Source organism: Haliotis rufescens, unplaced genomic scaffold (assembly GCF_023055435.1).
Source record: "Haliotis rufescens isolate VD_foot unplaced genomic scaffold, xgHalRufe1.0.p SCAF_9, whole genome shotgun sequence".
Taxonomy (NCBI): domain Eukaryota; kingdom Metazoa; phylum Mollusca; class Gastropoda; order Lepetellida; family Haliotidae; genus Haliotis; species Haliotis rufescens.
In genome coordinates this window covers 27,399,599-27,503,000 of record NW_025964383.1, presented here as the reverse complement: position 1 = coordinate 27,503,000, position 103,402 = coordinate 27,399,599, and the positions used below count along the sequence as shown (strand labels likewise).

Below are 103,402 nucleotides of genomic sequence, written 5' to 3'. Positions count from 1 at the left end.
CTCATTTGTCTGTCCAGAAAGTCCCACAAGTGCTCAATGGGTGTTAAGTCAGGCGATCTTACTGGCCATTGCAAAAGGTTTACATTATTTGCAGTTAGGAAGTCTTTGGTGATCCTGGCGGTGTTGGGGGCGAGCGTTGTCCTGTTGGAAGATTACTCTGGGATACCTCTGGAGGAAGGGAAGCACCACAGGACGCAATACATGGTCGATGTAGACTTGAGCATTTAAATTACGGTCAAAGACAACCAGGTCTGTTGTACGGTCCCTGAAAATCCCAGCCCAGACCATGACGCTTCCACCACCGAATGGCACGGTCTCCTGAACACAACATTGGGCAGTTCTCTCTCCTCTCCGACGATACAAACGCACACGGCCATCAGCTCGATACAACTGGAACCTGCTCTCATCAGAGAATAGAATTCGTTGCCAGTTCCTGTTTTGCCACCGCTGTACCATTCTTGCCCAATGGAGTCGGTTACGTCGGTCACGACGGCTCAAGGTCATCCCGCGAAAGGGCCGGTAGGCCCGAATACCGTGTTGTCGAAGACGCCTGGCAACTGTCCTTCTGCTGACCACATGATGTAAGGCTGTGGCTGCCGATGACGTCACAGTGACGAAACGATTGCGTAGATGTAAGATGCGGAGGTACCGATCTTCATTGGCGGTTGTGACCCTGGGTCTTCCACTTCTTGGCCTGTCATCTGTACGACCTGTTTGTGTGAGTCGTGTCTGCAGCCTCGTCATCGTTGTTCTGGTGCAGTTGAAGATGCGAGCAACATGGGCATGGCGTGCTCCCAACTGCAACATCCCAATTGCTCTCTCTCGCTCTTGTGCGGTCAGTCTCGGCATGTCAGCCGTTGTGGTCTGTACGATTGTGGTGTAAAACATACAGATTGGCGGATTTTATACCGTTCCGAGCCATTTTGTCGTGATGCACGTGCATCCTATTTTGAATGAAAAAAGTTCGTTAAAGTCCATATTCGGGAAGAAGCAGGAATTTTGAAACTCAGTAATGATGAAGCTGCGTTCGTGCGATTTTGTTTGACAATGAAAACTCCAGTTCAGTGCTGATGTGATATTTTTAAAATAAAAAATGCTTTGGTATAGTTTCTTTTGCCCGTCAGTTTATCTGGACAGATATCTAGACTTACTTGGGATGATCCGGTTGTGCCATCAGTGACCCCTTCGAAGCGTATTTTGTGGCACTGTTTCGGGAGTTGATTGTTCACGACTCCACCAGATCACTCAAAGTGAACACTTCCGATACAAATCATTCGAAAACTCCGAAGAAGTGTGCCTGACTTCTGGTTTTGTGGCCCAAAATATCCCAAATGTGAACAATAACCTTCCCCATCTCGGTTGTAGATCACGGTTGTCTTTTCATATTCCGGTGGTGATCTTGCCCTTCTTTCGAAGCTGTCACTGACATGTGAGCAGATTTGAGTTTGTTGATTTTCACGTCTTCAGTATAAGGTGGTACAGTTAACATGAATGTCTTTGGTGAACACTCTGATTTCCCTCTTCCAAAATGGTACGGACATGATATAATTTCAGCAGATAGATTAAGGAAACCGAACCATATTGAGTGCACAGTCGGGACACCGGCAGGGCGATTGACCGACTGTTGGTCCGATATTAAAAGTGCAGCGCTAATGTGACTTTTCTTATAGGTGTCTTGCGTACTAACGATATGGCTCTTGAATTACCATAAGTTGAAGAAATTCTCCCAAAAGGATCTTGAGCGTCGGTGCTGTTATGTTTGCAAACACAACTGCACGCGCATGTTGTTAATGCGTATGCATAGAAATGTCAACAATGCCCATATTTGGGAATATATCAATATTTATGCGCAGCAAGATTTTGCAACCGGTTTCGGTTTGGTCTGTCAACGAACGAAAGTTATTATGTATTTACACTTACATACATATTTAACGTGGGTAATAAATAAAATACCACACTCATTCTCGTCAGATACCATTTTTACGAACGTGTAAACTTTCAATGGTACCTTACATCGCTTTCGCGCGGTCAGATACCATAGAAAGTCCACTCGTTTCGTAAAAATGGTATCTAACGAGAATGAGTGTAGTATTCTCTAGTATGTATATCAATGTCTGAGTGGAGGAGTACGTGCTACAACCTGAAAAATCCAAATTTTATAAACCTGTTGCAAAAAGAGTCACCAGACTGTCAGATTATTCTTATCTATGATCACTGGTTTGACATAATCATACCCATGCTCGTGGGTGTCACTAAGAGTTAGACCCGTGAAGATCCGGGGTACAATAGGTCTTCAGCAACCAATGCTTGCCATAAAAGGCGACTATGCTTGTCATAAGAGGCGACCGCCGAGATCGGATGGTCAGGCTCGCTGACGTGGTTGATGCATCCCAATTGAGTGGATCGTTGTACATGATGTCAATCACTGGATTGTCTGGTCCACACTCATTATATAGCTAGAATGTTGCTGAGTGCGGCGTTAAAAAAACCAAAAGCAAACACAAAGAGTTACTGTGGAACACCTCCTCCTCTGATGGCCTGCAGCACGGAGTTCCTCCATAAGTAAGCTGACACTATTATAAATGCTCAAAGCGGCGATTCAGTCGTTTCACGCATTTCCTTGGATTCCCATAAATATCTAAGGGTTTGTCAAGCCACATAAACACATGCACAGAAGATATCTTATAAAACCCTAAACAGGCCATGGTTTATTATTAAACACAGTCATTAATAGTCAGTTGAAAGTCATATTGAGTAAACAGTTTAATTTGCTGTTTTTTAAACGAAATCTTACATTTCCCACATGTATGTTTCAATGAACGATCAAGCCTTTAAGCATAAAATGAGTGGCCCACTTCAACACATGTTATCAATCGTAGGCTGACCTGAGTATCTCATTGTGGGAGAATACAAGAGAGTGTTGACATTGGTTTATCTGAGCTACGATTAGACTCGGGAACTGACCTACCCGGATAAGAAGGCATAACTAGGTTATCGCCCAGGACGTATTTCACAACAGCAGGTAACACTAAATCCTTGTTAAAACCACAAGAGCCTTCCAACATGTGGATGGTGGACAAGGCTATTGGTTGGACTGCGAACACTACATACACGGTATGTATGACCCGTGAAGATCCGGGATAGAATACATGTAGGTCTTCAGCAACCCATGCTTGCCGTAAAAGGCGACTATGCTTGTCGTAAGAGGCGACTAACGGGATCGGTTGGTCAGGCTCGCTGACTTGGTTGATACATGTCATCGATCCTAATTGTGTGGATCGATGCTCATGATATTAATCACTGAATTGTCTGGTTCAGACTCGATTGTTTACGGACCGCCGTCATATAGCTGGAATATTGCTGAGTGCGGCGTTAAACAACAAAACAACCAACCAAATCGTACAACATTTCAAATTAACTCTCTCTACACTCGCACTGATCCTCAATGCGCTGATTGATATCAGCTCCGGCAGGTGGTAAAATACCGTTGGCATCATCAAGTGTCGCCGTGTCGCTCTGACTTATAGTGAATCGAACATCGGTGAAGAGTTCTGTCCTTTATCTATGTCAGGATTATATGATCTCGGGATATATAAAATCTCTGAGTCACCCTGTTTATGATCCTAGATCAGCCAGTTGTGATAAGTGATCGTGGTTTTCACCAAAGGGACAGAGTATCTGACTGCCGTTATACTGATTGTCCTTTAAGCTAGATTCAAAAGGAACATAAACCGACTTTGTGGTCTTGTGGTAGAGCGTCTGCCCGGGGAGCGGAAATTCAGCGGTTCGATCACACCAAAAAGACGTTTAAAGATTGTACTTGTTCTTACCTTGCCTTGCGCTCGGCATGAAGGGGACAAAACAAGTACTGGTCGGCTCGGAGTCAGTATACTGTGTCTGAATGGGGTGCTAGTATTCATGTTAAACTGCTGAATGATATCTCAGTGGGCTAGCACTATAAAATCGGTATTATACACGCAGCCACACACAGACACAAAGGTGCATATATCTTGAACGCAACGTTAAACCCAATTTCACCAAAGTAGACTCATACACTCTCTTGTGGAGAAGGGGGTAGCGGGTGGTCCGCGACAAGTATATGTGGATATGTGCGTGCCTGTCTCGGCTAACAACGCGTTCTAGTGGCGAGATCAATAACACATAATAGTTCATGCTGATCTGAGGAACCCGATGACTGTGAAAACGGTGACAGCAAATGTTCATAGATAACAACACCAGAGGAGTATCGAGGCAATGAAGGGAATTAATTAGCTGTGAAAATAGAATTATTTTTTTTACCCCAGATAGCAATAACGACTAGTTTGAAATGATTGTGAAGTTTGAGACATTAACGTGGCGACAGCTGACTCAATGACACACTCCTTCATTATTCCCGAGTGATTGTTTATGGTGTTTCAGCTTACTGCAAACGTAATATTGCTGGCTGGATATATATTGAGATAACTGGAAAATCATGGCACAAGTCTTCACATTCAGATGCACTTAAGCGTAGATACAAACAGACCAGTGGCAATGCTAGCTTATGACAATTCTAGAGCCCGAGAAACCTCGCTTTGACATGTTTATTTGTTTATAATTAACGTCCAAATAACGACTTTTAGAGAAATCTGGTGTCGACTAGTCACACCGACCTCCTAATAGTCGCATCATTAATCAGATGCCTTTGTCATTCAGTGGTTCTCTGCACACAACAGCATATTAATCATGACGAAATCAATTTCTTAACAAACAGCTCTGTCACCGTGAACAGCTATTTTAGCAGCCATGGTACATAAATCCGCTATAAAATAGGAACGATATCAGGTGTTCGCGAAAAGGTGAGCGTATCCTTGCCCGACGGCGACATCCCTTAAAGCCCCACCCTGACTCTAAATAGCCAGCAAGGTGCGATGTTTCAGTTTCGAACAATGACTGACAATGTAAACACAACCGAGTGTCGGGAGAAGCTTTTTAAAAACCATACGGGAACCAGGTCACCATTGACCGTCAAACTTCGTAACAATTTGAATGACAAACCATGGATACAACAAATGGCTCCATATCAAGATATAAGTCAATAGAGTTTCTGTAGTTTTTTCATGAAAAATCGAATCGATCGTGTTCGGCGTCTGCATCAATCACAGTGGGCGGAGCTTATTGACGGTTGCGCTATAAATAGCAAAGCACATGGTCATGTGTACATGTGACACATTCATTGTGGTCAAAATGTATTGTGATGTTGTTTTTTTTAAGGTAGAACAGCAGCAGAACATCAGTTTCGGTTAATGTAACAGTAACGATACTTAAATGCGAAATTGACGACACGATTCTTTCAGTTCAATACGACAATTACAGATATTTGTTTAGTTTTGGTCATTTGCATTCAACAGTTAGATCTGTGCCAAACAATAATCAGATTATATTTATAAAACTTAAATTATTACACAGATATTTCAACTAGTGTTTAGGAAGGGGCCTATTTTGAAGCACCAAAAATTGCGCCAATATTTCTCAGCTTGACAACAATAGATGAGTATGTCACGTGTATCAACATAACAATGCACATAAGCAACTTGTAAATAAGTAACGAAATAAACTTGATGTTTTGATCTACATAAGGCGTATCCAGATAATATTGTTCTTACGATAAACGAATACTCAAATACACATATTCCAAGACAACTTTAATTATGAATTTCCTTTTCTTTCACAGAATTGTCACACACAAAACTGAGTTTGATGATTAGATCCACACTTGCCCCATGTATTTTTTGTTCAGGGTATTTGGATACACTTCGCGCACAAGTTTTAAAATACAATCTGGGATCCCTTTCCCGTTTTGTCCACACCAATCCTTCATCTGCTGCAACGTTTAATTCCGTTTCTTCAAGTCCAAGTATCTACGATCTCTCCAAACACTTCGTTTATTTAGCAATCGAATCGAATTTCTGCAACAAGGTGGCCGCACCATTCCCAAACTGCGATTGCCTGTGCCGTGTCACGCATGGTTGACAAAGAAGTGTGAACATACATATTCGGCTTCATCTTGTTCTACATAAAATCTCGCTGTGACACTGATTCACTAATCCCAAGAATCCGCGCTGAATTTGTCAAAGTTTCTGTTGCACTTGCAAGGGCGGGAAGATAGGCGCCATTTTGTCGATTCGAGTTGTGAATCGGAATGATGTCATCTTGAATTGGAACTTTCTCCACGATACAGCCACCAATGTCATAATCGAAATGACCGAAGGCTTCCTGATCATCTCGAACAACTCTTCGTCAAATTAGGCTTCACATGAATATGTTTTGTTGCTCATAGTGAAGACAAGCAAAATAATGTTTTCGGGTCTCAATTTTGCTGCCGCTGTGGAAAATTGCGCACCGATCTAATAAAAGAAATACTACTAGATCTACCATTGCACCGTCATAAAAGAACCAGGTCAACTTTATCTTTGTTCCGTTGTTTATTAAAAATTCGTTTCCGAAGCAAAGCGAAACGATCTACATCATAAATTAATTCATAGGCTAGATTCTAGTACCAAGTGTTTAAACCTTTTTTTTAAATGTCATAAAATATTTTTAACAATTATTATTTAATATATTTTATTTCGTCCGCCCGCTCTCTGGTTAGCTGAGGCTTGAGGGGAGAAACACATACAAAAAATATGGATGACCTCATGCAAATGACACTTGGGATTATCAACAGGGATCTGGGTCACTGGGACCCGCCAAGTTTCACGGATCGAGTTACTTTGGCATGAGGAGCTTCATCGGACAAGTGTGACTTTGCCAAAATACATTGCTTCTGGGCAATGAAAAGATGTCACGGAAAAGACAAAAGAATACTTTGATCACTTGAAAATATTTTTGGCCATAACCAGGTTTTTTTACAGGATCGTTGTCATCCAGATTCCAGATGAGGCAAGACGAACACAACGAAGAAACACATTGTTCACATCACCGATTGCCGTATATATTCAATTTGTGAGAAATGCTATTTATAAACTGCAGATATACCGTACACCATAGGAATACGATTGGTGCCGTAACACATATTATGTGTTTTTCTTCAATTACACTGCTCATATTCATCACGACAAACGTATTTCGTCCAGAGATCTAGAATATAGCTCAGAACGAGAACATCTATAATTTCTGTGTTGGACTGCGTTGGATAAATCGTGGCTATTCCGCAGTATCATTTTATGAGGATGTGAAGACGACATGGCAGGTATGTTTTGAAACCCAAGACCTACACGTTTGTTGAAAAGTCTTCGAGTCGTTTGATAGATAGTTATTACCATTAAAACTAACGTCCTTGTTGTCAAACGGTCCACGTTGGTGGGTGTTTACATGCCGTCACCCGTTTACGCATTAACCAATGAAATATGTGTGTTATCATGACGTCATATTGACCTGTCTGATCACTCGGATAAGCTCCGCCAACTAGAGTGCGGTAGTTCCTACCGCAGATGCCCCTTTAACATCACATGCAAAGACAAGTCAAATATGAACAAACCAGAGAATATATGGTCAAAATCTAAACAGGACATTGTATAACATATAATATTTGTCACTGATGCGTCCAATTTGGAAATGTCATCCATTGTGTTGTGAAAACCCAACTATTATAAGGGTAACGCTATTTTTCAGGGCATTATCATTTGTAGAAGACCGAGGTTTTCCATTAACTGACCGACAAAGGAGGGCAGTTGAAAAGACCGAGGGTTTCTGCAAATGATAATGCCCTGAAAAAGAGCGTTACCGTTATTATAGCTAAAATGGATGGAATTTGTTATCAAATAAAAAGAAACAACAACATCGGTTTTGAAACATTTACTGCAATCAACACGAATGTCACTGACCACATTTTACAAATATGGAAACGTCATAGAACAAACTAGATGACGTCACTATAATACGTGACGTCATTTTCTCTACCCTATGACGTCACCTAACAACGGGCTTGATAATGGCCCGTCGTCAAGCAATATGAGGGCATTATCAAGTTACAGTGGCCCGCTCATTTCTGATAACTTGCGGGCGGTTTAATGATAATTCTATCCACTTTAGCTATAGCATAAGGGTAAGGCTATTTTGAGGACATTATCATTTGCAGAAGCCTGAGGTGTTCCGTTAACAGCCCGACGAAGGAAGAAAAGACCGAGGGCTTCTGCAAATGATCATGCCCTGAAAAATAGCGTTACCGTGATTATAGCTATAATGCATAGAATTTGTTATCAAATAAAAAGAAACAACAATATTGGTTTGGAAACATTTACTACAATCAACACGAATGTCACTGACCCACTTTTACAAATATGGAAAGCAATTAAGCAATATGAATAGTGACAAACCAGATGACGTCACTATTCAACGTGACGTCCCCTATCCCTATCCTATGACATCACCTAACCACGGGCGTGATAATGGCCTCTCGTCAAGCAATATGAGGGCATTATCAAGTTACACTGGCCCGCTGATATAAGGGTAACGCTATTTTTAGGGCTTTTTCATTTGCAGAAGCCCGAGGTCTTCCATTAACTGCACGACGAAGGAGGTCAGTTGAAAAGACCGATGCTTGCTGTAAAAGGCGACTATGTTTGTCGTAAGAGGCGACTGCCGAGATCGGGTGGTGATCGGGTGGTCAGGCTCGCTGACTTGGTTGATGCATGTCATCGTATCCCAATTGCGTGGTTCGGTTTTCATGATGTCAATCACTAGATTGTCTGGTCAAGACTCGATTATTTACAGACCGCCGTCATAAAGCTAGAATATTGCTGAGTGCGGCGTTAAACAACCAACAAACAAACCTTCTGTTGGAGAGGATGTATCTCATCAGAATACGATTATGTGTTATAACCGTGTAACGTCTTGAATCTGTGTGAGAGAAACAGATAATTAACAATGTCCCACTGTATATATGTTGACAGCGAAGGAAAGAGGCCTGACAGTGTCACCAGACATCATGGCTGGACAGAGGGTCCACATAGATCAGGGCTACTCTTGGGTGGTGCTCTCGGCAGCCTTTGGAATACAGTTTCTTGTGGGCATGTTGGTCTTCAATGTCGGAGCCATGACCAGCGCCATCTTAGAAGAAATTGACAGCGATCTGACCCGGACGTCATGGGTAGGAGCGACACTGAATGCAACCATCACTTTACTGGGTACATATGTTTAAGCATTTGTTTATTAAATCAAACATATTGTCACTGGGCAATGACAAATAGTGACAGCGTGAAGATAACTTAGAACAGTAAAATGACAGCCATCTAACCAATAATGTCAGGACCTGCATACGTAATGCATGTACTGTGTGAAAGTTCTTTTATATGGTAATTCTTTGATCCATGGATATCAATCTTGATTGTAGTCTAACTATAACATACCCCTTGTCCAATACAACTTTCACACACTATAATTCTTCTATTTCTGAGGAAGTTATATACTGAACCGCGAACGAAACGTCACCCCAAGTAACATTGCATGAATAGTTGTCATTTGAATATCTGGGTAACTTTTATCAAAGTTTCTACAATTTAATTTTACCTTGTCCGGTAAAAAGAAATTTGATGATAAAAAAAAGCAGATGACGATAAAACCGATCGCCCAAACGCATCACGGCAACGGCCATGTTAACCCGAAGCACGTGAGTTCCGTGCAAATTGAAATGCACATGCGTTCCCCCATTTCTTGCCCTATACAAATCCACCCAGATCGGATAACATTCATTCGTTGTTGAATTGCTACCACATGCCAAGATTGAAAAGAAATCAGCGACACCAAACCCTTGGACGATTGCAAGCTGGACAAACCGACGATTGACGAGCAGACACCTCCACTGTCACAGGCCACACCCAGGACCGATTCCGACACCACATCTTCAGTGGGCAACACAGCACCAGCATTGGCGCCACCAGCATTGGAGAAGAGTCTTCTCAGACCATACACAGACCTCAGACCATACACGCGTTCCTCAGAGTGTGGACTTAAGTGCCTTTGGCCTTCATCAACCGCCTCATCCATTTCATGTATCGACGTTGCACAGCAGTCATCAATGCACATGGCGGACAAACGCGATATTGACTTGTGATGTCATTTTCTCAGAGACTAGCGTTGTGTTTCACGTTAAGAACATTTGACACTTTAATTTCAACCTTGATGATCAGTTTTGCCAAGTTTCATCTTTTGAATATGTCTCAAAGTATGTTTACAGTGTTTGGACAAATAAGGTTTCTCATATATCTATACAAGGTGACGTTTCTTTTGCGGTTCAGTATATTTCGGCAAAAAGACATGCACTTGTCTATTTACAATTTCATTGTTCCAGGTCCATTCGTGGGTATTTTTAACCGCAAATTTGGAGCAAGGGCAACAACATGTCTAGGTGGTTTGATCACATTCGGTGGACTTACAGCAGCATCGTTTGCTACAACTGTACCCGGCCTTCTTGCAACATATAGCCTACTTTCAGGTAACTCACTGATATTTTGGTCATTTTGGTTCATCTATTGATACATTTAGTGTGATTGGTATTTTGAGTTTTCGTATTAAAATTTTTGTTTTAACAAAAATATTGCAATTTAGTCAATTATTGAATAGTTCATGTAATAATTGCATAAAATATTAAGCAATTCATAATTTTCAAGCACCATGACCTTAATAAATTCATCAGGTTTCTGTTTATTCAGGTTGTGGATTTGCCTTGAGCGTCAACGTTGCCGGATCCGTTCCTGGTCACTACTTCGACAAGAAGCGTCCTATTGCCTTTGCTGTGTCTATGTCTGGAGGTGGATGTGGAATGTTTCTAGGAGCTCCATTGATCCGGTATCTCCTTGAGACGTATAACCTCAGCGGGACAATACTCATCCTGGGGGCCTTGTCATTCCATATATGCATTGCCGGGCTTATCATCCGGCCCCAAGAATACGATGGTGCTGAAACTGCAAAAGAATCATTTGAAGGGGAACAGCTACGTTCCAAGTGTGTAAAGGATCAAACCAAACTGTTTAGTAGTAATTCATCAGTGGTGCATGAAAGTGAAACAAAAGGTTTAATGGATGACGAGGAAACAAATATTGATGAAAACGATCAAACTGAACCCAACAGGTTTAGCAAAATGAAGATCGGGTCAAAATGGACAACCCCAAAATCATCCGTCCAGCCTTCAGATGATATTGATGATCGTGAACATGAAACTACAGGGTCTGCTCATAATGGAAAATGTAAACTGCTACAAACTAAAATTTCTGTTCTTGTACGAAGTGGTTTTATTGTGTATGTGGTAAGCATTTTATTTTGGTCTATAGGAGAATCGTCTTTATACCTTCATCTACCAAACTATGTTGCTTCGAAAGGAAGTTCACCAAGCGATGCTAGTACACTATTCACAATCATGGGCATCATGAATGTCATTTCCAAGCTTCTAGCAGGGTTTGCTGCGACAGACCCGGCAATTGGTTATTACCTACTTCACATGGGGACGCTAGGCATGGGAGGATTAATCACCTTGCTATTTCCTCTCATGGCAAACCAGTTCTACCTACAATGCATATACGCAGCAATATTTGGACTGCAAATGGGAGGACCAAATTCCCTTCTTAGTCCAATAACTATAGACCTTATCGGACTCTCGGCAATAGAAATTGGATTCGGAATGCTGATGTTTTCTTTTGGAGCTGGATTTTTGATTGGAGCTCCTCTAGCAAGTAGGTATTGTGACTGTTGTCCTGTGGTTATCTATTTTTTGCACATTGTGTACTGCAATGACGATTAATGTGCAGCAAAGTACGTTTATAACGAACACGCTTATAACGAACTGACGGATATAACGAACTGATTTTTTGTCCCGACTATTTGCTATAGTTATGCTGTATATATGCTTATAACGAACTACGGTTATAACAAACTAAAGTTAGAGGTCCCTTTGAGTTCGTTATAACCGTAGTTTAATGTACTGACAAATCTCTCATCTTCCATTGTCTCCTCTTTTCGGTTTACATCGATAGAAAAGAAGCAAGTTGGTGTTTGCTATGAACATTTCGAAGAGCGTCGAATATTTCTTGCTCAAAGGTTCTGTGTTCATGACATTTGGGGTATATTTTCTATTGTGACGCTTCAAATAAAAAATGATGTCCGATATTTAAGTAGAAATTATTGATTATTATGGTGAGGGTTTGGTACTTAAATTTGAATTCTTTTGTCTTATAACTGACATCAAATTGTACATGTATGTTGCAGGTACCATCTTTAAACTTAGTGGAGTGTATGACTACACATTCGTTTTTGCAGGTAAACTGAACATTATTAGTTGTCAAATATTAATACATAAGAGTTGTTGCAACATCCTTTTCCATATATATTTAGGAAAAGTCATCTTAGGAGTGCAAGTAACTATTGCAGAGAGACCTCTTTTCATTCCACAATTGCATCGATAGAGTAATGTTTCTCGGCAACATACCTGTGCGTTTGGTTTTAACAAAGTGTTTAAACGCCATTGGATATATGTGAAATTGTCTCCCACATTAAGCTGATACTGTGTCCTATTAAAGGAAACCAATTCATATATTTTGAAAGCACTACTAAGAAAATGTATTCATGTATAATGTTACAATTATTGTTTAATATCAGCTCATGTACTTTTTATTATTTCCTGTATCTGTAGCAGAATCTCCATATTAATATTGATATATATTTACAGGTCTGTGTATGGTGCTAAGTTCCGTCTGTGGTGCCCTCCTGCCCATGTTCAAAAGAAGAAAATCTGCAGAACTTGAAATGTCTTAGATTTTGAACCTGCGTGTATGAAGTAACATTGACAAATCTATTAAAAAGGGAAGGAGTGTGAAAATGATAGACTATGTGTTGTCCCTGTGTTTTATATTATTATCTGGGGTGAAGACCCTGACTTCCCAAGTTTGAGTGAGTGTGGGTGAGTTGGGTTAAACGCCGCTTTTAACAGTACTCCAGTTATATTACGGCGTGTCAGCTTAATGTGGGAGGAAAGCCCGAAGTCATGCAGGTCTCACGTTTACCACTTTGGTGAGCACGGGTATGATGCTGACAAACCTAGAAACATAATCGGGGCGAACCGGGATTCGAACCCACAATCATAGGTTTCTGTCGTGCCCAAGGGACGAATTGCGGCGCCTTAGACGACTGGGCCACCCGTGCCTCCTCCCAAGTGTGAGACACAAGGAACATGATGCCCGCTCCATAGATACATCCTGCACATCTCAGGCTTGACATTTACATTGAGCGATCTTTCTCAACAAATATTAAGATAAAAGGAAAGTTCACCAATCGAGAATGTATATGTTCACGTACACAACGTGTCATCTTTCAAAACTGATCGAGTTTTACTTACGGATATAAACATTATGATCAAAACCGTCATGTTCTTTGGATTAGTCTATTTTCATTGTTATTCTGTTGACAGTATGTTGTGGACATCGGCAGGTTTTCATTTCATTTCTTATCAACGCCAGTATTCAGTGTTCAAACTAACACGATCAGGCATACGTGATATAAAAAAATGCCGGAACCAGTGTTGGTACTTAAGTTCAATAGATTCCTAATTACTGGCATGAGCAGGGGCTCGCTGAACTACCTTGTCAGTGTGGTTCTCTATGCCGATGTCCTACCATTAGCTTTGTGTGCGATCGTACTTAGTGTTTGAAGCATCCATTTGCGAGATTTTGTTTCCTTGCTTGTGTCAGCACCATACATCTGCACTATAAATGGGGCTCTAAGAAGCGGTAAACGTCTAATAAACACAAGCGACAAGACCCGTTCCATATTTATAATAAATCTCTGCCAAAACCAGAGTCGATTGTACGATTCTGAGTATATCATGAATATTTGTTTATGAAGGCATGCATCATTTTGAGCTTTTCTCCGACTCGAAACGGACACGTCGTGACTGAAATCTAAAAATGTTTCAAAAGTATCAAGTAAGTGTGAATCTACAGTTCCCTTTCAGAAGCCTTCGGCGCAGAAGTTTTTTTATGTATAGCATTAGCATGATGTTTTGGATATTAGATGAGTCCGCAGCTGTGTTCCACCGTGCTGGGCTAAAAAGGAAAATCAAAGTGTCAAGCTGATACTCTGTTCACAGCAATGGGAGTTGTTGGTGCGTTGTCAAGAAGAACTACGGGGAAAATTGCTTCAGGTCCGTACATTCCATATACGGTGCTCCTTGTAGGCCTTGCAGGGGACCCGTGAAGATTCCGGGGTAGAATAGGTCTTCAGCAACCCATGCTTGCCGTAAAAGGTGACTATGCTTGTCGTAAAAGGCGACTAACGGGACCGGGTGGTCAGGCTCGCTGACTTGGTTGATGCATGTCATCAATCCAAATTGCGTGAATTGATTCTCATGATATTAATCACTGGATTGTCTGGTCCAGACTCGATTATTTACAGACCGCCGTCATATAGCTGGCCCATTGCTGAGTGTGGCGTTAAACAACAAACCAACCAACCAACCAACCTTGCTGGGCTGTCTGGAATGGTCCTTCAGTTTGTTTCCTCTTTAGTCTCACTGCTACAACTCACAGTTGGTGTTTGGTCTTCTGTATGGAACGTACAGTCAATGCCTAAATGCACTGATGAGAACATCAATCCTGCACTTGGTTGCCAAAGAAAAATTAGTGGGTTCTTTGCCAGTTGAAACGGGTTAGTAGGTGGAGGAGAACCTTCGGCAATTGTACAAATATTACATCCACATTTAAGTAATCTTTGAAAATATGTATGAACACGCTTTGCTTCCGATAAGATAAACAATCTCTGGTTCCTACTTTTGGAATAATGTAAGGAACACATCTGAAAGAATAAAAATCACATCCATTATTTTCATGATTTATTCTTGAACAATTATCAACGTGAGAGAGTCGGTGAGTAGTTTGACACGTCGATTTGAAAAGGGTTGGAACTATATGACGACGTGTAAGGATGTTTGTGGAGGAAAGCCTGATGTGATTAAGCTTTGTTGACATTTACGAATTTTGTGACATCCACGATCACAGGTTTTGTGCTGACAAAGCACGAAACATTATCAGTGAAAGGAATCAAAGCATCTAATGTTAAAACCAACCATAGATTGCTGGCGCACCAAAGGACGGAAATCCTCACTGAGACACATCACCAAGATTTGAGTGGAATTCATAGTTGAATATCTGCTGTATGTTAACGTCAAAACACAATGGAGATAACTCATTTAAACAACATGTCCTCAAACGAATTAATTACATCACAAAGCCATGAGATGCTCCTGATGCAGTTGAATATTGTCTGTGACACTGGCAGCATGAAGACAAAACATGTAGTTGAAACAGGTTCAATGAAATTGATACTACTTGTGCCTTTCTTCTTTTGAAGAGTGTATATTGCGTGTAAATAGAAACCTTAAGCATGTGGGACTTCATCCTAGAATAAGTCAGCTCGGCAAATTACAATGTCTGCATTTTTTGTTGTTGTATTGTTAACAGAAATAGACTTGCTCTTGGTTGTTCACTTCCTGAGGTATCCGTACAGCTGGTACGAATCATAAGGTTGGTTGTATTGTAGATAGACACTAGAGTGAGTGAGTGAGTGAGTTGGGTTTAACGCCGCTTTTAACAGTATTCCAGATTTATCACGGCGTGTCAGCTTAATGTGAGAGGAAAGCCCGAAGTGATGCAGGTCACAGACGATTACCACTTCGGTGAAACCCACGAGCACGGGTATGGTGCTGACAAACCTAGAAACAAAATCGGGGCGAACCGGGATTCGACCCCACAATCATAGGTTTCTGGCGTAACTCTGCACAGCGAATCGCGGCGCCTTAGACAACTGGGCCACCCGTGCCCCCTAGAAAGACGCTTGAACCAAGTCTTTATATCAGCAAGTGAAAACGTTTCATGTTCCGCTTCACCGTTGCGTCGATAGATTCCGGCTACGTCTCCGATCACACAGTCTCCGCCAAGGGAAAACGTAAACCAGCAAAGACGGATGGATGTGTTACCCGCAATGTGCTCAGCGAGTTTTGAACAGCTTTCTTTAACGAATGTACGTTTGGCAATACGTCTAAGATTCCGTGTTTCATGCATGCCTATATGGGCAAGTGGGAAGCTGTTGCATTTCTTACGGTTGGAGGCTTTGTGAATATTGGCCAATACAACGGTCTTTGGCCATTTAGGAGCAATATCTGTTTAGCAATGTGTTCACAGACATCAAGAGTGACTTCCTACATTGCCTACATTGCCAAAGAGCGATGACAGTATTCTGCAGGCTGCTCTTTCCGACATTTCGGTGGTTGAACAGGATGACCTCCTTCATGTCTAAGATAACCGTCAGGTCAAAGTATCTCCATCACAGAAGAATATTCACCACATTTTTGGGGAGGTTGCGCACAAGGAAATCATCCAGTCTAGTATGTACATTATAGATTGCTGGGGCCCAATTATTAGCATTATTGGCATTTTCGGAGGGAAATTCGTCAAAGTTACTTCAACACAGAAGAATATTCACCACTTTTTTAGGAAGTATGTACATTATAGATTGCTGGGGCCCAATTAGTCCTTTTTTCCTTGATTGAATATGTGTCTCCTCAAAAAAGGAAACGCAAAACGGATATCTTTGGCCACAGAAGCAAAATAAGGGGACAAAGAGATGCAAAAGGAAGAGGTTTAATGTGTTACGGTGTCAGTGACAAATTTCACGGATCGCAACAAGGACATACAATATATTAATCGGGAAACACGTACGATTCGGAAAAAAGCACCCAGTGCATTAACAAAAGGGCAATGGAGCTGCACGTACGGCACGTGCAGCAGCACCATGAACGTTATTATAGTGTAGTGTTTTGATTGCCTGGCATCTGCGTCAATCGAACAGTGACAGTTCAATAACATTCCAAGATTGCAGGCAGGGTTTTTAATGTAGCGCCCAGTACCATTACAAGGCTATGGGTTCGGTTTCAACTACATGGGTCAACACGTGATCGGCCAAGGTCGGGACGACCAAGGGTGACCACCCCTGCCCAAGATCGCTAGATCCGACTGCGGCACCTACGTGAAAGGACGACCACAGCCACCACAACCGCATCCCAAATACCCGGACTGCGCAGAATCTCCGACCAGACCGTACGAAACCATTTAAGAGCAGCAGGTCTACGAGCAAGACGTCCTTTTCGACGCGTCATATTGAGTCGACAACATCGTCAACAGCGACTGCATTGGTGTCATCAACAGAGGTTATTGCCTCAACTGCGATGGAGAGATGTCTGGTTCAGCGACGAATCAAGATTTCTCCTCCGTCGAGGGATGGAAGAGCACGGGTCTACAAACGTTATGCCGGAAGCTGCGTACAGGACGTGGATAGGTTTGGTAGGGGTAGCGTTATGATGTGGGCTGCTATCTCCCATCATGGCAGGACAGGTTTGGTCCATATCCAGGGCAGTCTTACGGCTGAACGATCCATCAACGAAATTCACCCAGCACACGTCCTCCCAATTCCAGCCAACGGCAACTGTGTATTCCAGAAGGACAACGCTCGACCGCATACAGCATGGATCACAAGAGCCTGTCTACCCAACAAGAACGTTGATGTTCTCCCCTGGTCCTCCAGATCCTTAAATGAAAATACAGAAAACCTATCCACCGCGGTGGAAAGAGATTTCTGTATTTTCATTTTAGTTTTTGACATTTTCGCTTTTGTTTTTGACATTTTCGTTTTCGTTTTTGACATTTTCGCTTTTGTTTTTGACATTTCGATTTTAGTTTTTGACATTTTCGCTTCACAATTCAGCGATTCAATAGCTACTTGAAAGTACATTTTCCATGTTTTCGTTTGTTTTTATACATGATTTATCACTTATTTGTATGACAAATTGTGTTAATTTGCAAAAGGTTATGATAAAAGTGAAATATCAAAATATTGAAAAACAGACTCCATGTCCTTTATGGGCCACCGTAGGAATATAATTGTAAATTGACATTTTACACGTTGACTGTTTTTACACATGATACTGTGTATCACATGCACAGAAGTTTCTATTTCTGTATGTGGCCTACTTACTGCAGCCCCGAAAACGTGTTCATTGTGTGAATAGAATTTATCCTAAGGATATAGGACACAGCAGGGGCCTGACGAGGGCCATTTCACGGGCGGAAAAAGGTCATGAACTAAATATACCTAGCAATGTGTAACCAGTGTGTTGGGTTGGGTTTGGTTTGAGGGTTGGGGGTTGTTGTCGGAGCGGCCTGGAGTGGGAGAGGCAAGAGCGGTAAGTGCATGTATGCTGGGAGACAGGCAGTGCAGGAAGATTGTGTATTTTATTCATCCCCAGTGTCCTCAAACTAAACGTCGCTGCATGGTTGACAAATGGCGAGACAGATATCCACTATATATATATTAGCCACATAAAGAAACTGTGCACGGAGAAAATATATTCTGGATTGAAATACAACACAGCAAGAACAAAATGATGCAGACGCTGTAGCAGCTGAATGATCGGACCATAAGAAAATGTCAACGGGACCTGAACAATATCTGTTACGATGACGTCAGAAGATCAAAATGGAGTAGGGGGTCAAACGACAAAGTCACAAAGTCAATAACGGGTATGACCGCCCTGTGCGTGAATCACAGCAGTGCATCGGCGACGAATGGAGTCCATCAAATTGGCATGGAAGGCCTGGGGAATGGCCTGCCATATCCTCCTCAAATCCTGTGCCAAGTCACGGACGTTATCTGGAGGATGTGGAAGACGACGCAGACGGCGCTCCATTTCATCCCACACATGCTCTATTGGGGAGAGATCTGGAGAAATTGCAGGCCATGGCAGTAACATGACATTGTTATGGTGAAGGAAATCCATTGCGACCCTAGCCGTGTGAGGACGAGCGTTGTCCTGTTGAAATGTTAATCCCGGGCCATGACGTTGCAGGAAAGGAATGACCACAGGCCTCAGAATCTGATCTCTGTAGCCAACATCGGTGAGATTGCCCTGAACAACCACCAAAGGGGTTCGGTGCCGTGCTGTTATCCCACCCCAAATCATCACAGAGCCACCTCCAAAACGATTCCTCTCCACAATACAGTTGCGTGCATAACGTTCTCCCAAACGCCGGTAGACACGTTGGCGCCCGTCACTGTGGGAAATGTTGAACCTCGATTCATCTGTAAAGACAACATTTCTCCACCATATTCGAGGTTGGCGAACATGATTTCGACACCATCTTAGACGGTTGACTCGATGACGGTGTGTCAGGATGGGACGTATGGCAGGGCGTCGTGGTCGAATCCCGTACTGATGTAAACGATTCCTGACAGTGTTGGGATGGATACGGCGCAGTCCAGGAATTGTCTGGGACGTCGTTACTGCCGTTTGGAACCTGTGTCGGATATGTGTAACTCGAATCCATCTGTCCTGTCTTGGCGTCGTTACTCGGGGACGTCCTGAACGTGGGTGGTCGGCAACGTCATTTGTGTTCTGATAACGCCTCACCAATGCCGATATCGTGTTACGATGGCATTGGAAATGCGTTATCACCTGTTGTTGCCTCATTCCCGCTCGGATCATTCCAATGGCTTCATGACGCTGTGCAGCTGTCAATCTTGGCATGATTTGCTTGTGATATGCTTGTGTCTGCGCCTGAGAAGTTTTGAATTTTTGAATGACCACAGATCATGCTTTCCAAAGTGACAGCGAATTTTGAGTTGCACATGCTGTGTACAGCTGCACAGGATGCACGTGCAGTAACACATTGCACGTCCATAGGCCTCCATCAATGACGTCATATCGCATGGCACGTGCATGAGCGTTTGAATGTCTCCAACAATTGCTGTGTTCAAACCTATATTTCATACATGGACGGTGTGACCTTATATCTATATTTTCTCCGTGCACAGTTTCTTTATGTGGCTTTATGTGGCTAGTATATATATATATATATATATATATATATATATATATATATATATATATATATAGTGGATATCTGTCTCGCCATTTATATATATATATATATATATACGTTCAATAATCTTGGACGCGACGTTCATTGGACCATACCAAAGCTGCATGTGTCCCGTATTTTAGCACTGATATGGAAATTGCAGTATGGTGTTGTCCAATTTCCCTACAAGACGTCGCACTTACCTCCCTTGGCAACATTCTATGAATATGACTCCGCGACTTATGATTTTACTGCTCATGAATCTGTTAACATTGACCAGTGTTATGTTTTAGACAAAGACTCCACACCACTGGAAATTCAAGACGCCATTATTAGGCAAAGCCTGTGGCCCTGATGCAGTTGTAAACGAATATAATGTTATTAGCTCTGAGGTTATGATGCCTGACGTTAAACTTTTTAATACAATTCTAGACACAGGTGTTTCCCTGACCAGTGGCTTACCTGTAATATTAGACTATTTTTTAAAGGGACAGGAGATCCAAACAAAGTGATCAGCTAATTAGTTGTCTCAGTTAATTAGTCACTGGTGTTCTTGGGTCCAGAATAGACACTTACTTGGAAAATGAAAACATTTTTCAGAAGCACAAGCAGGATTTAGACATAAATATTCTACCATTGATCACATATTCATACTCCATAGCTTAATCGAGTTGTTCAAAGTACAAAAAAAAGAAGAATTTTGATAGTGTTTGGAGAATTAGTCCTTGGTGTAAATTATTAACCCAGGAGATTAATGGAAAATGCTTTCGTATTATACGATAAATGTATAATGGTATCAAATCTGTGTCATTTCATTGTAAGGTTGGAGTTAGACGAGGGGCAAATTTATCGCCAATTCTTTTATTCTCGTATTTGAATGATTTACAATCCTATTTTAAGCAACAGGAATGTACAGGGTACTGTTTAGTAGATATTGCTCTAGTTTTATTTGTACTCATGTATGCCGACGACGCAGCTCTTTTGGCGCTGACACGTAAAGGCCTACAAAATTAATCACTTAATTCTTTTGAAACTTATTGTTGATGGCGGAAACTAACTGTAAATACGGATAAAACGAAGGTCCGTATTTTCGGTGGTACTAAAATTGAGAAAAGAAGGAAATTTATTTTGAATGAAAATCATTTGACCAAGCAACGAACGCAATGTATTTTGTCTTTCGTAAGGCACCTCCACACAATCTCTCTTTAAAATGCCAACTTTATCTCTTTGACGCGATGGTATAACCAATACTACTGTATAGTGGCGAAATAAGGGGCTATGATCATTGGAAAGGTTCACGTACAGTTTCTCAGAAAATTATTACCGGTAAAGAAAGGCACATCTTTCCTTTAACAATGCTCTATGGAGATTTTGGTAGAACCCCACCTTGTCCAGATATAGAGTTAAGAATGCTAAAGTTATGTTCGAAGCTTATGTTATGTCAGCAAAATGTAGCAAACAATCGTTTGTATTCAGCCTTGCACGTGTGTGTATATGTGTGTGAGAGGCTGCTTGTACTAGCCCGGACTGATGCCGATTTTTAGTGCTAGCCCACTGAGATACCATTCCGCAGTTTAACATGAATACCCCACTCAGACACAGTATGATATTTTTTTAATTTGAAGTTTACTAGATATACGACTTTTCCATTGGACGAAAGGTCGGTCACATGACAGCGAAATTGACGTTCATAAGTGTATGAACGACACAATTTGACGTTCATACGTTTTTCACGAGATATAACGTCTTTCTTTAAAATGTCAACAATTCAGAGTAAAAGTCATTGTTCCAATTCAAACCATCTTTTTCTTTTCTTCGTGAATGGGGGGCACGGGTGGCCCAGTCGTCTAAGCCGCCGCGATTCACTGTGCAGAGTTTCATCCCTTGGGCACGCCAGAAACCTATGAGAGCGGGTTCGAATCCCGGTTCGCCCCGATTATGTTTCTAGGTTTGTCAGAACCATACCCGTGCTCGTGGGTTTCACCGAAGTGGTAAACGTCTGAGACCTGCATCACTTCGGGCTTTTCTCCCACATTAAGCTGACACGCCGTAATACAACTGGAATACTGTTAAAAGCGGCGTTAATCCCAACTCACTCACACACTCACTCTTCATGAATGATGACTCTGGTTAGCAGTAAACATTATTGGAAATTTTTATCTCGAACGCACTCGGTCGCAAGTGATTTGACTCATTCATGAAAATATATGTGATGCTTAAATAATGTTCAGGTGTATGTTATATGTAATGCAGAAATGACGGGCGTCTCAAGAAGGAATATAGACAGGGGCTACGCCTGGGTGGCCCTGGTAGCTGCCTTCACCTTACACTTCATGGCAGGGATACTGGCGTACTCTCCTGGTGTCATGAACATCGCAGTCCTGGAGGAAATTGAAAATGATTTGACTAAAGCGTCCTGGATTGGCTCCATCAACTTTGGAACGTGTAGTTTACTAGGTATGAGTGCAGTCCGACACAGTAAAGAACAAGGTCGTGCGTCGGGCACCAGCATGAAAAAGTTGTTAGTGTGTAATATTAAGAAAAGGGCATTCGTCTTGGATTACATACTTAATTCATCCTGATTTTCTTAACAATTTGAAAACGTCCTGGATTGGCTCCATCAACTTTGGAATGTGTAGTTTACTAGGTATGAGTGAGTGAGTGAGTATGGTTTTACGCCGCTTTTAGCAATATTCCAGCAATACCACGGCGGGGGACACCAGAAATCGGCTTCACACATTGTACCCATGGCGGGAATCGAACCCGGGTCTTCGGCGTGACAAGCGAACTCTTTAACCACTAGGCTACCTGACCGCCCCTACTAGGTATTAGTGCAGTCCGACACTTGTCATGTGTAAAGAACAAGCTCTTGAGTCGAGCATCAGCAGGAAGGAGTTATCAGTGTGTAATATTAAGAAAAGGGCATCGTCTGCGATTTGATACTCAATCCATCCTGATTTTCTAAGCAGTTTCTACGACTTGTAGTCAAAATAACATAAGATCCATAAAGGTTGCTTCAAAAGTGTAAAGTCTTTCATGGGCAGTGATACCATTCGCCAATTTATTATTTCAGGTTCGTTTAAAATTTTATTAAACCAAGAAAATAGTGTTCTTAATCCAAACCGTATGACACAGTTTCAAAGTAAGTAATAATGTGGACGTCCAATAAATTCCTCAACCGTTTTGCAGTGTGAATCCACTGAACGCCTTTCAGTTAATAATGTCACCTGACCCGTGAAGATCCGGGGTAGAAAAGGTCTTCAGCAACCCCTGCTTGCCGTAAAAGGCAACTATGCTTATCGTAACAGGTGACTATCGGGATCGGGTGGTCAGACTTGGTTGATGCATGTCATCGATCCCAAATGGTCGGATCGATGCTCATGACAGTAATCAAGGGATTTTATTTGGTCCAGACTCGACTATTTACAGACCACCGTCATATAGCTTGAATATTGCTGAGTGCGGCGTTAAACAACTGATAGAAAAACAAACAAAATACTGTCACCTAGGAATGTAATTAAAAGTTCTTCAAACATGTACAAACATATAAACAAAATGATATGTCTTATGAGTAACATGTCTTTCTTAGGTCCAGTAGCTGGTTTTATGCAAGCCAAAGTAGGATCTCGAATAACAGCAATGGCCGGTGGAGTGCTGACATTGATTGGAATGACAGCAGCATCCTTCTGCAAATCTATAGTCACCCTCGTGGTCACCTACGGCTTCATTTCAGGTATTCTCGATAAATATCTAAACCTAGTTATCTAATGTGGCACATCCACTGTCATCTAGTACGGGGCATGTCATACATTTTGGGAAGGTTATATATTCGGTTATTCACGTAATATCCGGATTTAGGTCATGTTAATATTAAGATGGAAGTAACATTCAACGAGGAAATTGCTGATAATGTGACGAAAAAGATACAATATAACATCCAAACTTTGCCAATGTTTCAATAACAAATCGTTGTATATCGTATATATGGCTACTACAATCGTCTAATCCTGAAATTGATCATCTGTTCGTCTTTACAGGATTTGGGATTTGTTTGGCCTGCAATGTTGCAGGGGTTGTTGCCGGAACCTACTTTGAAAAACGAAGGGCTGCGGCGTTTGGTGTGTGCGTTGCCGGCGGAGGGATGGGTCTGTTAGTAGCTGGTCCTCTCGTCAGATACCTTCTTACTCAGTACAATCTTAACGGGACGCTGCTGATTCTCGGTGCTATTGAATTCCATATGTGTGTTGCTGGTGTGGCCTTAAGGCCACTGCAACACACACAACCACACTGTCTAACGTTAACCACTAACCAAGACGCAGATGAACAATGTTCCTTGCGTCATGAAGAAAGTAAAGACACGCAAAGCACGAACGATTCCATTACCAGGTCTGGAGACATGCATGAAAGAAATATCATTTTGGATGACACAGATTTTGCACGGAGGGGCACCCATGTACCAAACCTTGATGAGATCCACACACTGTTGTCTGATAAAAATGAGGCGATGTATCCATCTGTCGATGTTGGAAAAATATTAAGAATGGGTTGCAATGTCTACAGCTTTGTTGCCCCCCCCAAAGGCTATTTGGTGTTTAGCATCAGCATGATGCTATGGATGTTGGGTGAGTCCGCAGCCGTCTTCCACCTTCCGAACTATGCTCAACAAAAAGGAAGCTCGTCGTCCGAAGCAGCAACTCTGTTCACAGCAATGGGAGTTGGTAGTGTGTTTTCAAGAATAACTACAGGAATGGTAGCTTCAGATCCGACAATTCCATATACGGTGCTCCATGTAGGACTTGCTGGGCTGGCTGGGATGGTACTTCTGTTTTTTCCTCTCTATTCTCACTGCTACGGCACGCAGTTGGTGTTTGGTCTGCTGTATGGAACGTACAGTCAAGGCCTAAATGCACTGATCGGTCCAGCAATCCTAGACTTGGTAGCCAAAGAGAAGATGTCTGTTGCGTATGGGTTTATATACTTCTTTTGTGGAATCGGGAATATACTTGGCCCACCTACTGCAAGTAAGTGTTAAAAAATACTAAAGAAACAAGAACATGTTCATATTTTCCTCTTCTCATTCGAGGGCGGTCGGGTAGCTTAGTGGTTCGCTCGTCACGCCAAAGACCCGGGTTCGATTCCCGACATTGGTACATTGTGTGAAGCCAATTTCTGGTGCCCCCCACCGTGATATTGCTGGAAAATATTGCTAAAAGCGGCGTAAAACCATACTCACTCACTCACCCACTCTTCTCATTCGCACACCTTATGCATTTCTTTTCTTTGAAGTTCTATTGTACTGATGTTAAAATTAGGATGAAAAGGGTGAGTAAGTGAGTTTGATTCGCGTTGATTTTCAGTGATCAATTCATATAGTTTTCACCGCTTTTTTGCCTTTTACGCCCAATCGAATCTGCTTCGGCAGACACTAGTATTCTCTGGCCTTGACATTTCATATTTGAATTTCTTTCAGTTAAAGCTTTATGTGTCAACTTAAAATGGGAGGAAATGCCAGGTGGAAGTTTATAGATCCAAGCTTTTGGCGATTACTGTGTCTTCACCTCCTTAACTGTGCCCTTTGTCAAAGTTGTAGATTGATTGCAATTATTTTCTGCAAGTGTTTACTTATTCATGCAGTACACAAACGTGTTTATACGTTGTTTTTTTCATAATGAACCTTTCTGCACAGCGGATTATTGCACAACTAATTATTGCTTAATGTTTGTGTAAAATGATACCAAGAGTTCTTTTTTAATTGCAGGTTGGATATATAAGTCAAGTGGAGTGTACGACTTCACCTATGTCTTTGCAGGTAAACTGTTTTCTGTTTACTGTATCAAATGTATTACTTGTAGTCAGAATCTGGTGAATATACATGTAGGTGTGTCCGGGTAACATCAGTTTGCGCAATTATTAGAGCGAAGGGAAGTGGCTTTATCACTTCAGTTTTGTGTAAACAAATACTTTATCTTTTTTTTAAAATATTTTTTATTCAATTCAGTATATGGCATTACAGAGTTATACATGGAGTAGCACGTCTTGTAGCATACTTGTTAGGTATAGGTTACCTACACAGCAGACAGCAGGTCAGAAAGTTTAAGTTCGCTACAGGTGTCCATCAAAGTTTACACATGGTGAAAACGGGCAAATATTTGCCATATTTATTAACTAAGTGTGGAGCTAAATCCTTACAAATTGGTCGTGTAAAAAAAAAAATATTTAAAAAAAATAAAATAAAAAATAAAAATAATAAATATAAAAAAATAGAGACATATTAACTAGACAGTTCATTTGCCAGATCTTTCCATTTTCTGTCAAACTGTCTTATTGTATTGTTTTTGTGTGCAATTGATTTCTCTATCCGAAATATATCAATTAAAATCTTCATAAACGTTTCAAGTGACAATTTGTTTTTCTTAATACTTGATACATGTATATATTTTTGGCATGCCAGTATAATGTGATTTAATAGAATGTTAGAGTTGTACCCAAGTAAAACAGAGCATTTTGTAAATGTAAATTGTTTTGAACATTTTGTAATAGAAAGCATTCAACTTTAGCCAAAAACTCTTTAACATGCTTACAATCCCAATATACATGAAGTAAGGATTCATTATCAGTTTCACAAAATGAGCACAGATCATCATCGAGAATTTTCATTTTAAACAATTCTTTCTTTATAAAGATGGTGCGATAAATAAATTTATATTGAAAATCAAGTAATTTTACATCACATACTTTGCCACATGATGTAGATACACGTATTACTTGACGTTGATGACTCCTTTTAGTCACTGCATAATGATGAGAAGAAATGAAAACGATGTTCACAAATTTATAACTAGCCTTATTTACTGAGATTCTATTTAATATATGACATGATCATATCCCTTTCCAGGTATATGCTTGATCATGAGTGGTGTGTCAGCAGCGACAGTCAGCATAGTGAGGGTATGACACGTCGTGTGTGACCATGTCAGCAGAATATATGTGACTGTACGAGAATGTCATCCATGCTGCTTAATAAAGACAACACGAATGCTGCAAGTGTTACTATTACAATCCACAAGACAAGGGGGATGACTTCAACTTTCCAGTAGTCAATTAAGCTGTCCGTTCGAGCAATACTTCAGCACCCCCAGCTTTTGGTGTCTCTTTTTTTACAAGTTTTAGGTACAGTTGAACATGCTGTTCCGACCATGATTTCAAAGAGTGCCACACAACTCTTGCTGAAAAGCTGTTCGGTCATTGAAGGTCTTATTAAAGCTTTCAAAACGCTTCAGACCCGTGAAGATTCCGGGGTAGAATAGGTCTTCAGCAACCCATGCTTGCTGTAAAAGGCGACTATGCTTGTCGTAAAAGGCGACTAACGGGATCGGGAGGTCAGGCTCGCCAGACCATCCAGAGGTTGATATCATGAGCATCGATCCACGCAATTGGGATCGATGATATGCATCAACCAAGTCAGCGAGCCTGACCACCCGATCCCGTTAGTCGCCTTTTACGACAAGCATAGTCACCTTTTACGGCAAGCATTGGTTGCTGAAGACCAATTCTACCCTGTCCCGTGTTGTCATGGATCGGGAACTTATTTGGAAAACAATAGCTGGTGGACAGCCCGTAGCTACAAGTCCATAAAATCGTTTATAGGAGCAAAACAGAGATTACCTCAGCTACCTGTCGTCGTCATGTCATGACTTGTTGCTAGAATAAGTGTTAACCACATTGACTCAATCACTTACAGTTTGTAGCATGGAAACACATGAACTACTTATTCTAGGCCCCCATCAGAATAGGAAAGTGGTGATTATAACGTTTTGGTAAACTTCATTGTCTCGGATTGTGTAAATCGGACTCGATTATTTACAGGTCGCCATGAAAAAAGCTCATGATACTGAGTGTGTCATGAAACAACAAACAAACAATTTTTCAGTAACCACCTTAATTTTCCTGAAATAATATCAACGGTTTGGTGCAAACAACAATGAGTCCGTTTGAAAGGCACATTCTCTGCTTATTAGAAACAAAACAATGAAAACTCCAAAAGAGGAGGTTGATCGAGGATATGCCTGGGTGGTTCTTGCTGCCTGCTTCGCTATTGATTTTCTCTATGGCGCTTTGCTCTGCTCTGTTGGGGTGATTACACCGGCGATTCTGGAGCAAATTGACGGTGATTTGGTCAAAGTATCGTGGATAGGATCAACTCTGTTGGGGACATGTACAATGTGTGTTGAGTATATTCCTGATATTAATGGTTCAACGTTGATATAGTAAATATGGGCCCACAATCATACAATGAGGTCACTGACAAGATACATTAGACATCAATGTGATCGGATTAGAAGATATAAGAGGATTATATTATATTTAGAAGATACATTACCTGTCCTACAATATATGTGTTTAAGTTGGGACCATTTACAATGTGTTGTAAAATAATATAAAACGTCCACGCCAGAGAATAATCAGTCACAATTATCTGCCGAATCAGAGTCATTGCGTAAAAAGGCAAAGTAGTGAAGAACATTATATGAATGGATTACTGAAAATCAGTGATGACACCAAGTGTTCGCGAAAAGGGTAAGCATGTCCTGTGCTACCAGTAGCTCCCGCTACTGATACAATTGGCATAAAAAAAGTAATTGTTCGCCTAACGCCGCCAGCTGTATGATTTGTTTAGAAGTACGTAGTTCAACAATCCTGCATTTACCTATTGTTTACTCATATGATGTTGTTATATGGCAGTGCATTTTATTGTTAAACAATGTTGTAATTGTGTTACATTGTTTTTGCTGAGGTTCAGTAAAAATTCATTACATTGTGTTTTGACAATAATTTGTTGTCAGGTTATGTATTACTGTTTAATGTAAGCAGTGGTGTTGAAGGTACTCTATTTATATGCAATTATGTTGAGGTCAGGTGTAATCTGGATTGTTCTAGACCTGCTTGGCTAATCCAGCAGATATTGAGACAATATAATTAAGTGGGGCAAGCACAGGGATATCTCATCTCACCTTAAACCAAGACCAGCGGTTGTGTGAAGACCATTTTCCATTCGGGATTCCCAGCCTAAGCCTCTTTTGGAAACTTGACCACTGTTGCTGCATCGTGAATATGATTGTCACCGACATTTTGCCATTACCACTGGTATTATTTTATACTGCCATTGTGTGACAGGTATTTTTCTTTCAAATTGTTCTCGTCACTTTATGGCTGACCTACTGTCGAAGTGACATTAAATATTAACTCACTCACTATACTGCCATTGTAATTGTACTTCCATTGTATTTTGTACTGCCACTCTATCGTGTACTGCCATTGTAATTGTTGTGCAGTAATTTGTGTTGATTTGTTAACCTAGATAATGTAATTGTTAACCGTATACCATTTCTTTTTCGTTTGTTGGTCAAATTCACACTGATTTCTTTTGACTATCGATTTCTGGGTTAACTTATTGTTTTAATTTGGAAGTCGACACGAAACAATGTAGCTAGCTGGAGTCCCGGGAGTAGCTAGAGATGCCTGGCCACTGGCCTTATCCGTTGACCAGCTGGTCATCCCGGGATTCTAGCTAGCTACATACATACATATTATGTCTATTCTACACATGCCCTACACTTTCGTGACTACGTTCATTATGTCGTTACACTATACAATTATTTCAATATAAAAAAACGTAATTCATTTCCATTTCAATCACTTCTACAATATTTATCACTACGATATTCCTTTCAAATTGAAAACAAATTGGAGTGAGTTTGCAAATATATTTTATCATCCAAAACTGGCTCCCACAGGAGATATCGCTTGGATGAGATCAAGCGATATCTCCACTGTAGATATCGCTGCAATGAAATTACATCACAATGCTTTGCAGACCATTGTGACGTCACTGGTTACCATGACGTCACAATCAAATGACATCACTAATGGCTCTGCTACTGAAGCTGTTTGCAGTACTTTTTACACTGAAGACACTGCTAATTACTGTCTACAAATTGAAAAAGTTGAAAGAATGATGTTGGATGATAAATAAAATCTCACCCTTGTGTCTTTTGATATCAAATATATCAACACTCGTTGATAAAAGTGGCAAAATATCCTCGGCAAGCCTCGGAATTTTTCCACTTTTATCAACTCGTGTTGATATATTTGATATCAAAAGACACAAGGGTGAGATTCTCTATGTCCTGTGACCACATATTGACAACTTCACCAGATTCGCATTTCACTATGTAGCCATTTTCACAGTTTTTCATAAAGGTATTTTGAATAACAATGACGTCACGTTACGATACTGCAATAGAGACACGTCATTGCGTAAGACGAATGTTGCGGTGCTTATCTGTAATTCTGTAAACAATACGTGACCTGTCATTAAACAGGAATTAATAATTAATGAGTAACATATAACTTATACCATATTAGCAGGCATCCCCAACGATTTCACTGTTTAACACAGAAAGTTATGTTTTATCCAAGCATGTGTATAAAATTGTTTGTACATACGAAACGAGTGTCCGAATTATTGTGCAACATGATTTAGTACACGACCCATTTATTCTTAACCTTGACCTTAAAATCACAAACTTTGTTGAATGACGTCAACAGCTTCAGCTATAACGTCATTCCGACTTTACGCCACAATAACTTGCGGTTATCGTTGCGCTACGATCGCTTTGTGGAACGGGGCCCTGCACCACAAAGTTTACAAACACGTCTCAATACCCAGTTATGTAATTTTGTTGCAAGCTACACTGTGGAAACAATGCCATGTGACGTCAGCCTAGCAACTGGGTTGCTGTGGTTATCGAGTGTGCATAAGCTCCTCTATCTATGACGTAAGCCATGTTCTCAGGAACACCAATCATATAAGCCAATATCTTCAAATTGATGATGTCTACTAAAGTATAAATGGTCATTACGTATTCTGACGGAGAAGTTCGATTCCATCTTTGTGTTCTCACTATGAAGTAATAAGACAATTTAGACTATTAATTGCTTGCCTGAATGGCAAATATCTGTAGAATACGACCAGGGTACAAACACATTTGGCACTATCAACAATCATTGCTTGTTATTAACAGAAAAATGATGTAAAGCAATAGGTATGCGATCTGAACATGGCCTTTAGCTGATGAGGTGTATTGGTTTTAATCAATGACATCATCAAAACAAGAAATAACAATATAGACACCTGCAATAAATACCTTCTTTCAGGACCATTCGTAGGAAAGGTTGAAAGCCGACTCGGACACAGATTGGCCAGTGTTTGGTGGCATCCTGATACTTCTGGGACTAGCATCCACATCCTTCTGCAGATCTGTCACCGGATTAATCCTCACGTTCGGCGTCATAACGGGTGAATATATAGCAGCAGTATACAAGGACGAATTACCCATTCGCTCACACAGATCCAGTACTTTAGGTATTTATTTTGACAGGTCTCGGTTGCGGGCTGGAAGTTAATGTGAGTGGCGTAGCGCCCGGAGACTTCTTCAATAAGAGACTCACGGCAGCTTATGGTATATGCATGTCTGGAAACGCGTTAGGATTACTAGCAGTCGGACCATTAACGACATTTCTACTAGATTTGTATGGCCTATCCCGAACGTTCCTTATTTTGGGTGACATTGGATTCCACGTGTGCCTAGCTGGAACTCTTATTAGACCATCGTCCACGTTGATACCAGAGGAATCAGTTTCAATAGAACCTCATTGTGAAGACCACTTTGTTGATGCGCCTCAGGACCATGTTGAGCTTAATTGCGTGCTACATACAGATGATCTTTGTGCACAAAGTGATACTACTGTCACAGTTTTCCATCAGGATGATGATGCCAGAAATACCCGTTCAATAACACATGATAATGAAGACACATTGGTATTATTACTAACGAAGACAATTTTAGAGCAGCAAATACAACTATTGCACCCCTGCTGGAACAGAACTTACGTTCACCAAAGAAAGAATCATGGTGCAGGGCAATACGAGAAAGTGTAGCTCTGTTTGGTGCAAATGGATTCTTCCTCTACCTCCTCTGTGTCCTATTTTGGTCTCTTTCAGAAGCTACCTGCATGGTTCATTTTCCAAATTATGCCGAATATAAAGGTAGTACACCCGCACAGTCTGCTAGTCTGTTTACTGGAATGGTCGTAACCTCCCTTGTCTTTGGAATACTTACTGGTTTCGCATCATCTGACAAAGCCATTGGCAACATCCTACTTCATGTTGGACTGCAAGGAATGTCAGGGGTATCAATTTTGCTACTCCCCGTGCTGTCACATACGTACCATCTCCAACTGATTTCCTGTGTAGTATATGGTGCCTATAGTCAAGGACCGTTTACGTTAGTGAGTCCTATAGGTTCTACTACACCAAATCAGAACCAGTTTGGACAGTGCGGTTTTTGTAGGGAGCCTTCAGTGCAGATCGAGAGATATCTGCAGGCTGTGATTGGAGGATATTCTGTAAGATGTTTATGTCTTTCAAATGTACATCCATCCAGTTATTAAAACTGACCATGTTTTTCTATATTTAGTACTGTCTTTTTCAACATGATGACTTATGCTGAATGTGACCACAGCTATTTTCAAGTAGGTGACATTTGGTGCGAAACTGGGGGTGGTGTTTTTAGCTTCCTGTTCTCGGAAAAGGAGCTGGCTAAGCTAGTCATTTTTTATTTTTTTATTGCTGCTCTAAGGCCAACCTGTGCACACACGTACAGGTAATAGCTGTTGAATGCTTAGTTATTTAATTTTTTCATATATATAACGTTACTATAGAAGTCTATGGGAAAACATTTGGTTGTGTGTAACCTGTATGCGTTGAACTTATAGGCAGATCTAAACTGGCAGTTGCCTTTGGAATGTGGTCCTTTGTCTTTGGACTAGGCTTAATGTTTGGGCCACCCATTGCAAGTAGGTAAACATTGACATATTTTCTCTCTTTTATCTACTTTGTGAAAGATTAAGATTGAAACAGCTTTGTCACAGTAGCCTACCCACTGTACCTCACTGGGTAAACATATGTTCGACAGTGGTACTATTAATGAGCTGTTCAAACAATATTGTCAACCACAGATTATTTGACATATATTGTCATTGAATTAAACATTACTGTGAGTTTAAGATGATGACATTGATATAAAGCCCTACAGTCGCATGTGCGTAAATATTGTATTTATTAATTTTAATAGATTTGAAACATTCATTTATAAAGTTGGTGTTGTCATTTGCTAAAGGATAGCCAAATTTGTTTCAGGTCTAATTTATGGAAGCAGCGGAGATTATGACTACACGTTTATTTTTTCGGGTAATTGAAAATAATGACTATTTAAAAAAGACAGTAAAAGTAAAATTTAGAATTCATACATAGGCCTGAAATCCACATCCCCCTATTACTAATATGCCAAACAGTATGGAATTAATTAAATTAATGGTTAACAAGTTAATCAGGTTTCGATTTCATAACACAATATCTAGTCCGACCTAGTCACATTGATCATTGCATGGTTATTTCAGGGAGATGTCAGGCCTTTGATACTTCCGTGTCTTGGGCATCATACCGGATCATACCTTTGTAAATAAAGGTAACTGACAGATCATCATGGCCTATGTATTATGTATGCTGTTGTTCCTGAATAAATTATTGTGTTCTTTCAGGATGCTGTAACCTCACCAGTGCCTTCTTTGCCATGTGCATACCTCTTTGCAAGAAGAATATATTAGAGAGAAGGATCCCCTGCCTGTTGGATGGAAGATTATCGACAATACAGAATGTGTTTTCACCATGTATCTTTTCCAACTAGACTAGGGCATTTACAGGCATATGTATCATTATTTCACAGTAAATTGTATAAACATGTATCATAGGCAGTTTGGCAGAGTAAATAGGTTTTAACAGGGAGTCTGTATATTTTAACAGGGAGTCTATATACGTTTTATATATTCCCTCAGTTAAGTAAGTTGATTATATCTATTTAAGTATTGAGAGTGCTGCCAATACATATTGTAACAGCAGCTGGGGTATCATTACCATGACTAGCAGCACAAAGTCATGTGCGGGTCAGCGGTTTGTAGTTAAAGACAGAGAATGGCCGGTTGGCCACTGAAGCTTAACTTTGTGGATGAGGTGCGGGATACTGCAGGCTGACCATATATGTAATGTAACACGACACATGGCAGTCTGACAGTGAGGGTTAAAGATAGTACACTTTCTGTGAGTCGGGACTTGACCCACGGACAGCGGCTAGGAAGGTTGGCCCTCTTACGCCTCAGAGATCCTGTCTGGCCATACTACTATGTAGTTATATAGACATATTAAAATCACGAATAAACGTTGTCGACCCACAGGCGGACCTGTGTTGTCAAAAGAGAAATATCCGGTAGAACATCAACGTCTACCTAGGATATATATTCGCAAATAGGTTCTTGCTTACACTTTTCGAAATCTTGACGTATAATAGTGCGTTTCAAGGACCCTGCTATCCTAGACATGATTATTGATATGTGTTATATGTACGTCAAGTCATGTATGTGTGTGAAACGTCAAGGTTATTGTGTTGCTTGAAACTGTTTGCACTTGGACGTGTTCAGGTCTGAAACATGAGTGTACATTTATGTCAATAATCATCTAATATTAAATAAGGCCAAGATCACAAGAGAAGAGTTTTTATACCATATCTCAGAGCTCCAACAATATATCATTATGATTATTACTTAGAGTGAGGAGTGAGTGAGTGAGTTAAGCCATATCGTGACTAAATCAAGTTGTACAGGATTAATATATAAATATAGACTATAAAATCTGTCGACAAAGGACAGTAAAATCACTAGACCATCACAGATATAGTTTTAAACCAGCATGTAACGATAAAAATATGATTATTCTGAACAATACATTGTAAAGATGGGGCAGAGATCGCCAGCAACCAAAGTTAGGCCACCATACTAGGGACCATGGGTACATCTGGTTCCTGCATGGTACCCCAGCAGGATTTATACCATCCCACTGGCTACTGGTGACTGTCAGGAATTTCAAGGCATAGCATTTAAAACCAACAAGTACTCTACTTTGAATGAAATGTGACTTACGTACGTTTTTTTACGTTACTTCAATCCCCTTTGAAGGTACAGCCACCAACAATCTCAGTTATTAGTTCATTCTACCAAATTAAAATCACCTACCTTTTACAATACATATTAAAATTTATCAATCAACTCTATTTCTTTGAAAAATCCAAGAATTAAACGAGAACTTACATAAAAAAGATCCTTTATGGATGAAACCTGGAAATAGTTATCCCTTGTGATGGTAACATCGATACAGCGAAGCAGGACATGATTGACTGTGATTCTTTCATCACAGGGACAAAGGATGGAGGATCTTAACCTTTCAATAAATACTCATGTGTATAACGCGAATGGTAAATACGACATCGTCGCATAATGGTTTTATTGCATGTAATTTATTAGTACCTACGTGGGTGTCCCACTTCGTTTGCATTAGGTCTTTGATATAACATCTAATTACAGGTTCATAGTCACTGAATGGTATAAGAAGTGGTGTCACAGATTTGGTGAGAGCTGCTTTTGCTGCAGCATCAGCCAAAGTGTTACCAGTGATTCCAACATGACTGGGCAACCAGCAAAAGACGATGTCGTATTTGCCAGTAGCAATGTCATTATATATATTATTGAAATATCTAAAATGAATGGATGACTTGAAGAGCTGTATTTTATTGCCTGTAGACACGATGATGAATCTGAAACGACAATGAACCGTTTACAGCTGGACTGGATATAGTCCAAGGCAATTAATATTGCTTTGTCTTCAGATGTGAAAAATGAGCTATGGTCTGGTAATCAGGATGATACGATTTTTGATCCAATGACAGCAGCAATGGAGACTGTGGTACCATCCTTGGATCCATCTGATCCATCTGTAAAAATGGAACGGTGGGATTCATATTTATTACTAACTTGTATATATTCTTGTTTATATATTAATTGATTTGTGTGTGATTTTTTTAGATTGTGAAAGAGTAAAGTCTACTTCCGGTCTGATCAGTTGCCAAGGAGGAAAAGACAATAACCTTAAACGAGAAATATTATCTTAATCAATACTGGCAGCTGTAATGTGGGGTTAAATCCGAATGCGGTGGAACCAGCTTAGGCTTACTGTGAAAATGTTCTCCGTCAAGGGGTTGAAAAATACAGTTGTATGCAGGGTTTAATGGGTTAGAACGTAATTTTGTAAATATATGTACTGATGCGATAATTTGATACGCCGTTGCTCCAAAGATTGTTCATCAGCTTCAACCTAGCGGCTATCCACAGGAGATGCGCGAAGACAGAGTCTTAGGCCCTGATGGTGAATTGAATCTAATTTTTGTAAATTGCTCTTACAGGCTCCACCATAAACGATGGAGCCAAAATCTAATTTAAAGCAAAGCAGAGACCTATACAAGTGGAGGAGTCTTTTCTGATCACCTCCCCACTTTGTATTAGCAACAACTTTCAACAAATCTAGAGCCTTCAGGCATTTAGTTTTGAGATAATTAATATGTGGCCTAAAAGTCAAATGATGATCGAAAATGAGACCCAGGAACTTGGTCTCTTCTACAACCTTGATGGGAGTGCCATGTAAAAATAGCTCTGGATCTTTATGATTCTTGTATTTCCTACAAAGTGAATACAATTGATCTGAGCTTTTGAACACTTAAAAGCATTTTCGAGACACCGTTTGAAGATTTTGTTGAGACATAGCTGCAACTGTCTCTCGATGGTATGTATATTTTTTCCACGACATGAACTATTAAAATCGTCCACAAATAGGGAACCATCAATCGAATTATTTAAAACCTTTGACAGACTATCAATTTTTATACTAAACAGTATTACAGATAAAAGAGTGCCTTGTGGAAAAACCCTTATCCTGTTAAAAAAGCTCCCATTGCAGTATCGTGCGCTTGACCTAGTGCAGTATTTAGCTCGAGGGGCGAAAAAACCTCATTACAATCTTCTCCATTTGGAGAAGTAAAATCAACCCTCTTCTTTTCCTGTTGTTTCTAATATTTTTTAAACTTCGGATCATAGTTCGATGATGAAAAGTGTTTGGTCAGCGTTTCACCAAAGTAATTTGCAATGTCAAATTTATCTGTTAACAGATGGACACCTTCCTTGAGATGGTGGACAGTCGATTTTGATCATTTTGCAATCATGTTCCACACCTTGGATATTGGTGTGCGATAATTCATTTTAGTAACATAATCCCTCCAGGACTTACGCTTATTCTGTTTGAATGTACCGCGTGCCTTGACATTTGTGATTTTAACATGATCCAAATTATGTACAGTTGGATGTCGGCTGAAATATTTCTCCGCTTTTTTCCTGCACTTCCTAGCCTGTTTGCACAAACCATGGTTTCCAAATGTGTGGATTAGCAGAGGACTTAGGAATGGTTATATCAACACTTTCATTCAGCTTATCCGAAAACGATTGAATAGGGTCGGTAACATTCCTGAACATATCGGGTGTTAATCTAATCTACATAGTTCCTGAAAGGAAGGCCAGTTGGCCTTGGTGAAATTCTGATCATGTATGGACTGAAGATCCGATCATTGAAGCAAAGAGGAGTGAGTGAGTGAGCGGGATTTAACGCCGCTTTTAACAGTATTCCAGTTATATCACGGCGTGTCAGCTTAATGTGGGAGGAAAGCCCTAAGTGATGCAGGTCTCAGATGTTTACCACTTTGGTGAAACCCACGAGCGGGGGTATGGTGCTGACAAACCTAGAAACATAATCGGGGCGATCGAGATTCGAACCCACAATCATAGGTTTCTGGCGTGCCCAAGGGACGCAACTCTGCACAGCGAATCGAGGCGCCTTAGACGACTGGGCCACCCGTGTCCCCGAACACAGAGTAAAGGTTATATGTAAAGTTAGTTTCACTACAACAGCTTGAAGATGAGTTTGAAGTGAAACAGGACTGTGGATCACTCCCTGCTTCACCAAAAGAGTGGATCCCCCAGTAGGTTTAGCACAGAAAAATGAAGAAAATGAATGATAGGAACTGTACCGACACAAATTAAAGGTGTCTGACAGTTTGAGACGTGTCTCCTGGAGACAGATTGCGGATGGCGCAAAATCTTGTATTAAAAGTTGTAACTCGTTAAAATTGGTCCTGAGACCTCATCAATTCCACTTAACTTGTGGAGTGGAAAGATTCATGTTACTGGTGGATGAACAGGAGATCTATGTCTCTCATTTCACGGCGACTTATTTCTGTTGCGCCTTCGAGAGTGTGGAGAGACATCCATGTCCTCCAAAGTTTGATATCGAGTATAAATTTGAATAGGTTCACGGTGACCCTTTGATACACGATCTGATTGTTTTGAGTAGCTCTTTTAACAGGGGTTGGTTTTGTTGACGGTCCTGGCACTGGTGCTAATGTTGGCATGGGTGCTGTCGACACTGGAGCTGATGGTGATATATCACCTGTTTAGGATGATGAAGTGGATAGTACAAAAGAAAAGTTTTCTATAGAGACCCAAGTAATATCTTGTCTGGCATTCAACAGAGACAACAGATTTGGCAGGGATACTTGTCACAGCTGCTGAGTAGGACACAGCTGAGGTTGTAGAAACAGAAGCCATGATCAAACGCTTGGCTTCGGGGAAGGTTATATTCCTTATTTCACTTTCACAATCTGAAGTTGAATTTTGGACAGGACTTCGAAGAAGCCACATGGTCACCAGAACAGTTTGTGCAATGAGTTTTTTTTGTATATTTTGAATCGGTATTATGATCATCCTCACCACATTGACGACATATCTTGCGACAGTTGCAAGATTGTGCACCGTGCCCGTACTGCTGGCAAGTTTGAAATGTCCCGCTTTCATATTTTTGGGACGAGTTGGCTTTGAAAATATCATGAGGTAAGTATTTGAGTTGAAGATTGCATTATCTCTTTTATATGTGAAACGTTTCACATGTGTCACCCACTGATCTCTCAGTTCATCAGCTATTTCAGTTTCCGTCATATCAGGGAGACAATGTTCCCTGTCTCTGATAATACCTTTGCTAGAATTTAAAGTTTTGTGAGCTGGAATCAAAACTGGAGAAGAAACTAAATGTTTGACAGCTAGTAAAGTTGTTGATTGTTTTGACGTTTTGCACTCAACCAGCAGTAATCCAGACCTAATCTTTTTGACATTTTGGACATCTCCAGCCATGCCATAAAGTGCCTTAGAAATGGCAAAAGGATTTAATTGGTGTAGTATCAGTGGCGGAAACCACTGAAAATCTAGACTAAGTACCCGAAGAACTCTTCAGGATGGTAGTCTCCTCATCTGAGGAATGTTCCAAAGAACGTTTTGGTTTTTTTGGGTTGTGCCATTGTGATGTTGTAAATGATTCATCATCCCAGCTCCCAACCCACCATGGAGTATAACAGGGACAATGCTATAAGCCAGTGGAGCTCCAACTGGCACCACCAAGGATACTGGAATGGTATACTCAAGCAGAAGAATTAAGTAAAAATAATTAGCCTACCAGATTGGCCCATGAGCCACCGCCTTCTGGGCATACCACTCTAGGCATCTGAATGATTTGACAATAAAAAAATCAAGTTTTATTATATAAACATTTGGCCAAGACCTTAAATATAAGTGAATTTTTAATTCAAAGTTCTGTGCATACACAAATTATGCACAAGGCTCGGCCTGATCAGCCGATTGATAGGACCGGACCCATCCTACCACCCGCCTAGGCGAAGTAAGGGTCAAAGTGGTGTATTTGGGCAAAGGAACGCTATTCGTAGAAAAAATGCTCTCAACCACCACACTGGTGCCAGTAAGTGAGTGAGTGAGTATGTTTTTATGCCGCGTTCAGTAATATTCCAGCAATATAACGGCGGAAATGGGCTTCACACATTGTACACATGTGGTATTACTTACAACTAAAGACGTACTTATACTTATACAATATTTGGGTGATTTACACTCCATTTTGATGTATTCCAAAACTGGAAGTTGGACTGAAATGTGTATAATTTTCAAAATAAAAAAAGGGGAGGCATGGACCCCATTTTGTTTTGATGGAAACTTTTACTGCTTGTGGAATGTGTAATGACAAACTAACACCATTTGGGCGGAAATACATTTCACCAATCTAATGTTATTCCTTTGATCAGGGGACCAAGGGTGCAGAGTTGTGTCCCTTGGATATAAACTATGTCAGTTGCCAACCTTAATACATGTAGGTAATGGCTTGGAAATACACAGTACACGCACTATTCTAAACATATATACAACAATGGGCAGAGGTGTATTTGATATTCCCTGGATATAGACATCTAATATTGTGACGGACAGTGCACGTGATCATACTGTCAGTTAGTCACAAGGTTCATAAACCAACATAAAAACATGTAATAGACCACAATTAAATTAGAATAACAAATATTTGACCAATAATTCTGTAAACAAACACATGTGAGAATCAGGCCATGGGCTGGAAAGGATAATATCACCAACACATAAATATCAGAGGAAACCAGATGTTGCGGCTCTTCTATGTCATGTGTTGATGTGAAAGTCAATAAACACCCTTACAAGTGTGACATCTGTGTTCCTAACGTCAAATGACAAACAGTCAGTCAAAACGCATACGCTGTCACACACGCTGCAACTAGCAGATCTCCATTGTTCGTGGTCGTTGTTCGTGTTGCTTGAAAGCAGTGACAAAGACACGAAAGGGTAAGTTGACTTTATTCGATAACGTAGCCACATGTTGCCACACGAATCGGTGTTGTGTTTTGCTAATGACACAAAATACTCATCCCGTTAAAAGAAGTTATTGTTTTGTAACCTTTGATTTATCTGCACCACGTATATTCTATTCACAACTGTTACACAGCGAGACCAGTACGTGTTCAGGGTTCGTGGGAGCATTGAATATGATACGGTTGGCTACCTCGTTGCGTTTTGATACTACAAACCGTCATTACGTCCATAAACGTTTGTACACAGAACTTTCCTTCAACGATCCACAACTTCAAGGATGATGCTTCTTAATTGGGCACATACATACATGTATCTTTGAATGAGGCAATGATGCTGTGGGGAAATGCGATCAGTAAGTTGAACAGAGCGATCAAGGACATACAATTGTCATAATTATATTTCAATATAAACTTCTCAAAAGCGTCCGATCGTTACGTTATTGTCACGAATTCGATTCTCCACATGAATGCAATGTGTCATACAGATTCCTCATATCCCCAACGTTATGTTGCTTCACTGGTGCCGAACAAAAGCGTATAACGTAACTCAGGCACAATTTGTGATATCCAAAACAATGAAACTTCATTTCAGGTCATGCCATTTTGCTAAATTTGACAACAAAGCGCGATCTACCATGCTGAACCACTCATCTTTTCAGAAAAAAAGGAAGCAAACTCCGGGAAGATATTTTTCAGAAAGATTGCGTGTTACTTATAAAACGACCATGACTATTCCAAGTGCAAATGTTGATCGTGGATATGCATGGGTGGTGCTTGCTGCCTGCTTCTCTATCGAGGTTCTATATGGCGCACTGATTAGCTCTGTGGGGGTGCTTACACCGGCGATTCTGGAGGAAATTGACGGTGATTTGGTCAAAGTGTCATGGATAGGATCAACTCTGTTAGGGACATTTACAATGTGCGGTAAGTTTATTTCTGATGTTAATGGTTCTACGTTATGCAGTCCCACACTTATACATTAAGGTCAATGACCAGATGCATCAGGTATCACTGTGATGTGATACGTAACACATCTATATGACGGCGGTCTGTAAATAAGACAATCCAGTGATTGCTATCATGAGCATCGATCCACTCATTGGGATACGATGACATGCATCAACCATGTCAGCGAAACTGACCACCCGATCCCGTTAGTCGCCTCTTACGACAAGCATAGTCGCCTTTTACGGCAAGCATGGGTTACTGAAGAGCTATTCTACCCCGGATCTTCACGGGTCGGCACATTTAGTAATTACGTGTCACAGAAGGTCATGACTGCCGCATGACACCGTGCCTTGGCCGATTGTTTATCATCAATTGTTTGTCATCGTACCTCCATGACGTGGTTCGTTCGCTCCTATCCTCAGTCACTGGATACGATGTTCACAGATTATCAATTTACAGCCTAAATATTGCTGACCATGGATTTCAATATTGTTACAAACAATAAAAAATGTATTATCCCTAAAACGTTTTATATCTTAAAAGACACTTTCAGTTAATGCTTTCTTTCAGGACCACTGGCAGGTATTATAGACGGTAGACTGGGACACAGATTGACGGGTATTGTGGGTGGCATCCTGATACTTGTGGGACTGACAGCTGCATCCTTCTGTGGAACTGTCACCGGATTAGTCATCACGTTAGGACTTGTTACGGGTGAATATTGCCATTTTGTAAATGCATAAACAGAAAGCACTTGAATATGATACACAGATTACCAAACATTTGTCTTCAGAAAACGTGGTTAGCGATAGTAAATATATCAGATAAAGATGTAAACGTTCCATGTTCCACACTAAAAGCTCTGCTTCCGTGTCATGAACTACTGATCTGATGAATAAATGTGATATAGAATATCATTGTAAACCTAAATGGCACATGTAGCATGTGTTTCCTGGTGATCTTTGGAAAGAAATGTCTCCACTAGTCAATGATCGTCGAAAGGTCGCCTTTTTGAATATGCACCCCTCTTGAATTAATAATTTACCTCTATCATTAAAGGCTTTGGTGTTACACCAGTCATTAGCTCACCTATTGTCCGTACTTCCTAGTGCCGCCATTGACCACCTCCGTGGTCTAGTGGTAGAGCGTCTGCCCGGAGAGCAGAAGACGTTAAAAGATGCTACTTGTTGTTACCCTGTTTCGCGCTCGGTATTAAGGGGCTACAACGAGGACTGGTCGGCTCGGAGTCAGTATACAGTGTCTGAGTGAGGTATTCATGTTAAACTGTGGAATGCTATCTCTGTGGGCTAGCACTATAAATCGGTATCAGTCCGGACTAGTATAAGCAGCCACGCACACACACACCAACACACACACCAACACACACACACACACACACACACACACACACACACACACACACACACACACACACACACACACACACACACACACACACACACACACACGTGCATGCACGCCGCTATGTCAGTGCAATTATTTTAGACGCGACGTGAACCCCATTTCACTTAACCTCCCTACTAGTGCCGCCCTTTATACTGCTCAATTACACATATATTTTAACAGGTCTTGGATGTGGTCTGGCAGCTATTGTGAGTGGCGTGGCTCCCGGTGATTACTTCAATAAGAGGCTCCCCGCAGCTTATGGTATTTGTATGTCTGGAGGTGCATTGGGACTACTTACAGTTGCGCCATTAACAGTGTTTCTCTTAGACTTGTACCACCTTTCTGGAACGTTGCTTATTTTGGGTGCCATTGGATTCCATGTGTGCTTAGCTGGAACTCTCATAAGAACATCGTCCACGTTGATGCATCAGAAGTCAGTTTCAATTGAACTTGATAGCAAAGACCATATCAAAGAATGTTTGAGTACACAAGAAGACTACGAATACCCTCATGGTGTAGTGAACACTGATTCATTGGCTCAAAGGAGGAGCATTGTCATAATTAGCAGCCCGGACGATGATGACAGACGCGAATGTTCACTGACCGCTGATAATCCAGACATATTTAGTCCCGATGTTCCTGGTAGCATCATGGAAGAAAATTTAGGGACAAATATTACAACCATTGCACCTCTACTAGAACATCAATCACGTGTATCGAATAAACTATGGTGTAGTATTCTAAGGAAATATGTAGCTTTATTTGGTACAAACGGATTCTTCTTGTACATCACCAGTGTTTTTTTCTGGTCTCTAGGGCAAGCAATCTGCATGGTTCATTTACCATATTATGCCGAATTAAAGGGAAGCACATCAACACAGTCTGCAAATCTATTCACTGGAATGGGTGTTACTGCTCTTTTTGCCGGAATGCTGACTGGCTTCGCCTCCTCTGACCCGGCTATTGGAACCAATGTGCTTCACGTTGGACTTCAAGGAATGTTAGGGGTATCACTAATGGTGCTTCCTTTGCTCTCCCATACATACTTTCTTCAAATGGTTTTCAGTGTACTATTTGGTGCATACAGCCAGGGGCCATTTACGTTAGTGAGTCATATATGCATTGAACTCATAGGCCGATCCAAATTGGCATTTGGCTACGGACTGTGGTCTTTTGTATTAGGAATTGGCTACATGGCTGGACCACCCATTGCAAGTGGGTAAACCTTGAATAAGTATTTCTCTGATATCTACTTTGTCAGTATGTTTGAGCGAATTTTGTTTATGCCATGATCACAGCAGTCTATGGATTCATATTTAGTATTGATAGGACCAATACATGCTTGACGGAGTGAGCATCGGCATGATTTTATATATAAACATATATATTGCTTTGGACTGATTCTGCAATATTTATATATATATATATTATATATATATATATATATATATATATATATATATATATATATATATATATATATATATATATTGCTTTGGACTGATTCTGCAAAGTAGTCCTCACTGTACTAGCCTGAGGTATATGTGGCTCATTTCCTTTTGAGTTCCGAAGTATAAGGGTGTGTTTTCGTGCTAGAACATACACAAACATAGTACGTTAAGAAAATGATCGTGTTATTCCTTCTTGTCATTCCGTTAGGCAACATACAAACAGTTACCTTTTTTATGCAGGTTGTGTAGAGGGTGCTCCATGTAGAGCATGTCATCACTGATTTTGAGTGGTCCATCCCTACATTTCTCACCACTATTTAGCCTTTCGTGCCTAATGGAATGTTTCGGCTGAAAATCGAGACTGATTATTCTGTGACGATGACGTCTACATTTGCTAAATGGCATTTGTCTTTCCTTTCAGGTCTCATTTATGAAAGCAGTGGAGTTTATGACTACACGTTTATTTTCGCCGGTAATTCAAATACCATTATTGGAAGTTATAGTATTTAATGGACTTAATGGCATGATTCAACTCTTCCTCGCTCACTCACTATTCGCGTGAAAAAGGTTTATTGTATTATTTCAATCCATATATAACACTCGACATTGGTGTTGTCAAACCATGATACATGTTTGTGGCGCAGTGGCAATTATCACGACGAGGATTAAAACATGGTCACATTGTTAATTTCCTTGCACTGATTTACCCACCTGAACTATGTCTAAAAGAGACTATCTGATCTATCTGCCCCAGCATTTTCATGTTTAGATGTATATGTACAAAGATTTATAATGACAACATACAACATACACAATACCGTAAGTGAAATTACTTAAACCATCCAATAGTGTTCTTTCCCTCAATGCAGAGGGATATATCAGCAGTTCCAGCCTTCAGTGTGTACATTTCACAACTTATGAGGTACAATCGTGCATGCCCAATCCGCGAATATTTCAAAGACTCTTGCTCAAAAGATGCTTGGTCAGGGTAAAGTTTAAAAAAAAAAGTGTCGTGGAAGACATGTGGAGAATATTTCAACATTTGACGCACCAGTCAAAACAAATTATGTCCGATACAATTCCCTATTTTGACTTGTGCCCTATATTCTCGTGTTCCATTGAACACTTGACATTCCCTTGCATGTGTTTGTGAGGATGCCATAGGGGGTACAGGACACGCTCATCTTTTCGCGAACACCTAGTATCCTCACCAGTTGATAGTGATTCACCAACGTATCCTTCTGAATATTGTCGAAATCGTACAATGGACTATGCTTTTAATAGAAACTTCTTGTGATAACGAAATGATTTTTGTCGCTTTTATTTATTAATAATTATTATAAATTGCTGTGAGCCTATCCTTGCCTCTATTTGCAGTTTGCACACATAAACTATTGTGTCTGATATTCAGTGCATAATCTTACTTTCATATTATTTCTCCTTTCAGGATGCTGCAACCTCACCAGTGCCTTTTTTGCCATGTGTATACCTTTATGCAAGAAAAAAACCATGATTTAATGTACATTAAAATCAGTATTATATTCTATAATTAAAGATATTTAATACATTATTTAAGACCTGATTGTATGTTAAGATATATATTTGGACGTGACATAATATTATGTCAACAGTGCTTCTGTAAAAACATTAGTCATCAAGTCTGGACCACACAACGAGATTAATAAAGGATTATAGGTCATTTACGCTACATATTGTGAACATATGAGTGATCACATTTCAACTTAATGGCTGTTGGTACCGATTGAATAATTTGATATGCTTCCAATCATACAAAATCGTTAGAGAACATCATTCTCTAAATATGAAGCATTACCCATAAATATATACGCAGTTCATGTTCGTATATTTATTTGTACACGTGTACCTTACATCACCTATCACGTCCTATGAAGATTCTGGGTTAAAATTGGTCTTTAGTAACCAATGCTTGTCGTAAGAGGCTACCAACGGGCGATGGTCAGGCTCGCTGACATGGTTGATTCACGTCATTGAATCCCTATTTAGTAGGTCGATGCTCATGATCCAGGCGACTAATTACAGACTACCGTCATATATCTTGAATATTGCTGAGTGCGGCGTTAAACAAAAAACAAACATTGCATCGTCAAGTATGATGTGACCAGATACACTACTACACGTTTTGGACCAGAGTGTTGTCATAGATTTATGTTGTGACATGTGCTTGTCACACCATCATTGTGCTGTTTCGAAGCTTGACTCCTGAGGGTTTCCATAGATTCGGTCTCGTTCCATACGGAAGCACATGTCTCTTGGTGTGACTCCTTAGGCAAGCGACCATGCTCAAAGCATGCCTCTGTTCACAAAGCAGTGACTAGGTACCCGGTAGAATGAGATGGCATAAAGTTGAATCTGTTTTGTGTTCTGTGGTCATATTGCTTGTGTTGCTGTCACACAGTTCCTACAGGTGGTGCATAACGATGATCATTTCTTAACAATATAACTATACTGAACCGCAAAAGAAACGTCACCCCAAGTAACATTGCATGAAAAGCTGTTATTTGAATATCTGGGTAATTTTTGTCAAAGTTTCTAAAATTTAACATTAGCTTGTCAGGAAAAAATGAAATTTGATGATAAAAAATCAAAGCAGATGACAATAAAACCGATCGCCCAAACGCATCACGACAACGGCCATGGTAACCCGATGCACGTGAGTTCCGTGCAAATTGAAATACCCCCATTTCTTGCCCTATAAAAATCGACCCAGATCGGATAACGTTCATTCGTTATTGAATTGCTACCACATGCCAAGATTGACAAGAAATCGGCGACACCAAGCCCAAGCCCCGGCAAGTAGCCAATGCATTTCAAGTCCACGTAAGGACCATATACAGGCTCCCGCAACGGTACCAGACCACCAACACTGCCGATGACCGATCACGTTGTGGAAGACCAAGGGTCACCACCCTACGTCAGGATCGTCAGATTGTGCGATAGTATCTTCAAGATCGCTTTGTTACTGCTGCAGAAACTACTTGACAGACAATGGAGACACACCAGCGACACATAAGTGCGGACACCGTGCGTCGACGATTGACGAGCAGACACCTCCACTGTCACAGGCCAGACCGAGGACCCATTCTGACACCACGTCATCAATGCACATGGCGGACACACGAGATACTGACTTGTGATGCAATTTTTTCAGAGACTAGTGTTGTGTTTTACTTTAAGAACATTTGACACTTTAATTTCAACCTTGATGATCAGTTTTGCCAAGTTTCATCTTTTTAACATACTGAACACCAAAAGAAACGCGAATCAAGAAGGTATAGGAAACATGATGTATTTTGTTTCAGCTGGTATAAACATAATAATGATGGATACAACACAATTTATTAGCAATAAGAAAGAGTCAGTTTTCTGGACATCAGACATTTTCTGTATCCATCAACACAACACCACGTGACCATGCTGAAGTCAACTGAAGTATGGGTACACCTAAATACCTGGTATGGCCCCTATTTGCATTCACAAGCGCGACACATCGTCTGTGCATGGAGTGAATAAGACGGTTGATAGTGTTCATGGGGATGTGACGCCACACCTGCAAGATGGTAACCTCGAGCTGTGCAGCTGTCCTTGGCCTCGGACGCGCCATGTTCAAACGTCTCTGCACTTCATCCCACAAGTGTTCAATAGGGTTGAGATCAGGACTAAGAGCCGGCCAGGGCATGGTGTTGATATTGTGCTGTTGCAAGAAGGCTTTAGTAATCCTGGCGGTGTGGGGACGAGCGTTATCCTGTTGAAATTTGAAGTTGCCATGTCTTGCAAAAAACGGTACAACCTGAGGCCTCAACACCTGATCGATGTAACGCTGAGCAGTGACACCATTGCCCCTTCCAGCTCCAGCGTTCTGAAAGATTACAAGGTCAGTTCTCTGATTTAACCCTATTCCACCCCAAACCATGACACTAGGACCACCCCATGAGTTCCGTTCAAGGACACACTGGTCATGATAGCGCTCACCGCGACGTCGCCATACTCTAACACGTCCATCGGCACGATCAACACAATACCGACTTTCATCAGAGAACAGAACTCTTCTCCACTGCTGAAGACGCCAATTCAAGCGTGCTTGGGCCCACTGTAGTCTCATGAGACGGTGACGTTGAGTGAGAACAGGACCTTGTGATGGTCGCCTACACTGAAGCCCTCTGTCACGAAGTCGCCGTCTTACTGTGTTGGAACTTACAGCCCTCCCGTTGTTTCCAACGACGTTCCTAGCAGTTTCACTGGCCGACAGGAAACGTTCTCGCAGATGTGATCTGTGAATGTGACGGTCCTGACGTTGTGTTGTAACACGCGGTCTGCCGGTACGATGACTGTCTCTGGTGCTGTTGGTTGTCTGGAATCTTTCCTGCAGACGGTAGATGGTGGACACGTGGACGTTAAAGGTGTTTGCAACTCTCTGAACACTCTCACCAGCTTGAAGTTGCCCAATAGCTCTCTCTCGATCGATCTGTGACAGTCGTGGCTTTGTCACTGACGTTGATGAGTGAATGATTCACAGTGACACTTTCGTGGCTTTTAAAAACAACATCTTCACGGACAGTTTTTGCGGCATAAGCAGCACGTGCATTTCGTGTGTATCCATCCCACACTGACTTCAACGTCGGTGCGTTTGAGCGCTGTGGATTAAGAGTTCACTGCCCTTAACTCTGGTTAGGGTCATTTTGAAACAATTAAAGCCCATTACAATGGAACCATAGCAGCCAACTGTTTTCGCAACCATTTTCCCATATTAAATAGGAACTTGACGATTTCGCGTTTCTTTTGGTGTTCAGTATATATTTCAAAGTATGTTTACAGTGTTTGGACAAATAAGGTTTCTCATATATCTATCCATGGTGACGTTTCTTTTGCGGTTCAGTATATATATTCACACACAATTCCTGATTCGCCCTGAATATGATTCAAGAATGTTCAGAACCTTACTCATTCTTTTGGATTTCACCATCCCACTGATATTAAGTTGACACTCTGTGATATACCTGTGTTGAAAGTGTTCAAAACGGGCTTCAAATCCAGCATACTCACATGCCCACCCAGTGACAGGAAACAGATAAAAATGACTTTTGATGAAATGCCAAATATTGGATGAGGATGAATCAAAATGTATTACAAGTTATTTATTACTTCTTTAAGAGATGCATTATTTGTAATTTAATGTGGATAGACCATTTTTCAAAAAGGAAAAAAAGAAACCTGCTTTGAAATGCAACTTGCACAGCTGCCCATTCATAAACATATAACATGTCAGGTATGGATACACTTCGTCCAAATTACACCAAATTTGATACACTCACGCTACTAGCAGTCGGGGTTCCGGGGAGGAATATAGTCGTAAAAGGCGAACTGAATGGATCGGGTGGTCAAGCTTGGTGACTTGGTTGACGGCATATCATCGTATCGCGTGGATCGGTTCTCATGATGTCAATCACTGGATTGTCTGTTTCAGACGCGATTATTTACGGACGGCGGTTATAAACGCATAAGCCATATGTTCCACTTTCATGTTCGAACTTAAAGGGGAAGTGTACACGCAAAAATCACTTTCTTTCTTTTTCTAAACAAAACGCAATTTTAGAATTAATTAGTATCTGTGTTTGAAAATATACACTCATTTTTTTCACAGTGAAAGTAGGAAGCTCACAATAGTGTGAAAATGATATGCCGTTATGAGGCCTTCGTTTTTCGAGCTAAACAGGCCTGAGTTATCCCCCTTAGATTATGACGTAATTGGTGCCAATTCAACTGGGTCCCTGTCTATTCTCAACGCAAAAGATATCAAGTACCAGTTTGCGGTAAAACAACATGGCCTACGACACACTCCGGCGCAGTGGTGACTCAGCATCACACTATGCTGGCTGGCATCTGAGACGCTAGAATCACACACCTAGACCTACACCACGTGAAGCGGCTCTAACAAAGCATGATGACGTCATAATGTTTATCAATTGGCACCAATGACGTCATATTGCAAGGGGCATAAGCCATGGTGTTTTTGTTGTGGAAATAGAACACTTGGTAAATGTGAAAAATATAAATCGTTTTAATGCGAAAAATATGTTAATTAATTGTGATATTTTTATATTTTTGTCTATGACACTTCTAGGTTAACACTTTTAATGTGGAAAAAGTACAAGAAAAATAGGTTAATTTCCGTGTGAACTTGCCCTTTAACTTTACTGTGCCCAGTTCATCAGTATGGATGTGGCATAAATGAACTTGGACATAATCAAGCATATACATTGTATATATTTTGTTTTGTTTTGTTTTGTCTGGTTTGGTGTTTGCAAAAGTCCAGCTATATGACGGTGGTCTGTAAATAATCGAGTCTGGACCAGACAATCCAGTGAGTGATATCATAAGCATCGATCCACGCAATTGGGATCGATGACATGCATCAACCAAGTCAGCGAGCCTGACCACCCGATCCCGTTAGTCGCCTCTTACGACAAGCATAGTCGCCTTTTACGGCAAGCATGGGTTGCTGAAGACCTATTCTACCCCGGATCTTCACGGGTCTCATTGTATAAGCATTCCATGTAACTATTTTATGGGATGCCAGACAAATGCTGTGAGTAGCGGATGCTACCGGTAGACATCTTGCTTAGACTCTTCGCGTCATTGCCACCGCGAAGAGAAGTCATGCAAGACGCGTTATACCGAGGATGGAATCTATCATTACTGTAACATAAGTCAACAAGATTCGAGATTACGTCATGTTGATAAACATGACTGCATTCTTTTCTTTTTTCAGGTGACCGGAAACATGATAAGCGTGGATACATATTCGCTTTGAAGCAGACACCTTACACAAAGGTGTGCAATTGGTGACCACGTCCACACCTATTCTATGCCAGCGTGAATGCCGTACATGAGACCGAACAGCGGGGATTTACTGTTCACAGTAGGAGGATACGTCCCTCCAACAAAACGACAAGGATAGGAGGGGTAAGTTTCTCTATGGTAATACACAACAAAGTCATGCCACTGACCTAGGTATTACGTGAGACACATACTGAGTCTGCTTGACATACATGAACACCTGCACTGACAGCCCACAGTTACAAGTGTGTGTTAAATGCAAACAAAGTCTGTAAAGCCAACAATGTACTTTATGTTCATCAGATATTCAGGGTCACTGTGACCTATACATGCGCTGACAGCACTGGCTACAAGTGAGGTGGTGACAGCTTTCAAGGCGCACATGTAAAGCAAACGACGCACTTAATGGGCTACGGATATCCAGGGTCATTGTGACCTGTGCCTGCGCTGTTTCGGTTTCATGTTGTTTAACGCCGCACTCAGCAATATTCAAGCTATATGACGGCGGTCTGTAAATAATCGAGTCTGGACAAGACAAGCCAGTGATTGACATCATCGGCATCGATCCACGCGATTGGGATACCATGACATGCATCAACCAAGTCAGCGAGCCTGACCATCTGATCCCGTCAGTCGCCTCTCACGACAAGCATAGTCGTCTCTTCCGGCAAGCATGGGTTGCTGAAGACCTATTCTACCTCAGATCTTCACGGATCTGATAGTTGTGTGACAATGGTGAAAGTGCAATATGTTTTATATGTAAAGCGACATGTTCTTTATACGTCTTGGTGCGTCCCCAATAGTGAGTTATTAACAAAGTAAGCGACATACGAAATGGTACAATGTTCACTGGACAATGCATGATAAGGTAAAGTTAAGAAAAGTTGAACAACACAGGTACTAACCGTACTCTCCATATGTAAAACCAAACATGAAAATTCCAAAAGAAGACGTTGATCATGGATATGCCTGGGCGGTTCTAGCGGCCTGCTTTGCTATTGAGGTTCTCTATGGTGTTTTGATCTGCTCTGTTGGGGTGATAACACCGGCGATTCTGGAAGAAGTTGATGGTGATTTGGTCAAAGTGTCCTGGGTAGGATCAACTGTGATGGGAACATTCACGATGTGTGGTAAGTAGTCCATGAAAGTTTTGATCTTTGGAAAGTGTTTGTTGTTTACTGAAATATACACTGTCTTAGTACGTTTTGCCGTAAGAACAATATGATGAAGAAAATGCGTGGTTTCTTCAATGATGAAATGTTTGAAATACAATTCGGACACTAATCTTGATTAACATTACCTTTCTCTAGCTAGATGTAGCTCGTAATATATGTCTAATGTTATCGAGAGACGAGTCGGGGGTTTCATCTGATGTCTTAGTAACATCACAAGTGAGATCGAACTAATGGGCTTCAAGTTAACCTGCGCAATGATACCTATTTTCAGGACCATTGGTAGGAATTATTCAGGAAAGAATCGGACACAGATGGACGGGAATTGTGGGTGGCATACTAATGCTCGTTGGTCTGACAGCTGCATCCTTCTGTAGAACTGTCACAGGTTTGATCCTCACGTTTGGAGTCATTACCGGTAAGCATTACCGTGTTTTATGTGGAAACTGAGGTGAATGTAACACTTTTACACTTAATTCAAGCAGCGACAAGTGTGAAAATAATGTGTTATGCAATTATAATATTTAAATGTGTATGGAAAATTCAGGTAATATTAAATATATTTACCTATAAGTGATATGTTTGGTTGGAAAGTTTGGGTTAATTAGTTTATTTTTATTGTTGCTTGACGCCGCACTCAGCAATATTACAGCTATGTGACGGTCGCCTGTAAATAATTGAGTCTGGACCAGACAATCCATTGATTGACATCATGAGCATCGATCTATGCAATTGGAATACGATGACATGCATCAACCATGACATGTCGATCCTTAGACTTGTGCTAACCTGGATCTTCACGGGTTTTTATGTAATGTTTTTTTTATATCTGCTTTATTCAGCTACAACTATGTCCCTGATGAAATTTATTAATAGTAAAACGCTTCCTTCTTAAATAAGGTTTTTCAATCTGCTAACATCCATTGTTGTCATTTTCCCTTCACTCTTGAGGAGGTCATCATACCATAAAGTGAATAATTAATTGAGTAGGATTCCCCAAAACGTACAATACAAAACCGCATTAACGCATTGTCCAGATCAGGTCCCATCTTATGACATTCGCTTATTAAAATTAAAAAGAGGTAACTAATCTATTAACTCAATGCTACATACTTTGATGTTACATGTATTCACTCATTCACTGATAGACGTATCTCCGATGCATGTAATTGTGCATCTGTGTCCTCAGGTCTTGGTTGTGGCCTGGCAGCTAATGTTAGTGGCGTGGCTCCCGGCAAGTACTTTCACAAAAGGCTTCCAGTGGCATACGGTATTATCATGTCTGGTGGTGCATTAGGATTACTTGCAGTTGGGCCATTAACAATTCAACTTTTAGACCACTACACTTTATCCGGAACGTTGCTTATGTTGGGTGCGATTGGATTCCATGTCTGCTTAGCTGGAGCTCTAATTAGACCATCGTCTACACTGATGCCAGAGATGCCAGTTTCAAAAGAACTTGACCGCCAAGAATACATAGAGGGGGGTATCGATTCACAAGGAGACGATGCACAGCATAATCCTGTAGATTATGGTGATTTACCTGGAGAAACGGAGACCGACTTTATTGCACAACGAGACGTTAACAATTGTTCCCTAGCCACTTTGCCTGGAGTTGTTAAAGAAAGCGGTTTAAGGGAAGAAAATGCAACGTTTGCACCTTTGCTTGACCACCGATCACATTCGTCAAATAAAAAACCGAAGTGTGGGATGATATCCGAAAGTGTCAGTTTCATCGGCACAAATGGATTTTTCTTCTACCTCCTCAGTATCCTTTTCTGGGCTCTCGCTGAAGCGATATGCATGGTTCATTTACCAAATTATGCCGAATATAAAGGTAGCACACCTGCACAGTCTGCAAGTCTGTTCACTGGAATGGGTGTTACTGCTCTTTTTGCCGGAATGCTGACTGGCTTTGCCTCCTCTGACCAAGATATTGGAAACATTATACTTCATGTTGGACTACAAGGAATGTCAGGGGTGTATGTTATGTTACTCCCCACGTTATCACAAACGTACATCCTCCAAATGGTTTTCAGTGCCCTGTATGGTACGTACAGTCAGGGACCCTATACGTTGGTTAGTCCCATATGCATTGAACTGATAGGTCGATCCAAACTGGCCGTTGGCTATGGCATATGTTCATTTTTCTTTTGACTCAGCTTCATGGTTGGACCACCCATTGCAAGTAAGTAAACCTTGAATTTCTATTTACCAGTGATTGAGCGTTTGGTTATGCTTGACACGATGAGTGAGTGAGTGAGTGAACTTTAACGACACATCGGCAATATTTTAGCCATATCGTGACGAGGAATTTATAATAAATATATAAAGATTGAATAAAAAGCTGTCAGCGATGGATTGACACGATGAGTGTGTGAGTCTCGTCGGCAATATTTCAGCCATATCGTGACGAGGAATTTATAATAAATATATAAAGATTGAATAAAAAGCTGTCAGCGACGGATTGACACGATGAGTGTGTGAGTCTCGTCGGCAATATTTCAGACATATCGTGACGAGGAATTTATAATAAATATATAAAGATTGAATAAAAAGCTGTCAGCGATGGATTGACACGATGAGTGTGTGAGTCTCGTCGGCAATATTTCAGCCATATCGTGACGAGGAATTTATAATAAATATATAAAGATTGAATAAAAAGCTGTCAGCGATGGATAGACACGATGGGTGTGTGAGTCTCGTCGGCAATATTTCAGCCATATCGTGACGAGGAATTTATAATAAATATATAAAGATTGAATAAAAAGCTGTCAGCGATGGATAGACACGATGGGTGTGTGAGTCTCGTCGGCAATATTTCAGACATATCGTGACGAGGAATTTATAATAAATATATAAAGATTGAATAAAAAGCTGTCAGCGATGGATTGACACGATGAGTGTGCGAGTCTCGTCGGCAATATTTCAGCCATATCGTGTCTAATCGACGCGATGAAGTTTTAAAAAGCAATTAATAGCTGGCGAGTATACCCCTTCAATACTGGTGTTCGGCAGTATGAACATATCATGCAATAGTCAAGGGCACAGATGAAACACCCAAACATGCAGTTTATTATAATTATATTATGAGACGTCTTATAGTATTTATTTATCAAAAAAAAAATACTAATCATGTTTTGACATACGTTACCGAAGATGAAAATCTTTGTTTTTCAGGTCTTATTTATGAAAGTACTGGCGTGTATGACTTTACGTTTGTTTTCTCAGGTACGTAATCGTGAGAACGTTATTAAACAAATGTACTTGAGTAAGGAAAATATAAGCATACATTTTCTGTAAATCCGCCAGATCATTATGTTCAAAGAGAAAAAGCAATTAAATGATCAAACATAATAGCCAGGTCAGGTAAATATGTTTTTACAATTAGATGGTTGCCTTTGATATCTGTTTTTCAATCAGTGCTCCACACACAATTAACCTGCAAGAGAGAAAAGGACAAACATTATTTTTGTCTACGACATGTTTTCTTACAGAACTTCCACTGTTGTTGTCTACTTGTTGTATACAAATGTTCACACATGTTCGTTGTTTCAGTGCGGAACGTTTCCTCGTCACCAGTGCCTTCTTTGTTGTCTCCTTGTCGTTATACAAATGTTCATACATGTTCGTTGTTTCAGTGCGGAACGTTTCCTCGTCACCAGTGCCTTCTTTATTGTCTCCTTGTCGTTATACAAATGTTCATACATGTTCGTTGTTTCAGTGCGGAACGTTTCCTCGTCACCAGTGCCTTCTTTGTTGTCTCCTTGTCGTTATACAAATGTTCATACATGTTCGTTGTTTCAGTGCGGAACGTTTCCTCGTCACCAGTGCCTTCTTTGTTGTCTCCTTGTCGTTATACAAATGTTCATACATGTTCGTTGTTTCAGTGCGGAACGTTTCCTCGTCACCAGTGCCTTCTTTGTTGTCTCCTTGTCGTTATACAAATGTTCATACATGTTCGTTGTTTCAGTGCGGAACGTTTCCTCGTCACCAGTGCCTTCTTTATTGTCTCCTTGTCGTTATACAAATGTTCATACATGTTCGTTGTTTCAGTGCGGAACGTTTCCTCGTCACCAGTGCCTTCTTTGTTGTCTCCTTGTCGTTATACAAATGTTCATACATGTTCGTTGTTTCAGTGCGGAACGTTTCCTCGTCACCAGTGCCTTCTTTATTGTCTCCTTGTCGTTATACAAATGTTCATACATGTTCGTTCTTTCGTTGCAGGATGCTGCTACATCATCAGTGCCTTCTTTGGGTTGTGTATTCCATTATCAAAGAAGCTGATATGAAAGTTAGTTTAATCAAATCAGTACCGAAAAGAAATATTGTGTCTTGACATTTTATGACTACATATAGTACATTCTGTAACCTGTTTATTCACTTAAAGTGTCCAATTACAGTTAATAATGTTTGATGTATGATTACACACGTTTTACACAACTAATGTAAATGTTGGGGTCCACTAGCTTGACAAGGCCCGTCACGTAATTATGTTGTTTTGATATGAACAACAACGGTTGTCATATTTGTGAAACAAAAAGGAGGGACAACTAATTTTATTAAATACGTTAACCACGTCGGGATTAAAGCCAGAATAGGACCCGAGTTTATCGGATGAGGCTTCTGGAATGGATTTGATTGTCAGGCTTGGTGACTTGGTTGACGACATGGGGCGTTGCTCATAATATCAATCACCGATTTATTTGATCCACAGAGTCTATTATTTATAGGCTGCAGACATGCACACTATATTTGGTATAATGTTAAGCGCTTGTTTCATTTTATATTCTGTCGTACATTATCATTAAAAAATCCAAATACTTTCATTTTCTCTTATGTGAAATGACTTACCATAAATATAGGACGTGTTCAGACGATAAACAAGTGTGCATAGACTATTTGGAATTGCGTGTTGCCTAACTGGCCAATGAATATAAACCAAATTAAATATTTGAAATGAGAGCGCATAAATCAGTCATGGCGCAATTTGGTTATCACTTTTAATAAGGTATATGCTCAAAGTGGTAACATTATTGCCCCGTTCAATGGATTAATGTGCATTCATCGTTCTTTTTCCTTCTCAGCTCCATGGGAAGTGTGCAACCCAAGCTGCCTGTGAGGCGCTCGAAAGTTAATAATCCTCACGTCCTGCCGGGTACCCATTCACTGCTGGGTGAGCAGAGGCACATTTCGAACAGTCACTTGCCTAAGGATACACCACATGTACTACATGTGCTGAAGACCTAGAAACTCTCAGGATTCAAGCTGCCGAATGCGGTCACCAGTCCAACTATTCTTCGCGACCGACGTTTCTTAACTTTACCTTATCATGCATTGTCCAGTGAACTTTGTACCATTTCGTACTATCGCTTACTTTGTTAATAACTCGCTATTGGGGACGCACAAAGACGTATAACGAACATGTCGCTTTACATGTAAAATATATTGCACTTTCACCATTGTCACACAACTATCAGATCCGTAAAGATCCGAGGTAGAATAGGTCTTCAGCAACCCATGCTAGCCGGAAGAGACGACTATGCTTGTCGTGAGAGTCGACTAACGGGATCGGGTGGTCAGACTCGCTGACTTGGTTCATGCTTGTCATCGTATCCCAACTGCGTAGATCGATGCTCATGATGCCAATCACTGGCTTGTCTTGTCCAGACTCGATTATTTACAGACCGCCGTCATAAAGCTGGAATATTGCTGAGTGTTGGATTAAACAACAATCAAACAAACAAACAAACGCAACTCTCACCACGTTTAACGGAAGGAGAGAGGACTTAGTGAATGAAGCTCATATTTATATACAGTAAACTACGGTTATAACGAACTCAAAGGGACCACTAATTTTAATTCGTTATAACCGTAGTTCGTTATAAGCAAATATACGGAATATATACAGCAAATAGACAGGGCCCCAAAAATAGTTCGTTATGTCCGTCAGTTCGTTATAAGCGTGTTCGTCATAACCGTAGTTTACTGTACGTATGTATACCCGCAACCTGTGGCAGAATCATGTGTAACACAGCTTAACACATGTGATAGGTCCAAACGAAGCTTTCCGTTCCTGAAGCTGTTGTCATCTTATTATAATATCCAGCCAATGACACATGTGGATATCATGCAGCAGTGTCACACCTGGATTAAATATAATTTGCACAGTCCTGTGGAGAAGCACACACTTCCATATCGACGTCATTCGTTCACGACTCTTCCCACAACCGGGCGCCTTGACACACTTTACGGCGGTGATCCACCTATCCACCTATTTATATCTCTGGGTCATCTCGAGGTTACTGTAGTGGATAGCGGTGTGAGAGGTAAGGGTCAACGTTTTATACCACTACATAAAAATCCCGAATATCTTCTTTCTGATATGTACATGGTTGTTCTTGTGTGTATAGGTAACCCGCTATTTAAACAATCACCATTACTAGATGCAAAACAAACCGGTGTATATTGCCTTGCCTACCTCGTCTCTCGCCTCCATTTCACGACAACAATCAGTGTTCTTTCTACTTATGCTGAATATGTTGATTCGGCTTGTGGACATGTAAACATTTTGAGATGTGTCAATGCAACGCATTCGATATGTCTATCCCGGTTTTAACTTAAGGTCATTGGAACGCTCCCACGCTGTTTAATTTTGGGACAAGTTGATCTGTCAATTATCGATATAAAATTCATTGTATGACAAATAAAGTAATATAGTATCCTAAGGGAACACAGGTACACAGTGCACTGGTCATAAGGGTGCATGCGTACTCGTAGGGTTTCTGGTTGGATAACGGGCTTCCCTTCAATATTGAACTGACGCTCCGCGATAGCTGAAATACTGCCAAATGTGGCGTTAATCCCAACTCACTCACGCTGGTTAGATCATTGTTCAAATTCCGATGGTTTCCCACGATATCTTTATGATTGCAATTTCATAAGGAAACAAAATATTAATACAATTTGCGTATTCGACGTAATACGCGCCTACGGCGCTCTTAAAATTAGGAATAGGGGCTCTTAGTAGAATATTATTTTGGAGTAAAAACAAATAGTGGAAAGATAAATTTCGTGGTATGCTGACAGCCTGAAATGTTTATGTACGACAAGTATGTTTTTGCAGAATTTAATTGCCCATAATTAAGGGTGCATATAACACCTGAGTGCGTATTATACGCGAATAAATAATTCTTGTATACATTAATCAATCGGAAGGGGTGCTAATTGGGATTGTTCACTCGGCAATATATTTGCAAATATCGCCGTGGGCGCTTATTAGAGCGGGGCGCTTATTACGTCGAATACGGTATTTGTATAGATCACAATCAAGTAATACCTCGTCCTCAACTGATACACGTTGCTGTTTAAACGATCGTTATGAATATTCCCACCACTCCACTGGAAAGCTTTTGGGAAAACTCAATTTAAACACGTTGATTAAGTTTTGAAATCAACTTCTTAATTTCTTAAAAGAGCAAAAAATACTTGTAAATTATTAATGACAATATTTCGTAATGAACTAGTTCGTCTCTTATCCGTTCAGTTAAACACAATAATATCGATAGTATGCACACAATCTTAACGATGTCAGATGGACAATAACACATAAAACATTCAGTGTATGAAATAGAACGAGGGTAAGTGCCTGTAGTTTATCCTGATTTTGAGATACAATGTTCTTGCAAATAGTCCTTTTTATCGTCAGTCGTCGTCTACTATCTCGAACTATTAATAGCAAATACAGTTACGAGCCCACGGTGAATGCGTTTGTGTAACAATAGTGGTTCATAGAGCTCGGGTTGCACTGCTGTATAAATATAGATTACTGAATGAGACCCCGTTAGATGCCGTTTTTATTACAACCAGTGTATTTCAAAACGTATGTGACGAGCGAAAACGATACGATTTGTAATAAACGGTATCTAACTGGAACGAGTTAGGTAATATATTTATTACTCACTTTAGCATTATCGAACAACGACTTTGAAAGGGTGGAGTAAAAATACAACATCCGTAGCGGATGAAACGACCGTAGACTGTTTTCCCAAGGCCGTAGTCTTTCCGAGATCCGTTATAAGAAACAGCAGTTGGCACAGTATCGTTTCTCGAGCACTCTTCCCTCATGTTAAGTATATTGGACAAATTCATACCAGTACATACCAACTTTTCTGCTCATTGTCTTCCTGTTCTGCTACCATAGCCTCTATGAATTTGTCTGCAGCAGGTTGACCGTGATAGACTACGACTCTTTCCAATGATCGGGGATTAAACCAACGACTGAATGTACGTGTTTGATTATTTTCCCACTGGATGAGGTCGATGGGTTGTTTGGACAGCCGGAAAAGGGGACTTCAAGAGATTGAAATCAGCATAAATGATGTAAGGGGCCTTGAGTTGTTTTCTGACATCTTTGTGAAAGAAGCATGGTTCTCTGCTCTGGGCATTTTGATCTTCTGTGGGACGTGAGATTGGCAGTTGGGGATGTGATCAGCCAGTACTCTCTGATGAGACCGTGGAGGCAATAGGGACAGTGCAATTAATGACGGTGTGCTCTCTGATGAAACCTTGGAGGCAGTAGGGACAGTGCAATTAATGACGGTGTGCTCTCTGATGAAACCTTGGAGGCAGTAGGGACAGTGCAATTAATGACGGTGTGCTCTCTGATGAAACCTTGGAGGCAGTAGGGACAGTGCAATTAATGACGGTGTGCTCTCTGATGAAATCGTGGAGGCAATAGGGACAGTAAATTAATGACGGTGTGCTCTCTGATGAAACCGTGGAGGCAATAGGGACAGTAAATTAATGACGGTGTGCTCTCTGATGAAATCATGGAGGCAATAGGGACAGTAAATTAATGACGGTGTGTTCTCTGATGAAATCATGGAGGCAATAGGGACAGTACAATCAAGGACGGTGTTCTCTCTGATTAAACCGTTGACAGTAAGGACAGTACGATTAATGACGGTGTGCTCTCTGATGAAACCGTGGAGACAGTAGGGACAGTAAATTAATGACGGTGTGCTCTCTGATGAAACCGTGGAGACAGTAGGGACAGTACGATTAATGACGGTGTGCTCTCTGATGAAACCGTGGAGACAGTAGGGACAGTAAATTAATGACGGTGTGCTCTCTGATGAAACCGTGGAGCAGTAGGGACAGTACGATTAATGACGGTGTGCTCTCTGATGAAACCGTGGAGACAGTAGGGACAGTAAATTAATGACGGTGTGCTCTCTGATGAAACCGTGGAGACAGTAGGGACAGTAAATTAATGACGGTGTGCTCTCTGATGAAACCGTGGGGACAGTAGGGACAGTAAATTAATGACGGTGTGCTCTCTGATGAAACCGTGGAGACAGTAGGGACAGTAAATTAATGACGGTGTGCTCTCTGATGAAACCGTGGAGGCAGTAGGGACAGTAAATTAATGACGGTGTGCTCTCTGATGAAACCGTGGAGACAGTAGGGACAGTAAATTAATGACGGTGTGCTCTCTGATGAAACCGTGGAGCAGTAGGGACAGTACGATTAATGACGGTGTGCTCTCTGATGAAACCGTGGAGACAGTAGGGACAGTAAATTAATGACGGTGTGCTCTCTGATGAAACCGTGGAGACAGTAGGGACAGTACGATTAATGACGGTGTGCTCTCTGATGAAACCGTGGAGCAGTAGGGACAGTACGATTAATGACGGTGTGCTCTCTGATGAAACCGTGGAGACAGTAGGGACAGTAAATTAATGACGGTGTGCTCTCTGATGAAACCGTGGAGACAGTAGGGACAGTAAATTAAAGACGGTGTGCTCTCTGATGAAACCGTGGAGACAGTAGGGACAGTAAATTAATGACGGTGTGCTCTCTGATGAAACCGTGGAGACAGTAGGGACAGTAAATTAATGACGGTGTGCTCTCTGATGAAACCGTGGAGGCAGTAGGGACAGTAAATTAATGACGGTGTGCTCTCTGATGAAACCGTGGAGACAGTAGGGACAGTAAATTAATGACGGTGTGCTCTCTGATGAAACCGTGGAGCAGTAGGGACAGTACGATTAATGACGGTGTGCTCTCTGATGAAACCGTGGAGACAGTAGGGACAGTAAATTAATGACGGTGTGCTCTCTGATGAAACCGTGGAGACAGTAGGGACAGTAAATTAATGACGGTGTGCTCTCTGATGAAACCGTGGAGACAGTAGGGACAGTAAATTAATGACGGTGTGCTCTCTGATGACAGTAGGGACAGTAAATTAATGACGGTGTGCTCTCTGATGAAACCGTGGAGGCAGTAGGGACAGTGCAAGTAATGACGGTGTGCATAACTCTTCTGACCAAATAAGAATCTGCTGAGATCCTTGATCCAGCAGTGGGGAGTTTTGTTACTGTCATATCATCAATAAGTCATTGTAACATGGATGGTATACACTTCTCCTTTCTCATGATCAAAAACGGGGCGTTTGGGTAGCCTAGTGGTTAAAGCGTTCACTCGTCACGTCGAAGGCCCGGGTTCGATTCCCCACATGGGTACAATATGTGAAGGCCATTTCTGGTGTCCCTCGCCGTGATATTGCGGGAATATTGCTAAAAGCGGCGTAAAACCATACTCACTCACTTAAAATTAAAAAAAATATTGCCAGATCATATTTTGCCTTTCAAAATTGGGGGATGTCTTCTAGCTTGACGGGGAAGGCGATGTTCGTAAAATGTAGTTTCTGCTCATGTCTTAAAACATTTGACTTCTTGTGTAGGAAAGACAGGGTAAAACCTGTCTGGGCCTTCCCCGGGTATGGTATAAACCTTTACAATCCGTCCCAGAGCTTGCAGATCACACGGCTAATTGTTGTCTCCAACCCTTTAATTTTCTAAAGAGTGTATTGTGCCATTCGATCCGAAATATGTCTTTGACGGAATACTGTATTTATCTACAACTCTGGGAACAATAAAAAAAAAAAAAAATAAAAAAAAAAATAATGGTTGTCTCCATTTGTTGTATGTTCCACCACCACCAACTTGTTGGACTGGAGAGTGTTTAATTTTCATGTGACCTCAGATCATCTCGCCTACTGAAAACGTGACCGCAAGAGAGGGATGGGTAATATTGTTGAGCAAATGTCTTATGTTCATATAAACTCACTCTTGGATGGTTGTCCTTAAGCACACTCTTCATACTTCTCGATAGCTCTCTTAGTCTGCGGTGCCATACTATTCGAAATATGAATAATGATCCTCTGTATCACTTCTATTTTTATTATATCTCCACCACATATAATTGTACATAACATGTTTGAATTTGACTGTATTCGGGTCCATAGCTCATCACTCTGAATAGATATACTTGTTCTAATTATCAAAAATTATAATGGATTACTTTTCATGATCAACATTTTGAAATATAATACGCTAGAAATATTTAACTATCCCTCTACGATCATACGATAATATAAAAAAACCCTTATAATCTTAGATCTGTAATATTTATGTATAATTAAATATTTAAATAAATACACAGACAATTATGTTATTTTATTAATATAAGGCTATAGAAATACATATGTATGTGATGTAATATTTATATAATGTTAATGACTTTAAAAATATCAAACAAAATATTTGTAAAAATAAAGAAAATAATAACTTAATGAGATTTGAACTGCCGCGATACAGCCATGTGATCTACCATAAACGTTCAACAATACAGTGGCAGGGAGAGTTAGCTCCCTTGCCCACTGACACAGTGTGTCCGAGACGCGGACAATAACAGAGTTTTCCTTGTCAGCTGAAGCGTGGGTAATTACTGAGTATCTTTCTTTGTTATTATATTATCTTCCCACCCTCTTATACTAATCGCCAATTACGTCTAGCTACAGGTATACCGTATCGGTATTAAAACGATGAACATGAAGAATTGTTCTAAAAATAACACAATCGATTTCTCGGACTTGCTTTGCGCATAAATTGTTGCTTAGCGGAGTTCATCAAGTCGTTTCTGAATTCTTTATCTTTAGTATAAATTTGTTGTCATTAGAACAGAGAACTGGGTCAGAGTGAATGTACGAGACTCGATTGTGTACCCGTGACGATCCGGGATAGAATATGTCTTCAGCAACCCATGCTTTTAGTAAGAGGCGACTAACGGGATCGGGTGGTCAGGCTCGCTGAATGCTTGTGTTTGTATCAGAATGGACCCGGGAAGATCCGGGGAGAATAGGTCTTCATCAAGCAATGCTTACCGTATATGAAAGGCGACTATGCTTGTCGTAAGAGGCGACTGACGGGATCGGGTGGTCAGGCTCGCTGACTTGGTTGTTGCATGTCATTGTATCCCATTTGCGTGGATCGATGCTCATGATGTCAATCACTTGATTGTCTGGTCCAGACTCGATTAATTACAGACATATAGCTGGAATATTGCTGAGTGCGGCGTTAAATAGCAAATGAACCAACCAATTTAGTTCAATGTAAGTACGTGTATATACTGCAGTACCGTTCTCATTGTTCACAAAGCACAGAGGGGTCAAACAGCTAGTATGACAGTAGCTATGTCTGCGAAATAGTAACTTGTTTGTCTGTATTCTAAATAAATAATTATGCACGAGTGATTTATGCAAGCAAATGCACGATATTTTTAATATCAGATATTCTTATAACTATCGACATCGAGTAAAATACCTTGTACGTAAGGGTATAAGGGCTGAACATGTTGAAAACTCTCGAGACTGAAGTAATTTCAACAATTTCGACAATTTTCTGAGTAGTTAGCTCTTGTCGATAATTGTTATATCACTTGGATTACTGCTTACTTCGCGGAATCATATAACGACTAATCAAATGATTCTATAACATGTTCGAACACATCCAGGGGAATTGATTTTCGTTCAGAATGATTGGCCAATCAGAGGCCCGCATCCAATTACGTGGTAACGCTTCGATTAATTACTTGCTCTCCATCAATGGGTGAATTTCTCCTTATCTAAATATCGTTGTAATATCTTGATAAGTATTGTATTACCCGACGTACCCTAGAACTATGTGCTGTGAGAGTAACGCGTATGAATACCTCACGTGCCTGTGAAGGTAGTCCGCACGTGCTGTCACTCGGCTATGACATGTTGACCGGCCATGTGGCTGGCGAAATAAAAGTCTCTCCCCAACGCCTCTGGTTTTGTCTCTAGTCTGAGGGCTAGGTTATAACAATCGTATAGGCGTCAACCTGTGTATGAAGTAGACGTGGTGAGGTAAATCTCATAGGAATAACGCTGACCGGAAGTGTCATTTTGAGCACAAAAAACACCACGTTAGAAACATTTGCATGTAACACAAAAATCTAACTTCGAACTCTCTTCAGTGTAGGTGACTGGAGCCAGAGAGTGAGTGAGTGAGTGAGTGAGTGAGTTGGGTTTAACGCCGCTTTTAACAGTATTCCAGTTATATCGCGGCGTGTCAGCTTAATGTGGGAGGAAAGCCCGAAGTGATGCAGATCTCAGACGTTTACCACTTCGGTGAAACCCACGAGCACGGGTATGGTGCTGACAAACCTAGAAACATAATCGGGGCGAACCGGGATTCGAACCCACAATCATAGGTTTCTGGCGTGGCCAAGGGAAGCGACTCTGCACAGCGAATCGCGGCGCCTTAGACGACTGGGCCACCCGTGCCCCCTGGAGCCAGAGAGATCCTACGAGTATCATGTTGGCTATGTGGTTCGTACGAGTCAGCAGAGGGTTTATCAGTTATGGAATTGATTGTAATTACCGTTACTTTACATACTTTTGGTAATTTGGGAGCACGAAAGATTAATGTCACATAGGTTGACAAAAGGACATTTTTAACCACCGTCCGATTTGTCCAAGAAGGGCTACTCTCATTTGCTTGTTTGTTTATTTAAGCGTGAGCGTGTGGGATTCACGCCGCTTTTAACACTATTCCAGTTACATCACGGCGTATCAGCTGAATGTGAGAGGAAAGCCCGAAGTGATGCAGGTCTCCCAAGAGCAAGTGTATGGTGCTAACAAGCCTTGAGACATAATCCGAGAGAACCAGGATTCGAAACCAAAATCCTAGGTTCCTGGAGTTTTGTTTATTAGGTATGCTTAGAACCTTAATGATGCCACGATGCTTGCACTTAAAAGAGTCCGTATACTGTCCATATTTCCAACGTTTTCGTTCGCGATAGATGATAGACAACTGCAAACAACCAGACAAATTCAAGTGAAATATATCAACAGTCGTATAGCTTGCTACAGCGAGTTTAGTGATGCAATCATGGTTTCAATTGCCTATACATATACAGTAAAATACGTTTGTAACGAACACGCTTACAACGAACTGACGGATATTACGAACTTAATTTTTGGTCCCCGCCATTTGCTGTATAGATGTTGTATGTGTGCTTATAACAAACTACGGTTATAACGAACTTCAATTAGCGGTCCATTTGAGTTCGTTATAACCGTAGTTTACTGTATGGTGTTTTGCGAAAATTAGCAGTGTCTCTGGGGAGCAGATTATACCTCTTGGGAAAGGGTAAACGTTGCAGAGTACAGGTACACAGTGCTATCGACGCCCCCATGGCCATTCGAATGACCAGCTGATACCGAAACAGTGATGTTATTAAACACTGTTTACGAAAAATGTATAGTTATTAAACGAGTGATATCTTCCCGGATGAAACAGTAAAACTGATAAAAATGCAACGAACCCGCGTTCGGTCGCTTCGGTCACTTTAACGTTGAACGAGCGCATACACAACACTAACACCGCGATCAGACGGAAATGTTTTTGTTTTAGCAAAACAATCAAATCAATCAATTATAAAAAAAAACAAATACGAATTGACAAGTTGTAAGATAGTAACATGTCGGTTATCAAGATACGCACAAAACATGTTGATGTGATAATTAGTGTACGTACGTGTAACAGGGTAATGTGGTTTTAACAAGGCTGTAACAACAAAACAAAAAATTATGACACCGTACTAAATATACTATGAGGATGTAGTAGCTAGCCAAGAATGACAACAGACTTGACAAATATATAAATATGCGTGTTCAACGTTGGAAATGAATGGATCGTGGTATAATGAAGAATTTAGAAATGCATGATTACCACGGGGTCATGTACAAGGAAGAAAATGGGGTCCGAAGGCGTTTGGATTTGTTTTTGTTTAACGCGGCGCTTAGCAAGTTATAGGACGGCGGTCTGTAAATAATGGAGTGTAGACCAGACAATCCAGTGATTGGCATCATTGGGATACGATGACATGCATCAACCAGCGAGTCAGCGAGCCTGACCACCTGATCATGTAAGTCGCCTCCCAGACAAACATAGTCGCCATTTATGGAACGCATTGGTTGCTGAACACCTATTCTACCCCGGAACTTCATCACGGGTGTAAAGGCGTTTTGTAATTACCTAGTGGCATAATGTCTAGATTTCAAAGACTATCATTCCTGAAGGAAACTGAATAAGCTGTTCGATATGCCCTACAAAATCCAGTTTCCACCCTTGCCGAACTAGACTGGAATTCCTGCGCTCGATCGTAGCGCCACCAGTGGCTATTACGAGTTATGTCCCTTTTAAGCCTCTCCTATGGACCAATCAGATTCCACTTCTCGTATCACTTGCATTTGCTTCAACAAATTGCCGGCGTCCAGTCAGGACGATCTGAATAATAATCAAGATCTGTTTTGTGATAAAACGGGTCTTGCATCGCGAAATGCATCAAATCACGTTAGCACCTTGATTAAAAACATGAAAACATTTGGAAAACATCTGTTGACAACGAGTTGGCGGTGCACATGCTTTGCAAATCCTGCAATCGACCGAAATCTGCATGACAGTTTATGAACTGGATTTCGATTTCGTTGCGCGATTTTGATTGGACTATGCATAGCCTCGTTAGTCCAGCCAAAATGTAACTCCAAATACCAGCCTTGTTCGGCAAGGGCGGACACTGGACTTTTATAGTCAGTTAACTCCCTTGCTCTGGCCAATGAGCGCCCAGATTACATCACACAAACGGCAGTATTTCATATGTTACTCTCTGACGGTCATGTACTCTCCGCCTTCCCTTAATATCCAGAAACAGTAGGGTTCGCACAGATTTCATGCACGAAGTAAGAGTCATTTGACTTCCATGAGTGATACACTAGGGTGAGCAATGTTTGGTTGTAATTATAAGATTAGTTGACAAGGTTAACAAGAACACAGAAGTCGTCATACACGGTTGGTGACTGTCACAACTGTTTACAACCTGTCGAAACAAACTGAGAAATCTTGACACGTTGCATCGTGATAATCTCGTTGTCAATTCCACTGTTTATAGGAAGCTTGTTCATACATGTAATTGTTTCCGGCATCTGCATTAAACCTGACGCTACAATAAACTCCAATATGTCCAATTAAAATGCGTCGATTTGTTAATGAGAACAAGGGACACTCTCATTAAGTTGATGGTTTTCATCATATATTTGTACGCTGTAAGAGAAGAGAATCAAGGTAATATTTGATGTTATGCTAAACACACTATACATTTCACGTGCTTACTACTATATCTGCATGTCCTATATTGCAACTTTGCAGTAAATTTGATGTTCATTTCTCAAAATCACTTTTGCAAATGCACAAGGAATACCTTCTCAGCCATTTTCTCAACTTTCATGGTGTCTAATTGAAGGTTTCCAACTTTGTGACAAGGTATCCATGAAGGATAATTACACATAAGGAAATTCATCAGTTAACGAACATGTACTTATCCATTACACAGAAGGATGGAAGTCTCAAAAGCAAATGTCGACCGGGGCTACGCCTGGGTGATCCTTTCAGCTGCCTTCACCTTACAGTTCATGGCAGGAATACTGGCGTACTCTCCTGGTGTCATGAACATCGCAGTCCTGGAGGAAATTGAAAACGATCTGACCAAGACCTCCTGGATCGGCTCTATCAACTTCGGAGCTTGCACTTTACTGGGTACGTAGAATCTAACATAAAATCTAAATAACACCCGATTTACCCTGATTCACTCACTTACGGAGTTATTGTCAACTTTACAGGTCCAGTTGCTGGCTTGATACAATCTAAAGCTGGTTCCCGTATTACAGCTATGGTTGGTGGCGCTTTAACGCTAATTGGCATGACGGTTGCTTCATTCTGCAAATCCATATTTGGCCTAGTGCTAACGTATGGCCTTGTGTCAGGTATGTTATCTGGTGATTGATTGTGTTACATTCTACCTTCTTAGGAAGGTTTGATGTACATTCAGAACAGAAAATTACATACATGTATTATGGTATTTGACAATGCTTTTGAATGTTGCTACATGGATCAAACGGGGGGCACGGGTGGCCCAGTCGTCTAAGGCGCCGCGATTCGCTGTGCAGAGTTGCGTCGCTTGGGCGTGCCAGAAACCTATGATTGTGGGTTCGAATCCCGGTTCGCCCCGATTATGTTTCTAGGTTTGTAAGCACCATACCCGTGCTCGTGGGTTTCAACGAAGTGGTAAACGTCTGAGACCTGCATCACTTCGGGTTTTCCTCCCAAATTAAGCTGACACGCCGTGATATAACTGGAATAATGTTAAAAGCGGCGTTAAAACCAACTCACTCACTCACTCACATGGATCAAACCCACACTGCTTCGTTTATCAAGGATACTGAGTATTGTTAATTAGCTGTAATGTGTTTTAATAATGACAACGATCGTTATCAACACAACATCCACATCATCTTTTCTCTTTGTTTTGGCTGTATATACGTTTATCTTGAGGATCAGATGTAGGGTCACATGGTAGTTTACCATATCAAATATTTTATAGAACGGATTTATTATTTTTTTCTTCTTTTTGGACAGGATTCGGTATTTGTCTTGCTTGCAATGTAGTAGGCGTTGTTACAGGGCAGTACTTTTCAAAGAGGCAAGCAACAGCGTTTGGTGTGTGCATTGCCGGTGGAGGAATGGGTCTGTTTGTTGCTGGGCCTCTTGTGAGATACCTTCTCAGTCAGTACAATCTAAGTGGCGCCCTTCTTATTCTTGGTGCAATAGAATTTCATATGTGTGTTGCTGGTGTTGTCTTAAGGCCACTCAAACAGTCACAGAGTTCAACTGTAGTAAACATTGATCAATCAGTGGATGACAGCACAGATAAAGATCAAGAGTGTGCTCCACACATAAGCAGGAAAGCTTCACATTTGTTACATTCTAAGTCTACAGAAAAAAAATTTGCTAGCATTCAGCCACAACCATCTGAAGAAAATACTCATAATGACCAAACATTGGAAATTTCTACTTCTGCAGATGATCCTCTATCTTACCATGCGTTTATTTCTTCACCACAAGAAGATACGAAGAAATCAAGAATAAAATCAAATATATGCCACGTTTTCAGTGCTTTTCGAGTCCTTAAGGAAATTCGATTTCTTATATATAACCTAAGCATCATGCTGTGGACACTTGGTGAATCAGCCGCTGTGTTCCATCTTCCATACTATGCTCAACAAAAAGGAAGCTCGCCGGATCAGGCTGCAACTCTTTTCACTGCAATGGGAGTCGGAAGTGTCTTCTCAAGAGTAGTTGCGGGAATGATGGCCTCAGATTCGAAAATTCCATACATGGTTCTCCAAGTAGGATTCACTGGCATATCTGGGGTGCTATTGATGTTATTCCCTCTTTATTCTCACACATACAACACTCAGATGGTGTTTGGGATTTTATATGGGACATACAGCCAAGGTATGAATACTCTGATTGGCCCTATTGTCCTTGACTTGGTTACATTGAAGGATGTTCCAGTGGCATATGGGTTTGTGTATTACTCCATGGGAGTTGGGTACATTCTAGGACCTCCTGTAGCAAGTAAGTAGCATTGTGATTCAAAACAATCCAATTCCAATATTGGTGGCTCATTCAGGCACCATTTTATATGTGTTTTTTTCTCTATTTGACGTGCATTACTTTGAATTACGTCGCGTCATCTTCAATACATTAATAACCCTAACAAACCTGATATATACTCAAATGAATCCACTTCCTGTAGCTTACATAACTAACCCCTGGGGCTGTGTCAATTAAGGCACCCTTTTTGCCTTTTGAGTACATTCTGTTGGGCGATGTGAAAATAATTTTTCTAATGATCTGTTTTAAATTTCAGGTTGGATTTTCAGGTTGAGCATGGTATATGATTTTACCTATGTATTTGCAGGTAAGATAGCGTCACCTAGTGAAATGTTCTTAAATTATTTGATCCAATTAAAAAGATATAAGTTTTCATATTTTAAGAAGGGAATGTTCTATACAATATTTATATTCTTGGAAATATATCAAATCCTTGATGCACCATTTTACCTGGAATGTTTATTTATGATTAACAAAATAGTCTTTCTCTAAAACAGAGGCATCGCCAATAGCCTTGATATTAATTTTCAGTTGTTAACTTTTATCCCCTTCACATAAAAGGCAGTCGGTTACAATAACTGGCTCGTATAACTGGTAGCTACGTCAGTCTCTGGCGTTTTGTATCATACATATACATGTACATGTACAGTGTTTATTGTTGTTCACACTACCAGCCACTCACTTGTGGTTCAGTCCTCGTGATTTTAAGACTTCAACTGTCTTATCTAAGAGTCAACTGTCTTATCTAAGAGATTGCTTAGTTAATATCGACGCAATTACTCTATTTTCAGGGACGTGTTTGATATTCAGTTCGATATCTGCAGCGTTGGTAAGCGTTGTAGGAAGAAAGGTAATGCAAGGACCCATTCAGACTAAAACTGGGATGGCAAGTTGATCAACAGTGATACACAATGATCAACGGAGAAACAGGAACAGAAAATTATCAGCGTTAGCAATTGTGAATTGAGAAAACTATCACGTATTTGCTTTTTGTTTATGACCACAGTGAGCAATATTCTAGCTGTTTCACGGCATCATATTCCAGCAAAATCAAGCCTCTGGTGTCTAGATTGCTCTTTCGACGAATATTTCAAAGAGCCTCTTACAACTATTAATCAAAAGTTGTATAATCAAGGCCACAACACTTACGGGCTCAGTAAAGCTGTAACAAAGTTTTATGGTAATCATGTGGAGGACATTTCCAAATTTTGACTCATCCGTGAAAAAAATGGCGTCTGATCATGATGCAATTCCCTATTTGACTTGTACCATTTGTTCCCATGTATTTTTAGGTGAAGAATTGACTTGGGTTTGCATGTGTTTGTGACTCAACCTTTCGCGAACACCTGTCATCATAGCTATTTCATAGTGATTCATAAACACATGCTCATATATAGTCGGAATCGTACAATCGACTCTTCTTTCAGCATAGGTTTCTTATGAAAATAGAAAGGGTTTTTTGCTTTTACTTTTTGTTATATTGTAGTGTATTTTATTGTTGAACAATAACCGTGGCTGTGTTGCATTGTTTCTGTTGAGATTCGGTAGACGCTCATTGCATTGTATTTGGACAATGATTAGTCGTCAGGAATGTAGTACTAATGCAATGTTAGCAGTAGTCAGGAAGTTTTTATATTTAGCAGCCAGTGTGGTGTGTTAACTTCCGGTCCGGTATACTGCGGAGGGTGATAGTATGTAACAGAAACACCCGGAATGTTCCAGTGCCGCTTAGACTGGTGAGGGCACTGTGTAGAAATTTCCAGTAGCTATTGAGGCTGTATACAGTTGGACAACAGCGTGTTTACGTGTCTCACACATTTTCATCTGAGAATACACCAAGACCAGCTTTTGTTTGAAGAATCCCTGTCGACGCCCATCTCGGAAGCTTGATAAACGTCACCACTGGGTGAATATACAATTATCACTGATTTTTCCTTTCACCACTGTATTTTCCGATTTGATACTGTCCACTGCCATCCTATAATATTGTACTACCACTCTTTGTGTACTGCCATTGTTATTGCTGTGCAGTAATTTGTATGATTTGCAAACTTAATTAGTGAATTGTGTAATACATTCATTGATTGTATGTCACTTGCTGGTTGTTTGTTGGTTTAACACTAAGTTCTTTTACATACAGATTTGTGGGTTAACATATTGTTTAAATTTGGGAATCGACACGTAACATTGTGTACAATGTAGGTTGGATATTTAACATACTGCTTTCCCTATGCGGCGCTGATAATCGCCCGTCGATGAGAACTTATAGTCCCTTATAGTACAGTTAAAGGGGCATGGGGGGGAGCCCAAACCTCGAAGGCGCCGCGATTCGCTGTGCAGAGTTGCATCCCTTGTGCATGCCAGAAACTTAGGATTGTGGGTTCGAATCCCGGTTCGCTCCGATTATGTTTCAAGGTTTGTCAGCACCATTCCCATGCTCGTGGGTTTCACCGAAGTGGTAAACGTCTGATACCTGCATCACTGCGAACGTTGGTTTACCCGCCACGATCATGTGAACGATCTCCCAAACCCAGTGAGTACCTCCAAAAGGATTATTGAAATATTTTTTAAACTCGGGCTTGCTGAAATATGCCCTTGGAACAGGAAATCCTTTTAAGGAAAATATGAAAACATTTCTTTTCCCGTTCATGTTGTCCATGTGGATATATTTCAATCTATGAATCAGTTCAGTGGACGTATACTTTACTGAAAGGCATGACGATACAAACACACTACTGCAAGTCCAGAATATATATATATATATATATATATATATATATATATATATATATATATATAAGATAAGCAAGTCAGGTCCGTACACACGAATAGCTTTTAGCCGTAGTGTATGTCTGATAGAACAGGAGAGGCATTTCAGGGCTACAGTACCTCGGGTTCAGGGGTACAGTACCTCGGGTTCAGGGGTACAGTACCCTCGGGTAGTATCAAAACTGAAAAAAATCTCTCTTGCAGCGTTATGATGTTCTAAATATATATATATATATATATATATATATATATATATATATATATATATATATATATTTAGAACATCACATACGCTGCAAGAGAGATTTATTGGAGATTATTGGAGACATTCAAACGCTCATGCCCGTGCCATGCGATATGACGTCATTGATTGGGGGCCTATGGACGTGCAATGTGTTACTGCACGTGCATCCTGTGCAGCTGTACACAGCATGTGCAACTCAAAATTTGCTGTCACTTTGGAAAGCATGATCTGTGATCATTCAAAAATTCAAAACCTCTCAGGCGTAGACACAAGCATATCACAAGCAAATCATGCCAAGATTGACAGCTGCACAGCGTCATGAAGCCATTGGAATGATCCGAGCGGGAATGAGGCAACAACAGGTGGCAACGCATTTCCAATGCCATCGTAACACGATATCGGCATTGGTGAGGCGTTATCAGAACACAAATGACGTTGCCGACCACCCACGTTCAGGACGTCCCCGAGTAACGACGCCAAGACAGGACAGATGGATTCGAGTTACACATCTCCGACACAGGTTCCAAACGGCAGTAACGACGTCCCAGACAATTCCTGGAGTGTATCCATCCCAACACTGTCAGGAATCGTTTACGTCAGTACGGGATTCGACCATGACGCCCTGCCATACGTCCCATCCTGACACACCGTCATCGAGTCAACCGTCTAAGATGGTGTCGAAATCATGTTCGCCAACCTCGAATATGGTGGAGAAATGTTGTCTTTACAGATGAATCGAGGTTCAACATTTCCCACAGTGACGGGCGCCAACGTGTCTACCGGCGTTTGGGAGAACGTTATGCACACAACTGTATTGTGGTGAGGAATCGTTTTGGAGGTGGCTCTGTGATGATTTGGGGTGGGATAACAGCACGGCACCGAACCCCTTTGGTGGCTGTTCAGGGCAATCTCACCGGTGTTGGCTACAGAGATCAGATTCTGAGGCCTGTGGTCATTCCTTTACTGCAACGTCATGGCCCGGGATTGACATTTCAACAGGACAACGCTCGTCCTCACACGGCTAGGGTCGCAATGGATTTCCTTCACCATAACAATGTCATGTTACTGCCATGGCCTGCAATTTCTCCAGATCTCTCCCCAATAGAGCATGTGTGGGATGGAATGGAGCGCTGTCTGCGTCGTCTTCCACATCCTCCAGATAACGTCCGTGACTTGGCACAGGATTTGAGGAGGATATGGCAGGCCATTCCCCAGGCCTTCCATGCCCATTTGGTGGACTCCATGTGTCGCCGATGCACTGCTGTGATTCACGCACAGGGTGGTCATACCCGTTATTGACTTTGTGACTTTGTCGTTTGACCCCCTACTCCATTTTGATCTACTGACGTCATCGTAACAGATGTTGTTCAGGTCCCGTTGACTTTTTCTTATGGTCCGATCATTCAGCTGCTACAGCGTCTGCATCATTTTGTTCTTGCTGTGTTGTATTTCAATCCAGAATATGTTTTCTCCGTGCACAGTTTCTTTATGTGGCTAGTATATATATACTACCCACCCACCCACCCACCCACCCACCCACTCACTCACTCACTCACTCGCTCACTCGCTCACTCACTCCATTTTGAATAGTATTTCTGTTTATACAAGCGGGAAAAAATTCCTGTGCTTCACGGACTATAATGGGAAATAACAATAAACCCAAACAAAAAAGATCTTGCAACAGAACAATGCAGTGATGTCAACATTAACTCATCATGCCAGTGTCAACACCTTGTCGTCATCTCAGGCTAAAAGTGGCGTGGGGTCAGCTGTCAGTTCACAGGTTATTGTCGGACACGATCACCATTAGCAGAGACACATGCTTGACAACAGAGCCACATTGACGACACACGATTGTTCACGAAGGCTTGAGGGTTGTTATTCCAGATCTGGACCAAGGCCTGTGGCAGCTGGACCAACGTCATTGGTTGGTTTGAAAGTCGCCGTAAACGTTTCATTTCATCCCACCCGTGTTCGGTGGGCGACAGATCTGAACAAACAGCACGCCAAGGGAGTAGAGGTTGTTCTGCTGTCCAAAACACAGATGAACCATGTCAGATGTGCAGTTGGGTGACGTGGCAGCACAATAGGACGTACGGGTGGACGTTGTGGTCGGATGCTATGTTCTCGTGATCGATTCCTCACATACCTGGCACTAATCGGACGTAAGCCAGAGATGCTGCAGGCTGTCAAAGTTGCAGTCTGAAACCGACTTCGCCGGTGAACCAGGCAGGGTATGATTATCCTGCCGACCTGACGTAAATCGTGGACGTAAAGTGAGTGAGTGAGTTGGGTTTAACGCCGCTATTAACAGTATTACAGTTATATATCACGGCGTGTCAGCTTAATGTGGGAGGAAAGCCCGAAGTGATGCAGGTCTCAGACGTTAACCACTTCGGTGAAACCCACGAGCACGGGTATGGTGCTGACAAACCTAGAAACATAATCGGGGCGAACCGGGATTCGAACCCACAATCATAGGTTTCTGGCGTGCCCAAGGGACGCAACTCTGCACAGCGAATCGCGGCGCCTTAGACGACTGGGCCACCCGTGCCCCCCGTGGACTTAAAGAACGTGGTCGGTGTGTGGTGTTGCCGGTCTGTTGGTATCAAGCCCACAGTCACCGTGTTTTCGTACGATGAACACCAAAAATTGTTTTGTGCAATTGCGGTTGCTGTTTGTTTGAATTGAATCGGTACCACGTGTACTGTTCCTCCTTGATAATCAAAGCAACGTGTTTGTACATGTGCCCTTGGTTTTCTTTATGGTGCATGATTTTATTCCGCTGGTATAGCACGTCGTGATATCGCGTTTAATGAAGGAGAAAAGTCACCAGTGCTGCAGTTTTTAATTATAGTCTACACATATTAAAAGTTCTTTTTAGACGGCGATTTGATCGACATGATTATTTTCTCAAAAACAACAACTGGAAGACCATTTTTATTACCTTCATAACATGTAGAATTAGCTAAGAACCTTTGGTGATGGCTAAAGAATATTGACAGAAATCCTGATGGCATCATGTTGTGAGTTGAAGTTAATGTTACAGAGCGTCTCACGATTTTGTGGGAGAAACTCCAGATCTTCGCATTGTTTTTGTCGTAGATTTGACCATTGGGATGACACATCCAGATACAGATATTTTTTTTTTCTGGGACTATTGGGATGTCCTTGCCCCGGAAGACACTGAGAAACAACCACGCACGTAACAGAAAATTTAACACTTCATGATAATGTTCTTCAATTAACTGTTACTAATTTTAGGATCGGATCAATTTTTTTCAGTGAGCAGCACTGTATTTGTCTGTTTTCATAGATTTCACCGCTTCGGTTCACGCGGGGCACCAACTGATAGAAATATTGTGTTAGAGATGTGTGGAGGCGAGTCACAATATATATGTCACTCGGGGGGTTCGGGTTTTGACCCCAGCAACCTATATCGGTATCACGAATACACTTAATGGACCTAGAGGACGGTGACATCGTACATACCCCGACGGCGTGGATAGTTGCTCACATTTTATATGACTGGGTTGGCTCCTGGTCAAATCTCGATTATTTACAGGTTGCCATCGTATAACATGGCTGCGCTTAACAACAAACAAGCACACACATACACACGATACATTTGACAGGAGGGGCCGTCGGGTAGCCTGGTGGTTAAAGCGTTCGCTCGTCACGCCGATGACCCGGGTTCAATTCCCGACATGGTACTATGTGTGAAGCCCATTTCTGGTGTCCCCCGCCGTGATATTGCTGGAATATTGCTAAAAGCGGCGTAAAACCACAGTAACTCACTCACTCACTCACATTTGCCAGGAAGACTGGTACTGTGCATACTGCTTCAGGCTAGTGTCACTGCTAACATATTTGTACACTAGTAGTTCTACTGATTATTCAGTTAACTTTAAATGAGTGAGTGAGTGAGTGAGTTTGGTTTAACGCCGCTTTTAACAGTATTCCAGTTATATCCAGCGGCGTGTCAGCTTAATGTGGGAGGAAAGCCCGAAGTGATGCAGGTCTCAGACGTTTACCACTTCGGTGAAACCCACGAGCAAGGGTATGGTGCTGACAAACCTAGAAACATAATTGGGGCGAACCGGGATTCGAACCCACAATCATAGGTTTCTGGCGTGCCCAATGGACGCAACTCTGCACAGCGAATCGCAGCGCCTTAGGATACTGGGCCACCCATGCCCCCTTGTAAGAGAAGAGAATGAAGGTAACATTTGATGTTATGCTAAACACACTATACATTTTACGTGCTTACTACTATATCTGCATGACCTATATTGCACCTTTGCAGTAAATTTGATGTACATTTCTCAAAATCACTTTCAGCTTAATGTGGGAGGAAAGCCCGAAGTGATGCAGGTCTCAGACGTTTACCACTTCGGTGAAACCCACGAGCACGGGTGTGGTGCTGACAAACCTAGAAACATAATCGGGGCGAACCGGGATTCGAACCCACAATCCTAAGTTTCTTGCGTGCCCAAGGGACGCAACTCTGCACAGCGAATCGCGGCGCCATAGACGACTGGGCCACCCGCGTCCCCCTAACTTTAAATGAATCGCGACTTTATGAATAAATGTCTATATGTAGCACACTATCAAATCAGTTATGCAGTGGGAATTATTCAACACGGCATGCACCTGTCGTGACACGGATGATGTATCCAGGTGCCAATTATTCATATTCTTTAAGTCACACCGCAGGTCTTGTCTTGTTTCTTGTGTCTACCAGTAATACATGTAACAATTTGCAGACATACATGTACAATATGAAGTGTTGTTTGTTGTTGGTTTGTTGTTTAACGCCGCACTCAGCAATATTCCAGCTATATGACGGCGGTCCGTAAATAATCGAGTCTGGACCAGACAATCCAGTGATTGATATCATGAGCATCCATCCACGCAATTGGGATCGATGACATGCATCAACCAAGTCAGCGAGCCTGACCACCCGATCCCGTTAGTCGCCTTTTACGACAAACATAGTCACCTTTTACGGCAAGTATGGGTTGCTGAAGACCTATTCTACCCCGGAATCTTCACGGGTCCAATATGAAGTGGCGCCAGATCCATCCCATGCATCAAATAGCAATACGACCATGTGCGGACCTCCAATAACTGACGACGACGTAACCATAACGACAAGACAGGTCGTGTTACCTTCATCTCCATGTGAGGGGCGGTCGGATAGCCTAGTGGTTAAAGAGTTCGCTCGTCACGCTGAAGACCCGGGTTCGATTCCCGACATTGGTACAATGTGTGGAGCCCATTTCTGGTGTCCCCCGCCGTGATATTGCTGGAATATTGCTAAAAGCGGCGTAAAACCTTACTCACTCACTCATCTTCATGTGGCAGTGTTTTATATATATGTACTTTCTGTATTTTATATATTTGTATACATACAATGTTTTTTAATGAAATGATGGTTTAACCTTTTATTGTATTGCATTAAATTTAATAAACCTTTGTGGTTGCTGTATTCTACGGCGCTGCAGCAGAATAATGACAATCTCTGCGGGGAGTTTCTGTTATTTAACTTCTACTGTGGGGTAGGGTAGGTAGCTTGGGTCGGTCCTTTGTTTAATTTAGCTTACGCCTGATAGGCCTTGTTTAAAATACTAACACCCAACATCTTACCAGCACACCGGCCACTACAACTTGACCATGCTGACAACAAACATTTGCTTTGTGTAGTAGTTTCACCTGAGATCGTTCTAACAGATGCAGGAATATAGTCCTGTCAGTTCGTGTTTGGTGAACGCAGTTCGCGCCCCAGTTTCACCTACAGGGGCGTTTGTTCTGACCGACAATAATTCCTCATCACATATCACGACCCGTGTTGGGCATGAACACCCCCGGTTACATTCATGTGAGAGCATAGATCAGTAAATCTAACGTTTCCTTAGGGCCCTCTGTGCTAATATTTGTCTTAATGTATAAAGGTCAATCAGTATTAGTCACAAACACTGGGATATGTCCGACCTTGAAGACCAAGTCCTCTGGTCTTGTCAGTTGGTGGGTTTATGAAACAGATATGTCACGTACCCTCTGCTAAAACGCCAACATGATTGAGCAATATTCAAACTATGGAAACGTGACTCAACATATACTTCTTAACAAAACCTTTGCGTAAACATAATGAGTCAGCAATTGGAACCTGATTCAGCAAAAATGAATCTGACTGAAGTCGTTGCTCACTTAATACATTCTACTTTGTTAATGTCATCAAGGGACCTATCTTCCCCGTAAGCTACATCTAATTCGTTAATATGACCTTGACGGTTGTATATACCTTGTTAATGTGATTAATGTGAGGTGAGGTGAAATGGGGTTTAACGTCGCGTCCAAGATTATTGCACTTATATAGCGACGTGCATGTACGTGTGTGTGTTTGTGTGGCTGCTTGTACTAGTCCGGACTGATGCCGATTTATAGTGCTAGCACACTGAGATACCATGCCGCAGTTTAACATGAATACCCCACTCAGACACAGTATACTGACTCCGAGCCGACCAGTCCTTGTTTTAGCCCCTTAATACCGAGCGCCAGACAGGGTAACAACATCTTTTATCTTTTAACGTATTTTGGTATAACGCGGCTGGGGATCGAACCCCGGACCTTCCGCTCTCAGGGCGGACGCTCTACCATTAGACCACGGAGGCGGTCTGTGATTAAGGGATCCTCTGAAACAGTGAAGGAAGCTGGCAAGGTGGTGGGGTTTGCAGATTGGTTTTTCGTCAGGTTCTTACAGAGGCAACGCCAGCCTTCTGTCTGAGTTGTGGTGAAGTGAAGGAGACAACACACTCAATATAAATATTTCTAGACTGCAATCTATGTTGCTGCTGCCAAAATGGTACCTGTTTTTTATACATCCTGGGTTTCTTCAACAGTATAGAAATGGCCATGCTAATTGAAATATAGTTGGATTTCTGTAGGTTCCATGCGTGTGTGTAACACTGCGGGATCCAGGGTCTAAGATTTTCTAGATACTGATTTTGTGTATATACGTGGTCGTGACAATGCTTGATTCGGGTTTCAAGTCGTCTAGTTACTGACTTGAGGTAGATGTACCTATATCCATGTAGGCCACATAAGCGGATAGAAGACTTGCCATTCATTATATGCATAACCTACAACTGTTAATATTGAAGGAATGAAACTGAGTAAGTCGATTAAGCCAAGGAGTGAGTGAGTGAGTTGGGTTTAACGCCGCTTTTAACATTATTCCAGTTATATCGCGGCTTGTCAGCTTAATGTGGGAGGAAAGCCCGAAGTGATGCAGGTCTCAGACGTTGACCACTTCGGTGAAACCCACGAGCACGGGTATGGTGCTGACAAACCTAGAAACATAATCGGGGCGAACCGGGATTCGAACCCACAATCATAGGTTTCTGGCAACTCTGCCCCAACTCTGCACAGCGAATCGCGTCGCCTTAGACGACTGGGCCACCTTCGCCCCCTTTAAGCCAAGGATGCAAGATGGAACGCCGATCGCGAAGAGTCAAGCGTGTACGAAGCGTACTACTTTCATCACGACGGATTGTCGGGAATCCCAATAACACAGCCACAGCTTCTGTCAAAAGTTACCAGTTCTTCATGTCAGACATTTGTCCTGTACCGCCCACTGCCTTCCTTCTACATATATCCAAGCTATGATCCTCGTCACATCATGTTCACGACTGTACACAGAAACGAGAGATCTGTGCGAAGCTACATTTGCAATACAACTTCACATAATTAGCGAGACCTTATCGGCAATTGTTCCTCCACAAACCCCCCAAACGGATGCACTGCACGACATCATCACCTTCTCTATAGAGAAAGGACCTAAAGTACTGTCGGAAATGCTAGAAATCTGCTTTTCTGGCTTCATGTAAAAAATACGAGTCATAGGACTATAAAAAGAGCACATATCAAAATAACGCGAATTGATCTAATCTTGCCTGTCCTAACTGACATTATGATTACCCTTAGAATGTACTTTTACAGGTAAAAGGATGATAAACTTTGAAAATATTCGTGTGTTGTCATGCATGTATGAAATGGCCTGCAAATGTCACCGAGTTGGGGGTGGTCTCAAAATATTGCTGTTATTGTACTTAATTGACATGCCTTGAAGAGGTAACAATTTAGGATATATACTGCATTATATTTGCTTGGAAACATGACGGACTAGTTAAGAGCTATCAAAACGGGAAGAGTTTTGGAAGGTTGCAGTTTTGGAATCCAGAAGTATTTGTTGTTCTACAGATGGTTTCTTGAGGTAGCATTTATCTCCGCTGATGACGTATATGAATCTGTACTTTTGAATGTTGTGTTATGTTTTGCTACGAACCCTTTACACTAAGTCAAGATGGGCGCAACAGGGTTGTGCTCACAGTGTCTGACTGGCGTACGTAAGAAAAGTAACCGTGTTGTGCCGCCAGCACATTTGTCTTGTACTTTACTGGTTTCTTATAAATTATTCAGCCGAATTTTCTCCATGAGCTGGACTTTCGTTACATATGGTCTGAAGTCGACAATGTCATATATTCCCGTATGATCTCCCTCAGATTACTCATGGTTTTAGCGACAGTATCTGATTCCCGGACGTTTTATTAACTGGCGTTATCCATGACAATAACACTGGCGTTGTTTAAAATGGGCAACAGCTGAAGTTACAACCAGTCTATGAACACATCACCTCCTATAATTTCATTATGAAAATCACCAGTTTTCTTTTTCGCCTCGAAAACTTGAACGCATCCATCAATAAGCCCCATATCATGGGTTGCAGCGTACAAAACAATGACACGATCACCTTTACCTGTGCCGATAGCCACATAGTCAGTGGAATGATTCATCAAAGCAAAAAAATTCTGGACGCCCTGACTGTGATGGTTCTGAATGGTTCGGAGATAATGCGACCTCACAGACAGGATGGAATATTTTCTCCTGAAAAGTGCTCGGTCATCGCCACGTGCAGCGTATCAAAATCCCATCTCTTGGAGAGCAATAGTGCAGTCTGGGAAACATTAATCGTATCTTTAATTCCTCCCAAATTCTACTACAAGTCAGGGTTACCTTCTGCTCATAAAGCTTGTACACTATACGCCTAATCACCCTGTATCAAAGCTGTCTAATATCCTTTAACGTCCCAGTTTTGGTTTTGAGACCACCCCTATATCTGTTTTGTTTTCTTATCATACCGTAGACTTGATGGTATGAATTGAAAACCCCATAGCTTGGACAGTTCGGTAATTCAACCTATCTAATTTAATAAATGGTTTCCCTCTATCTCTCTAAAGTATAAAGAACTTGTATACATTTCCCTGTACAGACTCCATATCGTGTACCATGGTTATGGTTATGTAAGTGTAATGTAACATGCACCATGGGAGCAATGTTAACAAAAATAAACCGCAACGTCATTTGATCATTTTAGAAGTTTCACATCTAGAAATTTCCCAAAATGATTTTTGTGTGTGGAATAAATGTTTTATGAAGACTACATTATTATCATTATGACGGAGTCACGTGCGCATATCTCTATTGTCCGTTTCAGACTGTCACCATGGTCTTAGAATAAATGTGAACTTCCTGTTTTCGTTCGAATTTGTCTCCTGTAAACTTGTCGATAGGACTCCTTGTGACTGAAATACTTCAAACCACAGGTAGGGCGATCGGTAGTTACTCGATATTTCAATAACAACTGTCTGTGAAAAATTATAGTCTTTCTTAACAGGCAAAAAGCAGTTTTCTAGCATTTCCGACAGTAATTTAAACAATATTGTGTACCAACGCATGTCTAGCGCGATACCATAATATTTGGTTCGATAAAATTGAGCTCAGCCTCATACCAGACTAAAGTTTCTTGCCTCAAGCTAACATGATTCCACTTCCTGTGTTATGGGCCTGACCATCAATGTCTGCTTATCACAAGCTAAACTATTCCCAGTTTAAACCTCTTTCGCATATATTACACAAATCGCACGGGGATTTACCAGTACACAAAGAAGCAGAACTGCCATTATGGCGTTAAGGAAGATGTACCAAAGTTTACAAAAAACCAACATTTTGGTGAACATTTGAAGGTATGCCCGTGGGCCCAAACTTTAGTAATCTATAGTAAATCTTTATCACACACAAACACGTGTACGAAGTGTCATTGATCTGTAGTAAATCTTTATCACACACAAACACGTGTACGAAGTGTCATTGATCTGTAGTAAATCGTTATCACATAAGAAGCGGTAAACAAACCTTTTTTCTTCTGGCTATGACCTTGAGGAAAAACCTGACCCCTCACAGATCTTAGCCTATGACAATAACGTTGATATATATGAAGGATGTTGCCACTTTTATTTAAGTTAGTCCCATTTAGAACATGTTCCCTGCAATATTACTGGTCGTATGAAGCGACTTAGGGGATCGGTTGGTCAAACTTGGAGACTTGGTGATTGCGTGTCCACGGCAGCATGGAGCATTTCCCGCTATACGAATGACTCTGAGAGACACTGCAGTACAGCTGTTATGCTTCATTGAGATTGAATATGATTTGATCTACTTGTTGAACATATTTATATATCAAGTTCATGTTAATTACGTTTTCATAACTATTTGTATGTTTACTGAATCCTCCCAGATAACAGTACACACTGCCTTTCAAAACGTATGATTGCGTCTCAAAATGTATGATTACGACAACCAAGATCAAGATCAAAACCCTCCTGCCAGTGACACATAAATCCATTATCAATCAAAGTATATAATATTGACTAGTGTTTTAGAAATTTTGTTGTGTCTTTTTAATATTGGCAAGCATATGGTACAGCCACTGGTGTCTAAAGTGATGACTTAAATCCTGCTGGGGATTCATGCAGGAAGCAAAGGTAATGTAAGTCCCCATGATCCCCAGTGAGGTGGTCTAACTTTGGTTGCTGGTGGTTTATAGCCTATTTTTAATTGATATTATTATTCTATGTACTTAATGGTGTTTTAAATTTGATCTGGTTTGTTTTATTGTTTAATTGTGATATTTACCCTACCATTTTACTGTCCTTTGTTGACAGGAATATCGAAATTATTATCTTGTTCTCATCGCGATTGGGCTGCAATATTGCCGATGCGATGAAAAATTTAACTCACTCACTCAAGATCAAAACCGCGCCATTACCCATTAGCTGCTTTTAAAATAAAGCGACAAAACCCTTTCCACCAGATATCACTGCATAAACCAGAATCGATCATGAGCAAGTGTTTATGCATCACTATCAAGTAGTTATGATACCAGGTGTTCGCGAAAAGGTGAGTGTATCCTCCCCTGTCTGTGGCACCCGTCACAAACACATGCAAAGGCAAGTCGAATGTTCACCTGAAAAAACACGGGAACATATGGTACAAGTCAAAATAGTGGATTGCATCGCACATTATTTTCGTCACTGATGCGTCAAATTTAGAAATGTCCTCCACATGTCTACCATAAACCGTTTTGAAAGCTTACTGAAGCCTTGAATGTTGTAACCTCGATCAAACAACTTCTGAGCAAGAATAACGATTTAAAACACATCTCCGTAGGGAATCCGGGTAAGAAAAAGTTCGCAGCAACGTATAACGCGATAACGCAGAAGCGTTAAACAACAAACAAATAGCGTGTTTTCAAACCCCGACGGCGCGACACTTTGGTCATAATATCACGCATTTAAATTTGATTGTCTTTTCCAGACTCGGTTGTATACAGGTCGCGAGAATATATAACAACAAACAAACAAGCCCTTGTCCAAAGAGGTTGTGTTAGAGCTTTCCTTGTGGTTGTGTTAGGGCTTTCCTTGTGGTTGTGTTAGGGCTTGTCGTGTGGTTGTGTTAGAGCTTGCCTTGTGGTTGTGTTAGAGTTTGTCTTGTGGTTGTGTTAGAGCTTGCCTTGTGGTTGTGTTAGGGCTTGCCTTGTGGTTGTGTTAGAGTTTGTCTTGTGGTTGTGTTAGAGCTTGCCTTGTGGTTGTGTTAGGGCTTGCCTTGTGGTTGTGTTAGAGTTTGTCTAGTGGTTGTGTTAGGGCTTGTCTTGTGGTTGTGTTAGGGCTTGCCTTGTGGTTGTGTTAGGGCTTGCCTTGTGGTTGTGTTAGGTCTTGCCTTGTGGTTGTGTTAGGGCTTGCCTTGTGGTTGTGTTAGGGCTTGCCTTGTGGTTGTGTAAGGGCTTGCCTTGTGATTATGTCAGGGCTTGTCTTGTGTGATATGTTAGAGCTTGTCCTGTGGCTATGTTAGGGGTCGTCTAGGAAAAAAAACATAATTTCAGCAATTCACGAGAATTGTATCCTTCATTCGTAATATGGAAAAAAAAACGCCTCCATGGTCAAGTGGTATAGCGTCCGCCCGGAGAGTGGAAGGTCCGGGGTTCGATCCCCGGCCGCGTCATACCAAATGAAGTTAAGACGCAACCCGAAGGTCACACGCGTGGAACCCGTCCTCAACGCGTTGAACACGGGTGTGCACCCCGTTCGCCCCTCGTGTGCAACGCCTGACACACTCATTACACGGGAAACACACTTTTGACCAAAGGAGCACCTATGTTAAGCTGAACTTGTAGGTGGTAACAAGGAGATAAATTTTTGATATCCCGGCGAAAAATGTTGATACACATTTGATATATATTTACTTGCTGATGTCTCCTTTTTAGATGTGATTTTGTGGGACAATATGAGTTCTGTTGTGATCAAACAGATCCAGCTTATTTATATGACCATTGGTTTCAACTTGATCTTTTGCGATGGTGTTGAAAGAATACATGATTCTGAAAATGTAATTGCCATTGGCATGCTTTTATTGTGATTTGACATTAACCGTTTGCAGTAAAGGTACCTCACAACAGTTTTACTCCTTGCTGTTTCGATGTATTCCTCGAGGAATAGAATAATAACAACAGTATGCCACATCATTATTACTCTACAACACAGTCATTATTCTTTTACATTTGTTATATTTCACACTCTTTGTGTTTGGTACAGGCAAAACATGATGGAATCGCAGATACCACAACTGTAACCCGCAGCACATCACAATCAAACGCAACCGATTAGAAATACGTTGTCCCTGGATAGTCTTAAAGTGGATATAATTGCATGGTTCTGTACATGGAGTATCCGATTATCTAATAACTGTTCCATGGCAAAGGTGATTTGTCTTGTGTCCCTTGCTCTTTACATTACAAAAGAGTGATTTTATCCGTAATTGATATCGACACGACTCAGTCTTCTTGTACGAATTTATCAGCAGGCATCAGTGATATTTTAGACAGTAAATGATGAATGTCGCTTGTAGCTATACATGACTATGGCTGGGATATATAAAAATAATGTATACCGCTTTTCAAGGTGTATATGGCCTTGGTTACTCAATCTGAAGAGTCAAACTGTCCTATCTACTGGAATATGATCAACAAATACGACCTGGAGTAATTAAATATAACTGGAATTCATGCAATTGTGCATTTATGCTAAGGTAGTTTCTTCTGAAGAGATTACCGTATTCTCTGTATTTAGTGCCAAAACCGAAACATTACGTGGCAGTCCAAGTGACATTCCTCATGGCAGTCGACTTCTCAACTTAGTTTGTTCATTGCCACTCAACCTCTGTCTGTCTTGTTAATAATCCTGTTGTTATAATAGTCGGTCCCTTTATGATCACCTTGGAAATGAATTTCAATAGGGGAAGGTTTTGTTGAGCTTTGCTTCGCTTATTTCATCGAACTTCTCGTTTTGGGCGACTGTAAACCAGTTCTTCCAATCACCGGATTTCCCTGTAAAGTAAAATCAATGTATCATTACATAGATTCTTTGGATCTTTGGTTTCTTGATATCTTGAGATACGGCAACCTTCAAAAATAGACATACACAAATAAAACAATGAAAATTTATGTAACCAAAAAACACCTTTCATTTAATTATTGTGTATTAACAACAATGACTTGGACTACCATACTTTGGGGAGCTGAAAAGTTCTGAGCCTAACTACGATGGACTGCGCTGATTGAGTGATTTCTTTTTAACATCATTCCTTCCGCGGTCCACACACTTCTTACAACGATGCAAGTGTGTCTGGATCTCACTGGTGTAGAAAGCTTCCCCTGGTGGTGTAAAGGTATTCCATAGCAGAAATAACATCATCTTTATATGGATTATATTTATCCGAAAGTTCTTTCTTAATGTTTTGGAGGGAGCACGGGTGGCCCAGTCGTCTAAGGCGCCGCGATTCGCCGTGCAGAGTTGCGTCCCTTGGGCACGCCAGAAACCTATGGTTGTGGTTTCGAATCCCGGTTCGCCCCGATTATGTTCCTAGGTTAGTCGGCACCATACCCGTGCTCGTGTGTTTCACCGAAATGGTAAACGTCTGAGACCTGGTGGAAGAACATACCTTCAGAGAGTTGTCAATGACTTTTAGCTGTGACATTCTCGCGCAGTTGCCTATGCAAACTAGTATCACATCGGCCATTAATGACCTGACCTTTCGGGAGGCAGTCCATCAGTAGGATTACATCGTCTTGTCAGCTGATGAAACAGACTATGCCTTCATCTTCGGAGGAGGAGAGGGTAGATGTTGCCAATGCTTTGATTTTTTAGTCTCTTTTGGTGATAGTGGTGAACATAAGACATCCATGATTACACTTCACTCAACACAATGAGCTTGGTCTGCTATAAACTGACATAGATGCTCGCTCATAAGAGATGATGAATCTTGAATGTTTCTGATCAGAAGTCGGAACCATGTTCATTCTTCAGAATGTTCTCAAAGTCTCTCATTAGAGATGTCAACTGCATTGGCTATGTGAAATGCCGTTGATCATCAATAATCATGTCATGTATTGTGTCACGATGTTTCTTAGTCGTGGCGGTTGACGGTCTTCTTGATCATCCTGGAGGCTCTCTCTTCCACCGTGAAGCACTCTTCCCTTTCAGTTGACACTGTTGTTGATACTTGTTGACAGCGCAATAGCCAATTTGGTCCATTTTCATCAAATAGAGAAAACCAAGTCACTTTGATGCTGTCTAGTGAGTATTTAGTTCAAATGCATTATGTAAGCTTGGATAGTAGTTTTCTTTATACATCGAACTGTTAAGAGTGTACTGTACATCCTTCATAGTTAGGTGCAAAACTTTTCAACCACCCCTAGTAAAAAGTTGGACCCGTGAAGATCCGGGGTAGAATAGGTCTTCAGCAACCCATGCTTGCCGTAAAAGGTGACTATGCTTGTCGTAAAAGGCGACTAACGGGATCGGGTGGTCAGGCTAGCTGACTTGGTTTATGCTTGCCATCGATCCCAATTGCGTGGATGGATGATCATGATATCAATCACTGGATTGTCTGGTCCAGACTCGATTATTTACAGACCGCCGTCATATAGCTGTAATATTGCTGAGTGCGGTGTAAAACAACAAACCAAACCAAATCGTATAAAGTTGTTTGCAACGATAGACAAAAGTTGAAACTGCAGTTACTTTTGTGCTTTGTTATTCATTCATGCATGAATAAGTGATAATGATTCAAGCCAGGCTTATGATACAGTCGAAATTGTATACCAGATTGACTACATGACTACTCTGGAACATTGCGAACGCAAATAATGTTTCTCACTCTTGAACTGTTAAATCTAATAAGTCTAGAATAGCAATATCCATCATCGACTTGCTTTGATTCCTATAAGTAAAGGTGCATTTTATTTGTCTACTGGACGAGTTTTTGTTTTTATGTGTTTTTACGCCGCACTCATATCCCAGCAGTCTGTAAATAATCGAATCTAGACCAGACATGCCAGTGCTTGATATCGTCAGCATAGATCTACGCAATTTGCATACGATGACATGCATCAACCAAGTCAGCTAGTCTGACCACCCGATCCGTTGGCCGCCTCTTACGACAAGCATAGGTTGCTGAAGACCTTTTGTCTACCCGAATCTTCACGGGTGCTACATGCCAAACAGTCACCTTTTCTGAAGTATCCACTTGAACCCTGTTGCCACTTGTTGTGGAACGTCTGGTCCTTGATGTTCTCGTTGGCGTGTTTCAGGTTGCTGAAGGAACATGCTTCTGCTATCGCAACGTATGTTTTCTCCGGGAGAGGGCGGTTAAGATATTCAGCAATTCTTCTTATCTCGTGCACGCAATTCTTTTGAAGTAAAACAGATTTCGTGGACACATTAGATGTTGCACACACAACTGCTTAAAGTGTATTAACTAGAAAGTATAAACACTAGTCTCGTACTGATGTAGGGGCTTAAATGTTATATCCATTTATAGTGTTATAGCCACTGATAATGGTTAATATAAAGAACGACACTGGAACACGTTCTTAGAAGATCCCGTAAACACAGGATCAATTGCATCATATTAAACAGAACTTCCGTTTCCCATCATTGCTGTAACTTTGTGGACTCTCGTCATAACATTAGCATTTAGGAGATCGTTTCGATTGTTCTACTGATGATTTTAGTCAATAAAAGCGTGATAACGCTTCCCATATTCATCCGAAAGGTGGAAGCAGTGCCGATTTTACACTTCAATATATATGTATCGCCTTTGATACCATGTTAGTATATATGCTATAATATTTCTTATCGAGGTACTTACTTTTATCATATCTTCATACTGAATCTGACATATCATTTGTTCCTCAGCTGCTTTGTGCCAATCATGAAAATGTTCGAAAACCGACCCAGACGGAGCTTTAAGAAAAGAATTGAATATGAAATAAGAAAACATGTGTAATAGTCGTCAGTAGGAGTTATGTTGTTCTCTTCTGTTCTGTTCCTAAAGTATGTCATATGTACGCATATGTATATCAACCAAACTGGTTCATCAAAAGCATGTATCTGCGTCTTGGTAAAGCTAGCCATACCATAACCATCCCGATACAAGGATAGGTAGTCATCCCATGATCCCATAAAGCTGTATTTATCTTGGGTGCCGTCCCTCCACACCTGTTGGCTGTCCTGACAGAAACAAGACACAGCGCAGTCCTTGGGGTTTCTCCAGACGTACACCACCTTATTCCGCTGCTTCCATACTGTCTCGGGCAGCTGCCTGGATGCGTGAATTGCATAAACACTCTGATAAATACAGATCTTTCGTAAATGCATATACAACTGCAACATGCATAGTGGTGAGAACAGACATTATCAAATCTCCATGTCAGAATAGCTAGATCTGATTTGTCTACGTGACCAACAGTGTAACTCCTCATGGAGGGGAATACATTTCTCAGCGGGGTAATAAATCTCTTATACCCCGCCACGAGCAAATGAGCCTGCACGTGGATTTCTTAGAGAAAGAATATATCCCTTATACCACGCTTCCAAGGAAAAAGCCGCATGCTTTTTCGGAGTCAAAGAAAGTCACCTGACATAGCATGCTAATCTCAGCTCAATCGAACAGCTATTTTCTATCAATTTTGAATTTGTTTGAATTCTTTTACAATGTCCTATTGAAACATGTCGTTGAGATAAATTCGTTGTAGCAGGATCCCAAAATGGGGTTTTATGCGTCCCTCGTTGTATAAAACCTAACGTGATACGCATAAAACTCCATGTACCCTCGTGATTCTGCTACAGGTTATAATGTAGTGAGTAGGATTAACACTGAAGATGAAAACACGTTCGCATACATAATACATACCAGGGGTCATGTATGCATTCTCTCAGAAGATGGTACGAATGCCCTTCTTAATTACCTTGGCAGTAAATGGGTGTGAAGGATCCTTGGTGATGCCAGTTCCTCCAGCTCTTCCTCGGTCCTGTATTCCAGCCAGGCAGAGTTCTGCCAGTGTTTGGTGTACTCGGCCTTGCCTGCCACGATCATGTTGAGGATCTCCCACGTCCAGTGAGTGCCTTGCGTTATCATAAGACAATTTATGATAAAGTTGCTTTGGGTTAATCTCTATCATTCAACGTCCTCGTTCAGTGACTGGATAAAAGGTAGAATTTATTGAAATGATTGGTTGGAGCTCAAGATACATTGTCACCCACACACTTATCTTTAACAACCATGTTACCTGACTTAGGGTATGTAGACAGAAGGATGTCATCGTTCCAGAGGCGACGTGACTTCAACGTTCTTAACGTGTCAGCAACCAAACTCATCTGAACAGCACCGTCCACAGCCGTCAGATCGAAATTAAACCCGCCCGCCACTGCTATTTCCGCTGGGGTCGACATCTTGGCAAACTGTGAAGCAGATGATCAAACTATGTCAAGGAAAAAAGCTCTGCAAATATTGCTGCTCGGCCCCTGTTCCGATTCATGCGTTTTGAGTCCTTAATCTTACATTTTACAAACAAAGCATACATATTTGTATTATTTGTTTTCGCCTTGATCTGATACAGTTATATTGGCCAATGTGTTATGTAATATAAGGTTCACTGGTATTGCTTGATGTAATTCATAAGTCCTGGCACCACATTTTCACACACAATGTATATATTTCAATGTGACCTAGAACAATACATGTCAAATATGTCGTGAAAGAATATGACATGAAACAACCTTTATAATGTCACCCGAAACAATGTGTTTGATGTGACAAAGAACACGGTGTTTAATTTGACACGAAACAGTGAGTGTTGTGTGACCTAAAATTTGACCTTGAACAATGTACATAATGTGCCCTGAAACGATGTGTATAATGTGCTTTGTAACAATGTAAAATCTGACATGAAACGATGTGTATAATGTGACCTCAAACAAAATGTAATCTGACCTGGAACAATGCGTGTAATGTGACCTGAATCTATGTGTATTATGTGACCTGAAACTGTGTGTATAATGTGACCTGAAACAATGCGTATAATGTGACCTGAATCGATGTGTATTATGTGACCTGAAACTGTGTGTATAATGTGACCTGAAACAATGCGTATAATGTAACCTGAAACGATGTGTTTAATGTGACTTAAAAAGAATATATATGATGTGACCTGAAATATTTTGTATAATGTAACCTGAAACAGCGCGTGTAATGTGACCTGAAACAATGTGCATAATGTGACCTGAAACATTGTGCATAATGTGACTTGAAACAATGTGCATAATGTGACTTGAAACAATGTGTATAATTTCACCTGAAATGTTGTGTATAATGTGACCTGTAACAATGTATAATGTGACCTGAAATCATGCGTGTATTGTGACCTGTAACAATGTATAATGTGACCTGAAATCATGCGTGTATTGTGACCTGAAACAATGAATAAAATGTGTCCTGAAATGTGTATATTGTGACCTGAAACAATGTATAATGTGACCTGAAACAATGCATGTATTGTGACCTGAAACGATGTGTATAATGTGACCTGTCACAATGTGTAATCTGACCTGATACAATGCGTGAAATCTGACCCGAAACAATGTGTATTCTGACTTGAAACAATATGTATAATGTCAACAGGAACACTGTGTTTAATTTGACATGAAAGAGTTTGTGTGATGAAAGAAAACTTTGACCTTGAACAATGTATATAATGTGCCCTGAAATGATGTGTAATGTAACCTGAAACAATGTGTGTATTGTCACCAGGAACAATGTGCTTAATGTGTCCCGAAACAATGTTTGTAATGTGACCTGGGGCTATTTGTGTAATTCGACATAAAACAATGTGTGTAATGTTCCCTGAAACAGTGTTTGTAATGTGACCAGGGGCTATTTGTAAAATGCCACCAGAAACAATGTGTTTAATGTGTCCCGAAACAATGTTTGTAATGTGACCAGGGTCTATTTGTGAAATGCCACCAGAAACAATGTGTTTAATGTGTCCCGAAACAATGTTTGTAATGTGACCTGGGGCTATTTGTGTAATTCGACATAAAACAATGTGTGTAATGTGCCCTGAAACAGTGTTTGTAATGTGACCAGGGGCTATTTGTAAAATGCCACCAGAAACAATGTGTTTAATGTGTCCCGAAACAATGTTTGTAATGTGACCTGGGGCTATTTGTGTAATTCGACATAAAACAATGTGTGTAATGTGCCCTGAAACAGTGTTTGTAATGTGACCAGGGGCTATTTGTGAAATGCCACCAGAAACAATGTGTTTAATGTGTCCCGAAACAATGTTTGTAATGTGACCTGGGGCTATTTGTGTAATTCGACATAAAACAATGTGTGTAATGTGCCCTGAAACAGTGTTTGTAATGTGACCTGGGGCTATTTGTAAAATGCCACCAGAAACAATGTGTTTAATGTGTCCCGAAACAATGTTTGTAATGTGACCTGGAACAATTTGTGTAATTCGACATAAAACAATGTGTGTAATGTGCCCTGAAACAGTGTTTGTAATGTGACCAGGGGCTATTTGTGAAATGCCACCAGAAACAATGTGTTTAATGTGTCCCGAAACAATGTTTGTAATGTGACCTGGGGCTATTTGTGTAATTCGACATAAAACAATGTGTGTAATGTGCCCTGAAACAGTGTTTGTAATGTGACCAGGGGCTATTTGTAAAATGCCACCAGAAACAATGTGTTTAATGTGTCCCGAAACAATGTTTGTAATGTGACCTGGGGCTATTTGTGAAATGCCACCAGGAACAATGTGTTTAATGTGTCCCGAAACAATGTTTGTAATGTGACCAGGGGCTATTTGTGAAATGCCACCAGAAACAATGTGTTAAATGTCTCCCGAAACAATGTTTGTAATGTGACCAGGGGCTATTTGTGAAATGCCACCAGAAACAATGTGTTTAATGTGTCCCGAAACAATGTTTGTAATGTGACCTGGGGCTATTTGTGAACAATGTGTTTAATGTCTCCCGAAACAATGTTTGTAATGTGACCAGGGGCTATTTGTGAAATGCTACCAGAAACAATGTGTTTAATGTGTCCCGAAACAAGGTTTGTAATGTGACCTGGAACAATTTGTGTAATTCGACATGAAACAATGTGTCTAATGTGCCCTGAAACAATGTGTGTAATCTTACATGGAACAACGTGTTTAAGGTGTACCGGACCTATGTGTAACGTGACCTGAAACGATGTGTGTAATGTGACCTGAAACGACATGTGTAATGTTATCCGAACTAATATATGTAATGTGACATGAACATGTGTGTATAATGTGACCTTTTTACAAACCTTTACCTTACACATTATGCTAGTATTCAACATGACCCTCTAGATTATTTTAAGACTTATTCAACAATAAACTGTTTGGGACAAGGCCATATGATACTGTCCACGATGGTCTGTAATTTGAAGGCCCCTCTAAAATCAGCTGCAGAAGGCCTGAATTGTCGCTATGTTCTCGCGACCAGTAGATTTCGGACAGTACAGCGGAGCAGTGCAGAGCTTCTATGGTGAACCTACGTTACATGCAGTCAAGATAGAATTGAAATAGTGGTTACTCTGTCGTTAAACAAAAGAACCTTATTTCGCTGCTATGCTCGCGAATAACCAGGGCTATTAAAAAAAACGATGACGTGCATTACTGCTAGTCACTGCGACATGATGTGTCCTACTTCTAGTTATCTCAATAACACTATAATGTACTACTCAATAAACAATACGGAAGTTACCACTATGCTTCCGGCTGGATGTGTACTACATGTACCTATAGTTACGTCAATAATACTCACTTGTACTACTCAACAAACATAGATGTGTAGCTCTAATTACGCCAGTAACATTATATTGTATACTCATTGAAGAATTCTGTGCTTGTCCACAATTCATCAACATTTCGTACTTACAGTTTGAGGAGCTAGATCAACCTTCCTTCAATGCGCTTATCAAGTTAGTTTCTAGATTAAATGGGTCACCTCGCATGTGCTGATGTCACAATCCTTGCCTGTTTGTCAGGTCGACGTGTGGTGCGGGTAAGTCGGTCAAAACAAAACACGCCTCTGGAGTATATCGGGATATGACTGTACCACACGTGACCCAAATGACATGAGACATTTGAGGCAGTGTATTTTTTGGTTAAGCAATGTTTGTACTGCGCTACACTACTGCCTAAAAGTTCATTCCCCTAACACGCGTTGAGAACGCGTGTAACACGCATGTGACACACGGGTGCTCAACGGGTTGCACACGGGGTGAGCACCCGTTGGACACGGGTGTGCAGCGCGTGTGCAACCCGTTGCACAAGCGTGTGCCACGCGTGTAACACGGGACCGGGTTCCAGTTGAAGTTGACAAAATTATCAAATGAATAGTGAGATAAAACAAAACAGTGAGATGTGAAATTTGAGTTAATGAGCGGCCATTGAGCTGTGTTCACCAGACCGTAAATACAAGGTCGGCCCGTCTTAATTAGTGTTCGGTTGTTAGACTTTTATGGCATGAACCATTCCACTAGGGTCCCGTCTAGCCATTGTGGCTAGCCGACAGTAGAACAGTAGTGAATTTAGATGCGAGTTTATTGCTAGGGGAACCCCCGTGTTGACACGATTGTCGCGGGTTGGTAAATGTTCGCCATTAATAAAATGATTGTTTGTGGATTGCGAACATATTCATTTGCCCACACGAGTCATTCCATTTGATTGCAAATATAACGTTTTTCGTTCGCCAAATTTATGCTTTAGACAGTACAATTATGATATAGCCGTCACCACTACTAATGTCTCATTATTTCACGTAGGAATATGTCCCATTTCCCCACACCCCACTTTCTGTTTCGTATTTTGAAAGAATAAATAAAAGAAGGTTTTGTGTGGGACACTTTTATACTATTTATAAGAGGATGTTGTAAATGAATATGAACAGCCATGCTGTCTGACTGTTGATAGAATTTGAGATCTTCACAATCACCGGGTGTGACCATGTAGACAGAATCTCGTTAGGGTTTGTGATTTTTACATTTGCCCAATGACCATAGTGAGTATTGCTGGGGATACCAAACGTAACCGTTTATTATTAGAGGTTGTGAGTACCTATAACACGTAGATAGGATATCTTTAGGATTTTAATCCTTCTTTGAGAGGCATTTAGAAGTTGGAGTACTACGTTAGGATAAGATTTATGGGTGACTTTAATCCTTTCTTTCTCTGTGGGTAAGCGTGGGAAGGCACGGCGTCGGCTGGCGAGCATGTGTGGCTTGAAGTCTAGCGGCGGTATCCTTCTAGTAGTCTCTTGGTCAGCTTCTCATCCTGGGGGTCGGATTCTGGTAGAGACTCTTGGCAAGGAGGGCGGCGGTATTGGCGACGAAGTGGTTTGAGGTCGGTACGCCACTACTCTGGAAGAAGTGGTACAAGTCTGTGTAGTTTGTGATGTCGTACTCGATGTCCTGTCCCCCCTTCTTGTGCACCATGACGAAAGGGACTCCTTGTTTGGCGTAGAGATGTTTCTTTGGGGTGTTGATCTGGTCAACCTTGAGATCCGGCCGGGCCTTGTAGTGGTTGATCGGAATGTCTGACTTTTCCACTAGTAAATAAAGTTCTTTGGTATGACCTCTTTTATCCCTGCTGACGTTATCCTAATGTTCAATTTCAGTCTGCGTCACCAAGCGTAAGAAAGCATTGTACATGTTCTGATAAACCATACTGATGCAATTAAGCAAATGAATATTTGCTGTGGGCAAATATCTATTTTCTATATATATATTTGTGGATATGAAGCATTCTAGTTAATTGTGGATACACTGGGCAGACAGAATTGTGTTTATTTCCAGGCCATCCTGATCGTCGTTTACTACTATAAGGTGTATGTTTTGAGGCAAGATCAAAGGCGCCGCACAGCATATATTAGATAACAGACGGGGTCGTCCGTTTCGCTTTAAACAACCACCCCAGCCAGTCTGTAGGAGTTATATAATCGGTGCGCAAATAACTGTGTCAAGTCCACTGCCGGGCTGATGTGGTGTCAGTGTCAGCGATGAACATGAATACTCAAATTATAGACCTGTAGCACTCACAAGTTGCTTAGCCAAAATATTTGAAAAGTGTATATTCAATTCTCTGATAACAGCAAATATAACCTTAGAAATAGATTCAACATACAAACAATCAAAAGTAGAACACAGACCTAATTTCTTCTGGATATGATCAACCTGCGGAACCCTCTATCCGATGAAGTAACTAATGCTCGCTCATTAAAAGAAATCAAATCATTAATTAATCGTTCTGATGCAATTACTAATAATTTTGACTTCAAATATTTTCATAGATCATGCCAAATTGTCCACTGTCGCCTTAGGCTCGGCTGCAGTGACTTAAACGCTGATAAGTTTAGACGACATGTATCAGACATACCAGACTGCACTTGTGGATATCACCTTGAAGATGCAATTCACTTTTTCTATAACTGTCAAAAAATACGATAATATCAGAAACACTGTGTATTTCTACACACATGGGTATGGTCTAAAAATGATATTACGTGGCAGTAGTTAAGCAGTTCTACAAACATGACTCTTCTTAAATCATTTCACGACATCATTGTCAAAAGCAAAAGGTTTGAGTAGCTTAATTTTATGCATGTAGTAAAGGAAAACTGCATTACCTTATTTCACAGACACCATTTGCTTCAGTGTATTGGCTTCGTGTATTTCATTTGTGCATTTTGTATGTTTATGTTCATCACTCTCTTATATATATCCAGCTGTTGTTAAGTTGTTACCTGGAGAGGTATTACATAAGCAAGTTTTGCTTGTTTACCGATCCAGATTTCTTTTGAAATAAAAATACGTTTAAGCCAACACAGCTAACCCTAAAACACATGATTGTAAACTATTCAAAGAGGGGCACTAATCTCTGGCTTCTTCTCGGGTGTCGGACTCAAACTCAAACTCATTTATTCTTAGAATAACATGACATACAACTACTACAATTTTTATTATGTACAATTTAACCAAAATAATAAAAATAGGATACGTGGATACTTATACAATTTACCAATTGTTAAGGAATTTAGATAGGCCTTTTAGGTTTCTTACACTGTTAGTGGTCATAATTTTCTTAAATGTTTGGAAACTTAAGATATTGCTTATTTAAGAGTTCATATCGCCGTTGGTGAAAAGCTTCACATTGGAATAAATAATGCAATTCATCTCCCACAGCGAAAGATTCACAGAGTGGACACTGGCTGTCTTCCCTGGGAATGTTCAGCCATCGACCAGTTTCAACTGGTAATCCTTGGTTAGAAAGTTCTGTCTTTAATTTTGAGAGCAGTAGATATTTCGCAAATGAAGGTTGATTCTTCAGGTAATACGACCTTTGGATTTCCGCTTGGGCTTTCTAGCTGCATTGAGTCAATTTGCTCGTTAACGCAACCGAGCGTGACAAGAGACTGGGCTACCAGTCTGCAAGGACAGCTAAATAAGCTTACGCATTTTTGAAAACTGATTGGTTACCCGTGATCTATGAAGATTTCAACAAAGGGCGCATGGTAATTAATTTCTTCAGCCTAAACAAACAGACAAATAACGGCGAAAGCTCATCGGATGTCGTTATTTGGAAATACCCCTGATGGTTACAGTTTAATAATAAAAAAGTATCCCTGAGTGAAAGCATTTGCGGATTTCGGATTGCGTGGATGATACAATTACTACTCCCTTGTTGTCATCCACATTTTCTGGTATAACCCTACACTTGTATATTTGTCGGAATTCACTTGCTGCTCAGTTAATGAATTTATAACATGTATACTTAGTTGTAGCACCACTCAGATTATAAAGGTTCAAATTTGGTCTTTCTTGTACCTGGGGTAATTATTCAATCTAAATCCAGGTTTGAAGTGAGGTGGAATGTGAGTTATGTGATATGCACGTGGCAGCCCAGCAAGAGATGTATGGTCAGTTGCTTTACTTTTTTTGTAAATCAACTGATCATTCCCAGACATCAAAGGATCAAGAGGAAATGCGTTGATTGATTAATTACTGTTATCTTGCACAGTGGATATGTCAAAAGTAAGTGTTTACGTGTGAAGGTAGGTTTACTAAACCTAGGGAATACACTCATATCATGGCGTGAAGTACAGATGTAAAAACAACATACTTTGTTCAAAGGGTAACCGATAATACACTGACTGGTTGTTCATTGTTATCTAACTCAATGTATGTTTTTAAGAACCGTGGACATTATAAAAATAGTTGTCACGTGGGCTTTCTCAGCTAACTTGGCACCTATGTGAAACAGTTGAAACAAACTAAGTGATCAGTTAAGAAACAAACACGGGTTATAATATTCGATACATTTAAATAACGTTTAAAAACGATATATTTCAATATTTTAATATATTTCATATATATTCCAAATATTGTTTAATCATTATTAAAGTATTTGATTCTCACTTAGACATTTGACATCGAATAAGTATTTTTGTAGAGCTGCAGACGCAATGGATATTGTTCCTTTATGTTGCTATTCCCGGATACATTATAACTTTGGTAGGTTGTAATAATGATATTTGCATTTTGTTTTCATTCATTCGCTGCAGCTTTGAACAGAATCATTCTTGTTCCTTTCCGTTTGGTTGGGAAGTTTTTCGATGCGCGATAGACGTTGTTTTCACAAGTATTTTCTTTTGTAAGCGTGTATATGTTACAGTCAATGTGTAAAATATGATTCACTCACGCAATTTATTAAATATCTAAATATTTCAGTCATTTTACAAATTGACTGAATAATCCATTCATTTATTTAACCGACTGACTAAAAATGATAAAGACGATCAAAAGAGCTTAAACACATCACAATATATTAATTATACTAAGAAAAGAAGCCAAACAATACAGAACTATACTTGGTGATGATATTAAACATAAACAAATATTTGGAATTCGTTATCATATTAATAAAGATGGACATATTTTTCAGTTAATTTGTAAAATAAACTGAATATTTAGGCGTTTAATAAATTTCCTTAGTGAAATCTGTTTACATTTTGAATGTAAACATATACACACGGTAAAATAAGCAATGTTCAGATGAAATATTTACTTTGTGTTGCAAGTCAAAATAGTGTACACAAAGATCGCACAATTACCAAGCAAGTGACTTACCAAAACTGCATCACCAGTACCGATGCTCCCCACAAATATACCTATATTTCCAAACTGTATTTCATTTTTGTTGATCAATGTGACCATACGTCCTTCTACTTTCAATAAAAATGCGCTTACGAATGGCGAGCACAGGTCGCGAACAAGTCTAGATTTCTGCTATATCATCCGGGTACTCACTGGGAAAATACAGTAATGCACAGGTAACAACTACTCCCGCGGAATTGTTTTAGATCAGTGCTCCTTTGTACGTTGAAATACTATATATTGTGAATGCCAAAATGATGTATCAAGGATCAAGTAGAAGATACATTGACCGTAGCGCTGGGAGTTTATTCAACAGACCCGTGAAAATAACACTGCTGTATGTTATTATTTATTTTAGATGACGCAGTCAAAGCTCACTTCTCCTGGCGGCCATTATCGAACGGCCAGCTAAAACACAACCCCGCGCTTACGTCTACAGGTCTCTTCATGTAGTACGGTAATTAGTATTCTCTCCCTCAAGTGTATCCTCAATGATATAACCCACCCTCATTAATTACATGCTGCTCTTTTCCAGCCTCACGGCTATGGAGCTGAGGTAAAGAGTCCAAGTCATCATAAAGTAATTAGGGTCCAATAAAAACAATGCGCCGCCAAACCTCATACATATTATCACTGAAAGTCGTACTACAGACGGTTAATGTCAAATCACAATAAAAGCATTTCAATTGCAATAACATGTTCCAGGACCATGTATTCTCTTAACACCATCAGATTTAGAAGCACTGGTCGTATAAAACAAGACAGATCTACTTAAACACAACAGTATTCATGTTATTCCCACAAAATCACATAATATGATCTTAAGTCGTATGAATTTTATTGGGACCTGCAATGATCTGTATAATTTGACCTATAAAATGTGTGAAATGTGACCTAGACCAACGTGTTATGTATATGACCTTGAACAATGTGTTCAATGTGATCTACAACCATGTGTATATTTTGAACAAGAACAATGTGTTTAATTTAACCTTGAACAATGTGTGTAATGTGATCTACAACCATGCGTATATTTTGACCAAGAACAATGTGTTTAATTTAACCTTGAACAATATGTGTATTCTTACCTTGAATTCTTTTATTAATTTGACCATTAACAATGTGTGTAATGTGACCTGTGTAGTGTGCTTCTAGACAACAACAGATTGTTCTTTCCCCTTGAGGAACTAAATCAGGGGTATGTCAATGCCGTTAGCAGCACAGTCGGTCTCGAGGTTAGTGTTGCATTATGATGCTAAATGATGTCAAATTTCGAATGGTTGTCAACAGTTTTATAGTGTTAAAGATTAAATAAGCAGTCAGTGAAATTGTTATTGTTAATATTTGTAATTAAAATGTGACTACAATAAATTTGTTTTTGCGTTTATTGAAAATGAAATCATATATCAGAGAACGTTTGTAGAGTAAGCAATAATGAGAAATGATTAACTTTCTCATTGATGACCTGGGTACAATGCGTGAAGGATATTCCTGTTCCTCGCCATGATATTTATAGCAAGTACTTTTGTTTAAAGCGTACAACTACATTGGATCACTCACACACTGACAACCTTTGTGAAATTTGGGGATAAGACATTTTAACAAGAAGTAGGTATCCCCAGGGGAACCACTTCTGCTGCCCTCCCTGCTGGTCTGTGTCTTAATGCATATAATCGGAATTTCTGTTCGGATTGGCAACATCAAGGGACAATTGCTCACCTAAAACTCAAGGTAAATCGATAACCGTTTATTGTTGAATAATGGTCTGATAGCCAATTCCCGTCATTTGATAATGATAACCAGAAACAAAAGAGACCAGTGAACATAAAAACAAGTCTGCAAAAGGGATGACTTCAACTTTCCATTAGTTATATTTCCCTTTATGTCAATCAATATAATATTCCAGCTGCCCCACACCTTGGTGTCTTCATTTTTCA

General features: G+C 40.8%; 6 protein-coding genes across 10 annotated transcripts; 5 read left to right on the top strand and 1 right to left on the bottom strand.

Annotated features, from left to right (window-relative positions):
• The first annotated feature begins 2,990 nt into the window (after nucleotides 1-2,990).
• Nucleotides 2,991-12,836, top strand: LOC124130957 (monocarboxylate transporter 12-like). The gene is made up of 6 exons (XM_046494011.2): nucleotides 2,991-3,114; nucleotides 8,934-9,167; nucleotides 10,331-10,474; nucleotides 10,692-11,708; nucleotides 12,241-12,291; nucleotides 12,701-12,836. The coding sequence occupies exons 2-6, from the start codon at nucleotides 8,969-8,971 to the stop codon at nucleotides 12,784-12,786; spliced, it is 1,497 nt and encodes a 498-aa protein (XP_046349967.1). The 5' UTR covers nucleotides 2,991-3,114; nucleotides 8,934-8,968; the 3' UTR covers nucleotides 12,787-12,836.
• A 5,345-nt stretch (nucleotides 12,837-18,181) lies between these two features.
• On the top strand, nucleotides 18,182-26,962 carry LOC124130956 (monocarboxylate transporter 14-like). Its single transcript, XM_046494010.2, has 6 exons — nucleotides 18,182-18,262; nucleotides 22,191-22,394; nucleotides 23,527-23,670; nucleotides 23,975-24,958; nucleotides 25,696-25,746; nucleotides 26,833-26,962. The coding sequence occupies exons 2-6, from the start codon at nucleotides 22,193-22,195 to the stop codon at nucleotides 26,889-26,891; spliced, it is 1,440 nt and encodes a 479-aa protein (XP_046349966.2). The 5' UTR covers nucleotides 18,182-18,262; nucleotides 22,191-22,192; the 3' UTR covers nucleotides 26,892-26,962.
• Nucleotides 26,963-40,617: 13,655 nt separating this feature from the next.
• On the top strand, nucleotides 40,618-46,079 carry LOC124130100 (monocarboxylate transporter 5-like). Of its 2 annotated transcripts, XM_046493448.2 has the most exons (6): nucleotides 40,618-40,697; nucleotides 41,383-41,647; nucleotides 42,242-42,385; nucleotides 43,259-44,293; nucleotides 44,951-45,001; nucleotides 45,977-46,079. In XM_046493448.2, the coding sequence occupies exons 2-6, from the start codon at nucleotides 41,449-41,451 to the stop codon at nucleotides 46,045-46,047; spliced, it is 1,500 nt and encodes a 499-aa protein (XP_046349404.2). In that variant the 5' UTR covers nucleotides 40,618-40,697; nucleotides 41,383-41,448; the 3' UTR covers nucleotides 46,048-46,079. The 2 variants fall into 2 exon arrangements, with proteins under 2 accessions (XP_046349404.2, XP_046349397.2); XM_046493441.2 differs by lacking the exon at nucleotides 40,618-40,697 and having other exon boundaries at nucleotides 41,118-41,647.
• A 5,056-nt stretch (nucleotides 46,080-51,135) lies between these two features.
• LOC124130068 (monocarboxylate transporter 14-like) lies at nucleotides 51,136-73,595 on the top strand. Of its 4 annotated transcripts, none has more exons than XM_046493401.2 (6): nucleotides 51,136-51,531; nucleotides 69,342-69,544; nucleotides 69,628-69,771; nucleotides 70,424-71,425; nucleotides 71,721-71,771; nucleotides 72,256-73,594. In XM_046493401.2, the coding sequence occupies exons 2-6, from the start codon at nucleotides 69,346-69,348 to the stop codon at nucleotides 72,357-72,359; spliced, it is 1,500 nt and encodes a 499-aa protein (XP_046349357.2). In that variant the 5' UTR covers nucleotides 51,136-51,531; nucleotides 69,342-69,345; the 3' UTR covers nucleotides 72,360-73,594. The 4 variants fall into 4 exon arrangements, with proteins under 4 accessions (XP_046349357.2, XP_046349374.1, XP_046349361.2 ...); XM_046493405.2 differs by lacking the exon at nucleotides 51,136-51,531 and adding an exon at nucleotides 58,311-58,906 and having other exon boundaries at nucleotides 72,256-73,595; XM_048391184.1 differs by lacking the exon at nucleotides 51,136-51,531 and adding an exon at nucleotides 64,283-64,363 and having other exon boundaries at nucleotides 72,256-73,595.
• On the top strand, nucleotides 52,192-54,795 carry LOC124130094 (monocarboxylate transporter 12-B-like). Its single transcript, XM_046493429.2, has 3 exons — nucleotides 52,192-52,535; nucleotides 52,852-52,995; nucleotides 53,767-54,795. The coding sequence occupies exons 1-3, from the start codon at nucleotides 52,337-52,339 to the stop codon at nucleotides 54,732-54,734; spliced, it is 1,311 nt and encodes a 436-aa protein (XP_046349385.2). The 5' UTR covers nucleotides 52,192-52,336; the 3' UTR covers nucleotides 54,735-54,795.
• Nucleotides 73,596-87,259: 13,664 nt separating the features above from the next.
• LOC124130038 (sulfotransferase 1A1-like) lies at nucleotides 87,260-96,359 on the bottom strand. The gene is made up of 7 exons (XM_046493372.2): nucleotides 96,191-96,359; nucleotides 92,503-92,674; nucleotides 92,182-92,338; nucleotides 91,351-91,535; nucleotides 91,083-91,177; nucleotides 90,441-90,621; nucleotides 87,260-88,257 (listed from the first exon to the last, which is right to left on the bottom strand). Exons 2-7 carry the CDS (start codon nucleotides 92,663-92,665, stop codon nucleotides 88,160-88,162), a joined length of 879 nt encoding a protein of 292 aa, XP_046349328.2. The 5' UTR covers nucleotides 92,666-92,674; nucleotides 96,191-96,359; the 3' UTR covers nucleotides 87,260-88,159.
• Between the last annotated feature and the right edge of the window lie 7,043 nt (nucleotides 96,360-103,402).

Coding starts and splice junctions, on each gene's coding strand:
- LOC124130956 (XM_046494010.2), top strand. CDS start 22,193: ATGACGGGCGTCTCAAGAAGGAATATAGACAGGGGCTACGCCTGGGTG. Junction 22,395..23,526: donor TGGAACGTGTAGTTTACTAG/GTATGAGTGCAG, acceptor TGTCTTTCTTAG/GTCCAGTAGCTGGTTTTATG. Junction 25,747..26,832: donor CTTCACCTATGTCTTTGCAG/GTAAACTGTTTT, acceptor ATCCCTTTCCAG/GTATATGCTTGATCATGAGT.
- LOC124130038 (XM_046493372.2), bottom strand. CDS start 92,665: ATGTCGACCCCAGCGGAAATAGCAGTGGCGGGCGGGTTTAATTTCGAT. Junction 92,339..92,502: donor GTCTACATACCCTAAGTCAG/GTAACATGGTTG, acceptor TGATAACGCAAG/GCACTCACTGGACGTGGGAG. Junction 88,258..90,440: donor AAGTGGATACTTCAGAAAAG/GTGACTGTTTGG, acceptor TTTACTTTACAG/GGAAATCCGGTGATTGGAAG.
- LOC124130068 (XM_046493405.2), top strand. CDS start 69,346: ATGGAAGTCTCAAAAGCAAATGTCGACCGGGGCTACGCCTGGGTGATC. Junction 69,545..69,627: donor CGGAGCTTGCACTTTACTGG/GTACGTAGAATC, acceptor TCAACTTTACAG/GTCCAGTTGCTGGCTTGATA. Junction 69,772..70,423: donor AACGTATGGCCTTGTGTCAG/GTATGTTATCTG, acceptor CTTTTTGGACAG/GATTCGGTATTTGTCTTGCT.
- LOC124130957 (XM_046494011.2), top strand. CDS start 8,969: ATGGCTGGACAGAGGGTCCACATAGATCAGGGCTACTCTTGGGTGGTG. Junction 10,475..10,691: donor AACATATAGCCTACTTTCAG/GTAACTCACTGA, acceptor CTGTTTATTCAG/GTTGTGGATTTGCCTTGAGC. Junction 12,292..12,700: donor CTACACATTCGTTTTTGCAG/GTAAACTGAACA, acceptor ATATATTTACAG/GTCTGTGTATGGTGCTAAGT.
- LOC124130100 (XM_046493441.2), top strand. CDS start 41,191: ATGCAATGTGTCATACAGATTCCTCATATCCCCAACGTTATGTTGCTT. Junction 41,648..42,241: donor AGGGACATTTACAATGTGCG/GTAAGTTTATTT, acceptor GCTTTCTTTCAG/GACCACTGGCAGGTATTATA. Junction 45,002..45,976: donor CTACACGTTTATTTTCGCCG/GTAATTCAAATA, acceptor TTCTCCTTTCAG/GATGCTGCAACCTCACCAGT.
- LOC124130094 (XM_046493429.2), top strand. CDS start 52,337: ATGAAAATTCCAAAAGAAGACGTTGATCATGGATATGCCTGGGCGGTT. Junction 52,536..52,851: donor GGGAACATTCACGATGTGTG/GTAAGTAGTCCA, acceptor ACCTATTTTCAG/GACCATTGGTAGGAATTATT. Junction 52,996..53,766: donor CACGTTTGGAGTCATTACCG/GTAAGCATTACC, acceptor CTGTGTCCTCAG/GTCTTGGTTGTGGCCTGGCA.